Below are 144,179 nucleotides of genomic sequence, written 5' to 3' on the forward strand. Positions count from 1 at the left end.
AATCATTCTTAATGTACACTTTCTCACTGGCAGAAAAGAATATATGGGTTTCATATTATCCAATGATATGAGGAGCCAAATTGCTTCTATGAGTTCCTTAAAATTGGCAAAGTTATCTAACATTCTAAGACAAGAAAACACTACAATTTATGTAGGAGATGTCAGTGAATGTGTTAGCAGCATGATTTGAATTTTCTTGAACTGAATTCTTCTTAAGATGTTTCTTTTCTTAAAGTTGTACATATCCTTCAAGATAAGGATTTATTTAGCAAGGTAAGTTTTATATTTATTAATGCAAAGTTTTGCAAGCAAACTTAAGTAGTTAATAGTTTTCAGAGATGATTTCTTTTTCTGGTCAAAATGGGGGGACATGCAATGTATTGAATTATAAACAAGTTAAGTGAAAGGTGACTCTCCATCCTGCTGAAGAATACTATCTGGCAACAGAAAAAGGGAGGAGGCAAGGAAAAGTTAATACTTTTACAAGGGAGTTGGGCAGAGTAAAATAATAACTATCTCAATCAAGAATGCTGCCTCATTGAGAGATTTTTTTTTATTATATACAGACTCTGTGAGAGCTTTCGAGGAGCAAGTTGAACATGAGACACCAAGTTTGCATCTAGCAAGAGATGCAAACAAGTCAGCAGGGAGGACCACTCTCTGGTTTCAAATAGGAAGATTTTTTCACAAAAAAGAAGCTTCTAAATAGTGAGATCTAGTACATGAGGATGATTTATTTAGTCAAGCACATGGTAGTGAACCATCATACATAGGCAGTGGCCTATTCATGCTTTTCTTCAAGAAACCAAAAAATAAAATTGTATAATATACCAGAAACATATGCCGTGCAAATATGTTAAATGGGCAAGCCATGAACCTTTCCATTGAAGAAGTGAAATCCACTGGAGCCGACAATACTAAATTATGAAATAATCACTAACTACAGAAAAAGGAAGTGCTGGAAGACTGAGTCGGGAAAAGGTGGATCTCACCTTTTCCACATCTCTTGTGTACCATGGGAGTGTTGTGGAAATGGAACATTGAAAGCCTATGTGACTGACACTCCTTAGCAGAGGTTTAAAATCTGGAATGCATATCCCCATTAGTTGTAAGAAGAGATAAATCTGTACAAGGAAATACAAGTAAGTGTAAGTATTTTACTGGGGGATGGAAGGATATGGCAAAGAAGCCACATGGAAAAATCATCAGGTAACCAAGATACAAGCTGAAGTTTGTCAGGAATGCAGGAAGGCTCTTTGATCTGAATGGGAATTCAGTAACTAGACTGGAAAATTACAAGACCATAAAAAAGTATAGTAAAGGGAACAGTTTTCACTTTCTCTAGGGAAACTAACACCTAATCACCAAAATATTGGGGGGAAAGTCGTTTCTGAGATCTTTTAAAACATCACATCCCTTCTAACTCTGTATAAGTTTATTATAATAAAAAACAAAACCTTCAGCTGCAACCATCACTAAAGCAAGCCAGCCCCAAAGAAACGTAGGGTGCATGATTTTCCCCATTTTTAATAAATAGACTATGTCTATGATATTCTTAGCAGGGGATCATAATAGCCCAATTGCTAAGAGCATAGGACCATATAAAGAAGAGAGGTAAATTAGGACTAAGACAAACACATCATTCACTGGTTAGCCTTAACAAGATTTTCTATACCATCGACAAATGAGGCCATACCCCAAGAGAATGATTAGACAGTTGAGTTAGTCAAGAGGTTGGAGGCTTGAGGGTCATCTATTGACCTTCTTTCAGTGGGATGCTCTTCCTGCTCCTGGGAGGGTAAGAAGGTCCATATTGCTCTATGATGTCTCAGGTGAAGTCTATCAGAAAGGGAGTAATGGTGGCTTGCCAGTCATTCTTTCCAGAGTGTGTGTGTGTGTGTGTGTGTGTGTGTGTGTGTGTGTGTGTGTGTGTTAGGAGCAAGAAATTAAAGCAAAGATGAGGAATGAAGAAATAAATAATTGGAGGTTTTACAATAGCATATAAGATAAATAAGTTGAAAGAAGATACTTTGGGAAAGGCTGCAGAAGTATAACAAGTGTGGAAAGTAGGGAAGTCATTGACTAAGTGAAGTGCACAGGACTATAACTTTTCATAAATTTTATACATATCAAAATCTTACATTGATTTAGGAATACATTTATAGGTAGGTTTGTTTTTTTAGCTGACTAGAAAGATCCCACTGGGCTCATTTAGTGAAAGGTACTCTCTATGAGGGGAGTAGAAACAAGAAAGGGACTAGCTAAATAAGACCACAAACTTTACCTGTTTTGAGTCCAAAGCAAAATGTGAAATGACCTAATTTTCACTGGTATGATTAACTTTGGGGTGAATATCTGGGTATTAATTATATTATTCTTTGCATTTTTTTCACGTGTGCCCACACCTGCTTTACTGGGGTTTGAACTCACAGCCTTACACTTACTTGGCAAGCCTCTGCCACTTGAGCTTTACTTAACTCCCTTTGCTTTATTTGTGAAATAAAGTCTTAAATTTTTCCATGGTCTTCTTTGTCTATGCTTCCCACAGAGGTGGATTATAGGCTCACACATCAATCATAACCAGCTTATTGATTAAGATGTAGTCTCAGCCACTTAGGCATGTATCATGATGGTAGGCCCTCTCTATGGTTTTATGATGTGTATTTTTGAGTTCACTAAAAAGAACACTTTTCAAGAATAAACATGGATAAAGGATTTTGAGAGACATCAAGGTAAGTTGTTCTTGTACCTAATTGTCAGCCAATGAAATCAAACAAGTATTTGAAGTCAAGCCAGCCAATGAAGTCAAACAAGTATTTCTAGTCACAAGAAGTGACTAGAAAGCCGTTTCCCATCTAGGTAAGGAAGAATCACCTTTAGAACTGTTTTTTGTTTTTGTTTTTGTTTTTTTACTAGCTGTGGAATGCTTTGCCTAACACTACCTTTAAAATGGTTCTGGCTGACTTCCTGCTCTCTGTGGCTCAGCTTTGTTTATTCTTAGAGACTGTTGATTAACTGATGTGTTTTCTGTCAACTGAAATTTATAGACACATTATTGCATATGACAGGGCACTGTGAGCTAAGGAACAGGAGGGACATAATGAAAAGTCTTATGTGCAGTACTGCAGGGTTTTAAAATACTTCTAGGCAAGGTGGTATTCCCCATATCTCCTCTTCGATTGGTCTGAATGTTAATACTATCTCACTAAAATTCTTATTCATTTGATGCTTGCATTGTCAAAAGATAGTTTTATTTTCTTTTAAATCAAGATTGGTGTTTAACAAATACTTGTAACACAGAGTATTACTACTAGGTTATATTTAGGAAACAAAAGACTTTCCATATTCTATGAAAGAAAGGAGTTAAAGGGAATATTCAGTTACCATGGTAGACTTATGTAAAGAGAAACTGAGGCACAAAGACAAATGAACAGAAGCTAATATGTTTTAAAAAGAGAATTTTGTATTGCATCATAACAGAAGATATAGTCGTCTAAAGAACTACATAGTTTAATGAATTTTCTAAGGTCACAGACAACGAGGCTCAAAGAATCTGCATAAGCAGAGAATAAATCCTGGCACAGGCTCCTACGTCCAGCATTAGAGAGGCTGTGGCAGGAAAATTTGGACTTTAAAGCCATTCTGGGATATTTACTAAGTCTTTTTCTCACAAAAAAAAACACCCCACAAGAATAACAAAAAAACAGAATCAAGGATAGTTGTACATTTAAATGGGGAAAATGCCACAGAGAGATTTTGATATTCTTTGAGTACAAAGGGAAACTTGAACAAAAAATATGAACTATAATAAAATTTAGAAGGAAGTGGGATTCTGTGATTAACGAATATACTCCATAATACTCTTCCTGTTTACCTATTATAAGTCATATCAATACCCACTGTCAGCATACTAGTCCCATCTCACTTGAAATGAGACAAAAAGTGGCAGAGGGTCACAAAGCAAGGCAGATTATAAATTATCACTTTGAGGCCTGTTGCTTAGCTACCAAAACAGCCTGTCTTCTCCTTACTGAGCCTGAAGCATCATTTGCATTTACTTACATGTACTTGAGTGAATTCTGAAGCTGAAATAGAAACTAAGAAACTGTTACATGGATACAGTTAAATGAAAGAGAAACTACTAAGGATTCATAGAAAATATCTAGGGCCTTGACTAGAGTCTAGAAGTCTTGACAGGATAAATTGTGGCTTAGGAATACAGTCTGGTCCATGACAGAAATGTCACAAATGAAACTTGAAGGAAAGGAAGCATTCATCATTCACGTGAAAGCCAATGCCAGATAGAGCTGTGTCTTTGGTGGGTTTGTGTTCAAGAACAGAAAGGTTTTCTTGATACCTGATGGGAATTGACAGGCTAGCTGCCTATCTTCTAACTTCATTATAAATATCTGTTATAATTGTGATTATAGTTACAGATACAAACCTATAGAAATATATTTCTGTAGCTATACATTTGTTTGGTGTAGTAAAAGTCAAATATTAGAATGCTGTGACATCGTTTCTCTCATTAGAAAATGAAACAAAAAAATATAGTGAACAAGAACTGGAGCTCTGACAGATAGTCCTCTCATATGCAATGCTTTTCCCTCAGTGGAATTGAATGTAGGTGAAAATGAAAAGTGAAAATTTTGGTGTGTTTTGTAGGAATGAGAAGTAAACATGCCAAGCAGCCAAATTAGCAGCATATGTGTTGAGAGAGGTGTGATATCATTTAAAAAGCTTAAATTGGCAATGAGCAATGGCCATGACCAAATAACAAATTGTGTAGGTGTTAAGTTTCAACTTAGAGGAGAAACTGAGATAGTCTAAAGAGCAGAAAGGGGGAATATCCTGAAGAAATTATATTTTGGTTTAAGGGATATGTGGGGAAGAAAAGGGGTGATCAGGAAAGAAATGGAGAAAACCTACCTTAACTACTTTCATAAGAACAAAGTAAATAGAATCTCAAGTCAACTTGAAATGGCAATATTAATATGACATGCAAAGATCCAATGCTAGCAACAGAGCAGAGAAGGAAGAAATAGATTTACCAAATCTATTTGGTAAATGAGAGTACCAAATGTTTGTATCATGACACCTTCATTATTCAAGATGGTAGTATACTAGAAAGTTGGAGGTTGGGTCTTAGAAGCAATGATGAATTTCTAAAATCATGACAGCTTATCCCCTAAAAATGCCATTAAAAGCCAATGTAGCCAGGCATCCTTGCCTCACACCTGTAATCCTAACTACTCAGGAGGCTGTGATCAAAAGATTGAAGTTCAAAGCCAGCTCAGGCAGAAAATCCATGAGACTCTTATCTCCCATAACCACCAAAAAGTGGGAAATGGAGTGGTGGCTCCCGTTTTTTCCTAGCCTTCAGTAAAACAGCTCAGTGACAGTGCCCAAGCCCTGAGTTCAAGCCCAGGACTGACACCAAAAAAAAAGAAAAAAAGGTAATCATTTTGTTGACTACCTCCAAGAAGGATAGCACTCTTTCCTGCTCCAGCCATTGTGCAGAATATCATCTCACCTTGCCTTGATTGTGTGCAAGTCTTTATTGTGAATGTCCTGTTGATATTCTGGATGCCCTATTGAAAATGGCAGCTTTCCCACTGGACTTCCAGACTTGGTCCTGCCTACCATTGTCAGGTTTTGATATCTCTTTCCCATGTGGCAATTCCAATGGTAATGGAGGGTAGCCGCCACACTAAATAACCTCAAATTGTCTGCAGCTTCAGCTAGTAAATTGGTTTCTTCTTTTATCCTCAGGCTGGTTTCCCAGACACCCTTTTGCTCTATTTCTGGTTATAAGCTAACAGGAAGAAAAGGCTGACAGAGGGAATATTAGTTTTTGTCATTTTATATAGTATGGACTCAAAACAAAAAGGAATAAAAGCTGTCTACTTTTCAAAGTAGTAAAAGATATGGACTCCATGCATAGGCTAAACAATTTAGGACAATAAAATGATATGTTACTTGGTAACTACAGTGTTGGGAAATGTGGTATTATCAATTTGATTGCCCTATGTCTCATTTTTCCTTTGTACTGGAGCGTTTTCAGACTGTCCACACACAGCCTCCAACATTTTCACATTGCTCGCATTATTAATTCTGTGTTATAGCAAAAACTCCAAAGAAGCCTTGCTTCTGTTAATGACATTCAGGACAAAATACCTCAATTGGAAAATATTTAAATATCTGTTGTTAGTTTTCCATCACTATAATGAAATACCTATAATGAATACCTGCTGGTGGCTCCTATAATCCTATAACACCTATAATCCTGGCTACTCAGGAGGTTGAAATCTGAGGATTGCAGTTCGAAGTCTGACTGGGTAGGACAGTCCATACCTGAGACTCTTATCTCCAATTAATAACCAGAAAACCAGAAGTGGCTCTGTGGCTCCAAGTGGTAGAGCTAGGCTAGCCTTGAGTAGAAAAGAAAAAAAAAAAAAAAACACCTCAAGGACAGCACCCAGGCCCTGAGTTCAAGCCCTATGACCAACAAAAAAGAAAAAAAAAAAAAAAGAGAGAGATAATATTTATTTGGCTTAAGGTTTTCGAGGTTCCAGTCTAGGATGGGAGGAACTCTGATAAAGAAACTCATGGTATGAGCCTGCCATAGATCAAGACTGCTCATTTCATCATCCAACAAGCAAAAAGAAGGCGTGAGGGTCTCATAGTCCTCTTAAAGGGGAAGTCTCCAATAGCCTAATCACCTCCTACAGAGCTCCATATTACACCTCCCAAAAGAGCTACCTTGAAGACCAGGCCTTTAACACACGGTCTTTCAGGGAATATTCAACAACTAAAGTACAGCATGGAATTTTCCACAACTCCTAATTCTCAGCCACCTTTCTTTCTTTCAGATGGGAGGAAAAGTGTGAATAGAGTAATAAAAAGTTTTCTCTCCCTTGAAAATCTGCTTATCTAATGAATTAAGCTGTTGATACTATAGATAATATTTCCCTTGTTTCATTATTGTTACAAAACTCATGGTGGAATATGAATTGTATGCTTAAATTCAGTTATCATTATTTGGATGCCTCGAAGAGAGTATTTCCCTCTGAAATCAGAATGTAAATAAGTCACCTCACTTATTTTTTTGTTGTGTTATTTACTTTATTGCCTTTTACTTTCTTCCATAATATGTCCTCATTACAAGACAATGTAGGCTGCTTATGAAGAATGCAGCAATAGTTACTAATTTAAAAAGCTTAGTCTTTAAAAAAAAAATTCTATTGTCAAACTGACATACAGAGAGGTTCCAGTTTCATACGTTAGGCATTGGATACATTTCTTGTACTGTTTGTTACCTCCTCCCTCATTCCCCCCTCCCCCTTCCCCCTTTCCCTTTTCCCCCCATGAGTTGTTCAGTTGATTTACACCAAACAGTTTTGCAAGTATTGCTTTTGTAGTCATTTGTCTGTTTACCTTGTGTCTCTGGATTTTGGTATTCCCTTTCAGTTTCCTAGTTCTAATACCAGTATACACAGTTTCCCATGTACTCAGATAAGATACAGAGATAGTGCAGGTATAACCACCAGAAAGGGATACAAGAGGATCATCAATAATAGAAGCTATGGTTTCACATCGCATGTTGAAAGTAATTACAACAGTGATATAACAGTCATTTCCTTAACATAGAGTTAATTTCACTTAGCATCATCTTATGTGTTCATAAGGGTATAGCTACTGGGCTCTTGTGATCCTCTGCTGTGACTAACCTAAATCTGTGCTAATTATTCCCTATGAGGGAGACCATAGAGTCCATGTTTCTTTGGGTCTGGCTCACTTCACTTAGTATAATTTTTTCCGAGTCCTTCCATTTCCTTACCAATGGGGCAATGTCATGCTTTATGATAAAGGCATAAAATTCCATCGTGTATATGTACCACATTTTCCTGATCCATTCGTCTACTGAGGGGCATCTGCATTGGTTCCATATTTTAGCTAAAATGAAAAGTGCTAATAGCTTAATACTGGACATGAAAACCTAAAAGTTCCTCCAACTAAAAGAACAAATTAGAACTCAAGAAGTCAGCACAAATAGCAAAGTGAAGGCCAGATAACAAAAGAACAAGAATGAGACACTAACCTAGATTAGGATAAGAGCTACTGGTAATTCTTACATTGAAACTGGTAATTAAAGGAAGAAATATCTGCCACATGATGCGCTTCTTTCTTAGCAAATATCTCCCAGTCTGACTTCTCTGGCATTTCAGAGTCACTCTTAATTTAAGTAGCTGATGCCTCAAGCTCAATCTTGTGAGGATTCTTTCAAAAGTAACCTGAGAATTCCTATATTCTCATGGTCATTCTTACTCTGTTTCATGACAGCACCAACATAAAAATTCATCACTACCTATCTGTGTCTTTAAAATCTTTCAGTCAGTCTTCCACCACAGTACCTCAGTATCTCTTAGAAATTTTTCCTTGGAAAACATTTTCTTTCAGAGCTCAGCTTCCTAATGTATTTTGGAATGATTCGTGATATATATCCTTAAGTTTCTTTTTACAGTTTCCCTGACTTCAGAGTCCCTGAGCAAATTCTAAATTCTACACAGGCTGAACTATTCAGCACTGTTTTGTCCTACATTTCTCAATCATGACTACACTTTGAAATCACTTGAGGAATTAATAGCATACTAAAGCCTAGGTTCCACCCTATACCACATGAATTATAGTCTTAATGATGCCTAAGTACTGTAACATTTTTAAATTGTCTAGAAGACCTGCAAGCTTTACCTTCTTGATCTTGAATTTGCAGTAAAACTACCTGAGGACCTGGTTAGAGATTCTGATTCAGTAGACCTAGAAAAGAGCCCAAGAGTCTGCATTTTTAACAAGCACCCATGAACACTGGCTTAGTAAATTTCTAGATCAGTTGTTTACAGACTTATTTCATATTCTAATCACCAGGCAATCTTCAAAAACTACTGATGTTGGCTCCAAGCTCCACTTTGGGATTAAAAAAAAATTATCTAGATGTTCCCATATCCCTTTTGTAGTCCATCAACACGGCAAGGGTAAGGTTGTTATACCTGTCATCTCTTCCATTTCCAGACTAAAAATCCATCTCCAAAATTCAACTCTCACCTCTCCCTCTATGCACAAGTTTGTGAAATTGGCTTTAAACGTCGTTTTTCCATCCTAGCCATAGATTACTCTGTGTATACTTATGACCATTGTTTAGTGAATCCCTTAGTTATTAACAGTTAATGCTTTGATTTCAAAGACAATGATCATGAATGCTTTTAACTATTATCTTTAGCAAAAATTTCTAAGCCCAGGTGACCTTATTCTCCCTTCAGATCTTGATGATAAAACCAAGAGAAGATTATTTCTAACTGATACTAATATAGTCTCTTAAAAATTAACACTGAAGAACTCCAAAAATAAGGCAACTGAAAGAAAAAGAATTCCCATACCTTACCTTTGGGGTGATCATTACATATGAGACATATGTGAATATCATAATAGTCATTGATGAGTTGGAGTTTGATGCTGCTGGGGATTGAACACAGGGCCTTGCACATGTGAGACAAATAGCTCCACCATTTGAGCTTCACCTCCAATATTATTCTCAGTTTTAACTCTGAATGAAGTTTTACAACTACCTTTCATTTTTAGAACTGTTGTTGTTTTACAATACTCTTCTGTCTACTACACACACACACACCACATACACATATGGAAAAATTTTAAGGATTAATATATATTAATTTACTATCTAGTCATAGCCAGTATTTAACAAAACCTAGCATTATTCCTTTGCACATTATACCTCTGTTATTTCATAGTTGGCTAGCAAGAATTTTCAAAATACCAGTTATTCATAGCTTGACTTTCTATTTCTAACTCAAAGGGGCAATATAATATAGCAGAGCAGTGTACTAAATGCTGTAGAGGTGTTGCAAAAGGAAGAGACATGTTTTCTGTATTTGAAAAACATATTACCTGAAGTCATAAATATGTAAGTATGTAAAAATGTATACTAAAACACACAGCTAGTTCCACCTGTGCAAAGAATGAGACATCAGAGCTCATTGTCACTGAGAGCCCAGTCCCTGAGGCCATCTATCTGTGAAAGCTGCATAAAAAATGGGGCTTTGTGCAGAATTTTCAAAGCACAAAAGAGAGGCCTTAGTATGACAGGTGGGAGGAATGGGGGAAGGTAGAACACAGACTACTATTTAAGCTGCATCATCAGCACTATTCAGGAGCAACGAAGCCTATTAAGATAAACTTTATAGGTTAGGATGCAAGCACGTATATTTAAAAATAATTGAATATGAAATTATTTCAATCCTTAAAATTTCAGATCCCAAGGTACTACAGGATTCTGCATCCTCATCCCTGACAATTCTGTAGTGTTGTCAAAAAACAAAAAATGATGCAGTTCAATGGATTTAAAGTGTAGCCTTGAAGATCAGTCCAATCTGCAGTTGCCTTGCTGTTGTGCAATCTTAGTGCAGACACCAGAGACTGTTGAATAGTCTTCACTTCAGAATAAAGATTTTCCTGAAATGACTTGTGTGTTTCCTGTGTATATTTGGCAGGAAGGACAGGAAGGTAGATAAAGCCCTTATTGTGCCAGATACTCTAACAAGTTGGATTTTATTCACCTATAATAAGAAGGCTAAATTTGCTAATAGATAGGAGTTGTCCCACTATCTGATCATCATGGCTTCATTCTTGTAAAACCAGATGGTATAAATCCACTGACGCAAATAGCCTGCCATCTCACTACATATTAACAATGTTGAACTAATCAAATATCCTTTAAGATTGTAGATAATGGGTGGTATAATATGAGGTAGTTGGGATGGTCACAGATTTTTCTAGGCCTATTTAATATTATTCTGAGTTCAGTTGTTATTTTTCTTTTATTAAAAAAAATCACCTCTCAAAGACAATTAAAAGCAAACATTGTAAAACACAAATTACTTTCAGTACTTTATCACTTACTGTAAAGCAGTAAGAAATTGCTCTTTACAAAGTCTTGGCTAGGTATATCTTCTCTACCAGAAAAGGCACAAGATTTTACCATGAGAGAATCACTGATTGGTGGCTATCCTGCTGTGAACACTTGTGACTCCAATACTTGATTCTGCGCTCAAAGTTTGGTAGTTCAGCATTTAAATTCCATGTAGCTTCACATGGAGTGTCTAAAAATAAAATGTGGAAAAATCTACAGTACATAGGGCTATTATATAGCTAAGATTGTAGAACAGCAGAGTTGAAGTTTAAAGAAAGGTAGGCACCTTCAAAGATAAATGAAAACAAGAGTTTTGCCTGACCTAATGTATATGGTGTTAGAAAACAGTATGTGTAAAATGAATTCATGTAAAAAGAATTGAGTAAAAATATTTCAAGAATTGGACTAGCCAGGTAATAGAGCATATAGTTCTTATTTTATGACAACCTCATTCTGTCTCTCAGAGTGGGAATCATAATTTTGTTAAAATTTCATTTTCACATTTAGATACCTTCTATTTTTACCTAGATTTTTCTTTATTTCCTTCCATGTTAGTGGTCCCCAATGGTTCATTCATATTTGAAAGTGACATATAAACCTTATGAGAATTAATATGGCTGTCTATGAAGGAACAAATGGTCACTTGTAAGTGACCTTAATGTTGAAGAACCAACATATTTGGGAATTTAAGAAGCAGGGAGAGTGTCACTGAGACCTAAGGAAGTAATGATTATTCTGAGTTAAAATGGAATTAAAACATCAAATTCTAACATTTTTAGCACTGATGGTTTTAGTCTAATATTGATCTATTCCAAAAGTTTCTTTTCCTTCCCTTCAGCACACATAAATCCAAAAATGATTTAATTAATTTATGACATATTGCAGTTTAAACTTTTCCCTATAAGGGATTAGGACATCGCTCATCCATAAAGTACTTACTGGCTTTTACCCGCAGCTCTGAAGTAAAGATTCTGTAGAATAATTTTACAATTATTTTAGTGCTCACCGAGTATTCCTTTTTTAAAACATTTGTTAAATTTTGCTCATTCAAGATAAACTGTGGTAGATGTACACAATGGAATTCTATGCTTCTATCAGAAAGAGTGACATTACCCCATTCGTAAGGAAATGGAAAGAGATGGAAAAAAACATACAAAGTGAAGTGAGCCAGACCCACAGAAACATAGACTCTATGGTTTCCCTCATTGGTAATAATTAGTATGTGTCTAGGATAGTCCTAGGAGATGATCACAATAGCTCAATAGCTATGTACATATGATTATATAAAATGATCCTAAGTGAAATGAACTCCAAGTTATGGAAACAAGCGGTTTATCATTGGTGTTGTTATTTTTAATACTATGTGACATTATTTCTTTTTTATTTTATCTTCCCTATGGTTTAGTCCCTGTTTTCACTGTACTTGGTTCTGGTACCCTGCATGATGTACATATGTTTGTCTGAATTAGGGACGGGAAGGGGAACATCAAAATGGTGAAACGAAGAGTTAAAGGCAAACCAATGCAGCAGCAATACTTACAAGACAATATGCTGAAAACCAACTGTATAACTCAGCAGGGGGTGGGGAGAACTGGAGAGTAGTGAAAGTGGGAGCAAAAATGAGGGAGGAGGTAATAAGTTTGACAAGAAATGTACTCACTACCTTAGGTATGTAACTGTAACCCCTCTGTGCATCACATTGACAATAAAAATTGACAATTTTGCTCATTCAGCCTTACTTTTCTCTTTAAAATTCTAAGAAAATAATAATGAGTGAATTCCCCAAAGCCTTTTCTCCATCCTTCCAAAAGCCCAGTAGAAACCACATATACACAGCAAATTCTTATCTGTTGTATATGTATAGATATATTTTTCTAGAACAAGATACCTGTAGCAGTATTTGAAGAAGAGAAGACAAAAGTTACCATTATGGGATTTTAGTTTAAAAAATAAGAGCAAAGGGGCTGGGGATATGGCCTAGTGGCAAGAGTGCTTGCCTCGTATACATGAGGCCCTGGGTTCAATTCCCCAGCACCACATATACAGAAAAAAACGGCCAGAAGTGGCGCTGTGGTTCAATTAATAAAAAAAAAAAATAATAATAATAATAATAAAAAAGAAGTGGCGCTGTGGCTCAAGTGGCAGACCCAGGACTGGCCAAAAAAAATAATAATAATAATAAGAGCAAAGGGAGAAACTGGAGGAAAGAGAAGAAAGGGATGACATTGATCACAAAGTGAAATATACTCATTAAAAAACAAAAACCTAAATTTTTCTGTCATAGTTTTAAATTTTAAAATTTAGGGGCTGGCTTTCCACAAACTTTGATAATTTTAATCAAAGATTTTGAATAATTTACAGTGCTGCCAAGTTAAACAGCCACAATTCTAAGATTTATCTGCAAAACATGTGCCTAATGACCTTTAATGAAACTACCCCATATGTCAACAAGAAAGAAAGAATCAACTATAACCTAACCATTGAGGCTAGATGCTTTTCTTATTTTTGCCCATCTACATAATTCAGGATCTGGTATGATTGATGTAACATAAGGGCAGAGAGGTGTTTTTAAGAAAATTCTTCTGGAAAAGATGTCATTTTTGAAACCAATTATTAAGAAAATTCAATCTTTTGGCATTTTGATTTAAAATATGGTCTTATTTCTCAAAGTAGTTGGGTTTCATTTTTCTACAAATGTGTTTTATTGGCTTATGGTACTCTTGGCTGAACAAACTGTTATCATGAGAGTGCATTTTAAAACAACTGGTGGGATTCATTGCAAATACATTTCAATCGCTTGTAATAACTTGCCTTCCCATTACACATTTCTACAAGCAATTTAAGGATTTTATAAGATATTTATTTTTAATATAAATGTCCTGTAAGATGTTACACATATGAGAGATCACTTTTATTACAGAGAAATTTTATTCTCTCCTTTAAGAAATGATTATCAATGATATAAACTTTTTGAAACTCCATGAGGGATTCTGTGAATAAGTGCGGGCATGGCAAAAGCCGTTATAGATTATAGATAGATATTTGTAATACATATTATTGATTTGATGTATCTGTTTACTTAAACATTTATTTTATGTATTTCTTTTTAACTAACTTCTACTGTTTTTATAGTCAAAAAGAAAAATGAGCATAGAAATAAAAAGTAAAAACAAAAACAAAAAAAGAAATGATTATCAATAAAATGTTATGGATAAAGCACTGGTTTTGTTTGTTTGTTTGTTTGTTTGTTTTTTGCCAGTCCTGGGTCTTGGACTCAGGGCCTGAGCACTGTCCCTGGCTTCTTCCCGCTCAAGGCTAGCACTCTGCCACTTGAGCCACAGCGCCACTTCTGGCCATTTTCTGTATATGTGGTGCTGGGGAATTGAACCCAGGGCCTCATGTATATGAGGCAGGCACTCTTGCCACTAGGCCATATCCCCAGCCCATAAAGTACTGGTTTATTGATGGAATTATTCACCAGTATGAGAGTTTGTTCTGTAACAGGCAGCAACAGTACTTAACTTAGATCTTATGCGTTTTTGATCCATGCTTATCAACAAACTTTAGATATTATTGACAACTGTCTAGGCTCTCCAGGAGCTTGAGTAAGAAATTTGACTATAGTGATGCAGGGCCAATTTTAAATAGTGCTCTCAAGTCTGTGTCTTTTGAGCTCCTGGATGCATATAACAGTACTGGTTCATAGCAAACAACTAGACTGTTGTTAACTTTTGCAACAGAATAACAGTTATTATTGGGTCACAATTTTTGCCAATCCTTCCTCAAAAGGTGGGAACTTGTCTGTTTTTTTGTTTGTTTTGGCCAGTCCTGGGCCTTGGACTCAGGGCCTGAGCACTGTCCCTGGCTTCCTTTTTGCTCAAGGCTAGCACTCTGCCACTTGAGCCACAGCGCCACTTCTGCCCATTTTCTGTATATGTGGTGCTGGGGAATCAAACCCAGGGCCTCATGTATACGAGGCAAGCTCTCTTGCCACTAGGCCATATCCCCAGCCCCGGAACTTGTCTGTTTTGAAAGAAATAAATTTAAGTGAAAGGAAACATCTTTGGGAGAGATCTATTCTAGACTCTCTTGCTCTATATTTAAGATCTTACTTTGCAGGGTTTTGGTTTCTTTTTTGAAAGCCTAGATTTTCTTATGTTCTTCTATTCTGTATAGCAAAATGACTACTTTCCTTGTTTAGAAATAACTAAAAGTAAATTATAGTCGGAATTCTAGGAATGATTCTAGGAATGAATTCTAGGAAGTCAGTGTTGGATTTGGCATTGTCATGGCGTTAATTTTGAATATTAAAATTCAAAGTTGATTTATCATGAAAGCTATGAAGAGACATGGGACATTTTAAGAAGACAAACCTTCAGACTCACATTTTGTATACATGATTCTGACACAAATGTGAACCACAGCTAGCAGGAAACCAAAACTAATCATAAAAGAAAAGTTGGCTGTTTACTGCAGAATTGCTAGTAGGAGTATGGGATCTGATGACTCTGAAAGTATGGTAGTGGTTATGAGCATAAAAACAAAACAAGAGCTTCAGAAGGAAAGAAGGTCTCTATGGACCATTTGTTTATTTTGTGTGTGGTGATGTTAGTTTTTAAAATCAATGTTATATAATGAAAGAAAAAAATCTGCTCCAGAAGTTTGATACCCATTCAAACAAAACTTAGTGAGAAGAAGAAAAAAGGAGACAGTTTTTTAGTTGTAGATATTAGGAAAGAATTAGTTTAGGCTGAAGTGGAAGAAGACTAAATATAAATTAAAACTTCTTTCTGGAAAAAAAGAGATTCAGAAATTGTAAGTAGGCAAGTAAATTAAATAATATTTTTATTCCTGATTCTGGATATCCTTATAGGGAAAAGTACTATTTAAAAGAAAATACAATTTAAAAAAAGAATTGTAGGTGATATTATAGACAAGTAAAACAATCACAGCAATTGCCAATGACATGAAGGGAATAAATGCAAGGAAAGGAAGAAGAGGAGACAACTAACAAAGGACATTGAAACCTCAAAGTATTCATAACTATACTAAATCCAGTTGCACTGAGCTTACAAATTGAAAAGGATTGTGGGATATAAAGAACAAACTATATTATATTTAAAAGAGCTATTAAAATATGTAGATACAGAGAGATTAGAAGCAAAAGAGTGAAAAAAAACATGAAAACATAAGAGGCTGGATTTAGGTGAATTAGTAATGAAAATAGGCAGGCATAGAAGAATTATATAAAAAGACAAAAGGTAAGCCGTATTAGATAAATGAAAATACTTGCAATATAACTGAAGTATAGCATAAAGAAAAGGAGAAATTAAAAAAGAAAATAATTTAAAATGTCAAAATTAGTTCATAATAAAAGCAAAAGAGAGAACAGGGAAGGAGTGACATTGTCCAAAAAGAAATGTACTCTTTACCTGTCTTATGTAACTGTAATTCATCTGTACAATCCCCTTATAATAATAATAATAATAATAGCAATTTATAAATATTTATGGGATGTAGCTAAGCAAAGCTTAAAGGAAAGATTACAAGCTTGAATATTTATACTAGAAAAGGATTCTTAAATCGAATATTATTTGATTAATAGATCAAAGTAATAAAATAGAGAATTCATAAATAGATACATAGGTTCTTTGTAAAACTGTGAAAACAATTCAACAGGGGAAGAAAATTCTTTTCAACAGATGAGGTCATAAAAGCACTTGGAAAAATTGATTTTATCCCCTATTTCACACAAGACACAGTGATTAACTGGCAATATATCTAACTATGAAAGCTAGATTAGTAATGAAAATATATGAGAAATTCTTTTTTTTCCTTTGTTCTTTTTCTCTTTTTTTTTCAAATTTTTATTATCAAACTGATGTACAGAGAGGTTACAGTTTCATACCTTAGGCAATGGATACATTTCTTGTACTGTTTGTTACCTTGTCCGTCATACCCCCCTCCCTCCTCCCACTTTCCCTTTCCCCCCCATGAGGTGTTCAGTTCACTTACACCAAACAGTTTTGCAAGCGTTGCTTTTGTAGTTGTTTGTCTTTTTTTACCCTGTGTTTCTCAATTTTGGTATTCCCTTTCAATTTCCTACTTCTAATACCAGTATACTCGGTTTCCGAGAAATTCTTTATGGTTACCATTTTGGCAAAGATTTCCTAGGACACAGAAAGCATACAAAACCTATAGTAAAATGTATAATTAGACTATATTTTCAAAAATTTCGGCCCATTGACAGATGCCATTTAAGAAAATGAACAACCAAGACATAGGTTGAAAGAAAATATTAGCAACAAATGTATTTGGTGAAAGATGTATGTAAACAAGAAAAGTAGATTGCATATTGACCGAGAATTGTGGGAATAGGAGCATTACTAAAATGAAGGAAGAGAGAAGAGTGGCAAGTATCATGTGCATTTGAAGTATTTGGTTATCAGGTATAGACCAGATAGAACAAGAGTAAGAAAATGAAATTGAAGCTGGGTATTGGTGGCTCACATCTGTAATTGTACCTATTCAGGAGGCTGAGATCTGAGGATCACAGTTTAAAGCCAGCTCAGGCAGAAAAAAAACCATGAAACTACTATCACCAATTAACCACCAGAAAACTGGAAGTGACACTGTGGCTCAAGCAGTAGAGCACTAGCCTTGAGCAAAAAAGCTCAGGGACAGCACCCAGGGGCTGTGTTCAAGCCACATGACCAACAATAACAAAGAACTTCATATACTTGAAGACAAACAGTTATGCAAGTAGAGGAAAAAGAGGCACAATTGCAAGAGCACTTCTTAGACTTTAAAATTATAGAGAAGACCTAGGACACAGCAAGATGACCAGACCTTAGTAATCCCAAGTCACAATTCAGGCCCTGATGACAAATCACATAAACCAGTGAGGGCATGATCTTATGAATTGTGGATGTCAATCAGAGGAAGAAAAGAAGCTTAAAAGCCAAGTATTGATGGTTTTTATAACTATGGAATAACAGGAGGAATGAAGGAAAGTTGACAATAGCCATAGTATAGTGAAAGGAAGTAGGATCTAATGGCACAGTAGACATTTCTTGTATGCTATACACGGCTAGATATTTTTATGTTCAACTTTCTCAGCATTTTTACATTAGTACCTAACCTTCATTCCTCAGATATGGAACTCAAGTTTATAGTTGGCAACTAATTATTCATAAATCTCTACCACATGAAAGAACTGAAGTTTGAAATGACCATTAGATTTCAACAGTGAACCAAAGACCCATTCTATAGATACTTCTGACTCTTTTTTTCTAAGTTTTTATTATCAAACTGATGTACAGAGAGGTTAAAGTTTCATACAGTAGGCATTGGATACATTTCTTAGACTGTTTGTTACCTCATCCCTCATTCCCCCTCTCCCCTCCCCCTTTCCCTTCCCCCCCATGAGTTGTTCAGTTCATTTACACCAGTTTTGCAAGTATTGCTTTTGTAGTCGTTTGTCTTTTTTTACCCTGTGTCTCTCGATTTTGGTATTCCCTTTAAATTTCCTAGTTCTAATACCAATATACACGGTTTCCAATATACTCAGATAAGATACAGAGATAGTGTAGGTACAACCACAGGAAGGTGATACAAGAAGATCATCAATAATAGAAGCTACAGTTACACATAGCTCATTGAAAGTAGTTACAACAGTGATATAACAATCGTTTCCATAACATGGAGTTCATTTCACTTAGCATCATCTCATCACAGAAAGAGTACAAGCTCACAGTTCTTTCTTCTGGCAATTGCAAATGTCTTTGAGTAAAGAATCATTTTTCTCTTCTAAATATATAACATATGTATTTGTATGTTATATATTGAATAAAAATTAAAGTATTTTCATAGACATGTTTTGCTTATCATTTGTATACAAACATTTAAAAAGACAATTCTTGCCCTAAGGGGAACATGAGCAAGGTAGGGCATATAGTACCATCGAGTTTTGCTTGATAGAAGCTTGTACTTGAAGATGGGAGAGGATGGACACCATGAGGTTTCTTTTCTTTCATACTATAGACAATGCCCTGAAATAGTGACAAGTCATCAGATTCTTCTACCAAAATTTTAATATAGGTAGTAATTTATTTTATTTTCAGGACCATCCCTATCTAGACACAAAGCAATGTTAATTTGCTTGTGTTAATTCTTTCCCAGTTCCTCCAGAATATAAAAATGTTTTGTGATTGAGCTGATTTTTCTATTTTCCTATGTCATATCTGTGTTATAATTCATAAACAAATATCCAGCTGTGTTTAACTCATTGTTTGTGGAGGGAGTAGAATTTTATGATTGTTACTTTAAGAAAAATTTTATCTGAATGTTGCCAGTGTACTCTCAAATTTCAAGTCTGGGTCAATAATCAACATATTTCCAGTTGAAATTCTAAAGAATGGTATGAGTAAATGTTTACTGTTTCTCTCTCCTGAGTATGTCTTACATTTAAACTTGAAGTTGAAATCATGAGCAACTCATATATGAAGTGATGGGAATTATATGTAATCAACATACTTGACTTTGAGTTTTCTGTGATATTATGTTTACATGAAATATAAAGTAGGAGACCTTCTAAGCCAAAGTCATTGTAAGTAAATTTCACCTTGAAAACTGAATCCTCACTTCAACCATTTTATAGCTGCCTGTGAATGTTTACAGAATTTATAGAATTGATAGAGAATCTGTTGAAGCATCTAGGAAAATATTGCTTTTATTTAAAAAAAAACCTTAACATTTAACATTGCCTATGTTATATTGATTTTCTTAGAAGTTTCATAAAGCCAATTGCCTGTACATGTTTTCCAGCATGTGATATTTGAAAACAAAAATCACCCCACTGGAAGTGATGATAAATGAATTTTGCTCTAATTCTCTCTGGCCACTGTCATTATTTGACTGCAATTGCCTGAATATTGATGTGAGAATCAGGAGGTAAACATGGTCTCAAACCAAAGCAGGACCACTAAACAGGCCCAGAACTACCAAAATTAGGTCCTTATCTTCTCCTAAGCAGAATAACTACTCACAAAGTTTAACTTAGAATCATGGTTTCCTACAATTTAAAACTAAAGGACCAAACAATTAAAAACGAAGGACCTAAGATGAGTGAATCTTAATTCTGAATTCTGAATTTTTTACTTATTTCTTTGGGAGTCTAACACTTGATGGTTTCCACTCAGTTGCCAAAAAATCCCAAGCACAAACATTCATCTTTTTCAGACCAAAGGCTTTGATCTGTGTGTGATTCAGATTCAGACAGAAATTATGTCAATTTCTCTGTAACCTATCATATCCTTTTTGAATTTCAGTGTTGCTATCATTGTCTCAGTGCATCAGTCGTTTCTTGGGGCCAGTAGTGGGTCTGTGATCAGTGTGAAGTCTGAAGGGCTCTTCTCTGTGTTTTTTTCTCCACAACTATGTCTCATTAATCTGCCCTCTCCATCAACAAGTAGACTTCTGATGCTTATTATTTAGTTCTGTATTTTTTCCTAGTTGTTGAGATAGTTCTTGGCTCTCCAAGTATTGGCTTACTATGAGACAGAATCTATGTGCCTCGTCATTAGGGACACAGCCTTCCCAACATCCCTGCCTATTTCTATAGCAACCAATTCTTCCTTTGTTTTTGTGGCTCATCTGGTTCCTTCCCCTAACCCCAGTCCTTTTGGTAAGCATCCAGTGTAAATTCATGGAGAAAACTTTGCAAATGACTGCAAACGTTCCTTATGAGTGGGGCTCTTCATTTTTCTAAATTGGTATTATCGCCTATGTTGGTCTTTAAGAACTTGTTAACATTTTAACTGATTTCTTCTGACCTGCTTCCATAGATGCTACCTCATCGTCTTAAAGAACTTGTTAACATTTTAACCAATTTCTTCTGACCTGCTTCCATAGATGCTACCTCATCCTTTCATACACTTCTAAAAGATACAACAGTTTGAGTACCCGTCCTTGATCAGAAAAACCTGTCACTCAATTCCCTGATAATAAGTTTAACAAAAAGTTTCATTTTTAGACCATCTGGATTATTTTGTTGTTAGTAGAGGGGCAAAATATGTATGGCTTTCTATGTCTTAAGCAGTAGGGAAAGCCCTTCAATTTCTCATTATTATCTAAAAGAAAATATCTTTAAACTTTCCTTATAGTAAATGAAGTGACCATCATCCCTGGCTTTCTTCACAAATGGTTGCAGGGAACAGAAACCCAGTAGATGAGCTTTAAAAGAAAGGCAAGCAACGCATTCCCTAAAGATAATCATTCCCAGGCTGCATCATGCAGAATCCTGATCCCCCAAAATTGAGCAATCACAAATTTAAAAAAAATTCCCCCAGAGTAGTGATGGCTATTCTGATTTGGCTCTGCCGTGTGGGATTTCTATTCCAGAATGGTATGAATTATGAAGCATCAGCATAGGCTTGCAAGTAAGAGACAGGTTATTTAAAGAAATAGATCAACCTGACCTGAATGTGGAAAGTCACTGCTGGAGTATCATCAACAAAGGGAGCAGCAACATGTTCAAATGACTCTGATTTAAACACCTAGGTTTCCTCAGATACACAGGGTACCTTCGTAGAGATTTTCCTTTCCTATGTCTCTTCACTGCATGTTCAGAAGACTTTCTATATTGTTTCATTCACTAGATATTTACTGATGATGTACTACATCCCAAGCATGACAATGGGATGTTGGACTACCTCAGAATGCAAAACAAATAAACCCCTTACCTACAGTGTAGAATTATCATAGCAGTAAAAGACAAAATTAATATATGTGATAAGGAAATAATGTAATAGTTTGAAAGGTGTAATACAGAACCAAGAACAAATAAAGGCAGTCAGAAGCCATAGGAGTGGTAAATTGCTACTTTAAGTAGGGTAGTAGACTTTAGTGCAAAGGTGAAAGACTTGGGGGAAGTGATCTGGGCTAGGCACACAGATAACTGGAAAAAGAATGTTTCTGGCAAAGAAAACAGCTAATAGAAGGCCATAGGTAGGAATGTTCTGTGCAGTACAGAAACAGTATGACAGGAAGACCAAATAAGGAAAGAGTAGTAGGAGTGGATATAAAGGTCAAGACACAGGGTGGGGGGGGGGGGAGGTGACAGGTTAAATAAATAAAAGTGGCATAGTTTATTTGGTTTTGTTTTGTGCCAATCCTGGGGCTTGAACTCTGTGTCTGGGTGCTGTCCCTGGACTTCATTTGTTCAAGGCTAGTACTCTATATCACGTGAGCCATAGAGCCACTTGTGGATTTTTCTGTAATTATTTGGAGACAAGACTCTCAGAATTTTCCTGCCTGGGCTGGCTTCGAACCACAATCCTCCTGAGTAGCTAGGATTATAGGTGTGAGCCACTGGCACCCAGTATATGGCTTATTTGTACATGTTGCTTGCAACTCTCAAGATGAATTCTACTTTTGATTGATCCCATTTTTTTGTCTCTGTCTTCTTAAATAAAGAAAAAATGTAAAGTTTATGCTAGCCATTGCCAGGAAGAGATTAATTTTAAAAGGCACAGTTCAAGCCCAGACACTTAACTAATATGGCTGTTAGATATTTGAAAGGAGACCCAAGTTTAGAAACTTTCAAGTATGGAAGATCAGGAAATTTTTTTTGCTAATTATAAAACCAACATTAAAAAGTTCATAAAAAATAAATACAAGTTATTGAGAAAGCAAATAAGCAAAGAAACATCTTAGTCATTTCAAGATACAATTTTCCATGACCAGCATAGATTTTTTTCTGTATAATAAAATTGAATGTGCTACAAATTTGACAAACTATTATTCATTGTCTCAAAGCTGAGGAAACATTAATTCTCCTACTATGTATTTGAGAATATAAATAGGGTAAAACTTCACTGGAAAGCAACTGGCCTCTTCTAAGCCAGCTCTCTAGACTGCCCCACACTTGTCATCCTCTCTACACACTCAGTGTCTGGTTCCCTCTGTACATTGAGTGTGGAAGGCTCAGAGGTTTCTCAAAGTCACCACCACATTTCTCATTTCTCAATGGATACTAATGGAAGGGACTTTTTCTAACAACAGTCTTTTAGGTTTTCACTAACCATATTCACTTTAGTTGCAGTGTTAAAATTGTCATTTAATTCTCAACTTTTAACATGATTACATGAAATGTGATTTGTTTTCTCAATGAAAACTAAGTGCTTAGAAAAGATTCAGTGAATATAAAAATATATAAAATACATAAAAATGCAATATATAAAAGTATATTTTTAAAAAGGAAGAGGAAAATACCTGGTTTGATTTATTTATTTTGATCATTCAGTGTGTTTACTTGTGTATAGGCATATAATAATTACCACAAATGCAGGAGACCATGTAGCCTATGTTTCTTTGGTTTTGGATTGCTTTGCTTAATATAATATTTTTGAAGTCTTTTCATTTTCTTACAATGGTGCAATATCATTCTTTCTGGTAGATAAGTAGAATTTGTGTGTGGGGGGGGTGTGGGTGTGCATCACATTTTCTTGATCCTTTCATCCACTGAGGGACATCTAGGTTAATTCCATATCTTGGCTATGGTAAACAATGCTGCAATAAACATGGTTGTGCTGGTGGCTTTAGTTTGGCCTGGTTTGTGGACCAGTGGATAAATGTCCCCTAATGGAATTTCTGGATCATAAGGAAGTCCGATGTTTAGTCTTTTAAGGAACCTCTATATTTTTCCAGAGTATTTGCATTCCCACCAACAGTGTAATAGAGTTCCCTTTTGGCCACATTCTAGTTTTCCTAATATTGGCCATTCTGACTGGATTGAGGTGAAATCTCAGTGTTTAGATTTGCATTTCTTTTATTGTGAGATGTACCAAACATTTCTTCATGTGTCTATTAGCCATTTTTTATTTTTCCTCTGAGAAGTCTCTTTTTAGGTCTTTAGCCCACTTACTGATTGGGTTGCTGTGTTTTTGAGGGCTTATTTTGGGAGGTTAATTTTTTGAGCTCGAAGAATATTTTGAATATGAGGCCTTTGTCTGACATACACCTAGTGAAGATTTTCCCCCATTCTGTGGGCTTTCATTTACTTTGCTAGGTATGTCCTTTGCCGGGCAGAAACTCTTCAATTTGATATTATCTCATGAACTCAGCCTTTCCTTGACTTGTTGTGATTCTGGATCTTTGTTTAAGAAGTTTCAACCTGTGCCCAGAAGGCACCTCTTCCTATATTTTCACAGGATATAGGCTGCTTTTCAAGTACTTAAGTTTTGTCTCTATTTTAAATAACTTGGAACTAGAATCATAAATGATTCATTTATAAATGAGTCTATGAAAAAGGCAACTCAGAACTCCAACTTATAAGAATTACTAATTAAAAATATAATTGAAACCTTGATCAAACATGAAAAATATTGGAATAAAGACACATTCAATAAATAAAATATATGAGGACAGTATGTATCATTTAAAATGATTTATTGTCTTTCTCATGTGGTAGCTAGGTATGTAAGACTGTAATCCTAACTTCTTAAGATGTGGAGATCTGGAGGTTACTGATTTGGGGCCAGTTCTCAAAAACTCATCTCATCCAGTAAAAAAACAAGTGCAGTGGTGTGCACTAGTCCTGGAAAACTTAATCAGGAGGATCACAGTCTAGGCCAGCCTAGGCATTAATGCAAAATCCTACCTCAAAAATAATCAAAAAAGATAGAGCTGAGATGTGGCTCTCAAGTGATAGAATAACTGGTAATTGCAAAGTTCAAAACGTAATTCTGAAAAAAAAAAGATTTATTGTTTTAAATAGCTTCTTTTACCTAGTATAGTACTTATTGTGGAAAAGATGGCTTGGAATATGTTTAAAGCTTAAAACTACATAGTCATATTTTAGTTTAATCATCAGAAAATAACAAACATGTTCAAATTGAGAGACAGTCTACAAAATAATCAACTGGTACTCTTCAAACGTATCAGGACCATAAAAACCAATTTGGGTATATGACAATTAAGGGATATATATTCTAACATTTGAGAAACACCTCCAGCTCTCTTTTTGCTAGCTATTTTTGTCATAGGATCTCATGAACATTTTTGCCTGGGCTGGCTGACCTCCAACCTCAGACCTCAGCCTCTTTAGTAGTTAGAATTATGGGTGTGAGCCACCAGTGTGCAATATTTAAGTGCAATATATATGTATATATTATTTGTATATGTATATATATATGGATACATATATATGAAAAGGGAATATATATAATGTATATATATGGAAATGTAAAAAATGGGACATACATTACACAATTAGGATATACTATTAAAAGCATTTATAAACTAAAGATTAGCTTATTCAGAAATAAAATGAAAATCTTTTGAAATTAATTCAGGAAAAAAATCATGAAAGGAATTTTATAGATCCCTGATGTCAATTTCAACAAATCTGGAATCCAGGAAAGTGTGTCTTAATCAACCTCCCTCACCATGAGAAAACCAAGAAATTTTATTCCAAGGTAAGAAGCATTTAACTTCTTATTTTACCAGCTTTCCAGAGAAAACTGGTAAATAAACTCGGGATTTCCTAGCTTGCAAGTATCTTCAGGGACATTTTTTTTCATAGTCACCCTTTAGTTCCCGAAGTCTAGATTTTTTTCACACCATGTAATCATTCAAGTTGATTGGCAAGAAATGATAGTAAAACTAGGGTTGTAACATAAGATAAAGGCTGAACACTTTGTTGAGTGCTGATGAAACTAGTCTACTTTGCAGCTATGGTTATGTTTTCAATACAAAATAAACTCTTAAAGGTTAACATATATTTAACAAAACTGGGAATGCAATGAAAGATATAGAAGGACCAAATGGGAGAAAACTCAGTCATCTATACTGAGAGACCAACCTGACAGAAAAAAACTCAGCTGGGCAAATATTTGGCTTACTCTGCCTGTCTCTATCTGTCCTTGTTCCAGAAGATTTCAAAGGGCTTAGCTGGGTAAATGTGGTGTTTGCTTGGTGGTCCAGCGAGAGAGACTCATATAATGATGGCAAGTCCTCTCTTTCTAGTTATGCCACATTTTCTTCAGCAAATGCTTAAACCTTCTGAATTGAATGATCCAGATTAAACAATTAATAAACCTTTACCTGGCATTCCATTTGCAAAAGTGTCCTTCATACATATTCCTCAGTATATATTTGCTAGAAAATATTCAAAAGATTTTATATCTGCTGCCAAATGATTGAAATTAATTCACACACGCATTTCTCTGGGCCTGCCCTATGCAAAGCTTGTCTTTCTGTTAAGAGAAAGAACATTTTTGATGAAACCAAACAGTCCCGCTGGGCAGGTAAGTGTCTAAGAATATCTTGAACATACTTGATAATGATAAAACTGGAAATAACCCAAAAGTGCATTAGTAATACAGTAGATTTCATAACATTCATACAATGAAATATCACTCATCAATGAAAGTAACTAATTCAAACTGGGTATGGGGAATGAAGCATGTCATCCTAGCCACTTGTGAGGCAGAGATTGTGTGGGATCATGGCCTTAACGTATAGAGAAAGTTTGGGAGGGGTACAGTCAAGGGGTACAGATTTAACAAAGGAAGGTTATTGAAAAAAATGAAAAAGCAATTGTTGGTTGACAGACTCTGAGGCTTGAACGTCTACTTAATGGTGACTGCGTCTTGTCATTAGAGGAAAAAATGTAGGAGATGATGTGTTCAAATTGAAATAGGATGGATAGAAGAATGAGTGGATGGGTGTATGGATGGATGGATGAATGGATATACAGATGTACATGTTGATGGATAGACATTCACATTAATGTAAGCTTTTGTAAATACATATGAAAATATGTAGGAAGGAATGAACAACAGTCAATAGGAATTTAGTTCTGAGGAATGTCATCAGTGAGAGAACTGGGATTACACACCTTCACTTTCTATGGAATACATATACAGTTGTTGATTTTTTTTCACACTGATCATGTATTACTTTTTCATTTAAATTATCTATAAGATTGATAATTTATGGCATTATGGCTCTAATGTAGAATTTGTTACCCTTGTTATACAGTTTTCCTTCCATTTGGAATCAAAGAACTTTTAACATAAACACCATGATAGTCACATATTGTTTAGTTGCAAGACGTAGGAAATCATTTGCACTAACTTACATTAAACTGTTAAGAAGACAGGGAATATAAGTTAAACAGGAGCTTGACACCAAGTTTGTTTCTTCTCTCTGCTCATCGGTATTTACTTTCATTACTCTTCTTTTACTCTGTATATAAGTACTTTTCTGTACACAAAAGATGGTGTCTGTATTAGCTCTTTTGGTTTTTTTCCCATAGCAAAGTATCCAAGACCCCATTGTTTACTTTGTAAACTCATAGGCATGATAGCTGGAGGTTGTAAACAGCAAAGTTCCAGTACTTTGGTGAGAGCTACCTGGCTAGGACACAATATGACAGAGAAGCAGAAGAGGAAATGCCGGAATTTAGGAAGGATCAGTTACACAGGGAGACATCATTGTGGAGCAATCTGCTCAACTAAAAGTTCTTATTTATTGTGGTGCCGATGTGACCTAATGACTTCTCACTAAGGCCTGCCTCTTAATGGTTCTACCACCTAAACACAGTCACATTGAAACCAAGAGCCCAGCACATGTGCTTTTTGGAGACATACTTAAAAGATATCCAAACCATAGCTGTGCACTGACCTTTAGTCTTGAGAACACAATCTGCAGGTTAGCCCTGCAGATTTGTATTTGTTAAGATACATTCAAAAGACCAGATATTAGTGATCTATTTTAAGCATTTTTCTTTTGAATGATCAATAATATATTTCCAATAAAAGATCAGAACCAAAACACAAACAAAATGGGTTGTTGTGGGGAAACCACTTGCCTTTGTTTAAACTAGAGACTCACTATTCTCAAAATAATTATCCCCATACCAGCAGTGCAACTGCTATTGACGGCAATATGTATTTTTAGGCTCCAACCTCGATCTTTTGAATTTGAAATTCTAGGAAAGAAACCTTGTAATTTTTAATTAGCTTTTGATTAACCAGGTGCCTATGATGCACATTAAAATTTGAGAATCAAAGCTTTAAACCATTCTAATCTGATGAACTTTATTGAAAATGAGGGGGGGGGGAATTTAGACCATCGATAAAAAAATTAATCTCATCCAATCACCTACAATGTATTTTTAAGCCTTGATGGATTATTCAGCCTAGGATATGAAGATTATATAAAATAATTGCAATTCAGCAGCCTTTAAGCATTACATTACTAAGATAAAAGAAGGCAAGTTTCCTTTTTTCAGGTGAAAAGTATTACAATAGTATGACAATGATTCTTTTTTTTATTTTTGCTTTTGAAGATTCTAATTATGGCATTCTCTGTAATCACAGCACTGCAGAATGACACTCTGGTAATGACTGAGAATGCTTGTTTAATGAGGTTGTCTAATTCACGGATTTAAATTGAAATTTTAGAGCAAGCTTTCCTCTGGCAAAAAGAATTGTATGCAATTGTCTCCTCTTATCTAACCTTTACCCTTTCCATAGTCTTAGTTACCTGTGCCCAACGAACATCTGAGAATATTAAATGGAAAAGTCTAGAAATAAACAATTCTGAGTAGAGTAGTATGATAAAATCTCACCCCAGTCTGCTCCAATTATGACTCATCTATTTGTCCAGGACACTCTTGCTGTCTTTACTACCTCCATGTCAGTCAACTAGGAGTCTTCTCACTGATGAGGTCATCTCTAGTAGAAGGGTTTGTGTTCAACTCTTAGGTAGAATAATATTCTCTCACATACCTACCTCATTCACCTCACTTCATCTCATCATGTACACATTTAATTACTCATAAAATCCTGGAAAACGTGAATGTAGTGTAAAACACCTCGAGAAAAATCACAGATACATGACTTTTATTTTACTTGTTCTTTACTATTCTTATTTATTATTAATCGCTTGCTCTTACCATAGGTAAGTATAAGAAAAAGATGTATAGAGATCAGTATGGTTTCAAGTCTCAGACATTCACTGATGGTCCCTTGTGGATAAGAGATGATGCTCTACTATGCCGTGTTCTAAGGGACATCATTTATAATTCATTTTTCTCACATCTAAAACTTCTAAAGATGCCAAAGGATGTTTTACATACTAGTTAACTTTAAAAACCCAATTCTATCTATCTTATGGCCTAATTTCTCTGTTTCTTTTTGTACCTCTTTCTCAATGCTTCTCAGGTCCCTCTTATTGGTCTATAAGAGTCCTTAGAGGCTGTCCCTGTAATACTTTCCAGGGATTAATTAAGCCAATTGTGGATTAGAAAATGAATTTGAACTACTACAGACATTAACAAAACTTTTACAAGATTTTCAAAATATGTGTACTTGGGTGGTTGTAGGCCTAATCAAGTTTCCTGCAGATAAATGACCCATTTTAAAATAAACTCATTTAAATTACATTATTCTGAAGGAGGGTTTTAAACACATTGCCATTTAGAAAGAAAATAATTACTACTTTGATTAGAAAAGAGAAAGACAGTACAGATAAAGCCAAAGAGACATATTCCTTTTGACATAAATCTATGTAAGCTATGTGAAGGGAAAAAAATTAGTCTTGTTTGTGATATTTTAGTCTGGTAACAAACACACATATATTTAATTTCTGTCCCATTTTCTGGCACAGAATTCCCCAAACCCTTGAGATTACTGAAGTAATTTGTCTGTGTGAATACTAATGAGCTGACTGATGGCTATGGACACTTGGTTACCCTCAGGATGGTTACCAGTTGCCAGGGAAACCAACCCTGTGAGTGGATATTAGAACTTAGCATCTCACCTCTCAGCTTCTGTGAAGAGGGTGTGGGAGTAAAGGTTGAATTGACCAGTTATGTCCCATAAAGAAATCCAAAAGGACAGTTTAGGAAACCTTTCAGGTTGGAGAACATGTAAGAGATCAGGAAAGATCTGTGCCAGAGAGTACATGAAAGCTTCTCTCCCTTTCACCGTATCTTAACCTATGTATCCCTTCTGTCTGGCTCTTCTTGAGGTATATCCCCCTTCTAATTAAAAAAAGTTAAAGTAAGGAAAGTGTTTCTCTGAATTCTTACAAATAGAATTTTTTTCTTTTAAAAAAAATCTCTTCTTCCTCTTTAGTATATAGCCTTAGCTTTTTTCTTTAATTTAAAGGTCAGATTCTAAGGATACTAAAGGATTCTAAAGTCAAAGGGTGAAAAGGAAATGTGGTATCATGGAGAGAAAAATACATTTTTGTGCAGGGTTGTTAGGTAAGGAGAGCAGGAAATATTGTGAGACAAACAGCTTAATGAAGAGAGGGTATGTTATGAGTGTTGGGAATTACAGAAGATAAAGTTGTACATAGGCAAAAATCAAATCATTAGGCCTATTCAAAATAAGTATAACCTTGGCATTTCATTCTGAGTGACAGAAAATACTACTGAAGTGTTTATGGCAAAAGTGTAAAATCTCTTTAAGTGATCAGTTTGCTGTACTAATGGCAACATTAGAGAAAATATCAGTTAAGGTGAGAAATATCTTCCACTATTTCCTTTTTCAGTACTGGAATATTTTTGCCCCAAAGTGGTACAAAATGGTATTTAAGTAATAATAAAATTAAGTCACATCAGAAAAATGCATAAAATTGGAAATCAGCATGTTAAACAAAAGAGGCAAAAAGGACAAAAATCACATTTTCTCTCTCCAGTTCTCTCAAATCCAGAATCTAGACCTGAAAAAAGAAGACACAAATGTAAAAGCAGTACTGTTTTGGCAGAGGGAGGGAGAAATCCAGCAGAAGGAGAAACGACACAAAAAAAAGTCATGAAGAGGTGAATATGACTGAAGGACTTTGTATTGAGGTATGAAAGTAGAATGATAAAACCTATTAAAATTTCATTGAAAAAGAGAATAAGAAAGAGTAACAGAGGGTATATTTCATCAAAGTACATTATGTATGTGCAATGGAAATATCACAATAAAACCTTTTATAGCTATTGTGCACTAATAAAAATGTTTAAAACCTTTCCATATGATTTTTAAATCAATAAGTGATATATAGATATCATATATATATATTTGAGCACTACTGAGTAATGAATTGACTTCTCTGATTTTACTTATTTGAATATTTCTTATACAAGTTTTACCTTCTAGAATAAGATTATATTCTACCAATAGCTTCATTTGAGATAGCTATGGTTTAGGATGTTACATCCATGAGTGTATAACTTACATAGCACATCCTACAAACTATTCTAAATCACTACAAATATGGTGAAGGAGAGAGAAGAGGCAGTAGATATCTCAGAATATAAATACCTTTTTTCTGAATATGTATATATATTTTTTCATCCCATCAACTGTGAATAAAAACTGATGTTTATTTACATAATAGAAATGTGCATTTTGGTTTTCACACAGCTATTTTTCTCAATTATTCATGCCATTTCAGCCATCATACCATGACCTACTTCAGAGATAAGAAACAATGGCCATTTTCTTCCAGCAACAAAGTGAGAATTACATTTTTTCGTGATGTGATTTTTATTTCAAAGTTCTAAAAGCCTCATTGGTGTGGATGAATTATTTCTTAAAATCTTCACAGTAAAGATAGAATGAAAATGGGGGGAAAGTCTATCAATATTGTGCTCTTTTCATATAGTATATGAGGGATGAAAGGAAATTACGTTCCAACTGTTCAGGAAAAACTTTATGTAATAGCTGGTGGAGCCACAAAGAAAAGACTGATTTTCCACATTAATTCATTCTCACAAAACAAAGTGAGTCCCATGTGTTAGGAGAGGGAGTATGGATGACTTATTATAAAACCTTGTTCTTTGGAACATCAGATGACAATTAGGAACCAAAAGATATTATAAACAACTGCTTATGTGTTCATCCTAGATGATATGCCAGTGAGCTTGTCATTGTGAAAAGGAATAGAACGAGCTATTTCACAAAATCTATAAGTAACCCCAGGGACTTTACACTGAATTTATAGCTTAGCAAGGATTCTAGATGGATTTACAAAGTAGATGAATGTAGCTATTGAATTTTCATGAATAACTCTCAAGACTGCAATTGACATGGAATAAGGATATCACTTTTCCTCCTTTCCACATTCTAGTAGTTTCTGAGATGTGGGCAGAATTTCAGTTAGATCCACGTAGCAGATTCCATGAGTATGTAGCTTATTGGTCTTGTTCATCGATGTATCACTAACTTCCTGCAGACAAATATATCCAATACATGATTTATTCTATTTGAGAAAAGCACGTTACTATAGCTCCATACCTTTCAATGCAAGATGGGTGAAATCATGAGCCCAAAATGCATGGGAGTGAGCCAAAGGAAAGATTACATGGAAATGTTGGAGTTACTCTCTCTAGGATCAATTAAGGAACTCCCTATGGCTTTATTTGGAAGATAAAATATGTAAGAATAGATGTAAATAACTTAAATCTTTGAGCCTGAGTATGCACAGTTGGTGTCCCATTTTTATATTACCTTAGATATTTTTGTGCTTAGTGAGGCTTGAACTCAGGATTTGGGCCCTGTCCTTTGCCATTTTTGCTCAAGGCTAGTGCTCTACCACTTGAGCCACACTCTACTTCTGGCTTCTGATTTTCCAGTTCCAGCAGGTTTCAAACTGCCATCCTCAGATCTCAGCCTTGAATACCTATGATTAAAGGACCAATCCACCAGCATACATCTTTCCTTGTATTTTTATCCCTATAGTCTTCTGCAGTCTCTAGCTACCAGGGTCTTTATCTCTTTTCGAGAAGGCTTATCTGGCTAGCAAGACCAAAATTGGCTTTATGGGTATATGACCAGTTTAGGGCCTAGTTTCAGATAATCTATGTTTGAGGTTTAATTCCCTTCAGTTGCAATATTGAATGCTTATCTTCAAATCCTTGTTCTGTGAGTAAAATCCAGTAAGACACCAAGGCAGTTACAGATACTTAGTTACTTCCCTTTACTTTACTTCCAATCTTTCCCTTACCCTAACCTAGTGCCTCTTATTCCCTCTGTCTGTCCTCCTGAGGGGATCTAGCACAATGTGGGATGAGTCAGGCATTCGTATCTAGCACATGTTATGCTCACATTTGTGGAGCAGGATAATTTAGGGACCCAGCAACTATATGCAAGCAAAAACTGAACTTGCCTGTGAATATCACCATGGTGGAAGGACCATGACTCTAAGTAACAAACATAAATATACACCATAAGATGGAAGTGGGGAGAAGGAGAAAGAACAAAACTGTAAGAAAGATTTTTACCATGAGGTATCTCACAGTCTCATTTTGATTTTTCTCATAGCAGACCAATAGTGCCAGCATATCATTTCTATCATTCTCACTAATACCTGATGATGGGAGTTTGTAAGTATTCAAAGCATAGTTACACTGCCTCTAGAGTTATCAAATAATATTAAACTGCTTTTATGTTTGGTGGCCACTTGTTTTCTAGGTAGACCTCTGAATTCTCTCGGAATTCCTTGCATGTCTACTGGCATTTACTAACATCAACCTCCAAATAAACTACTTGGGTTCAAATCCTGACCACAGGATCTGTTTCTTAAAAAACCTAAAGTAAGATAAATTTATAAGCCAACCTTCATAGGCATCTTTAATACCCTTGACCATTGAAAAATAAACACTTTCAGCAGAGTGGGGTCCTTTCTCCAGGCTTCTCTGTAATTCAGAGGCTTGGGGTTAGTTTTTTGTTGTTGTTATTGTTTATCTTTCACTATCTATGTGTACAATCAACAAGCTTAATTTTTTTCTGTGTTTACTTTTTCCTTCTCTAATCTGAATAAATAGGATTTGAGCGTCCAAAGCCCTCATCTACTCTAGAATTCTACAAATTTTCTAAATCCTTCCTAACAGAAGAGAAAAGTTGTGTTATGTCAAATACTACAAAATAGTACACTAATATAGTATAATATAGTGCAGAATGATGAAAGGTGTGACATTGATCAAGATGCATTGTACTCTTAAGCTGACGTGTTGAATTGAAACACTTTTATACAATTAATTAAAGATAAGTAAACATAAATAATCATGGTGTGATAAAAATTGTCTCTGAATTTCTAAATTCCAGTATGAAAGTATTTTTGGTGAAATATTCTCAAATAATAAAGAACTTCGCAAATGTATGTTTCATATTTTCTGTAAAATAGGTTTCAATGCATTTAAAATGTGACCACGACATGATTCTTCCAAATAGAATTAGAAATGGTGAAAAGATGATGAAAGGAGAAGGTGGATTGGGGAATCTTTAAAGATAAAATTATGTTTTATACCTATAAGTTTTTTTATGATTTAAATCTTTAACTAGAGTTTTAATATTTTTACCATGAAATTTGATTTTTCTTTACATTTCTATGTCCATGTTTATTGTTTCTTACTGCTGATGTGTGTGTATGTGTATGAGAGAGGAAGAGAGAGAGAGAAGGAGGAGGAGGAGGAGGAGGAGGAAGAGGGTGGGAGGGGGAGGGGAGGGAGAGGGGAGGAGGAGGTAGGGGGAGGGGGAGGAGAGGAGGAGAAGGGGGAGGGCGAGGGGGAGGAGGAGGAGAGGGAGGAGGTTCTTAGGGTTTTGGTCAATCTTTCCATTTGGGGAATTGACTTAGAGGAAAAAAAGGTATAATGCTAAAAATTTGCAATTTATTTTCACTTGGAGTTTCCATTCTTTTAATACTTATAGTCACCTGTCTTACTACATTCCTAATAAAACCAATTTTAGGATGCTAAAGAAAATCATAGGCAATCTTCTAACAGTACTTGATAAAACATCAATCCCTCTAGGTATAACATCGACCACTAGGCCTCTTAACTTTCACTTATATGCTCTATCTATCTCCTTGATTCTTCAGAGATTTTTGGTGTGGTTTGGTTTTGTTTTATGACACAAGGTCTTGCTGTGCCCCCCAGGCTAGCCTTGAACTTACTATTTCCCAAGAATATACAAATGTACCATCAACTTCTCATTAGGAAAAAAAAAATAACACTTCGACACTAAATCTTTTATCTAAGTACATGAACACCTTTAAAGGCATAATCTAATAAAAAAAATTAAAACCACCATCAGAACATAGATTAAACCACATAGGCTAGTTTCAAGAATAAGATCTAATTGTGTATCTACCTAAGTAAATTGTACAGGTTATGGTACATTCAGCCTGGTCATCTATATCATCTCAATAAATGACCTGCAACTCCAACTTTGAAATGTGGGTCTCAAAAAATTCATATTTCTAAAAGCAATGCATGTACATGCTTACTTAAACCAAATTATAGTAAAAGGTTATAATGACTATTATTCTTTTTTTCTCTCTGTGTCCTCAACAATACATCCTGCTCTCTAGAGAGGACTGTATGCTATCTACAAGCTTTCTTTATTTATAAATAATACATTTATGTTGCTATTCTTGATTTACCAATGTTAGACTTGAACTTTTGATAGGTTAGAATTTAACTCCTATAAAACGTCTTTCTCTAATTCCTACCAATATAGTAATAGAATTTTTAATTAAATAAGCTAACAAACCAGGCATCTTTGACTCACACCTGAAATCCTAACTTGGGAAGCTGAGACCTAAGGATCATGGTTCTGTGGTTCAAATCCAGTCTGGGCAGGAAAGTCTATGAGACATGTAATTGACTACAAAAAAAAAAAAAAAAAAAGCTGGAGGAGCTGTAGCTCAAAATGGTAGCGCACTAGCCTTGCATACAAAAGCTTAGGGACAGTGCCCAAGGTTTAAGATCAAGCTCCACCTAGGACATGCAAAAAAGATTTTAAAAAATTGCTGTCAAATGGTTTGTACTATCAATCAACTACTTGTACTATACTTACATTTCTTTTTGTGCATGTGGCTTTCTGGTTTTGTTCATGGAATTCCTAATTATTTTACTTAATTTGTAAAGTATAATACTTTATTGGATTTCTTATGGTACAGGAACTTAATATGTAAAAAACAAAACATAAACATGTTTATAAACATTCTCAATTTATTTTACTGAAGTCCACCATAGTAAACATTTTTAAAGTATTTTCTCTTCCACCCAAACTACAGGATGTTTCTCCCTCTACTGTTTCTTTTCCCTTGGGCTATGCACTCCACCCAGCCATAGAGCTGTTCTGGAACTGCTCTTCTTGAAAGCAGCAACTGTTTCCTGGACTTCATGTCTTTCTCTTCCTGATTTTTATTCTCTGTATTAAATTGATAATGTGCTTCTCTCGATCCTCTTTTAATGGTTGAACTTCAGAGCTTCAAATGTATATTTTAGCATTACTAGAACACTACTGTTTAATATCGAAGTTACAACTCACTAGTGATCATCATAACCCGATACTGTAAGATAATAGACTTATTATTGGAGTTTTACAAAATGTCACCTTACAAACAGCATAATAGGGAACACTTCAAATGTAAAACACTTCAATGTAAAAGATGAATGATAACTGAGTATGATATACTGTAATTGGGATTTTTTTTCTTGTTTGTTTGGTTTTTTTAATGATCTTTACCAGTCTCAAGCTCTATTTATCCTAAGTGTATGCTCTATTTTAGTGGTTGAATCCGGGATTAGTTGCTAACTACCTCACTTAATATTAGTAATTTTAGTTCAAATATGGTCTATGGAATGTTAAAGTCAATATCACCTTGGATATTCCTGGTCCTAACTATGTGATGACTGGCTGAGAATCTCTGAGGATGGGGTCCACAGATCTTTGCTGTCATTAGCTGCCCAGAAGCTTATTCTGTGCCTAAAATAAGAGACACATGGGTATGGACATGGATCTGGATGGGGGCCCATGAATTTGTGTTTCTAAAAAATGATTTGAAACTCAATACGAATAAAAAAAATAAATAGTAAAAGGATTATTTGCAAATGATATACAGCTTTTTAGTGATTTCTCTTGAACTTGACCTGTCAAGCATTGTTATTATGACCAACAGATCTGGGCCTTTGTATCTGACAGAGGTTTGGCAATGTAATGTGGACTACAACAAGCACTTCCTTATTCTGTGGTTAAAAATCTAGGCAACAAGTTGGATAAGAAATGTACTCATTGCCTTACGTAACCCCTCTTATGTCACTTTAACAATAAAGAAATGAAAACAAAATCTGGACAACATATGTACAAGCCTGCTGTAACTAGCCATGTCACCACTAACTCAAATGTTCCAGTCCCCGAGGAAATAACCTAAAGCTACACTTCTGGTGGTCATTTGTGTCATTGTGGTCAGAGTATTTAAGTTAACCTAGGTTGAATGATATTTCATAACAATGTAACCTCATTTTCATGACATTAGCAAGAAGTTTGACTTGTCACTCAGGTGTGCTCTCTTCTGACATTGTAAACTTTCTTCTTTTTTGGTTGCTGTCTTTCTTGCTTATCTCTTTGCAATCATGTTAGAGAAACAAGGAAGTGAATGAGAGCATATTTAGACACTTATGCTATACATTTTGAATGTTGGAGTATTCAAACTTCAAAGGATTAATTTAGTTCTTCTAGTCCAGTAGATCTTGACTGAGAAATTTGTACCCATCGAACCAGTTTTAAGAGTCACTGCTGCCATCCAAACTTTTCATTTTTAAAATGAAGACACTAACAGTCAAAGAGATTAAGTGGGCCTTTAAACTCAGTTCTAGACTAGACCTCAGTTATACTCTTTTTTTTTTTTTTTTTTTTTTGGCCAGTCCTGGGCCTTGGACTCAGGGCCTAAGCACTGTCCCTGGCTTCTTCCCGCTCAAGGCTAGCACTCTGCCACTTGAGCCACAGCGCCACTTCCGGCCGTTTTCTGTATATGTGGTGCTGGGGAATCGAACCTAGGGCCTCCGGTATACCGAGGCAGGCACTCTTGCCACTAGGCTATATCCCCAGCCCTCAGTTATACTCTTTTTGTTGTTGTTTGGTTATGGGATTTGAACTCAGGAGCCGGGCGCTGTCCCTGAGTTTCTTTGTGCTCAAGGCCAGAGTGCTACCAGTGGTGCCACAGCACCACTTCCAGTTCTTGGGCCAGCTCGAGCTGGCTTCAAACCATGATCCTCAGATCTCATCATCCTGAGTAACTAGGAACCACCAGCTCTGGTTCCTCAGTTATGTCTTATGTGGCAACCTCCCTTTCACATCATTGCCTTCCACTATTCAATTGATTTAGTTCTGTTTATATTTGGACTATATCAATAAAAAATGATGCCAAAGTAGTATGGTCTTTACGGTTTTATGCATATCCTCTGATTATATAATTTATCAGTGAATGTGTATGGGTATGTCTGGGGTTGGTGTGGGATGGATGCAGTAATAGTTGTCTCAGTATTCCTTCATTTCTCCTTCCCCGTAGCTCTAAAGCAAATAAAGGAACAGAATATATTCGTTCTTACATACTGGTAGCTGTTTCAGTGACTTCTAGAGTTATCCTGTGCTTCAATCACTATGATAGCATGAGGCTGTCATGAGGTCTTAGGTTTTATAGGTAGATCAGTCTCAACTTCTCACCGTCCATCCACCTCCTCCCCCTGGATTTTCAGTTAACAACATGAATTTCAGTTATTAAACATGCAGTCTTAAAGTTCTGTTTCCAGTGTACTCAGGTTGTAAGCAGCTGATTAAGCCATCTAGCTTCCTTCACATGACTATAATTTTAAATAATTCTCATTGTACAAATGAAGTAGCCATTTTATGGCTGTATCATCTCTTTCCATATGAACAATACAATTTAATCTTCCTTTCTGCCTGATCAGGTTTAGAGATGTGTTGAAATCATCTAAATTAGCCTGGGTTTGTTGGTACCTGTTCTGCTACATGGCTTATATTCCCAGTCATATAGAGGAGACTCCTTTTCAGTGTACTTCTAATTTTGAGAAAACTGCCAATGGCTGCATTGATGCTCTGACAGTAACAGAGAGTTAGGCCCTGACTTTGGGCCTAACTTCTCTCTGTCACTCTTGGAATGATGAAGGTAGTGGCACACCAGATCACTGTGGGTTGTCTTGCCATGTGAAAAGGACTTTGAGTACATGTATTTTGCTAGTAAACCCTTGAGTCAGAGAGCATGACAGGAATTCTTACAAAATGAAGCAAGGATCCAAATGTCAAGTATTATGTTTGTGTACTACAACAGGAAATCCAGCACTCTACAGAAAAAAAACAAAAGGGGAGGTGCAGCTCTTAACTATTTAGAAATTATTCTTGAAAGAAGATCTCCTTAATGATCAACACATATCAGAAGTTGTTTATTTTAGTGACATAGCAGAGTGACTCAGCTATGATTTATATCATTAGAAATCAATTTTTGAAGAACTATTACTAATTCCATTTATGCCACAATGTTTAACACATATGTACAAGAACATTAATTTGAAAAGAAAAAACAAAAGAAAACATTTCAGACACACACACAGACACATCAATATAATAACTATCAAGACAGTCTAGTTGGAAGTTTCAAAAGAATCAATTTTGCAGTTAACAGCATCACCTTTCTTTGGGGAACTCTTTATTTGAGGTACAATGTGCTCCTGTTCTCACCAGGGCAGACAAAGGAAGCTGAACAGAGAGAAAGAAAGCAATGCCTGTCTGATGGCCTGATCTCCCTGGAAGGGAAGGGGAGAGGCGCATTAGGGAGCCTTACTCCCCTACCTGCTCCTGGATACCATTTACAGGTTTGCCTTTTTGCCTTTTCCCTTCTAAACATTCACATAGTTAGGTACAAAGGTGTGTCTAATCTTTCCAAAAACACTGGACAACTAAATGTGACTTTTCAGAACTGCTTAACACTACTTCCTCTGGACTGGATGTTCAGGTTCAGGATCTACAACTTAAATTAAAGAAAATCTCAGGCAAGAATACCTTTTAAATTGCTCCTTATTTTCTCTTTTTTTTCTTTCTGCTTCTCATTTTATGAAAGGGAAAAATATAGTAGTGAATATAGACTGTATCAATCAAACAATATCATTTTCTATGTTTTGCTTTGACCATTTACTAACAGTTGGGTCATTATATGTGGCTATATATATATATATATGTATTAGATAAGTGCTCTTTCTATACATAGTAGTCTTAATCTTCTGCAGAAGACATTAAATCAAATTATTTATTTAAAGAAGTACTCATTTAAACTAGGGGGACAAGGAAGTCTTCCCAAAGGGAATAACATACCAGTATCTGAGAAATAATCGAGGATGCTTCTATATATTCTGGATAAATTGTTCTTTTAAATTTTCTAGTACAGAAATATCTCTGAGTATATCCACATATCCTGAAAATAAATGTAATTGTCAATTGTGAACATTTATTTCAAAGTACAGATATTCATTTTTCCAAGAGTGAAGTTTATTTCATCCAGGGAACTTGCATTTTCTAGCACTCACTGAAGCAGTTCCTCACAAAATGTTTTACTACTTGATGCTAATAAAATTTAGTAAATTAACACCATAAAGACAAAAGCAGTAGCCAGATATACCTCCCTGTATATACAGGAAAGAAATTTATATAAAAAATTCAAATTGCAGTATGAATGAAACAAGGAATCTTATTAATAATAAAATAAACATACTCTTACTACATTAAAATGAATGTCAAGGAGGCAACGAGATGGAGTAATTTTTCCAGTCACTGTCATGTTTAGACTTTAGAACTTTGTTATAAATCTTTAAAGTACTATATCTCAAAGGAGGGCCATGTTGGCCCTACTTCTGACAACATTTCTGAATTAACTAGGTAATGTTTATCATTTTTTACATTTTTTCAGTAGTTATATACACTAATATTCCACATGATTATCAAGCCAAATATTTGATTGAAGTATCAATGCCCTCATTTATTTTTTAAAATATGCATTTAAGTGATTTGCTCATAGACAATTAATAAGTATGAAAATTTCATCTTCTAAAATATACAGTCCTCTTTTTGTACCACACTGTCAGCCCTTACTGTAAGTCAGAGACCATGAAATGGTCCCAAGACAAGTGACTGACTAAGGCTGCACACAATGAAATGTCATGACTTCCTGCTATGTTGCTTCAAGGAGCACAGTGAATCAACCGTATCTCACCATAGTTTTTATCAGAGAAGTCATATGGAATCTCATCTTTTGAAATAAAAGGCCAGATAATCCTTGATTTGCAACATTGTTTTGAAATACTTTGTCACTAGAACCGAGAGAGGCATATTTGATTCAAGTGACGCCAACAGCCCTTATAGGTACATTTCTATGGGGAGTATCCATCATAAAGAAATGTGTAAAGAGGTCCTTGAAGAATATGAGAAATAGCTGTTATTTGTTTGCATCTTAATGCTTTATATCCCCATAATTTCTTACTAGGGTGAGTCTGAGTCAATGCAATGGGACTTTTGTAATGTACCATGTAGGAAGCCAAAGAGTTTTTGTTATTAAAAGAATGTATAATTTAGATTCCCCCATTTGAACAGCGTAGGTGGAACTAGTGGCCCATCACTGAAGAGTATCTATTTTAAGAGAACTAAAACTTAATTACAAAGAGCCTATCAATCAAGTCCTTACTCTGAGCCCAGCACAAGGAAAATGCCTTTTCCAGTGACAACTCTGAAGAAAAAAGCCTTTTTACTGTTGCTATTTAAAGATCACTATGGGAAGTAATGCTTGGCACTGACAAAGAACTACTTCCAAAGGCATGAGTATGGATAGAAAGGCTTTTTAAAGCACTTCTTAAGTAGATTTGTAACAACAGACTTTCAGGAAATGAATATTACCTTCATTTTCAATAGGAGGCCATGCTATCATAATAAAAATGACTATTGTGTGTTCTCACGTATAATTTTAAGAATTCTAAGTAATGGAAGGGCCTTAGCTATATCTAAAGATTAATTTCTTGAGAAATTACATTTCTTTTTAATTTTAAAAACAGATTTTAAAAAATAACAGCTCTAGTGAGCAGAATCAAAATGGCATACTTTGAGGTTAAAAGCTTAAAAATAACGTGTTAGTCTATGTACTTCAATTTCTTAGCAGTTACTATACCAAGAAGAGTAATAAATGAAGTCTTCTACACTTAACATTAAAATAATTGTAAATCAGCATGATCCAAGACCTAGCTCTACTTTTACAAATAGTTGATGGTTAATACTTTGAAATTTAGTTTAGTATACAAGTATATGGCTCTTTTTAAAGTTCCTCTTTCCTTTTCTTTCTTTCTTTTTGTTTTTCTTTTCTTTTTTTTTCTGTGTTGGTGCTGGGCTGGACCTCAGGTGCCCAGTCACTTTGCTTTTTGCCTCAGGGCTAGCATTCCACCACTTGAATCATAGCTCTACTTCCAGATTTTTTGGTGGTTAATTGGAGATAAAGAGTCTCATGGTCTTTCCTTTCCGGTCTGGCTTTGAACAGTGATCCTTAGATCTCAGCCACTGAGTAGTTAGGATTACAGACGTGGGCCACCAGTGCCCAGATTAAAGTTCCTTTCTGCAGCCTCTTAAAACAGAAATCATAATGTCAAATTTAATGTGAATAACAAGTAAAAAAAAAGAGAGTTTGTACTGAGTTAACAGAATGTTTATCATTTTTATATATGGAGTTAAAACTTTTTGTGAGGATCCAAAAGTAGCTTCTGAGAAGTTAAGAAAATCAACTATATTCTTTGTCACTTCTGTGTAAGCAAATCCCTATTTGTTCTTGTTCCTGACAGATGGTGGCAAACACTAAAATGGTCTTTTTCTCAACCAGTGTAGCATTGCTTGACAGTTTAATCACTCATGTGGGGGTATCTTTCTACTCACAAAGACCATTCTATCCTCAGTCTTCCTTTTAGCAAAAAACAAGTGAAAAGCTAAACATCTTCCTTTCACTAATCCAACCAGCTAATGGTTGGTGGGCCAATATCAGAAAATAGATCAGATAGGAATGGTTAACTTCTACTACAGAGTACCTTGCAATTTTACATTTCCATGGTCAATTCTCTCTTCTACAGTTACATCATATTTTTACGTCTACTCTTCCCAGAATCCATCCTTGCTATACTCACTCGCTCCATGTTGCAGCTTCCTTTAGGGAAAACAACAAGAACTTTTTAAATGCTACATGTTCTCTCCATTCTTCCTGGCCTATAAAAATGGAGGAAAAATTATGTTTTCTTCTACCACTTGTCAAATTTCTGTTTGATGTTTTCTTCATAGAGTATTTTCATACTGATTAGATTACTTGTATATATTTTATTATTTCACTGTATTGTAGTGCATATTATTTTAGTGCATACTTAATGGTTTAACATATTAGACTTAGTACTTTTGTAATATTAATTTTTTTAGTCAGTCACTGAATTCTCTGAGTTTTAATTAATTACCTTGGGATTTTCACATGCAAAATTATATTAGTTGGATGTAATATGAACTTAACCCTTTTGTTTCTTATAGTTAAACCTCAAAAATTATTTTTCCATTGTTTTTATTTAGTAGTCCCAGCTAATATAAGATATTAGTGTGTTAGTAGGCATTTTTGTCTTGTTTTTCAGTTAATATTGTACTTTCTAATGTTATCTGCTTCTTCCTACTTGTTAAATTATTCTTTTTCCAAAGAATTTTGGGGGAATACCACATTGCCTTGTCACTTCTACTGTGTTCACGTTTCCTTCATAGCCAAGTGCTTTGACAAAGTTTTCTGTGCTTGTTCTTCCCATAACTTCACCTTCCATTTATTTCACCAGCACTTCTAGTCTAGATTCTATATCCAGCCACAGGCAAGTTATATGCTGTGGTCAATGCATCATATGGCAGCAGCTCAGGAAACTCTTTGATGATGGTGATGGGCAAAAAGACTGAATTCCCTAGGTGAGAGTGGCAGCTGTGTAGATCAAGGTGAAGATCAATGTACACTTTAAGTTTTCTCTTTGGTGCCAACTACAGCACAGTGTCTGGTGCTTGCATCTACAGTAGCTTCTTTTGCTTACCACTATTGTGATTTAGGGTATTATTTTTGGCTAGGGCACCCCAATCTGGTTTGCCAGAAATTATTCATTATCTTGAGTTTACTGTCTGATTTTATTGCTTGGTCTTGCTGTTGGGTTTTGGTTCTTGGTCTTGCTTAGATTATCAGTAATCCTAGCAAGCAATTGGATTTCTTATTCTCACTTTCTAGCAACATACTTATCCTTCAGTTTCAAACATTACAATTTTTGTTTCCTTTTTCCTTCTTTGGCAACTTCTCGTTCTCTTTTGTTGGCATTGCTTTTCCTTTGAGTGATATTTAATAATTCAGAATAAAGCTTTATATTTTCATGATATAGTCAAGTGCTAAGTGATCTCATATTCTTACAGTTTAGAATACAATGTGTCAATTGGTTCTAAATTTATTTTCCCACCATAGACTAATCTTAAGAGTTCTACAACTGAATTTTTAACTGTAATAATCATCTGGTATGTCTTACGTGCAACTCAAAATTAAAGTTATGATATGTGTCTCTAAAGTGGTTTTATCAGTAAATGTCATCATGATCTAACTAATGCTAATGTTAGAAGCCTTAGGATTATTCTTGATTTTTTTCCTTTCTTACATCCTAAATCTAAACAAGTTGCACTAATTATTTTTTAACCTATGCCAACTTCTCTGTTCTTTTAATAACATTAGATATAGCTGCCATTACTTCTTACTTGGATTATTCTATTTATTTATACTATTCTTCCTTCCTTCCTTCCTTCCTTCCTTCCTTCCTTTCTTTCTTCCTTCCTTCCTTCCTTTCTTTCTTTCTTTCTTTCTTTCTTTCTTCCTTCCTTCCTTCCTTCCTTTTTTTTCCTTCCGTCCTTCCTTTTTTTCTTTCTTTCTTTCCTTCCTTCCTTCCTTCCTTCCTTCCTCTTTCTTTCTTTCTTTCTTTCTTTTCTTTCTTTCTTTCTTTCTTTCTTTCTTTCTTTCTTTCTTTCTTTCTTTCTTTCTTTCTTTCTTTCTTTCTTTCTTTCTTTCTTTCTTTCTTTCTTCCTTTCTCCAATCCTGGGGCTATTACTTTTGGCCTTGGTGCTGTCCCTAAGTTCCTTTTGATCAATGTAAGTACTACCATTTGAGCCAGACTATCACCTCCAGCTTTTTCTGTGATTAACTGGAGATAAGAGTCTCAGGGATTTTCCTGTTTGGGCTGGCTTCATATCATGATCCTTATATCTCTGCCTCCTGAGTAGTGTTACAGTTGTGAGATACTGGAGCCTGGCTAGTAAGGCAATTTTTGACCCAATACATAATCTAAATATCTTGTTATATAGTCTCTGTTATACTGAGTGAATCTTCTCTTATACCATTAATAACATTGATTAAATAATTAATTTTATATTATTCATTTAATATTTGCCTCCTATGCTAAACTAAAAAGTCACTGAAGAAAAAGGCTTTTTTCCTTTTTTTTCCCTACATCTCCACTGAATAGATGTCCAGGAATAAACTGAGTAAGTGAAGTATATCTTTAATCATACCATTCGAAAGGATTGTTTTTTCACAAATTGTCAATGAGGTCTCTAGAAATAAAACATTTACTAGCTCCAAATGTTTATTTTTATCATTAGGTAGTTTCTCAGGGATTTCTTTCCTATAAAAACAGAAAGGATAGAAATGACATATTAGTTTCTCTGGTAAGTTGGGTTGGAAGTATAAATGCCTAGACAGTTTCCAATAATCAAATATGCATATACTTCACAGTAATTTAAGTTACCAGGGCAAGGGTTATGGAAACAGATAGGAGAAGACATGCAAGGAGTTTAATACATGGTGTGTGGGGGGGTATGTGTGTGGGTGTGCACACGTGTGCATGCTTGTGCACACGTCCACACTGTGGCTTGAACTCAGGATAAGCTTCCTTTTTAAAAGGTCACTAACCTCACATTCTCTTATATACTTAATTTGCCTTTTCCCTATATCCTAATGTGTTCATAGGTGTGAAGAAATTATGATGTGGCCATCTGCCCACTTCCAGAGGTAAGCTGCAGATGTTCGGAAACATGAAAAAAGAATCCTTAGTATAATCTGGTTAGTGGAATGCAGGTTCTTAGAACTGGCTTCAAGATTTCAATTGGATTGTTGGGAAATAGGGCCTTAGCAAAAATCTACTCCCTGGCTAGTCTAATTAATATGCAATTTCTTGAATGTATATTTAAAATATGAAGGATTCTAACAACAAGTACCATAATTAATCTCTCTCTCTTTCTCTCTCTCTCTCTCCTCCCCCCCTGCCCCCCGCGTTTGATGTTTGCAGTCTGTTCTTACATCATAAGCTAGTTTATACTTAAACGAGACTGGGAGGAAGGAATTATCATTTCCCCCTTTTTACATAAGACAACTAATGAGTAACTTGCAAGGAAACAAAGTAGAGGATTTGAACTGAAACACAGGCAGTGTGCTTTTAATATTACATTATCTATCTTTCATATGTCCTTTTCTGTGAGTTGAGGGACATGAAGTGGCGGATGAGTATCATATGAGTCAGATGTCAAAGGCCAAATTGGAAATAATGCCTTAGACATGCAGATCAGGAACTGCTAAAATTTGCCCGCGGTACAAAAGTGAAACCTACACGGAAACAGACATCAGGCTTCTTTAGCTCAGTATGATCTAAACACCAAAGCTATTCTATCTTACTTTTCTCCTTTCCATTTAAAAATACTCATTGCTGGTAATTGAACAAAAACCATATTGCACATTATGTACATTATGTCAACCTGGTTAATTGAGACATGAGACACCAAAGTGAAGTGCCATTCTAAAATTTTTCCTCCATGATTTATGGAATCCACTGTATTCCTACATTTTGATATAAGTTCTCCCCTAGTTTTTTCCTTGGTCTTTCTTTCTTTTACTTCTGTACCTCTATTTGAATTTTGTTACTTTCTTTAAATGTTTCTCTTTTCATTCCTTTCTTATCACTTTTCTTTTGGGCTTTATGTCTTCTGTTTCTCCCAGTTGCCTCTATTAATATCTCCTATCTATCTACACTAATATTCAACTGACTCTTGTTGAATTTATTTAAAAATATTGTCTCCTGAATTTGTCTTTTATATGCACTCTATCACTTCATTCCATTTAAGAATGAAACCTCATACGCTCATTTGCTCTGTTCATTACAATTTTCTTGCTAAATCCCTATTTATAATTCTCTCAAATCTCCGGAAAATTCACTTTCACACTTTTCTGACTTTTTCTAGAAAATCTAACTTTGTCATTATACAACTCAGGTTCTTATTTTCATGATCTTCCCAATAAAATCTACATTTCTTTCTAAAGGTCAAAATAGCCATATCTACCCATCTAACTTCATTTTTTACTTTTTCCTTTACTTCCCTTTTGCATGTTATCCTTTACCATGTGAAAATACTTGAGATTTCCAGACTATATATGTACTGTGCCATGCCTCTAGAACCTTCCACAGGTCATTCCCCTATTTCTCTTACATTCTGCTGCTTTTCTTCATCCATATGGACACCTGAAGTTGTTCTCTAAGACTGTTCAAATGCCTCTGATGTGAATTCTTCCCAGTCCTATTGTGTATCTTTGAAAATATTGTCATTAGAATTTGTGATCATGAGGTGATAGTTTTCATTCTGTACCTCCACAGAATCTAGCACACAGTACCTGAATATTTATTTAACCCTCCTTGTTATTTATCTGATCAGAATACAGTTATCATAGCTTCTGTTTTGTCCTAAACACCAGTTTTTTCCCCATGTATATTCTTAGGAACTCTGACATTCCTACAAGAAAGTTGTGTATCATAAACATCAGTTTTGTTTAGATGGGTAAATGACAGGTATGTTTGTTCACAGGGGGTTTGAGAGAGAAGTCCAATTCTGTTTTTCCAAATAAAATCGTCTTACCTTTTAGCTCCATAATAATTTTTAAGCGTTGTCAAGGTGTTTAAAATAAACATCATCTAAACCACTTAAATTGAGAAGTAACATACCCATCTCCAGCCTGACTCATTTCAAACCTACCTTTGCTTAACCTACATTATTGACCTACTGCTTTTATGTATATTAACTGATTTGTGTTGGTTCTGTGCTAAATTTTAAATAGCTTAAAGTAGCATCTTCCATAGAGGAGGGTTGTGGGAAATAAGCATGAAAAATAGAGCATCACATGAACTCTAATGAAGAATACAGAAACTATGTCATCCAAGATTGGACCTCAAAGAAATGGGAATATATTGGCTAGGGTGGTACCTTTCAAGTGTTGTGATGAGTCTGGCATTTAGAATGTAAAAGAAGTGGGAGGCTGGAAACAACTGCTAAAGACAGGGTGACAGGCTACTAATGCTGAGGTGATGCTGACAATAGCAAGAAATAAATGGAAGGGAACAAGTCCCTTCTCCCCTACTTCAAGAGAACTTGTGGAGACGTAGTTTGCAGAGCCCCAGACCTAGTATTACAAAACAAGAGTATAGAATTATGAACACCAAGCAGACTGACAAGACTTTAAAAAAAACAACCCAGCACTAGTAGCAATTAAATCACTCTAATGCAATGGAAAAAGTAACTATCTTCTGGCTTAAAAACTCAACATGATCAATCACATGCTCACAATCTTAAAATACCCTTCCATTGAATTTATTTGTCATTAGACAGGCACATATGTCACCAAAGTTATCACTTAATCATAATTTGGAATCCATATGGCATTACTTTAGGCTCTTGTGTTTTGTCAGTGTAAAAACTGATACCTGCTTGTCTTTATAAGACCTTCGAGTCTAGTAAGTGAAAAATACAATAAATAAATAGAAGACTTGCCAGATGGCAAGTGCAATGGACAAAAGAGAATAGAGACTGGAGCAGCATTAGTTCTTTCCCAAGAGGCATTTCTAGAAGACCTCAAAGACAGAAATTTGAGCAAAGACCCAAAGAAAATACGAGGGAAAATTAGTACCGTTATATGGGGGAGAGTCTTCTTAGAAAGAAACAAGTACATCAAGAACAAACATTTTGCTAAGTGGAAGACTAGATGTGGAGGTTTGGAAAGGTTTGTAGTTTGCTTTTCACTATTTGAGTAATTCTCTTCTAGAATTCTCTCAACTATGGTACCAAATTGAACATTCTACAAGTATGGTTCCTTTTTTCCACCAGAAAGCTCATTTTTTTATTCCATAGGATAGAAAAACTTTCTGATGGTAATAGGAGTTAACTGAAGTATATACTGTCTAACCTGAACCTCATTTGTTTCAATCAACTATGAAACTCTAACAATACTTCTGAACTTTTAGCTTAAGTGGAAAATGTCGAGTACTGTGCATGATTACTTCTTTGTTAAGTTGACAACTTCTATTTTTTAGATAAGGGTTAATGAAACTTGACAAATGGTAGTTTTTATAGCTGAAAGTGGGACAGACATTTATCCTAGAACAAAGAAAGTATTGTTGGCATAAAGAGCCCATAGCCTTGCATTCAGATTCTATTTCTGAAAATAAATGTATACTTTAGGATTTGAAGGGTCAGACCATAATTTCAAATTTTAATATTAACAAATATTAATAAATTAGCCATAATCATTCCTTCAATCAGATTCTCAAACAGATAAAAGTGAATTTACCGTAAAGTTGAAAACTCAAAGTGGTAGAAAATCAGCATTGCTCTTAGGTTTAAAAGAAAATAAGGAGCCAGTGGCTCAGGCCTATAATATTAGCTATTCAGAAGACTGAAATCTGAGGATCAGTTTGTAGCCAGCCTGGGCAGTAAAGTCCATGAGATGCTTTATCCCTAACTAACCAACAAAACCCGCCCCCCCAGAATTAGTGCTGTGATTCAAGTTGCAGAGTGCTAGCTTTGAGCAAATAAAGCTCAGGGACAGTACCCAGGCCTTGAGTACAAGCCCAAGGACTGGCGCGCACACGCACACGCGCGCGCACACACACACACACACACAGTTTAAAAGATCAACAGTAATTCAAAGCTCAAAAAAGAGTTATACTATGTAAGGTCAGATTTTATTCTATGGTACCTATAAATAATTCCCAACAGAAACATTTATATTGGTCATGTTTAAGCTTCATTCATTTGAAGTAAATGTAATTCAAAGATGCTTTTGGTAAGTAGAAACTTGAGATACTTCAGTAAAATTTTTTTTACATTTTGTTGTACGTATCTCAGGCTGGCTTGGAGATTCTCCTTCCTTTGGCTCCTGAATGCTGATGACAAGTTTGTGACCCAAACCCCACTCTATGTAACTTAACTAGACAAATGTGGAGTGATCTCTGGTTCTGTTAGGAAAACCCTGCACATGGCTAGTAGTATTTGCAAAGTACTTAGCCTCTATGCCTAGGTTTCTCTAGCTGTCAAATAGATAATAGTAATTGCTACTTTCCATGGGAAATAAGCTTCTGATTTGACGTATCTGGTTGAAGACGTTATTTCAACAAAAATCATTATTAGAATTCATGTATGCATATAAATCTCTAGCATAGTGCTTTTTTAATTACATCACATCTACAAACATTGGTATTCTATGCCTTGGCTTCCCCGCCCCTCCCACTTTAGATGTGAGAATATAATCATAGCATGCCATTATTCAATTTCTTCAGATATGGAAGAAAAAGCTTTAAAGCTCCATATCATCCTCTTGAGAAGTACTAAACCTGCTAATTCATTATGGTCTCTGTAGCAAATTGCACAATAGCCTCCATATTAAGCCTTTGGCACCTTTAAAAATAATATTACTTTTCCTGGGGACTGGAATCACCAGGGAAAAACTAGGGAAATAAAATTGGCTAGCAATATTAGAATTTTGGTTGCTTAACATTTCTCTGAGTCTCAACAAAGTGTTAAAGTGCTATCTAAACAGATAATTAGCTAGTAGTTGCACGCACAGTGGGCTGTGTCTAAATTTAGCAGTGAAATTAGGTTTAGGGAATGTGAAAATAGGAGAAACATTTTTTTTCCTCAAGGGAAATGGCGGTGTCAGCACAGCCCTGGCATGTCAGAATAGAGGAATGTCACAATAGCTACATTTCGTCAATTATTATCATCATCAGGGGATTTCCCTGAGTGGCAGAGGACAAGGTTTATTCACAAGTGCATACTGAGGATAGGGGATAGAAAGCAGTGCCTGTAAGGAGACAGGCTTCCCAGGAAGCCAGACAGGCTGGCAGGCAAAGGGAGGAGAGAATAGGAAGAGGGTGAAGAAAAAGAGGTACTAGACCCAGAGCTTGGAGACAGGATGGGAAGACAGAAAAAAAAGAAACCCAAATATATATATATATATATATATACATATATATATATGTATATATATATATATATGCATTTGAAAGGAGAACGGGGTGGAATGCTGTGCGATTTAGGAGGTGAGTCAAAGCTTGGAAATCAATGGGTGGGAGGACTAGAGATTAAAAGCAGAGGACAGCGTGGTCTTGGCGTCAGGCAAGCTTTAGTTTCAGCTGCAACAGGATCATCGTTGGGTGGCTGATCCTCGTTCATCTCGTAGAACACACACGGTGGCTATCGGGGGAGATGGCCCAGGACATTCATAAAACTAATGGTGTCTGGCCTCCGGACTGGATGTCCACCTCTTCTGCCACAGGTGCCCCTGCGGGCAGTTCAAACTGTCCTTTCCCCTCACCTCCTTCCCCATGACCCCGCGGAATCGCGAGTGGGGGGCTTCAAGGTCAAGCCACGTGGGCTGTGTCACCGCACTGGTGGAGAGGACAGCGCCGGGACAGCTTAATTGGGGGTAAGGAGGGTCTTGGTAAAAGACAAGAAAACCCCACAGACATTCCTCCTTTACACGTTTAAATCCTTCCCCGAGATCGCTTTTCTGCGAGGGGTTCCGGAGGAAGACCAAAAAGAAAATAAAATGGCACGTGTGCGAACATACAAATAACCAAAAAAATAAATAAAAACCCAAACAAACGACAACAACAACAATAAAAAAAAACCCACCACCGTAGTGCTGGAAGCCCTCGGAAAGGCTTAGGCACCGGGATCGGGTGTGGAGTGGATATCCACGGCCCCCAGTGGCCAGTCCGGCGCGGGACGTGGACCAGCCCGTCCGCCACGGGGGAAGTGAATGCCAGGGCCGGGGAACTCCTCACTCAGCTCCGCCGACCCTTCCACCCGGCCGTCCTCCCGGAGAAAGGAGCTGGGGAAAGGCCCGTGCAGACCTCGGCAAACGGGGGAGAAGTAGGGATGGGGAAGAAAAGGAGGATTTCGTTGGGAGGGGGCACAGCGGTCCTGGGGAGCAGCAAGGAGAAAGTCGCTCCCCTCAGTCCCCCAGCGCCCCGGCGGGCTGGGGAGGGAGACGACGGGTCCCGCTGCAGGCTGCGTGCGTCCCAGCTTCCCGAGCCTGGAACCTTTAGCGTGGCCCACGGAGGAGCAGCCTCCTCCTGCCTTCCCCAAGCTCCCCTACACCTCCTCCAGGGTCCCCGCCACCGGGACAAGCCGCTCCGCTCCGCTCCGGAGACCAGCGCCTAGCAGGCTGGTCCCACCGCCCTCCCGGCTCCGTCTGCGCCCCGGCCACGCCGGGGACCCGCGAGGGGCGGAGTGGGCGAGACCATTGGAAACGCTGGGTGGGGGGGAGACGAAGCGGAGTGAGGGGCGGGGCCAGCTAACCTATTCCAGATTGTCCTGTCCTTTCTGAACCTCTTGTTGGGGGAGAGGCCCCCGTTATCAAAGTGGATGAAGGGATTCTTTTTGGGGGGGGGAGGGGAGGAGCGTATGTAGGAGGGGAAAGTGGGTGGAGTCTCGGCTCGCATCGCCGGATCAGACGGGTTGCAGAGTTGCGGGAGAGGGCGGGCGAGTCCCAGCGCCAGTTCGGAGGGTCGGCTCTCTCTCTCCCTCCCCCCCCTCCTGCGAGGGCGGGGTGGTGCGTTCCGAGTTCCCAGGAGTTGGAGGCGGGCGGGTACCGGGGGGGAGGGGAGTGGCGGCGGCGGCAGCTTCGGCGGCGGGCGGCTCCCGCCTCAGCTTCGGCAGTGGCGTCGGCGGCGACGGCGGAGTCGAGGCATCCGCGAGCGCTCGGTAGAGTGTCAGCCGGCGGCGACGGCGCAAGAGCTGGGAGTTAGGGGACACGCGCGCCGGACCTTCCACCGCCGCCGCGCCGCGGCCGCTGCTGCTGCCGCCAGCCAGAGCCGGTGGCGCCGGGTCCGGGGCAGCCGGGGGGCGGGTGGGCGAGCCGGGGGGAGGGTGGGGGATGGCGCGGACCCCGGGGCCGGCCCCGCTGTGTCCCGGAGGCGGCAAAGCACAACTTTCCTCCGTCTCTCCCCCCGGGGCCGGGCTCCTGCTGCCATCCCCGACGCCACCGCCGCTGCTGCTGCTCCTGCTCTTCCCGCTGCTGCTCTTCTCCCGGCTCTGCGGTAGGTGAACCGCGGAGGCCGGCGCGGGCGAGGGGAGGCGCGACCGAGGGTCCGGGTGCGGCGGCCCCGGCCGGGCCGGATAGGGCTAGACCGGACCGGGCCGGGCCAGGGCAGGCGGGCGGGATGGTCGCCGTCCGGGCGCGGAAGGCAGTTAGGTTCGGCAGTTGGCTGAACCAGCGGGCGCCGCGGACTTTGGCTGGAAACTTTTCGCCGCGCCCCGGGGCGAGGCCGGGGAAAGGGGGGCCGAGCCGGCGAGCGCCGCGCCGGACGCCCGGCGTCCCGCTCCCTCCACCCTCGCCCCCGGGGCCGCGCGGGTCGAGGGTCCGGGCTGGGTGCGCCGAGCTCCGCGGCGGGCTCCGGGGACCGTTACTTCCTTGGTGAGAGCGAGCGGAGGGAGGGTGCGGACTCCGGGTTGGAGTTGAGATGTCGGGGTGCACGCTTGCCGCCTCCTTTTTTTTTTTTTTTTCTTTCTTCCTTTTGATTTTATTATTTAACATTTTCTTTTCACTCCCGCGAATCTGGAGCTGTGAGCCCGGCCACCCTGAGGATCAGAGCCCCAGGGAGCGAAGCCTTCGGGTCCACTCCTCATGGCCTTCAACCCGAGGAGTAGGCTCCATCTTAACCCACCCTCCTGCAGCATCCTCTGCTGCCAGTCCCCCCCCCCCTCCCCTTTCCCCATCCCCCTTTTCTTCGTCCTCCGGCCACATTCTTTGGATCTCTTCGGGTCAAGCCCTGGAGGTGCTAGGTTCCCATTGTGGGACATCTCAAGCTACTCCCGCTTATTTTTTTAAAAAGCTGCATTTTTGCCCCCAAGACCGAGATTTTACCTTTTAAATACTTGATTTAAACGGGCCTATGTCCTGGCTGTTGTAATCAAAATAGCCACGGGCTGCTTTCCCCCAAGTCTTTCTGTCCCCTCTCCCCCTCCTCCCCCCTTTTTTAAAAAAAATTAATGGGTGGGAGGGGGAAATAGTTTCTGGTCTTGTCTGGGAGCTAATCTCTTGTTAAGTTCTGTTCCATGGTAGCTGAGATTTGAGGCCTACTTTTTAATAAAAGATCGTGTAAAAGAAAAAAAATCTCCTTTTCATGAGAGAGAGAAAATAGGTGATAATCAGTGGACAGAGGTGATTTGGGAAAGTCTTTGGAGATTAAATGTCTGGGTAATAGCAGAATGCTGCAGTACATTATTCATTCACGAGATCTTACTTGGTGAGAAACGTGGACTTCCTCAAAGGCTGTTTTTCAGTATATCATGAAATCCTACACTAAAAGGAGAGACTTGCAAATTTATTAGGTAGAGAGATTCAGAGGACAGGCTCCTGCTATTGGTAAGTGAGTTGGGGTAGTTGGTTATGAAGGAGGCAGAAGTTAAAACATTCAGTGTGTGAGTGCCTCTAATGGGCTGATTTCCTTTACCAATTCACCACCACATTTTCTGAACTATAGTGAAAGTTTCTGATTTACATGGAGTGTGGTATTATAAAGGGTGTGCTATTTAATGTACACTGTGTAGCACCACTTCCCAGATGTTTGGTTCTTAATCTGTTACCCCTTGGATAAAAGATTCTAGATTGAATTTGCATGCTGTTCTTATGTTCCATTAAGATTGTATATCTGCTTACAGTTGAATTGGGGGGTAGCTGGAGGAAGTGTTAACACTTTACTATCCTGACAGTTTCTGTAAAGAAACTCCACAGAGTTGCACTTGTCTAGTTAGACAAAATCCATGGGAGACTGGAGGTAGGTGACAACTGTTGTGGAAGATAGAATTTACAATTGATTTCATAGTGGTTGTGTAAATGAGCATTGGTTCCTATTAGAAGAAATACATAGGTTTTCACATGGGAGAAAGATGTTTGGAACTCTAATAATGTGATATTAGAGGAGGTGGATATATTCTTTTACAGCCTAACCTCTTAATCAGTTGTAGGTAGGTGGACTTTGACTTAGAGAGAAGGTGTTAAGTTAGAGTTGAGTGTCAGTTCTGGGGTAGTTGTAGACATAGACACTCACTTGTGGTATTGTGCACTGCTCATTTAAAGAGCTTCTTTATTTGGCTCATAGTGTTATAACACCCTAATTTGTGAACTCTTTTGACAGTTTTTTTTCTTTTCCCATCAACTTCTATTTTAGAATTCAGGCTTTGAGTAGGACACAGTTGTGATTTAGGGATGCTTAGTGAAAATGGAAACAGAATTTGCTTCATCTAAGTTGTTGTCCTAACAACTTGTTGAGCTAACCTTTAATGTTAGTAACATTAACATGCATAGTACTATTTACTGCATGTGGTATGTGCTTATGTTTGTCTAGGCACAATTTTAGAGTTGGAAACATTTTTAGGCAGCTCTGGTGGCTTATTAGTCAGAATATTTGTTTTTTATACATGATTTTCTTTTTGCTACTATTTTTGATTAAGTGGCTTAACACCTAGTATCTCTAACTGGTTTATTTTTATCATGTTATTTTGTTGTATTATACTAGAGGCCTCATATTGTGAAATCTATGTACAATTCATGTCAGATTTGGTGTTGAGCATATGAATATACACTGTCTTATTTGAGGAACTTGTCCTTTTTGGTAATAAGGGTTCGGACTCAAGGTGTTGCACTTGCCAAGCATGTATGCAAATGCTTTACAAGTGAAGCCCCACACCCTTGAGTCTTTTTTTTTTTGCTGGTTATTTTTTGAGCCCAGCTTGGTCTGAACCACAATCTTTCCTCTTTACCTATTTACACTTCCCAACATAGCTGTGAGGACACCCCTTCTCCAGGTTTTTGGGGGGAACTTTTTTTTTTTGCCAGGATTGGCTTAGAACCTTGTTCTGGATCTTACTCTTGTGCGTATCTGGGATGATAGACACATCTGCCATTGGCTGAGCCGCAGTCTCCTAAAGTTTTGCCCCATCTAGTTTAGAAAATAGATCATTCTGATCTTTGCTTTCCAAGCAGCTGGGGTTATAGGTGTTAGCTACAGCACCTACATGAAAAACTAAACTTTTCAGAGACAGGGTCTTGCTACATAGCCCAGGCTGGCCTTGGTCTTTCTACATCAGCATCCTTAGTATTAGTAGTATAGCCAAGTATCATCATGTCTAGCTTAATTTTGAACTGTTGCTTGTTTGATTATTTATTCTTTTGTGTCTGTACTGGGCTTGAAACTCAGGACCTGGACCTTGGCCCTGAGTAGTTGTTGTTAATGTTTTTGCTCAAGTCTCTACCACTTAGGCCACAATTCTGTTTTGGCCTTTTTGATGGTTAATTTGAGGTAAGAGTCTCATGGACTTTCCTGCTTAGACTAGCTTCAAACCATGATCCTCAGATCCCACCCTCTTGAGTAGCTAGAATTACAGGTGAGAATCACCAGCGCCTCGTAAACTGAACTTTTAAAATGAGAATTTTACAGATCAACAAACTGCCAGTCTTTTTAAGTCTTAGAAATTTGGCTAAAGAAGCTAGGTAATTTCATACAGTCATTAATAATGTTTCCATGAAGTAATTCATGTAGTTTTTTATTTTCTACTTGTGGTATTGCTACAAAGCTTTTTGATTTTTGGAGCATTTAGTATTTAGAGTTTTGAATTAGACTCTTAACCTATTTTTATATGTATTTATATATTTGTAATTTTAGTGACTCAACAACTGACATGCATCTTGCTTCTGAATAGTTAAAAAAATAGAATTTGTCAGCTGTTGCCAATTATTTGAAAGTCATTGAAAAGGAGACAGTGATGTCCTTGCTAAAAAGACTAATTTTGATATTCCTTAATTTTTCTGTTAGTAAATATATTTCTGTAGTATATTTTTTAATCTGTTAAGCCTTCTTAAAAGTTAACATTAAGTATTATATGACTTGGGAAAGATGAGCATTTAAGTATAAATTACTATTAATGTATAAATGTAGGCACAAATCAAATAACTTATGTCAGATGGAATTGTAAAGATAATGTTGTGTGTTAATCATTCAGATCCAAAAATTGAGCATTGTTGTGCTTTCAATGATTTAATATATTTTAGTTTAAACTTTCCTTTGAAATTTTGAAGATATAGTCTTTCCTGAAATTCATTAAACTTACACTTTTTATGGTTGTAATAAGCTTTGACATAGTTTAATCCATATTGTGTTTTCCATTGTTTTTATTTATTTTTGGTGGTACTTCCAACTTGCTAGGTAAGTGCTCTGTAAGTTGAGCTATACTTGTAGTCCTTCCACTTTTAAGACTTGGTTCTTATTCAGGTGCTATGTAGGTCTTTTGCCTGGGACTTTAATCCTTCTACCTCTACTTTGTAGGGTAGCAGGCATATCCTGCCCTACATGGCTCATTTTTTAATAGAGTCTCACTTTTTGCCTGGACTAACTTCGAACTGAAATCCTATCAACCCAGCTTTCCAAGTACCTGGAATTGCAGGGGTTTACAATAAAGTTTGTATCAAGTTTCTACCCTTTTTCAAGGGTAGAATTTGAATTTTTTCCCCAAGTGGCTCACTTATAATGTAAGTCTTCAGTTTAAAATTTTAGTGAGTCTGTATATTATCCATATTGTAGTTACTATGGTTATTTTAGTAACATAAGTCAATTTATACTTAGATTTTAATTTTTACCTGTTTAATATAGGGTGTATTTTGTGCAAACCTGATAATTGATAACTATTCATTATCCTAAGTAAAACAGGTAAGAGAGAACTCTTGCATTAAGCATAGATGTTCATAAACTAGAATTTGATCCATGTACAAAAGCATACAAACTCATAATTGGATTTAATAGCTAAGAAATGACAGCATGCTTTTCAGCATTTCATATTATTTTGTAGGCTTATACATCCTATGTATGCATGCAACTGTAGATATGAGAGGTTATAATAATTGTGTTTTTTGCTTAGTTTGTTCTTAGTAATTGAAAACGAATCTTACTTTAAATAGGCTGTTACACTCAGTAGATATTTTATCAGATACACAGCCTAGGTGTCCTCAGAAGAAGTAAAACAACAAAGGGTGGGCAATCACTATTCGCTAGGCCTGTGGTAATGGTAAACTTGCTTGCTGGATAGGTGCTATACTAGTTGATCCACTCCTCCAGTTCTGTGTTTTGCAAGTTATATTGCAAATAGAGTTTCATGGATTTGTTGTTGTTGTTTTTGTTTGGGCTGGCTTGGAGCTGCCATTCTCCTGTCTCAGCTTTCAGGATAGTAAGGATTATAGGTATGAGCCATTGGTTCCTGGTTCAGATGTTTTGTGTGTGTGTGTGTGTGTGTGTGTGTGTGTTGTTGTTGTTGTTGTTGTTTTTGCCAGTCCGGAGGCTTGGACTCAGGGCTTGAGCACTGTCCCTGGCTTGTTTTTGCTCAAGACTAGCACTCTGCCACTTGAGCCACAGTGCCACTTCTGGCCATTTTCTATATATGTGGTGCTGTGGAATCGAACCCAGGGCTTCATGTATATGAGGCAAGCACTCTTGCCACTAGGCCATATTCCCAGCCCCTGAGATTTTTTTATTTCAAGAGTTTACTAGCAAAATCAGGTTTAGATTAGCCCAACATTGTATGGTAGAAACATGGATTTGTTTTTCAAATGTTACATTAAAATGCAAGAGTGAAATTAATCTTAATATGTGGATAACAACTTTTTTGAGTTATTCAATTAAATTACAAATTTATATATTTTACATTTTATTTTATACTATGCTTAAAAATATTTTTTCATATCTTACACTTGTTCAGATCATGTACTTGATAGTCAAGTTCATGGTGGCTGGTGGCTAACATTTTGGACAGTGCAAGTCTGTTCACTATTTCTGAAAGTAGGTTACATTGCTCTTCTTACCTAGTAAGTGCTTGAAGAATTACTTTATCCTTGAAGTTTTATCTTACTACTTGTAAAAAGTAAACACATTTTTTAGTTTTAGAACAGTGTTTTTCAAAGTGTTTCTGTAGCATACTAAGAAGGTATATTGTTGGAAGTACCATGATTAAATGCATTTGGGGATGGGAGAAATAATACTCCTAATGAAAAGTCACAGTGTGCCTATTTTACTAGTGGTCTAAGAAATTCTTCAGCAAATTGTTTCACTGATTATGTTGCAGAAACTATGTTGTGCAGAACATATTATGGTAAATACAACCCACTATAGAGAGGTATGCTCTGATGTTGCTATGTTGAAAGACATATATATTTCAAAGTTGAGGTAGAAGCTCAAAAAGGTTAATAGACCTAAAGGTGTTACCTGAGCTATTTCTTAACCTGGTTTTGATTCTTTACAGAAATATGTTAGTCTTCTCTTTATTTTCTGTTTTCATACCCAATGTTAATCTGAAGATTTTATCAATAGACCTTCCAGGAAGAATGCAAGTCTTTTTTGTCATTGCAAAATTGTCTGTGTCAAAAAAAAAATTTGCCTATGTCTAAACCACCATATATGGAGCATGTATGTGTTTTTTGTTTTTGTTGGTCATGGGGCTTGAACTCTGGGTCTGGGTTCTGTCCCTGAACTCTTCAGCTCTTCAGTTCAAGGCTAGCACTCTACCACTTGGAGCCACAGTGCCACTTCTGGTTTTCTGTTGGTTAATTGGAGATAAGAGTCTCACAGAATACTTTTTATTTTTTTATTTTTATTTTTTGGCCAGTCCTGGGGCTTGGACTCAGGGCCTGAGCATTGTTCCTGGCTTCTTTTTGCTCAAGGCTAGCACTCTGCCACTTGAGCCACAGGGCCACTTCTGGCCATTTTCTGTATATGTGATGCTGGGGAATTGAACCCAGGGCCTCATGTATACGAGGCAAGCACTCTTGCCACTAGGCCATATCCCCAGCCCTCACAGAATACTTTTAAATCACAATAAAACATTATGACTGGAATTAGTAATACTAATAAAAACATCTATTTTTTCTCAGCAGGACATTTAACCATCTAGTTAGGCTATTGACATTCTTTTCTGTATTTAAGAAAATAAAGTTAAAAAAAGGATTTTTTTCTATGAGAAAACATCTTCAACTTTAATATTATACAAGAGTGAACAATTATGATGGCTATTTTGAAACCATTCATCACTTATCCAACTTAGCTTTTACCTAATTTGTCTGTCTGTCTGTCTGTATCTATATGGATTTAGGTGTTGATGTATTTTTGTTAAATTTACAGTTGAGAGTGAAAAATGTATATCTATGGTGTGAAGTTTGCTTGTTACATTCCAAGAAAAAAAAATCTCTTGTCCTTGAAAAGCTTTAAATCCTGAGTTAAAATTCAAAAATAAATCTGAAGTGAACTAAGAAAAATACTTGTTTTTTTTTTTAAGATACTACTGTTGCTTTGCTGCCCTCTACAGTCATCTTACATAGTCATTGTGTATGTAGATTTTTCTCCCATGAAAAGTAAGAATAGTTCCTTGACCTGTGAACTTTAAATTTTAAGAATGGGCCTACTAATGTTTATTATTAAAATATGGTAAAGTTTATCTAATCACAACAATTGACCTCTCATCCAAAAATAAAATACTTAGAACCGGAACTGAGAATTGGAGATAACTGAACATTGATCAAAACATAGATGATAGAGTACTAACCATACATGTGCTTGGTAAAATAGCAGATACCATGGTAAATTAAGGCCTATGGGCTACATTGAAGCTCATAAATAGCATAGACTACTAGCATATAAAGAAAAAATACATGTGCAAATTCATATATAAGCATACATGGTATATATGTGTGTACACACACGTGTGTGTGTGACATTTGTAACATATTGTTATGACATAGCTTTAAAAAAAGTTCACTAAGTTCTGGAAGAGTCAGGGAAAGCTAATGAAAAGAGAAGAGTCTATTTGGTATACTTGGTTATTTCAAATAGGGAAGATTTTTTTCTTTTTTAAAATACAGAGTGTCTCTTCTTACACACAAATGTCTGTGATAGGTTTCTTGGAAATTTTTTGCCCTTAAGAAATTCAAACTTTTAATTTTATACCCTCAGCCCAAGAAATGTGAAATTTAACTGTCAGGAGATCTGAATTAGCATGTATTTTCCTTCCTCCCTTTCTGTATGGTAGATCCATTTTCTTCTGTTTCATCTTATGTACCATTGGCTAAACAATATTTCTGTTACAGAATTGCTGTGAAAGTTAAATCACAGTATAGGGGTCTTTATAAAAATCCTATTAAAAAGTCCCATGATCCCTAGGGATAGAGGCTGACTTAAAGAGGAGAAAATTTTCTATCTTAATCGTGAAGGAAAATTTAGGTTTCCATTTGTGAGAGAAATTTAATGCAAGAAGGATAATTATAAGTTTAATGACTACTGAGATGACTCTAGGAAGAATTAGTGTTCAAGCATGAGTTTTATACAGGGAAGTTTTGATTTGGTTTTATTGGTTTACACTATTTTCTTTTTTATTTATTTTTCAAACATGTCGTATCCCCAGGCTTGATGTGACTGGGGATCCTTTATCATAGGCCTCTTGGATTATAGGTGTGTACTACCACATACCAACTCTTCAGTGAGAAGCTTTGAAGCTTTTGAAGAAAGTTTTTTGTTTGTGCTGGTACTAGAGCTTGAACGCAGGGCTTTACACTTACACTTTTTTTTGCTCATGGCTGGTGCTCTACAACATTTCTAGTCTGGCATTTTGCTATTTGATTGGAGATGGAATCTCAGACTTTTCTGCCTGAGTTAACTTGAAACTTTGATCCTTTAGAGTCTCATCCTCCTGAGTAGTTAAACGTATAGATGTAAGCCAGTGAACCCCAGCTTGAAGAAAGCTTTTGAGTTAACTTTGTAATCTGAAAATATTGTATCACTCTGTAGTTAAGTGTGTACGTGAGTACTATGCCAGAGGCAAAACTGGGTCTATAAGAAGAGAGGATTCAAGGGCAAATGACAGCTTGGTTGAGAGATTGGAAGGGAGGAATAGATCGGAGAAGTAGATCACATGTTTAGATACTGTGAATGAGTAAGAATAAGTTACATGTGAACTAATTCAAATTTCTTTTTTGAATGACTAGGAAAGGATAGTGAAGTGATTGACTAATAAACTAAATTATTTTTGGAGGCATTTTAATTGTGATGCCTCTGGGGCATTTTGATGGATAGTTGGAAATGAGAGGTAGTAGGTGCCATGTGGAATTGGTAATTATCAAGACTGAGGTATTTAGATTGGATGAGATGAATTGTTTGAGAGGGAAAAGAGAACACAATGGGAGGAGATACATCAGGAGAAAGTATGTCTGGGAAGGGAAAGAAATTTCATAAAATTGGGGTATTTTGAATAAACTATTAGAAGAAGAGAGACAAATAATCTGCCAAATAGTTGAAAAAGTGGACAAATGCAACTGTTGGAAGAAAAGTCAAACCCCAAGGAATTAACAATTGAGGAAATAGTGAAGAATTTAATTGAAGAATTTTTATGATGTGAGACTGTTATATCTTTGTGAAAGAAACACATTAACATGAAAAAGTCCAGGAACAGAAAGCAAATAGAAACAGTCAGAATACAGGGTGGCTAGTCTTAGTAGACATTTACTAAGAAAACTAAAAAGATAGGTGTAAGAAAGAGGAGTTACAGAGAGGCCTTGGTCTTTTTTTTAATGACTTAAGTGTTATATTTTGAGAATAAGTGAATGTGGATGTTGTTGGGGCTTAGGCTAGAACTTGGAGGGAAAAGTAAATATAACATCAACTAATAGTGAATGAAATGGTGGCCTCACATCCAGTATGGCATTTTGCTGGGTATGGAAATGGATTCTTTCAGACTTTTCTGCCTAAGGCTAGCTTTGAACCGTGGTCCTCTGCATCCCAGTTTCGTATGTAACAGTAGATTACCCTATTGACATATAAGGCGTTGGAATTGGGAAGTATTAGTTTGTTGATCTTGTTTTTCAAAGTTGGCTGCTTTGATCCCTTTCCATATACTTTTAAGGTTCATTGAATTTTTTTAGCTTAATAGAAAACTCAGTCATATATAGCTTTTAGCTGGAACAGAGCTTTCTAAGAAATGCTAAACTTTGTGTATACTAATTAGAAGACTTCATTTCTAGTTTAGTGTGTCAGTTCTGATTGCTATCCTTTCCTTATTTTTCATTCAATTTTCTTTCCCAGTTTTATTTATATTTTTATATTCTCATACAAGATCTTTGGTTAGCTTGGAGTAGTTGTAGCCTTGTGAAAATCTTAGCTTTCAAGGCATACCTAAAATGCTATCAATTGCAAAGCTTTTCTTTATTCTGTGGATTATTATGTCTGTTGTTATTTACATGACCTAGGATAAATCTTGATTCTTAACCTCACATGGAAAAAAATTAACCCATGTACCACACAGGGTGATGACCACACAGGGTGGGGGGGTGAGATAAGATGTGTGAAGATCAAATGGAATAATGTGTGTAAATGCCTTTTGACATGTATACTTTTAAAATAAGACATTTTATACATGTGAAGATTGAGTTCCAGAGAAATAGACTCTCTTGTCACCCAGCCACCATCTCTCATTATATATCTGCTTAACCTAGAACCTCAGCTCCAATAATTATTTTAAAATACTAATTTCTGTAATCTTTATATTCTACTTCCTTTTCTTTTCTTCTTTACCAATTTACATGCTGTAGTCTTATCATTAAAACTACTACTGTGCCTACACCAATTCCCTTGTCTTATCTCTTTTGTAATTGTGTTTGCCTTATGAAACTCACAACACAGCTTACACCTTGTTCTTTGTCGCCTTCATGCCTACACTCAGGCAGCTGATTGGATTGATATTGCTGTAAATCAAAATTAGTAAGTGCAGTGAGCCAGACCCAAAGAAACATGGACTCTATGGTCTCCCTTATTGGGAATAATTAGCACAGGTTTGGGCTAGTCACAGCAGAGGATCACAAGAGCCTAATAGCTATGCCCCTATGAATGTATAAGATGATGCTAAGTGAAATGAATTCCATGTTATGGAAACGATTGTTATATACTGTTGTAATTACTTTCAACATGCAATGTGAAACCGTAGCTTCTATTGTTGATGATCCTCTTGTATCCCCTTCCTGTGATTGTACCCGCACTATTACTGTATCTCATCTGAGTACACTGGATACTGTATATACTGGTATTAGAACTAGGGAAGTGAAAGAGAGCATCAAAATCGAGAGACAAAGGTAAAAAGACCAACAACTCCAAAAGCAATACTTGGAAAACCATTTGGTATAAACCAACTGAACAACTCATAGGGGGAGGGAGGAGGGGGGAATGAGGGGAGGAGGTAACAAACAGTACAAGAAATGAACCCAAGGCCTAACATATGAAACTGTAACCTCTCTGTACATCACCTTGACAATAAATAAGAAAAAAAATGCTTACTTACCCTGAAAGTACATATAAAATGAAGTATATTAAGTTATCAAATAAGAACTCTCCAAATATACCTTCTTATGTATTTTTAACTTGGAAATGTCTGTCATTTTTCATATTCAAAGAAGTAACACTAAAAGAAAAATTACAGGTATTTCTAAAAGAAATCCTTACTGAATGTAAATAAAGTAATTGTAAAGATGGGGACATCGACACACAGCCAATACTTTCTTTAGTTGTCTTTTGTACCTAGTATTTTGTATTCTTGCCTGGATAGATTCTTAACAAAACAGATCTGTGAAACACCTTAATTTTATTAATGAAATTATCTGAAATATTACGGATACTGCTGTTTATATGTGTTAGAACACTACAAATAAAAAATTAGAAAGGAAAAAAATTAGTAACTTCATATGGTTCTAAATACTATCTTGAAATCCTACATTTTCATAGCTAGCAAGACTCAAACTCTGGTCCCAGGATCTTTTTTACACTGAAAGATCATTGAAGACTGCACTGAGTGAGCTTTCATTAAAGTAGATCTTATCTCTCAGTATTTACTTGGTTAAAAATTAAAGCTAAGAAATCAAAGGATGTCACACTTCTAATCCTAGCTACTTAGGAGGCTAAGATTTAAGGATTGAAGTTCAAAACAGCCTGGACAGGAAAGTACCTAAGACTTTCATAATCAGATAACCACAAAAAAGCCAAAAATGCAGCTATGGCTCAAGTGATTGAACACTGTCCTTGAGCAGAAAAGCTCAGGGACAGAACCTAGGCCCCGAGTTCAAGCCTCAGTCCCAGCATACTCACACCACACACACAAGTTGCCATCATTATCGAAAAACAAAAGAGGTTTACCTAATTAATTTAGGAGCACTAATAAATACATGACATGCTAACAGATCTTTCTATAGGAAGCAATATTTCCTAGAAAAATAGCATTGTTTTATATCTTGCAAATCTCTATATTGTCTGTTTTACTAGAAAACAGCTGGCTTTTCATGCTCTTCTATATTCAAGTCTATTGCATTATTATGTCCCTTCTAGAAAATTCACTATATATTGAATATAATATTATGTTGAGTATAATATATTGAATATAATATATAGAATGAAATCTAACAGAGTAACAACTAAATATGACTGTGAATATGTAGTCTAGTTTATTGCATACTGATTTTAGAGATCCTCAGGCGATCCACACATACTTTGATTACTATAGGTTGTTCATCTCTAATGTGAAACTGTAAATCTGAACTCTTAAACATGTAATTAAATTTTGTCAGATTAGCAGTCCTCAAATGACAAGTTTCTTAGAAATACTCCAAATTCTGGAGACTCTGAATTGTGATATATTATTGGTCCTATGCATTTTGAATCATGAATATTCAACCTGCATGATGTCATAAGTCCATTTATTCTTCCCGACAACTACTGCTCACTTTTTAAGACTCTAGAACCTTCTCATTTTCAGATGATATTTTTGTGTATTGTTTCTGAGAGCAGATAGTAATATGAACATTTACTGCCATTTGTGTGCCTGTCTGTCCTACTTCAGTTGTCCTTCTGTAACAAATACACAGCCAGTGACTAAACCATCCTCTCTAATTCTGTATGGTATTGCATACTGTTGCCAAGGACATTATTTCAGTATTTAGCCTATCCATCTATTGTAGTATAAGGTTTCCATTTCAGTCATCTGGGTCAGCATACAAATGTAGTATGTAGCTTCCATTAAAAAGAAAAAAAGCTCCTTTTCTGCCCTAGTTGTCTTTGACCTCTGTTCAGTCTTTTTGCCTTCTTTCATAGTAAAAGTCTTCACAACTTATTATTATGTATGAAATGATCTTTAGTTTATTATCCTTAAAAAGGAAAAAAAATCTCTCAGCCTTATTAAGGTGGAAGATGGCCTATTTCTAAGTTTTGATACAAGTATGTACCTGTAAATCTTTCAGCACAGTCACCATGGTGAATGTTATCTGTCATCCCAGAAGTTTTCTTATGCCTTCTGAATCATTTCATACCCCTCTTCAAGCAAGCACTGATGTTTTGTGTCACTGTAGTTTTCATTTCCTAGAGATTGATGTAAATGAAATTACACCATAGGTTTTTTTTGTCTGCTTTCAACATATTTTTGAAATTAATATTCATTATGTCATTTTATCAATTTATTTTATTTTATTATGTGGTATAGATATTTTATTCCGGGTTTTTTTTTTTGCCAGTGTTAGGGCTTGAACTCAGGACCTGAGCACTGGCTTCTTTTTGCTCAAGGGTAGCACTCTACCTCTTGAGCCACAGCGCCACTTCCGGCTTTTACTGTTTATGTGGTGCTGAGGAATTGAACCCAGGGCTTCATTCATGCTAGGCAAACACTCTACTGCTAAGCCACATTCCCAGCCCCATGTTGTTTTTATTAACAACAGTTTTACTTTGTATGGAAAATGCAGTATTCTCATGTTGCCTTCCCTCCCCCAGCACGACAACATTCCTTACGATCAGTAGCATATTTCGGAGTGGTACATTTATTACAATTGAGTGCTACTTCATTATTGCCATGCATAGTTTAGTTAACTTCCAGTGACGTACACTGGTGAGTTTTGGCAAATGTATGACATGTACTCACCATTAGAATATCATAATTTCTAAAATGTTTTAGTAAGTCCTAAAATGTTTTAGTGTTGTACCCATTCATCCTTACTGCCTAACCACTGGCAACCATTGATCTTTTAGTTCTTTAAAAAGTTTTGCTTTTTTCCCCCCCAAATGTCATAGAATATATAACATGTATTCAGATCGGCATAATGATGGTCTTATGTATGTAAATTTTCTCCATGTTTTCTTGTCCTTTGATAGCCATATAATTTTAATTCTGAATAATATCTATTGTCTGGCCTTACCACATCTTATGCATTCATCTACTGAAAGATGTTATTGATCAACTGGTTTGAATTCAGGGCTTGCACTTGTTAGTCAAGTACCTACCCACTACTCGTATATTGGAAAATAAACAAGTTTATTGAGTTACAAGAGGTCGTTCTGTGTGTTAACAGTTATCAGATATATTTTTGTAAACTTTTTTCCCTCAGTTTTTGAATGATCTCACTTGTTTTTAGTGCATTTTATGAAGCAGAAATTTTTAGTTTCCATGCTGTTTAATTTAGTGACATTTGATTTTAACATCAGTTGTGGCTTTTATATATTTTGCCATTGTCATACCATCACATTTTGTTTCAGCCGAATTTTTAGTGTTAACTGTTATATTTAGGCTTAATGATCTATTTTAAGTTAATGTTGGTGAAGAGTTATATCTAACTTTATATCTTTGCATGCATTCCAGCACCATTTGTGAATATTTTTCTTTGTTGTGTTATTACCATTGCTCCTCTTGAAAAGATTGATTGTGTGTATCTATTTTTAGTTTCTCTACTAATCTGTCCATTGTTATGCCAATGCCACAATGTCATGATTATGGTGCTTTCATAGTGCAGCTTAAGGTTAGATAGTGCCAGTCTTTGGCCCTGCCCCTTTCCTTCAATATTGTATTGAATGTTCTGGGTCTTTTGCCCTCCTCCTCCATATAAACTTTAAAATCAGTTTGTTAATATCTGTAAGAAAACTTGCAGAGGTCTTGATTTGGTCTATATACTAATTTAAGAAGGACTGACATCTTGACAATATTATGTAGGACTGACATCTTGACAATATTATGTCTTCCTATCTGTGAACATGAGTTATTTATCTTTTCATTGGTTTAGTTCTTTGATTCTCATCAGGGTTTTACAGTTTTCTGTACACAGATCTTGTATGTATGTATTTTACTAGCTTTTAGGGTGTCAGTGTTAATGATACTATATTTTCAGTTCCAAATTCTATATATTTGTCAATAGTATTTTGAGAAGTGATGAAGGTACTATTAAGTATGTATCCTGCAACATTGGTATAAATGGATATTAGCTCAGTTGTTCTTAATTGTTCCCTCCTATTCAATATACACCAAATGGTGATTTTCTTCTTATATTGTCAAGGACTTTGAGTAAGATATTGAAAAGGGAAGATGAGAACAAACCTCTTTGCCTCTGATTGATCTTAGGGATAGCACTTCTTATTAGTAAATATAACCTGAACTGTTAAGTTTTTGAACGTGTTTTAAGCTGTTGACAGATATTTTCCTATTTGAGTGTATTACTTTTTATTTCCAGTTTGGGGTTATTAGGAAAAAAGCTACTGTGAACATTTGTGTTAGTGTTGGTAGAAGGACCCATTGCTTTTCTTTCAAATGGGTTAAAGACACAGGGGCATTATGGCAAATCATACTACTTACTTATTTAGCTTTAAGAAACTACCTAGTGACTTTTAATGCTGTTACATATTCCAGCCAGTATTTCAGAAAGGATCAGACTAACCTATGATTTTTTTTAACTTGAGTATGTTGAGCCTATTTTTATGTCCTTATTTTCTTTGTGTTCAACTTTTGCTTTTTCAAAATGATTCCTTTGTTTTTTTTTTAATAATTAAGTTTTTATGGTCCTTTATACATTTTGGCTCTTATCAGATATCCTTTTTAGATATATGTTTTGCAACATACTCTCTTAGTAGTTTATCTTTAATGGCGGATTTAAAAAAAATTATAAAGTCTACTATGTCTTTAGTAACATAGCTTTAAAAAAGTAATTACATGACCAGTATCATACAGTTTGGTGTTTCTATATATGTTTTAGTAACATGCTGTCTATAATTTCTATTAAAAGTCAGGAATTTCTATGCATTGCACTTATGAGGTACACTTTAGATAGTATATAGGATATCTTCATGGTTCTTTTCCTTCTCCCCTTATCACTTTTTTCTATCATTTTGGTTGAATTTTACTTCCAACCCTTAAGTTTTAATGCACCACAGATGCTTGGTCTTCTATATATCTTGGCTATCAATACTCTTGATTTCATCTAGTCTCATGACTTTGGGTGTTGGTTACTCTAAATTTATATCACAAGCCCATCACTTTCTCCAGAACCAGCATGCATTTATATAGTCCAACTGCTTATTCAGCACATATCCATTTGGCTGTGAAGTAGGCATGTCAAACATAAGATTTGAAATCTTCTACCACTAACTCTTAAAGGTCCTACACATATTAGTTCTCACTTTGGTAAATGGAACTCCATTCTACATTTTCAGACCAAAATCCATGGCTGCTCTATTTATTACATTCCATCAGCAAATCTTATTTTCTGTACCCTCAAACTATATAGCTTAACATATTCATAATTAATTTCTGGTTTAAGATTTTTATTGTGATAAATCTGGTTCAAACTTCCCCTTCTTCCACATTAGCAATATAAATCCTAGCTGATATTGGTAGTTTAGTCTTTACTTTCTTGTTGTTGTTTCCCAACATGAGGATGATCATTTTTTATTGTTGCTAAAATTTTTTAAAGTTTTTTTTATTATCTTATGTGGTTGTACAAAAGTGTTTCAATTCAACATATCAATTTGTGAGTATAATACATCTTGTTCAATGTCACCTCTTTCAGCATTCTCCCTCATCTCTTTCAAAGTGATCATTTAGAATAAGTCATGTTCTTGCTAAAAATTCTCCTGTGGTTTTCTACCTTCTTCAGAATTAAAGCCAGTTTTTAAAATGTTCTCAGTTTCTGGTGCCTGCTGCCCTTGTAGCATCATCTCCTGTAGTTCCTTCTTTCTTCTCACTCCAGGGACACTCAAAAGTCCTTTATTCTCCCTTACTTTTGTAGTTTTCTAGTGTCATCTTAAAAAGACCTTTTGGAAATCATCCTTATTTCAAAACACATGCTGCATCTACCCTAAAGCAATCCCTTTTAACCTTGTTTTATTTTCCTCCAGAATTCTTACTATTTGATAAATAATCTGCTTTCTTTGTTAAAACCATATTTCAAAATTAGAATGCAGACTCAATAAGGACAGAGACATTTGTTTAATACTCTTCCTGGCACCTACAAGTGTCTCGTATGAAGTATGCACTTCATAGATACTGGTGAATGAGTGAAGGAAGGACTGCTTCTTTCAACTGATTTTTGGCATTAGGCTGATTTGGTTAGAATATAGAACAGGACCTTTTGTAATCCAAGAGTTATTTACATTTTCTAACAACATGATAGAAAGTTAAGATTCTTCAATACGCTAATACTACTTGAGTTTTCAGTTTATAAATAATTTCACTTGTTATTTAACTTACTTGATTGTTCTTTATGCTTATTTCTGTTTGAAGATTTTGTTGAAAAGCACTTTTAAATTTTGAACTTAACATGATAAATACTTATCAATTTATAACATGGATAATGAATAATGAATTTGACTTACCCAAAATGTGTATGTTAATATATGCAAAAGTAATTTGAGAATCGCTGGATGCTGTTATTTTATTGGTTTTTAAAACAAATGTTTAATAAATTGTCTCAAAAAACTATCCAAAATTCTGAGGATCCATGCCATTAAATATCTTTGGGTCTTTTTCAGAAAAATCCATAGTAGCTGAGTGCTTGTGACTCATGCCTATAATCTACTAATAGCTACTCAGTAGGCTGAGATATTAGGTGAGGATCAAGGTTTGATGCCAGCCTGGGCAGGAGGAAAGTCCATGAGCCTTTTATTTCCCGTTAACTACCAAAAAGCCAGGTAGACTGCTAGCCTTGAGCACAAAAGCTCAGGGACAGCATCCAGGTCTTGAGGACAACCCCCACTCCCCCCAAAAATCCATAGTAGTTTATCACAATATATTAGATATTGTATTTTCTTTTCTGTCACAAGTATTTTCTTAAAACATTTTGAAATGCTTTGTGTCACATGGACTTCTTGTAATATTTACTGACTATTCAAATACAGTTGAAGACTCCAAAAAGTTGTGTTTTTGTGGTTATAGTGTTTTCATGGAATGATAGTATTTCTATGTCTATCTCAAAGAAATAGGTTCAGCTCAACTGATTAGCTAAAGTGATACAAAATGTAATTGTAATTTAGGTAGAATCAGAAAAGAAACAATAGTATGGTTTTCCTTGACCCCTAGAGTGAGCAGGAATGTCTCATGACAAGGTTAGAGTTATCAGTGGGGATATGGAAGATCCAGATCTTTTTTTTGCCAGTCCTGGGCCTTGGACTCAGAGCCTGAGCACTGTCCCTGGCTTCTTGGATTTTTTTTTTTTTGCTCAAGGCTAGCACTCTGCCACTTAAGCAACAGCGCCACTTCTGGCCATTTTTCTGTATACGTGGTGCTGAGGAATTGAACCTAGGGCTTCATGTATGGGAGGCAAGCTCTCTTGCCACTAGGCCATATCCCCAGCCCCGGAAGATCCAATTCTTTACTGTTCGTTAGCCTCTTTATATTGCAGACTTACAAATGATAAGTTAACTTTAAATAATTTAGTTATTTTGCAATAAACATGTGTCAGGGACCCTTAGGCTCTGCAATTAAGCAGTTTGCTTGTGTGTTCATTTGTGTACGTGTGTGTTTCTGTCCACCAGTCCATGCCTGTTTGTGCCTGTCTTTGCCTGTCCTGGGCCTTGAATACAGGGCTTGAGTGCTGTTCCTGAGTTGTTTTGTTTAAGGATAGTGCTCTACTACTTGTGCCAAAACTCCACTTTGTCTTTTTTGTTAGTTAATTGGAGATCAGAATCTCCAGGACCTTCATGCCCTGGCTGGCTTCAAACTGTGGTCCTCAGATCTCAGCCACCTGAGTAGCTAAGGATTACAGGCATGAGTTAACAGAGCCTGCCAGGAAATTTGGTATGGCAGTCCTGTTTCTCCACAGAAAAGGTCTACAAGGAAAAAAATCTTAATCACAAATCATTTTAAACTTTTGGGTTTAGGTCAACAAGAGTTTAAGATTTTATTTTCAAGCACGTGTACCCTGTTTAACTAAAAAACAAAAGTAATAAAACTAGAAACCCAAAGAATGTAAAGGTTAATAACCAAATTATCAGTACATATAGGGTAATATCGGCTTGCCCAAAGTTTTAAGTGTTGAAAAAAGGAAACACGCACGCAAATTAAGGCTTCAACCCAAGAATTGGAAAGTGTAAATATGTATCCTATCTCCTCCTACTCTGTGACAAATCATTTTGTTAATTTTTGTCCTTCATTTGTTTTTAAATCCTTTTTTATAGAGATTTAATACAGGGATAGTCCAAAAGAAAATTCTAAAGCATTAGATTTTGTTTGAGGGATATTATATGAATAAGTTATTTTTTACTGTTTAAAATTTAGCCTAAAACTTGGTAACTTTTAACATCTACTTACTGTTACAATTTCTGTGGATTAAGTATCTAGGCATGGCTTACATGGATCTGCTTTTGTTGGTCCTCACTAAAGGGCTTTTCAGGAAGGATCTGGTCCCAATCTAGTGTTTTTTCATTGCAATATCAATTGGCATAAACATTTTGTATCTCACATCCAACCTAGATAACATTTATCTTGTTCTTTTTGTTGTTCCATTAGGAAAAAGGAGGGAAGAAGTGTGTGTGTGTGTGTGTGTGTGTGTGTGTGTGTGTGTATACACACACCTGTGGGAAGGAAAGGAAGGACCATATGTAAGCATAATGTTTCCGTTTTAACAATTATACTCTGCATTTTCCCTATAGGTGCCTTAGCTGGACCAATTATTGTGGAGCCACATGTCACCGCAGTATGGGGAAAGAATGTTTCATTGAAGTGTTTAATTGAAGTAAATGAAACCATAACACAAATTTCATGGGAGAAGATACGTGGCAAAAATACACAAACTGTTGCAGTCCATCATCCTCAATATGGATTCTCTGTTCAAGGAGAGTATCAGGGAAGAGTCTTGTTTAAAAATTATTCACTAAATGATGCAACAATTACTCTACATAACATAGGATTCTCTGATTCTGGAAAATATATATGTAAAGCTGTTACATTCCCACTTGGAAATGCCCAGTCTTCTACAACTGTGACTGTGTTAGGTAGGTGTTGCTTGAATTGTGTATTTTGGTGATAGTAATGAGGATCATAAGAAAAGTATTTTCAAGCACTTAAAATGTTTGACAGTCTTTTAGGTTTAAATTAAAAATAATTTAAACATGATTTCTCAAATTCTAACTTGAAGTTTTATGAGTCCAATCTTAATCATGTCTGCCTGTTTATGTTACATAATTTTGCTCTTAATTTTTTTCACAAAACGAAGTGTTTTAATTACAATAGTAAATGCTGTGACTCTGCAAGATAGTTTTGCTACTTTCAAATTTTTACCCTTAAATTATTCATCTTAGACTTAAGTTTTTTCTTTTCATTTCTGTATTTGTTTTTTTTTTGTAACTAAATTTTACTTAAGCCTTTGGCAACTCATGTTTGGATTTTGCACATCAAATTTATAATTGCTATGTGGATTTAGGTAAACATTTGAATCTTACACTGTTATTCATATTTATTTTCTGCTTTTTCGTAAGTGCTGTATTTTAAGGTGAAACATTGAGTAAGCTTATTAATTTTAAGATAACTATTTAGAATAGAAATCAATTTGAAAATGCTGATGAATGCTTTCCAGAATGATAGATAGCTGTGGCTAACTTGGGCATACACTGCCTAGATGCTCCTTCCAAAAGACCACTGCTCAGCTACTGGGAATTTTAGTTAGCTAATAGCTTTCCAGAAAGACTGTGAGAGTTCTGAGTAGAATATAGGAATAAACTCTAGTAAACATGGTAGGAATCCTTCTGTTCATGAATTATTTTTTGGTTTGGAGTAGGCACAGATGGAACATGATTTCAGGAAACATTCTAGAATTAAGGATTAGAGAATCCATATCAGAAGGCAGAATGAAATATACATTAAAGCAATCCTCACTTGTTGAATTCGTAGGTCCAAAATTATGTGTCGTGACAAGCTATCTTTTCCATTTTAGACTTTGGCAACATCCATGGCTTTTAACCCATCATCAGTAATTGCCAGGTGTTCTTTTGAAAGGGTTTTAGGATGATGGGAATCATCTGATCAGAACTTTGCACAGTGGGACATTGTTGATTGTTCAAAGAATTTATATAAAGTATGAGAATTTTTAAGTTTAGTAAATGGAATGTTAGAATAGGAAATTTGAGATTTACATTACTAGCTAATGATTGTGCTATTTCTTCCTTCCCTGTTTTGCTCTCAGACCCTCAGTGTTTAAAATGGTCCAGAAGAATTAGTATCATTCTGAGATTTTATTAGAAATTCAGAATTTCCCAAACTATTTGAACAGCAATCTAAATTTAATAAGCAAGATGATCTGTTGATTTGCTTCCACGGTATAGTTTGGGAAATACTGCTGTGATAGCTTTTAAATCACTTAGATGTATGCCTTACATTTGGCTGTCTTGGCATAGAGTAGGTGTAGTGAGTTACGATTTAAGAAGATCAGCTGGGTGTTTTTGATAGATTGCTTATTATAGGGTATTTAGTTACTCCTATATTCACTCTGGGCCCAAAGATTTCTATTTTCAGAATAGTAATAATAGTAGTCAATAGCAGTAAACTAGAAGTAAGAAAGTAAACTGGGAGTGAGAAAGCAGTATAGACTTCTAGACATGGTTTATATGGCTCATATAGTCTGAGTGAAAAATCTTGGCCTATTTTGTAATCTCAAGAGCGTAGTACAAGAAAACAGAGACTCAAATATAGTATGTAGTTTGCGTGAATAGCCAGTTATACAAGTAAGAAAGTCTTACAAGCAGGAACCTGTATGAATAAGATAACACAGATAGGCCTGAAACACAAGTGGTTGGAATTACCAGACAAAAAATTTAAAATTTGCTTATACCATTCAGAATAATCTACAAATTTTCTGTGGAAAATGACAGACAAATCACAGAGTGGTTGGCCTCAAAGAGAGAAGTATAGAATTGTTTTAGGACGTAAAGAAACTACAAAAAAATAAAAACTGATAACTTAATACATTTGAATTAACTTGTTTATCAAAACATACCAGAGACTGGGTATATAGCTTAGTGGTAGAGCACTTGCCTAGCATACATGAGGCTCTGGGTTTGATCTCTAATCATCCCAACTCCCTACTCCACTTGTATCAGAAAACTAAAAATGTAAGACCTAAACTTATACTACATATACTAAATCAAATAGAACTTCTACATATCAATAAGAAAAAAAAAACAGGCACCTCATTTTAATTTGTATTTCCCAACTAATAAAATTCCAAATGACCCTAAGACATACAGATTCTCACTCTCCTTCACAACCTGAGATTTTAGCAATAAAATGTTAATTATGTGTTCTTATATTACCTATGGGACTGACATACTAAGAAGTTTCACAATATTGACTTTAGGGAGTATATGATCCAACAAATGTTTTAATGATTGTGAGGTAATTGGTACTTTAGAAAAGGTTTTAGTATTGTTTGAAAAAATTGAAAGTAAATGTGATGGTTACAATTCTTTTTTGTTTTTTGTTTTGTGGGTTCTGGGGCTTGAACTGAGGAGCTGGGTGCTGTCCTTAAGCTTCTTTTGCTCAAAGCTAGTGCTCTACCACTTTGAGCCACAGCACCACTTCTGGTTCTCTAGTGATTATTTGGAGATAAGAATTTCATGGACTTTCTTGCCTGGGCTGACTTTGAACTGGGATTCTCAGATCTCAACCTGAGTAGGATTATAGATGTGAGCCACTGGTGCTTCTCAGTGGTAACAGTTGTAATACCAAGGACAAACTTGAGAATACACTTGTACAAAAAAGCAAAACAACTTGACATACATGAGTGAAAATGTGTCTTATAAAATATATTAAATTGTAGAAGAAACAATCCTGATAGTCTTTGCAATTCCATGTTCACTTCAAAATTTAAAAACATGAAGTTAAAATGAATTCCCAAGAAGATAATTGCTCCAGAATATATAATAAATGCCCAGAACAGAAAGTTGAATCAGAGAAAAACTTTACAAAAAGGTATCTAGTTCTAAAGTTCAGGAATAGATGCAATGAGAAAATTTTGTTTAGATCCATACTTACTGTCTGTAAAACTGTAACTAGTAACAGATTTTTTTTTTTTTTTTGGCCAGTCCTGGGCCTTGGACTCAGGGCCTGAACACTGTCCCTGGCTTCTTCCCGCTCAAGGCTAGCACTCTGCCACTTGAGCCACAGCGCCACTTCTGGCCGTTTTCTGTATATGTGGTGCTGGGGAATCGAACCTAGGGCCTCTTGTATCCGAGGCAGGCACTCTTGCCACTAGGCTATATCCCCAGCCCCACTAATAACAGTTTTTAATCAATAGGATGTTTAGCCTGGTGCTGAAGGATCACACCTTTAATCTTAGCTACTCAGTAGACTGAGCTCTGAGGATCATGGTTCAAAGCCAGATTCTTATCTCTAAGTAACCACAAAAAGCTGGAAGTGGAGCTGTGGTTCAAGTAGTAGAGCCACTGGCCTTGAGCAAAAGAGTTCAAGGACAGTGCCTAGGCCAAGAGTTTAGGCCTGATTACCAACACCAAAAACAAAACAAAATCTTCCCCCTCACCAAACCCATCAAATTCAGCAGTTCACAAGTAACTCTTTCCTGTAATCCTACTATTCACTAGGCTGAGATCTGAGGATCATGGTTTGAAGCCTCTCTGGGCTGGAAAGTACTTGAGACTCTTATCTCCAGTTCACTACCACTTGAGCACTAGCTTTGAGCAAAAAAGGGACAGTTCCCAGGGCTTGATTCCAAGCCTCAGTTCCTGCGCGCACATGTACCATATACACAATTTCAAACTTACTGTCTTGGTCTGATATTAAAAGAAGAAATGACCAAGAAGCGGCTTAGGATTTGGAGGTGTTGATGTTCTTGGTTAAATATGTGGTAGTTACAAAAGTGTTATAAAATTTATTCATTACATCAGAAATACTAGACAGGATATGGGGGAAAAGACTTAATGCAACTGCTATGGAATGCAGTTTGGAAATTTGTTAAGAACTAAACATAGAACTACTTTATGATCCAGTAATTCATGACCATTTATTCAAAGGTAAGCCAGGATAAATTGCATACCCATGATCATTGTTGTACTAGTCAGTGTAGCCATATGATGGAAACAGCTTAGATGGCCTACAGTGGATGACTAAATAAAGAAAATGTAGTGTATCTATATATACAATTTAATTTTATCCAAAGGGAAAAATAATGTGTCATTGCAGAGAAATGAATGGACTAGGAAAATTATATTAAATGAAATGATTTCTAGCTTAGATAGACAGGGCATGTTTCTCTCATATATAGATGGTAGATCTAAATTGTAAACATACATGAATGTATATATACATACATATTTAATCATATGCACATATATACAAATAGGCTATGGTATATGTAGAGGAGAGGGGATTTCAATAGTGTAACTGCTTTGAACAACTAATTTACAGTCTAACAAAATGAATACCAGTAAACTGAAATGTTTTTTGTCAGAAGGGACAGGGGTCAAGGGGACAGAGATTAGACAAAAGGAGACAGAAATGGTGGGCAAATACAGCCATATATTCAGTATACATATGTGAAAATGCAACCTGGTAACTTGGGATAAGTGGATTTGGGATAGTGTGGAAGAGAATGATGGAAGGGGTGTGTGTCGTTGATCAAGATGCTTTGTACTAATAAATTTACATGGAAGTGAAACCCTTTTGTACAGTTCCTTAAAGATCATTTAAAAAACTAACATTAAAAAGATTAAAAAGTAAAATTATTTATTACATGTGTTTCATGTTTCCTTTGTTATTTCACAATAATGTCTTTCTTACAAAGAAATGGGGAAGATATTTATCTTAAAATAGAAAAAAATTGTCAGCTAGAAATCAAGAAGACTGCATAACTACTGGTATATTTAAAAGTGTTTGCTTTACATTTTTTTTTTGCTACACATGAAACACTTTATATTAGAACTAATTGTTTTTTTCTTCAAGAATAATATTCTTAGCCTTTGGGCATTTGGTCAAGATGACATTTTTACATACACTAATTTGAAGAGGGCTCATCTTAACCCTATAAACTAATGTATATCTATATCAGAGAAAACCATCTTTATAGTGATAATATAAATGTTGACCTCATTTTTGTCCCAACTAAATGTTTCTGATGTTCTAAGGATGAAGTTGATGTTGGCATTACCTAAAAAATGTGTGTGTAGATTATATGCAAGTGTTCCCTAACCTTATGAAAAATGTCTGGATTTGACTGCATGACTTTAAATATTTTCTTAATTGAAATATAACTATTTTTAAACAGTTGAACCTGCTGTGAGCCTAATAAAAGGGCCAGATTCTTTAATTGATGGAGGAAATGAAACAGTAGCAGCCATTTGTATAGCGGCCACAGGAAAACCAGTTGCACAAATTGAATGGGAAGGTGATCTTGGTGAAATGGAATCTACTACAACTACTTTTCCAAATGAAACAGCAACAGTTGTCAGTCATTACAAGTTGTTCCCAACCAGATTTGCTAGAGGAAGACGAATTACTTGTGTTGTAAAACATCCAGCCTTGGAAAAGGACATCCGATATTCTTTCATACTAGATATACAGTGTAAGTAATTTGTTTTTCAATTGTGATGTATTTAATTTCATTTTTCTTCCTTTGAAATATATCATTATCAAAATATTTTTGGTTTTCTAGCCCTACAGCTTCTTGTACTTACATTTTTTGTCTTTATTTTTGTTCATACTTTGATGGAAATTTGATCTCATTAGAGCATTTTTTAATCAGTAAAGTTGCCCTTTAATTTATAATATTTTAATTGCCCTTTAAATGCTGCCATGGTAAACTAAAGGGAGTTGTGAAAATTTGTGCTTCAAAATCTGGAACACTTAGAGCCAGCCAGATATATGTCAGGCTCAAGCGTGTCATTTTAGCTTTTGAGAGAAAGATTGGGAGGATCTTGGTTTGAGGACATGCTAGGTAAAAAAGTTTAGCAAGATTCAGTAAACAGGTTGGGTATAGTGCTTCATTCCTGTAATCCTAGCAACAAGGGATGGTTGAGTAGGAGGATTACAGTCCTGAGCTGATGTAGACAAAAGCCACAAGACCTTACCCGAAAAAATAACCTAATTTTAAAAAGGCTCAGTGGAAAGAGGGGAGTGGATAGAGGCACAGCTTACATGGCAAAACATTTGCCTCGCAAAGGTAAGGCTCTGATTTTTATGACTGAAGGTGAAGGGGTGGGCACAAGTGTATAATGTTTAGAAACAAGTAGGTCCGTTCTATTTAATTTTGCTGTTACTCATTTTTATGTTCTTTATCCATATTGTTTTATTTCTCTGGATACATTTTACCTAATTTGAAAATCTATCTTCAGTCTTATTTCTAATCTTGTGTTGTAAATAATACTGTATAATTCTTACATAAGTAAAATAGTACGTTTACGACATTGTTGAGATAAAATTAATTGTAGATAAAGTTCAAAGCTGGCTTACTTTGACAGTGGGTCCTGCCCTAAGCATGTGGTTTATGTTTTCATGTGTATTTACTTTGCCCTTTTCAATAAAGTTACTCAGTCTTTTGTACATCCTGATACGTTTACTTTAAGTTTTGAGTAAGAGCTAAGTTGATGGTTGTTTATTTTTTATAGCAAAGTAGTTAAGTTTACGCAGATTTAGATGGCTGGGTACTGGTGAAGTACTCCAGAAGGATGAGATCACAAGGATCATGGTTTGAAGCCAGCAGAGGCAGAAATATCTGCAAAACTCCATCTCTAAAATAAACAAAAATGCAAGCAGGGTCAGCATCAGACAAGGTAGCAAGCCATGAGTTCAAACCTCACTACAAGAAAGAAAGGAAGGGAGAGAGGAAGGATAAAAGCAAGGGAAGAATGAAGGGAAGGAAGTGGAGAGGGGAAGAAGAGAGGAGGGGATGGGGAAGGGAGGGAAAGAAGAAAGATTGGGTGGACTAACCTGTGTGTGGTGAAGCATTTGCTTTTACTATTTTTTTCTATCCCATATATGAAAATTTTAATTATATATACTGTTTTATACAGGATCATTTTCAACACCTACAGGGTTATGTTTGGAAAGTTATGAATATATAATTTCTGGAGAGTGGTGACGGTTTGAACTCATATGGTCTCATACTTGCTAAGAAAGTATTACTCTACTATTTGAGCTACAACCCCAAAGTTTTTGGTGCTGAGGTCAATTATCTTTTGGATAACATTTTTTATAAGGCTGACTTTAGACCCTAATTTTCTTAATTGTCCCACATGGCATTCACTACTATATACTAAGCCACTATACTGTCACACTTTAATCACCACTACAAACTGTTTGTTGAGACATGGTTTCTTTTCCCCATCTCCATCTCAAATTAGAGTCTTCCAGATCTGTGTCTGCCTCACAAGTAGTTGGGATTACAGGTGTTTGCCACATATTTGGGTCTTATTACCATTACATTCTTGAGTGATCTCATCTTCTCATTTGATTGAAGCATCCAGTTTTGTCGTTTTCCTCCTCATCTTCCCAGACTTTCTTTTAACATTCATATTCCAATGGTAAATGTACTATTGTTTCTTATATGTGTATATTTCCTTAAGAATGGGGGAGTTTTATCAGCTTGTCTTTTTAGCATTGACTTTTAAAATTACCCGGATGCACTTTCAGAAAATCAAAAGTATTTCTTTTAAGGTGTAAATAGGATATTTTCTTATTAGTTTCTAAAATGTTTAGTAAGGGGGCTGGAGGCATGGTTCTGTTGGTAGAATGCTAGCCACTGAGTGAAAGCATCAAGCATTGACAGAGTCCCAGTCTCCGGCCAAAAAAATAAATAAATAAAATGTTAATAATAGTCATGTTTTTGTTCTTTTTTTAAATAGGAAAAGTATAAAATATTTGAACAAAATTTAAGAAAGTAAAGTCTTACATCCCATATTCAAGCTAGGAAGTTTAGATATATTCTTTGGGGATATGTTAATATCTATCTAACTTTTATCCCTAACATTACAAAGGCATTTGTTAATTCTTTGTATTTATGAGGCAGGTGTTTCATATTAAGTTTGATCTTTTCTAACTTTTTAGTAAAATGTTGCTCAGTAGTTTAGACAGTTCTGACACAAGTTGACCTTGTTTTTTTCTAACATCCTCCCCGTCCCTTTGCTGTCACTTGGTTTTCTGTGTAGCTCAAAGAAAATTGGGAGGTCTCTGCACTATGCATAAAGAAAACTTCCTTTAGGAAGCTTTCATGATCTCTCCATCTTCATCTGGACCTACACTAGGTCTTAACTCAGGCTTAGCATTCTGTTTTCCCTTTGCCGCCCTCCTAGCTAATACTTTTAAATGTCATTCTCTTTATCATTATTAGGATATAAGGTTTATGAATCCAAAGTGTTTTTTTTTCCAAAGTTTATATTTAACCTAAACAACTGAAATAGTTCCTGGCATTTATTAGGAGATAATAAAATGATGGCTACCTGTATTTTGCAGGTAGATAAGAATAATTGCTTATTTAATTAAGTTGCACATATGTGAAAAAGACCTGTGGTGTGTTGAGTGGGTAATGTCTACTTCAGTACTGTTGAAGCCCTAGTTAATTTACTACACTTACATGTAGTCTCAGTGTCATATCCCTAAATGCCCATAGAATATTGGAATATAGGGAGTCTCATCTGCTTGACTTGATGTTTCTTACAGAATGTTTCCTTTTAGAATAAACATCTTTTGTTAATTAGTTAATTTATTTGTTGTTCCTGGGATTTGAACTCAGGGCCTTGGGCTTTCTAGCTTACTTGATCCTTGATACTCTACCACTTGACCCATGCTTCCACCCCTGTTTTTGCTAGCTGTTTTGGAGGTAGAATCTAACTGCATGAATCCTCCAGATTTGTCTTCTTAATGGCTAGGACTTCTTGTGTTAGCCATTGGTACTGTGCACAACATCTTTTTATTAGGATAGTTTTATATAGTTATTTGGCACTGTGTATACTAAAATATATGTCTTGTTATTTAATTGTGAGCTATATGTTTTGTTCTTGTGTCTCAAATTTTAAAAATAAGACTTATATTCTGCTTTTAGTAATTACATGTTTATGATTATTCTTACATTCTGTATTCTTAGTAGCTTGAATAGTATGAGCTTATTAATTCATTTGTTCCGTTAGTGAGGTAATTGTACTTTTGTTCAGTGCTATCTTCCATGTTGATTACATATATTGTGAGTACAAAATTTAACATGTTCTTTTAAAAAGCTTAGTGTGAAGATGTGGCCAAATCTTTACTCTGTCAAGCTTTGAATATTACTTTTATCCTTAATAAAAGATTACTTTTTTCTTGCTGTTTGTTGATTTTGTAGATGCCCCTGAAGTTTCAGTAACAGGATATGATGGAAATTGGTTTGTAGGAAGAAGAGGTGTAAACCTCAAATGTAATGCTGATGCAAATCCACCACCTTTCAAATCTGTGTGGAGCAGGTAATGTAATATTATACTTAAAAGAAACATTAGTTACTGGTGAAAGTATTTTTAAAAGCCTATTTAAAACTGCTGTTATTGCTATACTGCATGGTTATAGTAATAGCTAAAGAATTTAAGTGAATAGTCTCATAAATATGTTCTACTTCACCCTTCCTTACCTTCCTACCTCCTTAGCTGTGTTTTTTAGAGGTGTCTGTGTTAGTGATTTTGACGATTCTTCCTGATCATTAACATCATGGATATTATTACAATGCTACTTGTTACTTATCAGTTTTTAACACTACTTTTTCTTAAGAGTTAATTTTGTCTACTTCTTCTCCCACAGTCATTATATACTTCTATCCGTCATTGTCTGAATAAGATTAAGTTACTTTCAGTTAAGCTCTGTAATTAGTGTTCAATCCCTGTGGCAGGTAAATATATTACTTACCAAGTGCTAAGTAGCTCTGCAGCTATTTGCTTTCCCTGTGGCTAGTGATTGCCTCCTTTGAGTACATAGCTTCTCATCTGAGTCTCCTTAGTTTCTTTTACTTTTAAATTTCAAACGGTTACCCTAAGGTTTTCATTAATAACTCAGTATTTGAGGCCTATGTTGGTCTTGAAACTTTGTATCTGCCAACTTTTTATAATTTTATTTATTTCATTTTGGCATTTCACCTTTTTTTCTGTTTATTGCACAAGTACATTGTATAAATTTCTTAGTTTTCACACAGCTGTCTTTTTTTCTAGAATATTTTCTTTGAATTTCTATTAACTTAGTGATTTAAAAGAAAGCATATTTACAGTTTCTAATAGCACTTTTAATTTCTTGGCCACTTTTGTGGCATCATTTTTATGTTTTGTAAGTGTAGTATTTGTTTCTTCCAAGAGATACTAATTTCCACCTCTGATGGTTAGTCTTGATTGTCTTGGTTGATTAGATTGAAAAGTCCTGGGGAGGATACTTCTGGGTTTATCTGAGAGGGCCTTTCTGAGCGGATTGGTAGACTAGATGAAGGTGGCACCATCCCATAGGCTGGGACCTTAGTGGAATAAAAGAAGAAGTAAAGAGAAAGCCAGGTAACACAGTTATTCTGTATCTGCTTTCTGGCCTGAAGTGTCCTGCTTCACCATGTCCTGCTTGCCATAGCAGACCACAACTTCTGAGACTCTGAGCCCAGTTAGATTCTTTTTTCTATAAAATTATTTCTCTTGAGTATTTGATGACAGCAATGAAAAGCTAACTTTCTTGTTTCCCATGTATTTCTTTTTATTCCAGTTTTGTTTTGTGGTGTAGTCTTTGATTTGGTAGATAGTCCTTAAGTCTTGGTTTTACAGTCATTTTACAGTAAGGCATTAACAAATACTTTTGGAAACTTCATAATGTTGATTTTTCATTATTATTTTCTACTTGGAATAATCATGTAGACAAGTGATTAGTTTCATAGAGAAGCTCCATATTTTACCCCTCAACAAGAAATCTTTTTTTCCACAACTAATTAGTTTATTTCACTATTTTTTTTTTCTTTTGGCCTGGGAAAGAAATACCTAGTATCTAAACAGGGTTGGAAGAAGTATGTTGGTTTTTGTTTGATTTTTGTAACTTCAACTAATTCATTTGTCATCTTATGTCTTATGTCAAACTCTAAACTCAGTTCTTTGAACCAAAGTTTTCACAGTAAAACTCATGAATTACATCAGTGTATGCACTAGATTGAGAGACTTTTAGCCAAATTACTCCAGTGTTTAGAAAGTTACACCAAATTGTGCTTTGAGTTTTGGTAGATATAAACCATTTGTATGTTCATAATTCACTGAGAATTTTTTACTTTAATGCTGTATATAATCAAGTAATTTTTCTAAGTTCCAGTAACCCAGGTATAATTTTATTTTTTAAATTTATTTTTTCGTGCTATTACTGAGGCTTCAACTCAAGACTCTGGCTCTATTCTTTTTTCGCTAAAAGCTCATACTCTATCCCTTGAGCCACAGTTCTACTTTCAGCATTTTGGTTGGTAATTGAAGATAGAGTCTCATAGACTGTCTTGCTCTGAGCTGGCTTCAAACTATGATCCTGAGATCTCAGCCTCTAGAGTTCTAGGATTACAGGTGTGGGCCACTGACACCTACCATGAGGACAGTTTTTTAACTAAAATATTTTCTTTCCTTCCTCTCATTTTATGGTGGCTGATGTATACTTAACACTGATTAAGATTTGGAAAGAATGGATATACCTAGTAGATTTTAATAGCTTAATAAAATGAAAGTGTTTTCATTTCATAGTTAATTATATCTCAAAGCTACTACTATTTCACTAAAATCTCCAGAGTGCATTTTCTTATTTTAAGTAGTCGTTAATAAATGCTGTGTGAAGATTGTTTAATTTTCATGCTTTCTAAAATCTAGGTTGGATGGACAATGGCCTGATGGTTTACTGGCTTCAGACAATACTCTTCATTTTGTCTACCCACTGACTCACAATTATACTGGTGTTTATGTATGCCAAGTGACCAACTCCCTTGGTCAAAGAAGTGATCAAAAGGTCATCTACATTTCTGGTAAGTCACTATGTGTTTCCAAAATGAGTTATTTAAAGCATTCCTCTCAGAATAATATGCACCTAGGCAGTAGTCTACACTTATAATAAAGATTTATCAGTTTGAACTTTTTCTACATAATTTGAAAAGAATATGAGAAAGTAAACTTGTCTGCAAAACATATATAATACAGGAGATCTTAAGGGTAAAATGTTTGTGCAATAAGTTTTGGGCATTTCTTTTACTGGTGATATGCCTTTCTAACTTATCTTTAACCAAAGAAACATTTTTCTTCCTGTTTGGCAGTAACTCTGCATACAGTTGTCTGATAAGTAATGTGGGTTATTGTTAACTTGGCTTGTTACATTGCATTATTTGCCATTCAGAATGAGACTATTCCACTTTGAGTTACTGGTAGGTGTAATAGGAATACTACTGAAAATGTAATGAAATAAACTTGGATACGTTTCTTATTGTTAGTTTTTCAGCTAGATGGTTTTTTTATATATTTTTTATTGTGAATAACATGTTGGTATTTATAGGCATTTATAAAACATAAAATCTGAGAACATTTTTCCTTATGAAGAGCTATAACCTATCCATGGGATACTTAGAAAAATAAAACATTTTAATATCTATTGATATAACAATTTCCATGCTTAACATATTGAAAATGAAGGTGAAGGAGAAGCTTGCTGGCTGAGGTGGCTCATTTCTGTAATCCTAACTACTCAGGAGGCTAAGATCTAAGGATCCTGGTTTGAAGCCAGCCCAGGCACTCAAAATACAAAAGACTTATCTAATTAACCACCGAAAAGCCAGAAATAGAGCTTTGACTCAAATTGTAGAGCATCAGCTTTGAGCAAAATAGCTAGTGGATAGTATCCAGGCCCCATGTTCAAGTCTCACTGGTACAAAGAGTGAGAAGAAAGGGGACGTTTATATGGTAATTATATAATGGCTAAGAAAAAGTTAAAGAGATTTTAGCTTGCAAAATGTTATATTCTTAGTCCATGTTTGATCATTTGGAGAATAAACCTCCCCATTATTTATTTTCTCCTGATGTTGACCACAATTTATACTTGTATTCTTATTTGTTTACTTACCTATCCTCAAAATGAAACAGCTTATCTGTGATTTACTTACTCCTGTATATTCAGCAGTTTGCATAGTGCCTGGCATATAGTATAGATGCAAATACTATTTTTATGCCACAAGCCAAAAAGTTTAGAAAGCTTCCTAGTAGCAGCAGTGCTTTGGTGAAAATCTAATTAAGATTATATTTTGGCTTATGTCTCTTTCTTCCCTTAAAGAAGGGGTAGGTAACATCTGGACCTCTGTATAAGGGCTGAGAAATCATTTGGTACTTGGAAAGATAAATGTATGCTTCCTGTCCACTGCCTACAGCTGTTTGCCTATATTGATAATATTGTATGGTCTATGATTGATGTTAGAAATATCCAAAAGACTCTTGGCAGAAAAAGATTTCCTACTTTTACTTAGAGGATAAGCAGTAGGTAATGCATATTTAAAATTTAGTAATCTTCTGAAGACTATTTTCCTTTGTATTCCTATTGTGCAGTTAGTATGAGATATTTTTAAGCTCAATATGTTACATAATCTTTAAATATCAACATTTCAAGTGGGATATTCATATATACTGATTTCATTGATGATAGCCTAAATTTATATCTTGTGGCATTCCAGGTCCACTTTTGTCCCAGTCAGTACTCCTGAACTACCTATTAATGTTAATTAACTATATGGAAGTTGACTAGACATTTACAGGGAAACATTCAAAGTTGAGATCATGATCTTTTTTCTGCCCCTTGACACCAAATCCATTGTTCTACCAGCCTTCCTCTCTTCAGTTATTTATATAATTCCATTCTTTCATTTGCTCCTTATAGTATCATTGATTTCATTTTTTCTCTCATAGGCAACTCAGTCCATCAACAAAACAATGTTATTAATTTTCCATATCTGCTTCTGTGTTGGTCTAAGCCATCAACCACGCTTACTTACTACAGGAGTCACTTCATCTCCCACTTTCAATCTATTTCATTTCAGTTGATCATCTTATAAATAAGAAGCTAAATCAGACTTTTAAAGGATATACCATATGTTTCTCTTTCCTTATAGCCTCCATGAATTTTTCCCACTTTCCCCACAGAAAACTAAATCTTCACGGTGACCTATAGACTCTAGGCATGCCCTCTTTCATATCATGTAACATTATATATTGTTTACTTTTTCATCCATGCTGACCTTCTTTTTTCTTGGAACACAACTGGTACAGTATTTCCAATGTCTGGGGTGTTTTCTTTGTTTTTGATTTTTTAAACAAGGTATCCTTTCTTTCATTTAAGGTTTTTGCTTAAAGTACCAAGTTTCCCTGTGAATCTTTTCTTATTTCATGACTATAGTAAATTCCTTTCTCCTTCCTTTTACTACATTCTATTCTCTTCTGCATTGTTTTTTTTTTTTTTTTGTCTTTAGTACTTGTTATCATGTAATGTAGTACATGGTTTATTTAAATGCTTATCTAGTGGTGTAAAATGGAAAATCACACTGTGACTAAATATGAAAAATCATAGTTTCATTTTCTCTAAGTACTTCAACAGAAGATAGTATTTATCAGAGATATTTTTCTTCAATTAATTAAGAATCAAACTATCTACCCAGAGCCTATAGTATAGTATACTATGTTGGGACAGTTAACTCTTAAGAGCATTTTGACGGTATTCCAAATATACTAGTGGTGATGCTCTCCAAAGTAACTGTTTAAATTTTTATCAAAATAAGAGCGTTAATGTAAAAGTAATGTATCAGAGGGGTTACGGTTATCTGAGTCACAAAAAGAGTACATTTCTTTTGGAACACTGTTACCTCTTCCTTTGCTCTCTCACAATTTTGCCTTTCTATCCCTACTCAGGAGTTCAATAATCTGTTCTTTTTTTCCCCCTCTAGAAATTTTTTTAAATCTGTTAAATTGACATTTTAAATTTTTAGAAAAATTAAAAAATATATATACTAGAAATAAATTTTTTGACAGAAGTCATATTGCCAAACAATTAAAAGGCTACTGGTTCATGAATGACATACTTAGCATCAGTATTTAGATTATATGTTAGCATAGTATCACTTTTAGGAACTACATTGGTTCATCATCAAATATTGACTGCTAGAAGTTGTGGTTTTTTTTCTGGTTTGCTTTTGTTTTTTTCCCTGACCCCTTTCACTTCTCTGAAAATAGAAAACACCATTTTCTACATATAAAATAAATGTTCCCTTGGTGAAAATGCTTGTTCTTAGGCAAACATATGGGTCAAATAATTGATTTTTATGATCCAGACAGCATCAGACTTAAGAATACACCCTCAAAATTAAATTTTAAAACACACGATTTTCTCTATTTAATCCAAATAAATTAAAAGAAATGGAAATGAGTACATTTAATTTTTTAAAGTAATTATGACACCCAAATACGCCTTATAGCTAATAGGATCTTCTGGTGGAAATCTTTTCTCCTTTTAATTTTTCTTTATCTTTTGCTATTTACTTTCCTTTTATTCCCCCCACCCGCTTCCCCTTCCCTTTCCTCTTTCTCTTCTTTCTTTTGCCAGTAACATGGCTTGAACTCAGAGCCTCTGTGATCTCACTTTTCTTGATAACCCACCATGTTGTCCAGCATTCCCTTTGATGTTCTTGCTCCCCTCCCCTGGTGTTGGGGAGTTGGAAGTCTCCATCCTGGGGCTTTCTAGGCAGTTGCACTATGCATACCTCCAGTCCTTTTTCTTGTTCAACAGAAGTTACTGGTTAGAAAAAGAAACTTTAAAATTCTTTTATTTGGCAAAATCTTAGGCTGAATTCATTATATCAAATTTTCATTTATCATATTTCAGCTAAAATATTTTTTAAAGACTGACTAAAAATAATCTTGGGAAGAATTTTAAATCACTGTAGATAAGTAACTACTGATTGTTATAAAACAGTCTTACATCCCTAGAGATATTGTGATTCTCATATTAATTTAAAAAATCAGGTGTCTTATATGCATTGTTATATACAAAAATATGCTTAAAAATACCAAATAATAGGTGCTGGTGGCTCATGCCTGCAGTCCTAGTTACTCAGCATGCTGAAATCTGAGGACAGGATAGAGAGTCTGTGAGACTCTTAGCTTCAATAAACTACTCAGAAAAAGCCAGAACTGGTCTCAAGTGGTAGAACCTTGAGCACAGAGAGGCCTAGGGACAGAGTCCAGGCCCTGAGTTCAAGCCCCAGACCCTGAAAAAAAAAGTGCCCCAGACCCTGAAAAAAAAAGTATTAATAATTCCTATGGAATGTTAATAGAAAAGTGATGCTATTTTTAAAGACGAGGATAGTGAATAAGTGGTTAGTTGAAAACAATCATATTATGTGTCAAAAATAACATCTTATAAACAACTTATTTAGATGATTTATAATATTTTAAATGTCCTGGTTCCAGTTTATTTTAATATTTTTTTTCTTGGAATATAATTGCAAAGGTGACATTCAGTACTTTAAACATGGCTGTCTTGTTATTCCTTTTCCCTTGAGAAACATGTGAATTGTCTCACTAATGATTTTAGTTTTAGTCTGTTTCTTCAATATGTCAATTTTGTGAAATTGAATTATATACAGCTTTATCACTTTCAAACTAGAAATAATACTTCAATTTCACAATTATTTCCTTCAGGTTAGATTTGTCCAGCTAGTGCATATCTTCCTATAAATTAAAACTGCCTAGATCCCTTACACACACTGTAATTAAAATTTCTCTTCAACATAACTTTATATGATTACCTGTTAGATTAGTTTAAACTCATAGGAAATTAGTTTTACTGTATTTGCCACATTTTATACTGTACTTGCTAAATTTTTACCAAATTCTATACATATGGCATTCCGTGATGAAACCTGTTTCAGTAAGTATTTTTCTTTAGCTTGTAATATTAGAATAACTTATCCCATGTAGATTTAGTATTTTTCTAACAATCATTGTTTAAAAGCTCTATCAATACCACTCATTTAAAAATTAATTATAGGATATTACCATTTGAGTCATTTATTTTTGTCTATGAAAAAAATTTCACGAGATTTTAAACTCATCTTTTCCTCAGATTCTAGAATATTGCATAACAGACCTACAAATACTACTGAATTGATAATTAACCAAGCTTTAATTTTTACTATTTATGTTTAGTTGCTTTTTAATATTAATAGCCACTCTCTTATCTAATGTCAATATATAGGTTCATTTGCATCTAATATTTAAGTATTACTGGAACATTCTCTCTAAAATATTAGCTATTCTTTTCGAGTTTTCATCTTAAAGCAATGACATTAAATTTTCATATATAGTTGAAATTCCTTAATTTCCTAAATGTTCCAATATCTTACCCATGAGATATTAGACCTGATGATTTTTATTACTTTATAACATTTTTTACTTTATCTTTGTCTATTAGTCTTATTTGATGAAGCCCATTTGTCTAGCACAATTTGAACTCCCTTTTTTAAAAAACAAAAAAGTAATGGGCTTTACTTCATATTTCCTTAATAAAATTTTAGAGTACTTTTTATTAAAGGTAAATATTTTTGAGAGAATTATTAAACCAACTGCTTATATACTATGTCCACTTAACAAGATTCTATAGTTTTTCATTCTTTTAAATATAAGTTTAAATCTTACATATTAGGGAATGGTGCATATTAAGAAAACTTACTTTAATTTTTTAATCTTTCATTTTATTTCTTTTGCTACTGGCTAAGAAAATGTACCTTTGATTTATTTGATTTAATTTTAATTTTTGTATGATAATTCTTAAGCCAACTGTATATAGAACACCATAGTAATAATCTACCTTTAAAAAGTAAATAACCCATTCTCTCAAGTACAATATTACTCAAACTTGGGATAAAATGATGGTTTACATCATAGGTTTTATTTTTTTACTTCATTGGTAACTGACTGTGTCAGTTTGTTATTTTTTGATATATGCCTTCTAATTTTAAATTAAGAATGAAAAACTATTGTTACTATGAATATATATTCATTAACTGTGCTGTCTTTTCAGCTTGCTGCTGAATTAGCCTGCATTGACCTTCTTTGCCTTTCTGTGTCTTGTCTATCTTTACTGTTCCCATTAGATCCTCCTACTACTACCACCCTTCAGCCTACAATTCAGTGGCATCCTTCAACTTCTGACATCGAGGATCTGGCAACAGAACCTAAAAAATTGCCCTTCCCATTGTCAACTTTGGCAACAATTAAGGATGACACAATTGGCACAATCATTGCTAGTGTAGTGGGTGGGGCTCTCTTCATAGTACTTGTGAGTGTTTTGGCTGGAATATTCTGCTATAGGAGAAGACGGACGTTTCGTGGAGACTACTTTGCCAAAAACTACATTCCACCATCAGATATGCAGAAAGAATCACAAATAGATGTTCTTCAACAAGATGAGCTTGATTCTTACCCAGACAGTGTAAAAAAAGAAAACAAAAATCCGGTGAACAATCTAATACGTAAAGACTATTTAGAAGAGCCTGAAAAAACTCAGTGGAACAATGTAGAAAATCTCAATAGGTTTGAAAGACCAATGGATTATTATGAAGATCTAAAAATGGGAATGAAGTTCGTCAGTGATGAACATTATGAGGAAAATGAAGATGACTTAGTTTCACATGTAGATGGTTCTGTAATTTCCAGGAGGGAGTGGTATGTTTAGCAACCACTAAATATGACTTAACTATGTACAATGTTTGGTTCATACTAGTTGATCATTTTCAGATTGTTCACACTTTTTCTTGAGGAAGAATAACCTTTTTCAAGTTGATTTCTGAGCTTACTTTTTATATTCTGATCTGACAAATGAAAATGTAAAATCTGGGTTCAATGTATTTGAGCTGCTTTTCAATTTTTTTTTCAATGCTGTACTACTGTCTCAAGATTTAAATTTTAATGCAGAGTACTTTATTGGTCTGAGGCACACAGGTAAGAAGACATGTCAATGTTAAATGTATGACTTTTGGTACAAAAATTAAAAAAAAGAAACTACCTTGGCATTGTGTATTAAATGTTTACCTTAGACTATGATCTCAAGTATAATGTTTGTGATACATATACCTCTCTCACCACTAAATGATACCATATCAAAATTGACTATAAAACTAATTCAGAAAATGTTTATGTATTTTTTAAGATGCTAAAAATATTCAACCTGATGGAACATTTTTTCTTTTAAACATTTTTTTTTAATTTCTATACAAACAGAATCTTTACCTCTGCATTTTAATGAGCCTTGCCATAATTACTGTAGAGTGGCTTTTCAAAGATATTTGGTGCACTAAAACTGTGGTAGTAAATTCAGTGAATATGAAGTGTAAAAGAACATAATTAGCTGGTCAGGAATTTTGCCCAAAATACATACAAGAGTAATAAAATACATGCCTTCCAAACATGATAATTATAATTTTTTCATCATGAACACAGTTTGTATAGTGTCTTATGAACATAGATTTTTGTGCATTAAGCATTGACTTTGTTTTAATGCTCGATTTCTTAAATATATGAACAGTAATAAAATATGGTACAGAGCAGAGAGGGCATTTCAATATGTTGGCTTACCAGTTTTAGAAATAGGTTTTATAAACCATCTCATTTTCATTATTTAATGATGTTGTTCAAGCGGGTAAATGTACAAGAAAAGATAACCTTGGAAAGTTGGGATTGAGCTAGAAAAATCTGAATTATAGAACCACTCGGGTAGCGCTTGCTGATGAATATTGGCCACTCCTTTTTCTCCATTTTCTCCTAAATGTATGTATGTGTTTCAGATTTTTTTGTTTTTCCAATTAAAACTGGAAACATACCATGAGGGTTTTTTTTTGTTTTCTTTTACATAATTCATTAAGCATATCTTTCCAAAATCATGTAACTTTAGAACAAGAAATGTCTAAATATTCAAATGTGAATCTTCTTTGTAACATAAATTGCTTCTGCAGTGCAGTTCTACAGAATTGTAATAATGATGTTTGTTTTCACACTCAAAGAATGTTTATTTGGTGATTCATTAGCATAAAGGACTCTGTAGAATAAGTTATTTTGTTAGGACGATGGAGTAGAAGTTACTAATTGTAATAAAATATTTTTAATTAAAAAGACAAATTAGATACATTTTTAACTCAGCCACTCCTCCCAATGTATAGAATTGGGGACAAAAAAAACTACAGAAGGCAAAAAATTTGTAACATGTTGTTAGAACATTGCAGGTAGTAAAATCTTTATTAATGATAGTTATCTCTAGAAGCACTATATGAAAATTAGAAGTTTTTCCCTAATGTGTAGTGTAAGACCAGTATAAGGAATAGAGTTCACTGATTCCTTGTTTAAAAATAATGTTTGGTTTTAATATAGTTAACCACAGGTATTAATATTTTGGTCCAAGTCATTAGTAGAAAGCTTTTGATAATATACTGTGATTGAAATAACTTTTAATTTAAATGTCAGCACTGATGTCAGCCACAAGAAAGATAGGTCTAAAATTTCTTTCCATGAAAGATGTAAGTTAGTGGGGTTTTTTGATCAAAATTTTATCTTTAGGAATAACATTTTGAAGTGTTCTATGAATCTAAGCAGAAAAGTTACATTTGTGATTAATGACAAATATCAACTTGAGCATAATTCAGAAAGAAGTTAGCATTTATTTCAAAAAATACACTTACTGATTTTGAACTTCCTTTAACATTGTGGCCATTGTGTGCTTAGTTTTGGGTGGTTGGTTTTGCTTGGGAAAGGGCAACCTGGAAACCTACAAGTGATTATTTAATATATTCTGTATTATTTCAAATCATTTGGCACACTGAATGGTTTCCAAGGGTAGGAATCTTAACTAATACATGAGATTTTTGGAAATATTGCACTGTTGTTTATTAGAGCTTTATATATGTATACTGTACATCAAAATTGTTTGTAAACATTAATAGTCAAATAAACATTTTTGTTAAATTAATTTTGAATACTAATGATGTGCATAGCTAATTGTTAGGTATATATGAAGATACTAGTGTCTTTAAAAAGATGAGAATAGTTTTACTATGTAGGTTCCATATTTACATTAATTTCATATACTTTAAATTTCTTTTGCATTTCTCTATTTACTTTATCATTTATTTCCTACTGTTTCCTACTAGTTCAATAGAATGAAGATAAATGCAACTTATTTTTTTTTCTGCCATTAAAAAATAAGTTGGAACTTCAGTAGGCTGGCAAACTTTAAAAATGATATTTGACTCTGTAGTTGATTGGTAATATGTTGTGTGCTTAATAAATCAAATATTAAACCTTAAGGTTTTCCAGTAGTAAATAGCCATGCACAAGATAGTTGTATAAGACAATTATGGTTGCATGTTTTATGTTGATGGATTTTAGGAAGTACAGTATTTTAAGTACAAAATTTGAGAATTGTAACTGCTGCGTATGTGGTTACCTTTAAAACACCTGATTTTAGTTTAATTTTAGTAATACTGCTAAAATAAAGTATATGAACAAACGAAATGTTATTAATACAGGGAAGTAATCAATGTAGAATACAGCAAAAGAATAACATACCCATATTGAATTTCAAATTCTGGGAGGGGAATACTATATATTTCGAATATTTCCTAAGTGCTTGTTAGAAATATTCTGTCTACATAAAGTTTTCTCTTCTTTTTTTTTTAATATATAGGCTTTGGGGCTTTTACTAATGCCTTTTTAAACAAACCACTAGCGCCTAAAATATTCTTCCAAGTTGTATTTCTCTAGCAAGTGATTCTATATTAACCTTCTCTGTTCTCATTGCATTGGTTAGTATAAGCTTGTATGTGCATGTTTTCAACTTGCTTTTAATTAGCAATCCAATCCAGTATTAAATCTACAATTACTAAATTGTAGATATGAGAACTGCTGCATTTCTATTCCTAAATAGGACTAATTTTCAGGTTAAAGAAAGATTCAAATAAAGTTTGATAAGACGATTTAGGTTGACATGTTATCAAATTTGATTTTATTTAGTTCCTATTTCATGTATGCACCATGAATAATATTCAGTTACTTCCATACTAAATATGTACAGTTTTTTCTTGATGTCATTTCCTAAACATACAATACAACTAGTAATGGCATTTAAACTTTATTAGGTATTTGTAGGTAATCTAACAATGGCTTAAAATGTACAGGATGGTGTACTAAGCACAGGTTATGTGGAGATAGGAAATAGCAAGAGATTTAAATTTTCCCAGGGTTCAGAGACCCTGGAAATAATCCTAAATGAACATCACAGTCAATTATTTTCTAAGAAGTCTGAATTATTTTCAAAGAAGCAAACTTTTTTTAATTCATACAATTTGTCTGGATTGATTTCCTTAGTTGGTATACTAGAATACTTTGTGAACTTTAGAATAGTGTTAACAACATACCGACTTTCATCTTTTTAAACATACTTTTATTTGTGTTCTATTGTATGTAGTCCAGCACTGTACATATCCACCTTGACCTGAGTACCGATATGTGTCCATTGAAACCATTTTTTTCCTTGACTTTAGTACTAGTTTTTAATATTGACTACATTTTGGAAGAATAAAACTTTTCAATTTGAGCATACATTTTATTTAGTTTCCTTTTAGTAAAAGCAGTTTTCATTCTGGCTACGTTGTATGGATGAAGCTCAGACTGTGAGTTTTAAAATAGGTCAAAATAGATCTTCAAAACTTGAGAATAAGTTAAAGCCTCATTGCCTTATGCACATAATATTTCTGTGTAGAAATATATAATTATCATCTCAGTTATGAGAAATATCTCAGGGAAAAGATGTGAAGGGACAAGTTACTATAGAAGCTGTGGCCTCCTTTTTTATTAATGGGAAATTACCAAAATTAATGCATCTTCATGTATTAGCTTCAATTATTGTCAATTCATCAATCTTATTTAAGCACTTCACTCAAATAATCCCTCTTGCCATTATTGAATTTGTAAATAAGTAGTTCTAAAAGAGAAGAACCAGTCTAAAACTATATCATAGTATCTTAACACTGAAAGCATTTCCATAATATCAATCAGTGTCTATAAATTTTTCTTTTTTTAAATTTTTTTTAATTTTTATTTATTTTTTCCTCAAATTTTTATTATCCAACTGATGTACAGAGAGGTTACAGTTCATATTTTCTATTGTAGATTAATCAGAATTCCAGTATGATCTATGTATTGTGATTGCTAGGAATATCTTTTCATTTATTCCTTGCACTGCCCCTCAGTTTTTCTTTGCAATTTATTTCTTGAAGAAACCATTTTAAGTTTTTCTACAATTTTCCTGTTAGGGTTGTTTTGTTTGCATCCCAAATACATCTCCGTATATTTTCTGAAATAGATTCAATCTCTGTGAGATTGAAAGCATTGGTGACTTGTGTTTAATATTTTAGTTGAAGATTACTTAAGAAATGGTGTATGTTCTTTCACCAGCAGGTATGAAATACTTGCTTTTCTGCTTTGAATCTGACATTTATTTTATACTCAGTGCCTAGATATGTTAACAGAACCTATTCAGTGCCTAGATCATTAACTGTTCTCTTTCCACATAATATTCTTGACATTTTATTAATTTTGTACATACTAAATTCTCTTTAATTTTTTTTCTCTTTTCCACATCAGGAGGCCAAAGTCTAGTTCAAGTGATAGATGTATGAAACTAAGTAGAAATTAGTCATTGCTTCCCATAGTCTTTTGTATCAACTTATATCTACACAACTTCGTTTTATTCTAATTTTTTCCTATTTTTTCTGAATGAAATATAGTCTAGTTGCATTCGTACTACTAAAGTAGCCACTTTAGTACTTCTAAAATACTCAAAATGGAAATTTTAACTTATAAAACAATTTTAAATGTTAATGTTTTATCAGTAATTTGGGAAACAATGTGATTGCACTTCATTTTAGAAGCTAGCTAGACTTCTCACAATTTTTGTTTGAAAATATGACTGAATATGTTTCATTTGCTTTTTAATCTTAGTTCTATGCTGTCTGACTTAGTGATTCAAGAAATTATTCTCCATAGTCAGCATATGTTGATTTTTGGTAAGTGTGAAAGCTAAAATGCTACCAACTAGATTCAAATGGAAGTAGGGGTACATTGTAAGGAGTTTAAACATTTTCACTTGAACACTAACTTTAGACCTTACTTTTTTTGTATGAAGTATTTGGTTTCCATTGTCTCACCGATCATGCTTATTACCTCACCACACTAGCTGCTTTGAGACCATTATAAGGTAAATGTGATATAGTTGAATGAATGCAAGTCTGTATACTAGTTTTCTGATATATTTGAATTTGGGGGGTTGCTTTGTGCTGTCACATTAAATTGTCATGATTTTACTTTATGATGTAACTAACTGATGTGCATTAGTAGTAAGATGTTTGCATTGATTTTTGTTATTTGTACCTACATTATATTTGTATCTATACCAGTTCCTTTGCATTAATGACATTTAGTAGGAATACATACTTACGTAGTATTAACAGAGAGAGTAGCATCAATACTCCCAAATGGTTCAGGTGTCAAGTACTCACTTCTCACATGGAGCATCCATGCAGTTCCTCCTCTATGTTTTGGTTGTCAAATTTAGATACTAATTTACTCCACTGAGCAGCCCCTGCTCACATGTTGTTGATTATGCTGAGAAGGAGCACCCAAATGAAGGTAGAATTCAGTTTTGTTTTAGAACTCCTCCATTTCTCCTATGCCATTCTGTAGATATCCTGTGTTGTGAAACAACATGTCAACCCAAGTATAGCTATCAATGCCAATTTATGGGTTATACACTATTTAACATTTTTTTACTAAATGCTTTTTTAAAGATAAGTTGTGATATTTCTATGCCATATATTTCATGAATTCTGTAAATTGGCCTGGGGATTTTTTTATGTATTTTTGTGAGGACCAAAATTATGTAAACTCCACCCATATATTCCTACACTTGGCACAATGTCTGGTATGTCTTAGATGCTTGGTAAGTTGCTAAGTGTGAAGCTAAGGAGACTGAGCCATTACACATTTCTCTTAAACATTAGGGATAAGTATTTTCTGTAGAATCATCTTACATACTAAGGAGATAAAGGTATAGATATTATTAAAAAAAAATAGTCTGGGTTATAACTCCTTTGGTGAGAAAGCACTTACTTGGAATATATAAAGATCTGGCTTGGATCCTCAGCCCTGAAAAAGAATAGTGAGTGAGATCTTGTCAATACAATGATGCAGTATGGGATTAAATAAAAGATAACTGAACACTTGCCAAAGAGACTGAAAAGTTTCAGAAATGGATTAGACAGGTATGCTTGATTGGTTTTCACATTTTTTATTGGATTGTATCAGACTGATACAATAAGCAGAATAAAACTTTAATTCAGTTTAATACTTAACACTTACCAAATATATCTCCAAAAATTAAAGTTTCTATTTGTACTGTTAGAGGGGGAGGGAAATTTGTAACTGATATTTGAGCATATGCACTTTTGTTGTACTGGAGAATGTGGTTTTTCTCACTTTGATGTGAGGTTCCATGAATGTGAGTTATGATAGCTAACCAAGTAATTTTTAGACATGCATATATCAAACTTTTGAATAAGAACTGTAACACTGTCTTTGTGTTCTGCCACTTATAAGCATTAGATGTTTGTTTGATAGTGGTAGTATTGCTTTGTCACTTACCAAACTAGCTTGACATTGAAAAATGCCAAGTTTTTATACATTTGCATGTGTTGTTTTCCTCTGATAGTTTTTTTTTTTTTTACCTGAAATAAAGTATGGAGTTAAGTGTTAAATAAAAGGCATGGCAATGTATGTTATTTATGGACTTATGTCCGAGAAAATCCTATATTTTTATACAAATGCTCAAGTTTGAATGCAAAAGAATTCGTTTTTAATTTGTATGGATATTCATCACTTGTTAATATCCTCTACTCTATTTTTCCCCATTAGAAGAATCAGAAAAGGATTTATAAAATATCACCAGTTTGACTCACAGAGTGTATTACCTAATTGACATGGGATCATATCCTGTTTCTTTTTCCCCATTTCAGAACTCATTTTAGGACTTACTAGCTTAGCTTGTTCTGTTAGTAAGAAAAGGTGGAACAAGATGTGAATAAAGCTGCCAAATTAAAGAAAGGGAAATGGTACACATAGTCAATTTTCACCTGTAGATTCCTGAGCTAGCAGTTAAAAGACGAATATGTCAGAATTGGATAACTAAATTGAAAAGCATTTTAAAACCCTTACTTAGATTTGAAAATTTCTGTAGGCTGTTAAAAATGTGACCTGGTTTATTATTTAATTCCCAGCACCACGTACATAGAGAACAGCCAGAAGTGGTGCTGTGGCTCAAGTGGCAGAGTGCTAACCTTGAGCAAAAAGAAGCCTGTGCTCAGGCCCTGAGTCCAAGGCCCAGGACTGGGGGGAAAAAAATGAAAAATCACCATCTGATGTCAGATTATTGCTAAGACTAAATGAAAGGCTTTGAGGAAATGTGAGATTTAAGGAATTTATAATGATGTGTAGCTTAAAAATGTTAACAGGCTCACACTCAAGTGTTTTTAAAATATTACTATGTAATATTAACTTCATGGTTATAAATTTATTATAACTTCATTGTTTACAAATTATAAACTTTACTGTTACAAATATAAATTCTGTACACAGAGAAAATGATAAAGGTACTTTTACTTTATGAATAAATGTAAAAAGATACATTAGTAGGAAACATTTAAGGAACTAATGTAAAATAAGTAGCAAATTTGACTTTTGGAATTTTATTTAAGTCACTGCACAAGATGAGGGAATCCTCCATTCACCTTAAATAGGTTTCAACTGGCATAGTATTGAAGCCTGAGTGTAGTCCTCTCTACCTTATAGCTCTGTGGTCCAAGTTGTAAATTACTTGCTGGGGAAAATGATAACAAATTGTCCATAAGTCATCTCAAATCTCACACAAGTACTCAAGTAACAGTACTGGCTTTAGAGTCTTCTCTCATTTAGCGTATATTCAACATAAGAGAACAATGAGCAATTATAGTTCCTGGAGGTGCATTGATGTAAAAGTTACATAGTTTGAGGATGATTATATTTTTATATTTGTTCATTGAAAGATTTTGAACACTTGTGTAGAAGTTTCGGTCTTAGAATTAGGCTAAGAAGATAAATCAGTAAACTGGCATTGTTAGTTTACTAAAGAAATTTTTATTTTTGGAAGGAAAATAATCATTTTAGCCATCTAGAATGGCATTTGACATCTTAAGTAGCTGGCAAAAGAAAAAAAAACACAAAAGAACAAAAACAAGGTGAGTATAAGAAACACTTCAGAGGTGAAAGTGCTTTAATTCCATTTCAGCCTTCCTTATCTGGTGTACTAAGCACTGGTTATGTGGAGATATGAAATAGCAAGAGATTTAAATTTTCCAAGTAATAGCAATTATTTAAGAGGTATGTGAATAAACAAGTTTTAGTGAAGTTAAGAACTTTGTATGATGAACAGGGCCCTCCGAATGCAAGTCTACTTTGCAAAACTTAAAAATCCTAACTTTAGTTTTTGTTTTGTACTGCTTATTGACTGACCTTTGCCAGACTATTCAACTTTGGAATCACAGTGTCTCCATTTACAAAATGTTATCTTTGATATCTTTCTTATTGGTTAGAGGCATAAAACAAAATCTCATCTGTGAAGAAACTTTGTAACATATGGAATCACCCCCAAAATTTTTCACTGGGTTTAATCTGACTAGAATTATTAAAATATACACGAGGATGGATAGGTTTTTTTTCTTTTGTTGTTTTTTTTTTTGCCAGTCCTGTGCCTTGGACTCAGGGCCTGAGCACTGTCCCTGGCTTCTCTTTGCTCAAGGCTAGCACTCTGCCACTTGAGTCACAGCGCCACTTCTGGCCATTTTCTATATATGGCATGCTGGGGAATCAAACCCAGGGCTTCAAGTATACGAGGCAAGCACTCTTGCCACTAGGCCATATCCCCAGCCCTGAGGATGGATAGTTTTGTCCTATCAGTACTTAACTACATTTTTGAAAATGCGTGTCACACTCCAGTAATTTTAATAGACTCCTTTGCACCATGTGTTAAAAACTCAGGTTTGCAATTGTAAGAACCTTTAAATTATTTGAATGACCTAATGTTTATTACTTTACAGAGGTACCATTTAAGCAGACCTCTTCCATAGCAGTAGCTGGAGCTGTCATTGGAGCTGTCCTTGCCATTTTCATCATTGCTGTCTTTGTGACTGTGCTGCTTACTCCTAGGAAAAAGAGACCATCCTATCTTGACAAAGTGTAGGTATCTTTGTTGTCTGTGTCCACTAGTGAGTCTTAGTAGGCCTCAGTTATATTTGAAGTGTCCAAAGGGAGAAAGTAAAAAGGCTCACCTTTGTTAGAATGTTTTATTACTATTATCTTCAAATAGTTGTATAAATGGGGTTTCAATTTAACATGTCTGTGTATGCCGTGTATCTTTTTTTTTTCAAATTTTTATTATCAGTGTTACCCCCCTTCCATCATTCTTCCTTGTGTCTTTCATCTCCACCTGTTTCCTAGTACTTTTACATATGTACATTGAGTACTATAACTGTATTTGTATTATTACTGTATCCATTTTCTGCCCACCTCCCTTTACCCTTCCCTCACAGTATAAGACATGTATCAGCTTCCTGTCATTCATTTTTTAATTGCTAATTTTTTTATCAGAATACCTTAGAGGTACTTTTTACTAACTGGGCAACATCAAAGGGCTCCTGGGGGAAAACAAATTAGATGAGTTTTCACCTACAGTATGTTAATCATCTTACCACCTGGCCAGGAAGTGGTCATTTATATTAAAAATATTCGTGTATTTGAATTGCTTCTTTAAATATAAATCAAGTATATAGGTCCTCACCATCAGAATCAATGTTTACTCTTATGTTCTGTTTTTAAAGGGAAATTAAGATTAAAGGGAAATTAAGACAAATGTGTAGGACAGAATAATAATATATCTTGTTGTATAAGGAAAATATCCCAAACTTGAGAATCTTGTGTTTTTAAAGTTTTAATTATTATCCTTATTTAAATAATTGTACAGAGTGGTTTAAATTTCTCCTTCGTTTTTAAAAATAAATGTGATAGTCAGCTTCTTTAAACTTTTCAATGCAGGATTGACCTTCCACCCACTCACAAACCACCTCCTGCTTATGAAGAGCAGTCTTCTCCTTTGCCTCAAAAAGACCTTCTGTATCAGGTATGTGTTCATGAATGCATTAAAAAAAATTTTAAATACAATAATCTTCCTAAGCCATATATAGTCAAAATCCCTGTCGTTTTTTGGAAATTATGTTTTATCTAAAAATACTTTCTTCCATTTCCTTTTCTCTCACTGATCCATACTGCCTTTTATTTGCTTGTTTGTTTGTTATTTTATTTAATTATTTATTTTTCCCAGTCCTGGAGCTTGAACTCAGAGCCTGAGCACTGTCCCTGGTTTCTTTTTTTTGCTCAAGGCCAGCACTCTACTGCTTGAGCCACAGCACCACTCTGGCTTTTTCTATCTATGTGGTGCTGAGGAATTGAACCCAGGGCTTCATGTATACAAGGCGAGCACTCTACTACTAGGCCATATTTCCAGCCCCTGTTTTTATTTTTTTATGCTAGTACTGGGGCTTGAACTCAGGGCCAGGGCATTTTTCTTGGGATTTTGTACTCAAAGCTAGCGCTCTAGCCACAGTTTTACGTCCTGCTTTTAGGTAATTTTCTTTCTTCCTTTTTTTAAAATTGGAGCTAAGAGTTTCAAAAGACTTTCCTGCCTGGGCTGACTTTGAATCACAATCCTCATTTAATAGCCTCCTGAGTACCTAGGATTACAGGTGTGAACACTTGACCACTTTAAAAGTTATAAAAGTATTTTTCCCAGTCTAGTTTTGAGCCTGGTTGTCCTGAACTCTGGGTCCCATGAATCTAGGTTTATAGGTCTACACTTGTCTTTTTATTTATTGAGCAGAATTATGGTGAACCTTTAAGCACTTTATAGGCATACATGAGAGTGTTTTTGTTTTGATTCCAGCAAATAGTATGTACTTTTTGTATCTGTATTTATAATAAAGTTTAATACGATGAATCAATTCATTGGACACTGTTGAAAATGAACTATACAACTTGTGCATGGGGATGGGATGAAAAAACCGGACAAGAAAAGGGAAGAGATGACATTGTCCAAGAAGAAATGTATTCTTTATGTGACTTATGCAGCTGTAACACCTGTACATCCCCTTTATTATAACAATTAAAAAATAAACGGCTTAAAGAAAATAAATAAGAATCATATTCCTATTGATATATATTCTAAATAGATAAAATTGCAAGACTTAGAACTAGAGCTCAGATGTTAGCAAGTTACATGGCTTAAAAATTCAAGTTGTCCATTTAGAGGTATATCTTCCAAATGTCTTTAAGTTACTCATTAGCTTCTATTTCATTTAATCCTTTCTTGAACTCCTTACCTTTCTACTCTTCACAGTTGCATAGATTTCCACTGTTAACGTTTTCAGCACTTATATTCCAATGCATCACCATGGTCCTACAATAATATTTTTTAGGTACCCTGCTTTTGTTAGTAATCTTTGATACCTAGTTTTTCCCAAGAACTAACTATTGTAACAAATGGATACTACAGTTACAGTCCTTGGGTTGGACAGGGAGGAAGATGTTAGAAGAGTTAACTTTATACCCTTCTACTTAGAGGAAAATATATCACTGAGTGTAGGATGAAAGAAAACATGTATGAAACCACATCACCAGTGTGCTTTTGCCATCCCATAGCAATGAGCATTTCCAAAGGTGTCTCAGAACAAAAATGAGACTGGAATGTGGGAAAATATTTGTCAGACTTCAAAATAAAATTCATAAGAGTTAGATGCAACAATTGATGTGTATAGGATTGTTACCGTCACCTTGGCAATGCTCCTATTAAACTTAAAAATGAGAAAAAAGGAAAAAAAGACCATATTGGTGAAAAAAAATAACAAAAATGGGAAAAAAGATAAACCTACTTTAGAAGGTTATATAGGGACTGATGGACTAATATATGTGACACCTTTAAAGCAGTGTGTAACACAGTACCATATGTTGTCTATTAAAATTAAGTTAATTTTTATTGGAAAACTCAACAATTAATTATTTCACTAAAAGATGAGACTGATGCTACACTGCTTTGATGTTTTGGAAATAATTGGTATTGTTCATATAAACTTAATAATACTTGAAATATTTTTTTAATTAATAGTGCCATTTGTCATTCATTTATCAAACAGTTGCCTCCTTTTTTTCCCTTGATTTTTTTTTTTTGTTTATTTTGAAGCAGTCTCAATTTATGGCCCATGACTGGAACTTGTGGTCTTCTTCCCTCTGCTGAGATTCTAGGTATATGACATTATATCTGACTCCAGATGTTTATTTCTTTTTGTTGTTGTTGATGGTGGTAGTTGTGGGGCTTGAACTCAGGGCCTGGGCACTGTCCCTGAGATTTTGTGTTCAAGATCTAGTACTCTACCACTTAGAGCCACAGCTCCACTTCTGGTTTTCTGGTGGATATGAGTCTCATGGATTTTCCTGCCTGGGTTGGCTTCGAACCATGAGCCTCAGATCTCTGTCTCCTGAGTAGCTAGGATTGCAGGTGTGAGCCACCAGTGCCCAACAAGATATTTTTTTCTTTTTTTTTTGAATAATTAGTTTTTATTGTCATAGTGATGTATAGAGGGGTTACAGTTTCATATGTAAGGCAGTAGGTACATTTCTTGTACAATTTGTTATCTCCTCCCTCTAGATATTTATTTCTTAAGCAATTATTGTGCACTCGTACCAAGCACATGGTTAATAAAACAGATGGAAAAAATTATGCAGTTTGCATTTTAGTGACAGACAAATGCATAGAATGACAACTTTCTTCTTTTTCCAAAATCAACTTTATTAAATTATAATTGGCATAAAATAACCTACCCATTTTAAAGTATGACTTAGATGTTTTACCTAGGATCCACATATAATATTCATAACCAGGACACATCCATGAAACTAATGCAGTTTCTCAGTGTCTGTTTGTAATCTTCTTACTTCTTCACTGTCTTCCCTTTCACATTCCCAGAGAATCAATTACTGTCTACATTCAGCCAAACACAATCATTATCTCATGTCCAAGAATGTGTAGCAATACTTCCACTGAGTCCCTGAACCTGAAATTAGCACCACATTATCTATATGGTATATATTTTCTACCCATATCTATGCAACTGTCATAGAGAGTAATTTATAAATTAGCATAGTAAGAGATTAACAACAGTGGAACAGTTTTAGCAAGATATTGTAAAGTTGCATGAATGCGGTATATCTTAGAAGAATTCAGATAAATATTAATACTTTTAACCCCTTATATAAATATATAAGTGAATTTATAGGAAGTGAAACTGGTAAGAGAGCAAGACTATATGTTTATATATTCTCACATTTTATGCAAAGAGATTAGTACAGTTTTCTTCCTTGGTCTTGGTACTTGCACTTTCATAATTTTGAGAGATTTGTCGTACAGCTATTGTGCATTCAATACTTGTTTTTAGATAGATATACCTTTTTAATGGGCTGTGTTCTGTTTACACATTTGCTTGTTGATATTTTCCTTGTTTCCAGTTTGAGACCATTATAGACATTTACGTTTTAGCTATGAGCATTTATGTGTGAGCCTTTGTGTAAACATATCCTCTCTTTTTCTTGGATAAATGTGTACGGCTGGAGTGGCTGAGTTGGCTAGAATGGCTAATTCATGTGGTAAAATGTATTTAACTTTTTAAATATAAAACTGAGTCATATGATAATTATATGTTCAACTTTTTAAGACATCACAAAACTTAACTGTAAATGTTTTTACCACCATGTTCCTAGTAATGATGTGTGAATTACTCCAGGCCCTTACCAGTTTTAGATTTGCCAATAGGTATGTGGTTGTATTTCATTTTGGTTTGCATCTATAATTCTTTCAATGAAAAATAGTTTTTCATTTTACTAAATTACCTTTATTTTTGGTGAAGATCATATTCAAATAGTTGCTTAGTTGGTGTTGACTTGTTTTCTTATTGATTTTAGAGCATTCTTTATATCTTGAATATATTGAATTAATGTTTTCTCCTACCTACTTTCTCGCCATTTCTTATGCAGTCCTTTCACTCTTGGTGGAAGGTGTGGGGAACCCATTTTGTTAGTTGTTCTTTTATTTAATCAAAACAATATGGTTAGTATAATTTGGACTGTATCACTTCATTATAAACTTTATTAGCATTTAGGAAATTAATGAATTAAATAAAACAATTTAAATATGTGAGTTTTTATGTATTACCATAATTCATAATTAATTCCTACCGCCATTGAGATATATGGAACTTAGATTTGGCTTCTTTAATGTCATATTGTTCATTGTCAAACAAAAAAGTTAGCATAAGTGCAAGCTTTATAAAACCTTTCAAATTAGACATAAATAAGAAACTTGAAGTAAAAATATTTGAATCATGCTCTTTCTTTTAGTAGTATTACATAGGATGCAGCAATATAGTTAATAATTAAGAATGAGAGCCAAGCATAATGGCTCATGTCTATAACCACAGCTACTCAGGAAGCAAAGACCTGGAGGATCATTGTGTGACGCTCACTCCCAGAAAACATGTAAGCTTCTAGTGAAAAGTAAGGCCAAAAAGGGCTAAGATGTGACTCAGAGTAGTAAAGCCCAGGTCCCAAATTCAACTCTTGCCAAAGGGGAAAAAGATTGAAGCTTAGTTATTCTGATCTACTGTACATTGTAAAAATACTGTAAAAATTTTATTACAGACTTACTATATATGTATAAACCAGATCTAATCTGGGGCATTTAGAGTGCTGGTTTCTAGGCCAAGAATCTTGAGTTTGTTTTATTATTTTTATTAGAATCAAAAGTTTAAAAGTATTAACAACATCAGTACATTTTGACCTACAGCTCCTAAATTATGCCGTTTTCTAAGTATGGACCTATTTTACCTGGTCTGCCTTGGCAGCCTGTCAGCAGGATTTTCAAGGTTATTAAGTTAGCAAACTACAATATAGCATAAAGGCAGGCCCAGTTACCAGTTTTTCTTCAAGTATTTTACCACTGGTTTGGTTTGGCTGTAGCATTTATTTTCTTGTTTCCTTTGTACTTATTCTCCAACCAAGTCCACTGAGTTTCACATACACAAATCTCTCTATTTGATTTATTGATTTTGCTTAAATAGGAATATATTCAAGGAAAGCAGTTAGCAACTCAGTATTTTTTAATTTATCCTAAACAAAAAAGAATAATCCCCATGTGAATTAAAGTCAATTTTATAAGTCAGGCTGAACAGTATTTTATTAATGAGGAGTTAATAGACCCATTATACACGGGGCAAAAAAAAAATCTTCCCCGGAATGACTCTTTAGTTTAAATCATTGATGCTTCCTAATAAATATTTTGCAAAAACTGTTTGGCCCTCACAAGGAAAACAAGAAGCTACCAGTCTTCGAAAGCTACCCAATTCTCAGTATTGAACCCAAGGCTAAGGTCTGGAAGGAAGATGACAGTTGATAGCAGAGGATGACCCGAGGTAGTGGAGACAGCCTCAACTATCTTCCCTATGATAAGTCTGTGTCTCTGTCAAACTATCATCCAAATCTATTTGCTGTGTTAAAGTAATTTTGACTTATCATTGTGTCATAATTCACTTTCCTTACTCTGTGTACTGTTTATTAGAAAACACATGTAACACATCCATATTCAAGATCATTGTTTATGGTGATTTCTATGACAACCAAACAAAAACTGCAGTTATATGAAATATTTTTAGGCCTACTTATGTAATTTTTCAAGACATCCAGCTTGAGTTCATTTAGCATTTCTAGTAACTACATAGTTGATTATATCTTCTTTTCCACAGAGCAAAATCCTGATAATTCATTATTCCATTGGATTGAGGGGGGATGTATATTTCCTTATAGCTAAGTTCTTCTCAGATGTCATTATTATATGATTCTGATTTCACCCACTAACTGTATAATTCATCTGTGTGCTAATTAGCTTTCAGTCACTTAAGCAAAAGTACTTGAGATAATTAAGTAACAAAGTCAAAAGATTTTGGCTCACAGTGTCAGAAGTTCTGGTCCATGAGTTGGGCCCATGAGTTGGGCTGCTGGTGAGTATGACAGTGCAAAACCATTCACTGATTCATGACCAGGAAGCTAAGAATTGGGGGACACAGGGGAGGTATAATGTACAACAAGCTCCCATAATGCCTTTGAGGGCAAACTTTGAGTCATATCACTTTCTTCCACTAGATACCACCTCTTTAAGATTTCAGCAACCTCCAGTAGCACCATATTGGGGACCAAACCTTTTAACACATCGATCCAAATTATAATAGATAGCTAGTGAGTTGCTTAGTTCACTATTCTACATATGCTTTAATTAAGTTCAAAATATTGTCAGATTTTCCTAGAAAGTAGTTCTAAAGTAAATAAAAGCTTGAAATGTTTGTTGGGTTTTTTCCACTTACATTTTCAATAACAAAAAGATTTTCTCCTCTAGGGTGCTAGTGGCCCAAACCTATAATCCTAGGTACTCAGGAGGCTGAGATCTGGGAATTATGATTCAAAGAGAGCATAGGCAGGAAAGCCTGTGATACTCTCATCTCCAATTAACCATGAAAAAAAGCCTGAAGTGAAGCTGTGGTAGAGTGCCTTCCTTGAGCAAAATAGCTGAGACAGTTCGGAGACCCTGAGTTTTAAGCCCTAACACACACACACACACACACACACACACACACACACACACACACAAGTTTTCTCCTTTAAAAAAATGTACTATTTATAGTTGGTTTACAATCTGTGACTGTTTGATTCTTCACATAAATACCAAGACTTAAAATGCACTTTGGATGATAAATTTATGGTTTCTTTAACCACAATCAGTATTAGAAGAGAGATGATACCTGCTCGTTGTATACGTTTGAGAAAATGACTGTAGTTAAAGGTCATTAAGTGTTTAGCATTTAGTGATTTCTATTCTAAATTTACTAGCACTTTACTGGAGCTAATCTGGATTTCAGAGGTGTAGTGGACAGTAATTATTTAGGCCATCAATCTTGTTTATTACAACAAATAACATGTAAATGGAGTTGTTTGAAACCATTTAAATGCTTTATGATTGATGTATGTGTTCCCATAGAAACCACAAATAGTCCTTTAGAAAAATATAAATTAGTAGCTTTCCTTTTCTGAAGAAGCTAAGAAATTGTATAGTCAAGAAAAAACAGCTACAAAGTTGAACAGTTTTACTGTGGTTGTTTCCCATTGAGTTATGACTTCATGTAAAACTAATACCGTGGGTCATGCACATACATACTAAACAAATGGATTGTACTAGAACATAGAAACACAAAAAGTGGTCATTTATCAATTCACTAAAATTAAAAATAACTGCTGTTTTTCTTTATCTTTAGTTATACAAAGGGGTTATCATTCAACATAATCAGTTTGTAAGTACAATGCATCTTGATTAATATCACCAATTTCATCTTTCTCCAACATCCCTCCCAACCCTACTCCTTTCCTCGATTTTCCCAGTTTCACACAATATGCAATGCACCTCCTCCTTTTGTCTATTTATTCATCATTATGTGTGGCCAGATATTGAAGTCTGAGAATTTTACTAAACTTTCTTAGTTAAGCAGGGAATTTCACAAGAGCAGCACATAGATGGACCTAGGAAAAGGCTCAGAAATCTGACCAGTTTGGTCAAGCTGGAATCTTAGTCAAGGGTTAATTTTTCTCAAGGTAGTATCAGACAGTTTCTAAGTTTGGGTTCTTCTATTCTTTACTGACTTTCAACTGAAGGAACATATGTTAATCCTAATTATAGCTTACATTTATTCAGCATTTTTAAATGTAAGGCATTGTTATAAGTGCTTTCTATGCATTAACTCACATAATCTTCATAACCACCTCATGAGGTACAGGCTATTATTATCCTTATTTTTGGATGAGCAAACTGAAACTCAGAGAATTGTCACTTCACCAGTATCACCAACCATGCCAGGTGGGATTAGAAATCAAGTAATCTCTTCAAGATCTTACTCTATTTTAAGTAGAGGACATATTACTGGCCTGTGAGTCAAAGAACGTGGGTTTCAATTTGTGCCTCAGCCCTTCCACGGCTCTGGAACTTTGGAACTTTGTTCCAAAGGGCATTAGTTTCTGGGCAATTCCTAAGGGCCTACCTGCACTAGAATTTTAGAATTCCTCTGATGAAAAAGGATGAACAGTCATGTTCATTAATTGTTGAGAGCCATCTTGGGATTTAGCAGCGTTGATTCCCATACCCTCCATGATCATACATTGAATGCTCAGTTTAACATCATATTTTCCCAACACATAGGGTGCCATTGCATCTCCATAGGACAACATTCTATCTGTGTATGTATGTTGGTATCTGAAAGTTACCTACCTGGGGAATCATGGTCCTATTGCTCATATAGTAGAACCTCAAAAGAAAAACAATTTATTCCAATTAAAAGCAGTTCACATGCATACACATAGACACACACACAATATATATATATATGTGTGCGTGCACACATACACATATATATGTCATCTAGTAAGTTTCAGAAAGTGCTAAAATGTAAGCACATGTTTTCTGAGAACAATTACTCTGTCATCCACTTTTCCTTTGTTACACATGTGTAGCCCAGTGCTTGGGATTTTTCTTTTGTAATGTTTCACGAAATCAGGAAACCTTTAGGCATTTTGCTGACATCATAACATTCTTTGCCTTCTCTTCTTGATTTGAACTGAATATACCTTTCAACTAAAACATTTTAAAAGATATTAACACTTTTGTTACACCTTTTTCTTCTTCAAGACTTCTCGCCATCCACACACTCTGTCTTGTGCTCACAGGTGGTCACACAAGGTACTGCCCAGGGTCCTTGTAACTTTGACACAGTAGCCTAAATATGACTAAGTCCTGAATGAATAAAATATCAAATATGTAAGTTTTCCATGAGTAATGATGAATATAAACATAATTTTTCCATTCATTTTTACACATTTAAGAAGTCAAGTTAGCCTGGATTTTACTTTATAGAAAAGAGATTTTGATTACCTAATCCTCACTCTTATTGAGACCATATTTGTTATAGAGTCTCCACCCACCAATTGTTATCAAGCATGTATTCTTTCCCGAGAGCTTGTTCCCTTCATCTGCCATTTGTCCTGCACATTGGTTGTCAGTCTCACTTTTCTGTGAGCAGTTGGGGTACTTACACTTATTTGTCAACTCTTACAGGAGTCTGAGAGCCTTTGTTTCATTCTGTACAGTATTATTAAGGTTCGCAAATTTCTCCAAATGAGGTTTCAGCAAAGCAAACATAGCAAGCTGCTTTGGAGGAAAAGAGGTAAAAGATTTTGGTAGATTTTGAAGCCACTAACATTGTCAGTGAGTGGCTGCTTCTGCTCCAAGCAGCTTACATTAAAATATCACATTCTCTGAGAAAACAGGCAAAAGGCAAACATTTGTGCCCTTTTAATACACAGATGGTACTCATTTTCTTTGATGTTCCACTCATCTGAGGCTGCTAGGAATTCAGCACATCTTTTCCACATGTATGATCCTCTTCTTTAACATGAGCTGTTTCTCCATAAGCAAGGGAAGTGTGTTTTTGCACCTGCAGCTGCTCCTCCTCAGCACACAGGCAGAGCTCTTCTCCATGTCATATCGTTTAGATCTTCTCATTTTCTTACATGTTTTCATTTTCAGCCTATGAGCAGCTTTCACCTCTTCTGGATCCTTCACCTGTAATCATACATGATCTTTGTCAATCAGGAGCTTCTGTAGGGACCTGTAGAGTCTTTTTGTTTTTGTAAAGTTGGTGTACAGAGGTGTTACAGCTACCCAAGTAAGCTAATGAGTACATTTCTTTTCTAAGACTGTTACCCACTCCCTCATTTTTGCCCACTTTCCCTTCTCTCCAGACCCTCTCACCCCGAAGTTTTAAAGTTGATTTCCAACATAGTGTCTAGTGAATATCGCTGTTGCATTGGTTCACCCTTTATCCCACCACCTTTATTGCCCCCATTTCTGTGATTCTCCTTCCCTTCCCCAAATCAGATAAACTTATATACAAGACAGAGGGTTCTAAAGTAAAAAACAGTGAACATAGGGAATAAATCAGAGGAAAAAATAATTGCAAACAGTACACAGAAGCAAACAAAACCCTCTTGTTTCTATATCTTGGAGTTCATTTCTATTACCGTCATTTATATGGTCATATGTACGTAGCTACTGAGCTATTATGATCCACTGCTAGGACCACCCTAGGCATATATTAATGAACAGGACTGAGGACAAATGGAATATGATTGACTCAGAAATGAACCCACCAACCTATTGCCACCTAATCTTTGATAAGGGAACAAAAACCACTAGATGAAAGAAAGACAGCCTCTTCAACGAATGGTGCTGTCAGAATTGGCTATATATATGTGTATTGAAGCTAGATCCTTATATATCACTCTGCACCAGAATAATTTCCAAATGGATCAATGGCCTCACTATAAGATCATATATGAAAATATTACATAGGAAAGGACAGGATACTAGGACTCCTTGGCGCAAGTTGAAACTTCCATGAAGTCTTAATTCATCTCTTTAGGTGCATAACAATCTTAAGCCTTCTACTTCTATCAGAGAGCAAAAGATATTTGTAACATAACCAACCTGGTAATTTAACATTTTTGTCCTCTTCTGTAAGACCTTGTCAGAAAGAACTGGCACATTTATTTCCCCTTCCATTGTGTGTGTGTCTGTGTGTCTGTGTGTGTCTGTGTCTGTGTGTCTGTGTGTCTGTGAATGGAATTTAATCCTTCTGGCTCCTAGACTCAAACTCCTATACATTCCTCTTCTATTATCCATACTGATATTCTTTTCATAGACAAAAATACCCTTTTGTTTTGCAAACTTTTGTTTAATAAAGTATACAGCCTGTATTTTGCACATGCCTGTAGTTTCTGCACACTCAAAATTAAGTCCATTGGTGTGTTTTCTTCTTCTTTCCCTTTCTCTGCTCCCTACTCCTGGTAGTAAAATCCCAGGCTCCATCCCCTACTGCATCATCACCATTGGTAGGCTAATGTTTCCCAGGTTCTGCTCACACTGTCTTGCCTTGTCTTGCAGTCTGAGTGGCTCTGGAGTTTTGAGACTTTCAGTCTGGCCCTTCATGATCTAACTTCTCATACTCCCAGATTAACCAAGTGAATCCTCCCTTTGTATCAAGAAGACCTGGATTTTCACTTCAACCCTCATTAACATGTTGATTACTTGGCCTCTGGATGCCTATCATTACTATGTTTTATCTAACTGACCTAGTCAGTTATCTTATTTTTTCAATAGCTTCTAAGTATTTTGAATTTTGTAACCAATTTTATACCAAAATCTGGTGTGAATTATTGGATCTTACAGTATATGGTCATTATTTTCTCACTTAATACGAATACTTATGTACCAGGTTCAGCTAAAGTATTTTTTTAATATATGGAATACATACTTACCACTTTTCTAAAGTCCAAAAACAAAACAAAAAATCCATCAACCAAAGTATCCATAGACTCATGGCTGAATGAAGAATGGAGTGAGATGGTGGGGGGAGCATTCAGTGACATCCTAAACATAACAAGTCTTGACATTAACATTGTGTCTAAACTAACTATATTCAGTGTATTACCTATTGTTTCAGTTCCTTAAGTATGTGCAGCATTAAAGTTTTTAGAAGATTGTTTCTACTTTATTTTTATTTTTTAAAGGATGGTATAGAGGCCAGATGCAGTGGTTTACACCTATAATCCTAGCTACTCAGGAGGCAGAGATTAGGAGGATCACAGTTTGAAACCTGCTCGGGCAAAATGTTAACAAGACCGCATCTCACCAAATAATTGGACATGGTACTGTGCAGCTGCAATTCCAAATATTTGAGAGGCATACATAGGATGATCCCTCTCCAGGCTGACCCTATGCCAAAACACAAGACCCTATCTGCAAGGTCTAAGTAAACCAAATAGTGCTTGGGTTGTGGCTCAAGTGCTAAAGCACCTGCCTAACAAGTGCAAGGCCCTGAGTTCAAACCCCCGTACCAATAACATCCACAAAAATGGCATAAAGTATTAGCCACATAGACATTCTTAACAGATTTATCTTATTGCAGTGTTAGAAGTTAAGATTCGACAGTTTTCATTGAAATTGTTGAAGGTTATTTCCAAAGGACATGAAAATGGAATTTCTGAAAAAAGTAACTGCTCTGAAATAGTTTATACATATATACATGAAATAGTTTATTCATACAACAAACATCTAATTTTTCTCTAATTGATATTTGTAAATATAGATCTAGAACACTTAAGCATAAGAAGGAATTTAGATGCTGGATTAAATAGGAGTTTTAGGAAAACCAATATTAAGGATATCCAGAAAATAAACTGATTTTGATTCTTATGTTTAGCATGATTTTACCATTACATCTAAGTCATCAGTGAGATAATGCAAGGCATATTTTGTTCCTGAACATGTCCTTAAACAACATAGTATGGTACATAATATTAGGGTATGGAGAAACTTCCTGGTATAGAAACTGCCATCTTTTAAGGACTTTATTTTTTTTTTTAAGATATAACAAGTAAGCCTGTGACTTGAATGTTTTTTTCCCTAGGAACATTTGGAGATGAAATAGTCTGCATAGATCAGGTATAATATTGAGGTGGAAGAGGAAAGATACCCAGAGTGATAACAGCATAACATTTTAATGTTAAAATGTGAGTCATTTATTAATTACATAAAATAATATAAATATGCATAATCTATTTAATTTGTGGTCTGGAAATCGCTAGGACTTAGGATTGGGAGCATCTTATAATTGAACGTGGGTGTCTGTCTGGTTTGCCTGTAAATAATTTCCCATCACTTTTATCATCCATCTGCTTTAATTAGAAGCATCGCTTTGCATACATATTGCAATTTAAGAGAAGTAACACTATCTTGCATATTTTAATGTAAGGATTAAGCAAGACTAGAAACCAAGATAAGAAATTGGATTAAAACATCATACCAAATTTCACTTTGAAAAATTAAAGTCCTACAGTGTTTATTTACCTCAATAATAGGAATGAGTTTATTTGGCAGTAATGAGAAGGAGCCTTCCTTTTGGATAAGACAGGCTTTTCAACAGTTAAACTTTTAGTTTTGTAGTAACTTGAGAGCAATTTAGTGCTACCTTGTGGGATAAAGTGTCTTCTATTCTATTCTGTAAATCAGCCTCATGACTTAAACCTGTGTGTGAAAATTTTCCAAAAGGTTATTTAATCTTGGATTGTAAATTAGGTCATTGGGCATTGCATTTTAAGAAGCTAACTATACTTCTGCAAGATATGAGTAAACAGTCCAAAAAGGAAAGAGAAAATGCCCTCTAAACTGTCTTTGTTTGTTTATTATTTTCTTTTTTGTCAGTCCTGGGCCTTGAACTCAGGGCCTGAGCACTGTCCCTGGCTTCTTTTTGCTCAAGGCTAGCACTCTGCCACTTGAGCCACAGCACCACTTCTATATATGTGGTTCTGGGGAATCAAACCCAGGGCTTCATGTATTGAGGCAAGTACTCTTGCCACTAGGCCATATTCCCAGCCCCTGTTTAGTATTTTCTTAGAGCAAATAGCTACTATGAGTTCAGCTCCGGGCTGGAGAAGATGCAACACTTCAAGAGAGTCATCACTGCTTCAGAAAAGCCTTCTGGTCATTAGTGTTTTATGGAAGATATAGCCCAAGCAGGACTTGAAGTCACACAGACAGGGTTTCTATTGGAGCAGGTGAGGATAAACCAGAGCCCATGGGGAAGTCGGCCAATACTGAGCATTACTAGTATTTCCTCTCAGGATTTTGCTATGCCTCTATCAAAATGTTAATTTCTTACTGAATGATGCCTGCTTATGAAACTTGGCTGTAGTTATATTTCAGAAAAGCACAGTCCTGTTGACATGTCAAATCTCTAGGTCATTTTCAATTGAATCCTTAGTTTGAAAGTGTATAATAAAAAATTCTAGAAAGGACTATAAGCTAACGAAAAGGGGAAGGAGCAGAGACAGAATCTTGTGTGGATCTTTACAAATTACAAATGCTCTCCTTTCTAAGCTTCTTATAAGATGAGAAAACAGAGAAGGCACATTTTGAGAGATCAAATCTTGGAGTCTTTATCAAAGGCTGGTGACTACATGGTGGACTCCTGTCTCACACACCAGCAGTCAGCAAATACACTTAACATTGTTAGGAGACTATGCCATGAAGGCCAGAGAAGAAACAATGAAAAAAACAATACCAACAAACTAGTTTGGCTCCAATAGAGAAGAGCCAGGAACCAGGACAGCAACATGGAAACACGTGGCATGGCGTCCTGGCATCTGAGCTGGTCCCTGTCTAAAGAGGGTCAGGTCAGGGGGCAAGGTCATAGGAAACTCCCAGTCCCAGACACTGGACTGACAGGTTTAGTAACCTGTCAAGACAAGTCCTCACTTCTACCCCCAAGGGATTCAGGCATTTTCCTCACCTGAGAGGTGGGGGCACCTTCCCCACTATGAAGACAAGATACCAGACCCTACCATCCACCATATGGCCAAGATGGCCAGCCAGACTTGAACTCCGTATTTCAAGCTGAGCTCAGCATTGTCTTAATGATAATGGAATTATGAAACCAACCATTGCATTCCCTTTTCTTCCTTTTTTGTCACTAGATAGTCTACCCATTTTTATGACCTCTGAGTACAAATGACCTAGGACCTGTCCTTTTCATAAACCATTTCAAATCTATCTCATCTCTGTTCTTCGCAGAGGATAATCCACAGCTCAGGGTTTCTACTCTTAACTGGCATAAGTCTCCCAGCAGTCTAGTACCCAGGTCTTCTTTGGGAACTCCTGAACGAAAGTAGGAATTGTAATAGATTCTAGTTATAGTGTGTCTACTCTGCCGTGGCTCCATGCAAAGCATGAGAGAAACTTCTCTGTCTCTCTCTAGGGTGCCTGGAATGCACAGATAGCAAAAAGAAACAAATCTCCATCCGTAACACTTTAAGAAAGAAGCAAATAAAATTCAAATATCAAGGGAATGAAATGCAGACAAACTTTACACGTTTTATTTGTATAGTGGCAATCTTTGGTGATTGATTATAGAAACTAGAAAACTAAGAATTAACTGAAATAGAACTAGGAAACAGATTTAAAAGAAAAAAAAGGCTGTTTAATAATACAACCGCTCTCTTGTCATTCAGAAAGGATATTTGTAGACTTTTCAGAAAAAAATACATTTCTAAATACCTGTCTTTTATGAAAATCGTGTGAGTTGAAAATAAGACAAAATTGGAATGGTGGATAAGTGGTTCCTAAGCTCATTAACTATCTACGTAATTAGCCCCACACATTAAAAAAAAAAAAGAAAAAACACCTCCTAGATCTTGATTCCAATTTGTGTCTCAACAAAATTACAAATTACTACCTGTCGTAAAACTTTAAGATCACTCTTTGAATGCTTGAAACCAGCAATGTTAATCTGTGAAGGCTAACAGTCTACTGTAATAATGAGAGACATTCTTCTGAATAGCTTCCTCATATGTGTAATTATCACAAAGAACATAACAATTATACATCTCATTAAACAAGTTCCTGATTAATGATGTAAATTTACTTAATTAGGACACATTCTTTGTAGTTGTAGCTCCTGCTACATGGTCAACTTCTCTCCTATTAAAAAGTGAAAGGGAAATACTTTTGTTTAATAATTTTACTGCATTTTTGAGTTTTTCTTTTGTTTGAAATGGCCTAGCAATGTTCTCCAGGCTGGCCTTGAAATCTCTGGCTCAAGTGATCTTCTTGCTTAGTTTTATAGCGTAGCTGGGATTCCGTAATTCTGCATGTATCCCACTACACCCAGATGCCTTCAGTTTTAATGTTTAGCTTAATGAATATATAAGAATATAATATATATATACCTTGAATAAAGAATAATTTGTGACTTATACTTTATTTTATTTGTCCACTAATGTAGGGAAAGCATCTCTACAAATTAACAACTTAGTCATTAGAAGACAAATAGGCAAAAAAGTACTTTAGCAGAAAAATTTGTTTCAGATGATTTTATAACGTATATATTGAGAATTTGCATAATAGTTCATACTTCTCATTCTGCTTCATCTCCTCTACTTCATAAGTGAAATAAGTTATAAAATGGAAATACACAGTTTCTGAAGAGTTCACCTTTATTGAGGCACAATTTATATTAACATACTGCCATATCTTACTCCAGTTTTATCTTTCCCTTCCTCATTATATATTTTATTTTTCCATGTGATATAGACTTGGCAATATTTACATTATTTGTTTTAATTGTAGCAAATCTTTGTAAATGTAAAAATTGATAGATCAATTTAGACTAAATTTTCTTCAGCCATGAAGTGCTTTTCTATAACAGTTGTTAATGTGTTTTCTGGACATCTTCTCTATCACTTCAGTTGTTTTTTTTTTTTTAATTTAAGTAATTGTACAAAGGAATTGCCATTTAACAAAGCAGTTTATGAATACAACACATCTTGATCAATATCATGCCTTTTAACATTCTCACTCATCCCTTCATGACCCACCCTTCATACTTTTCTTGATTTTGTAGTGTATACATTGAATTCTTGACTGCATTCACCCATTTTTCTACTTCATCCATCTCCCCATTTCCCCTTGCCACCATCCATACACCTTGCAAGTAGCCATTTCCTAGTGTTTATTTTGTTGGGTTTTTACTTTTCCCTTTCTAAAGGAATTGCACTATTTGAGTTATTTCTTAAATCTACCATATTTCAGTTAATACATTTGTAACCACTTGCATGCCACCTAATGGTTTAGCTTTTGTGTACACCAAAAATGAGGAGATAGAGACTGAAATCAGGAAATCAACTCCACTTGGGATAGCCTCAAAAAACAACAACAAAGAAAAACACCCTAGGAATTAACCAAGATATGAATGACAGCTATAGTGAAAAATTTTTACAAGTTGAAGAAATTGAAAACTTTTTTTACATTTTTCGTAGCATATAAAAATTCTGCTTATTAATTAATTCACTTATTGATTGATTGATTGATTGTCCTGCAACTTAAACTGAAGGCCTGGACACTATCTCTGAGCCTCTGTATACTCAAGGCTAGCATTCTATTGAGCCACAGCGTCACTTCTGGGTTTTTCTGAATAGTTTATTGGAGATGAGTTTCCCAGACTTTCGTGTCTGGACTGCCTTCAAACCATGATCCTCAGATTTCAGCCTCTTGAATAGCCAGAATTACAGGTGTGAGCCACTTTTTGTTTTTCATTGACTACTTAAAACTGTAGTTATACTGTATTCTGTCTTCCATTCTTGTCCATTCTCACTAGTGAGACACCACAGATAATTCTTATCTATATTTCTCTGAACATGCTTTACCTTATTTTTATTTCTGACCATATTTTTATTATGTCCTTCCTAGTGGTTTTCAGCAGTTTGATTATGAAATTCCTTTCAGTAGTTTTAATTACATACATGGTAAACTTCTTGATATATTTACTTCACACATCACCAGCCATTTTCCATCTCTTTATACTGGTAGTTTCTGCCTTCATGTGTACTGATCTTTTCTTTGAGTAAGTCTAAGCACACTTTCCTCAAGGCTAAGATAAGAGCTCCCTAGTAATTTCTCCTCCAATATTTGTTTTCTGTCTGCTCTGTGTAAGTTCAGCCTGGTAATTTTGTCAAGGCATCTCATACTCAGGTTTCTGGAGCTTTTTCTTTGTGAGTCTCCCATCACAGATTACCTATAGGCTGAATTCTGGTTTCAGAACTTATCTTGAATTTTCCTCTCTTAATGCCAGGAGGGAAGTTAGGGCTGTCAGAGGTGTGTGTGTGTTTACTTTGGGATCCCAGTTCTGTGCAGCACAGTTGTTCAACATTTCCCCATGACTGGAAGCAGAAATAAAAATGGACCCCTTGTCAGCATTAGTACAAGATATATCAATAGTAATGCTGTACACAAAGCATTATCAAAGGAGATAAGAGAATGCCAGAAAACAAGACATTTTGGAGAGGATAAACAAGAATAATGTAGGTCATGGAGCAAAGACTTAATTCAAGAAAATAACTACACTTTCTTCTTTTTTTTAATTTGGGCAGAAGAGAGAACTTTATTTGGTTGAACTGTGCTGGTTGGCTGCTAAATCTAAGGCACATGTGGCCGGCAAGAGAGCTAACTAGACTTTCTATGCCCAAGTAATACCAGAAACCTCTGAGTCCATTGGAAAGTTATCTCAATATGAACCCTAAGTATTAATCTAAAACTCTGATGAGAAGCAAGAAAAAAATAAGAGACCCAATTCCTTTGATCATCAGTAGACAACTAGGGGATAACAAAGCACAAAAAGAAAATCAACTAAAAAGGACAATAATACAAAATGGTATGTAATTAAGAATTCAGAGTTAAGAGAGGGGAGTATATAGAAATCTATTCCATTTTTCTAATAGACTGGACAGGAGTTTAGGAACATCGAAGTGATTAGTCACACAATTTGTACTTTTTCCATTAAAAAAGTAGAGCAGTGCACATTAAAATATTTTGTTATGTTTGGTGTGCCATAAGTAACAATGGAATGATACTCAGTGATCTGATGAAATAATAGCAAATGCTTGAATTGAGAAGGCAACAGGAGTACAGACCAACTCCTACTCCAGGTGTAAGGCTATATATCTCCCTTTATATCTTTTTTTTTTTTTTTTGGCCAGTCCTGGGCCTTGGACTCAGGGCCTGAGCACTGTCCCTGGCTTCTTCCCGCTCAAGGCTAGCACTCCGCCACTTGAGCCACAGCACCGCTTCTGGCCGTTTTCTGTATATGTGGTGCTGGGGAATCGAACCTAGGGCCTCGTGTATCCGAGGCAGGCACTCTTGCCACTAGGCTATATCCCCAGCCCCCTCCCTTTATATCTTGACAAGTGAAGGCAGATCCATGATCATCCATAGAAGGGTCCCACAGTTTCTTGGTGTTTTGAGTTTTTTTAAACACTCTTCATTTCTTTATTTGAGAAAATGGATGCATATTTCTATATGCACTTTGCTCACATCATACCATTAATGTTAGAGCCAAGAGTACAAATGATTTTCTGGTTTCTAATGACATTGGTAGAATGGATAAAATCCAATCATTTGGGGTTTGGGGCGGTTGCTTTTGTTTTACAAATTTATTTTTATTGTAAAGATCAGGTTTGGAGGGGTGACAGTTACATAAGTCAGGTAATGAGTACATTTCTTTTTGAACAGTGTCACCTCTTCTCTCATTTTCTCCCAGGACTTTTCCCTCTTGATCTTCCTCCTCTACAAGTTGTGTAGTAGATTTTCAACATAGTGTCCAGTGAGTATCACTGCTGAATTACAGAGGCTTGAATTAAGGTCCTTTGAGGATTTGGGAAGTAGCAGCTCCAGAACATTGTCTTTCATTTCTCTATTAAAATAGGAGAGGCTTATACGGGTTTGTATGCCTGGGAGAAGGAATCTGTTACAAGAAGTATGGGAGAGCAGGAAAGCAGAGATTTAAGGACATGATATAGGAGTAACTTGCTAAAATGGAGATAGCAACCAAAAGGTGAGATAAATAAGATGAGCCATCTTTGTGAATGTTTAGGTGCCTAAACATGATGGGAGGAATAGGAGGGAGAACAGTCAGTCATCTTGCTGCCAGAGTTCTCAGTGGGAAAACTTTGCTCACTAAACAGATGGGATGATAGTAGAGGGAGTTCGGGTTTCTTTCAGCTGAAGGAAATCCTGGGAAAAGGTAGATGTCAGAGTAGGCAATTGGTGAAAACTTGTCAGGAAAATGATAGGAGAGTATTTTTTTTAAAGAGAGCAGTGCTTAAGAGTTCTAAGTTACAGTGAGTTAAATTTGACAGCTAGGGCAATAGTCCCAAATGGAATTCTAGTTTGTAGATTTTTCTGGTGTCTGAGCAAACAGGGTATCCAAGGTTATCATTGGCCTCATGACAATAGGAGATGAAATCTTACTTGTCATCGCTAAAAATAAGCCTTAGCCATTCTGAAAGCTCTGCTTCTGGGACTTTAAAGCATTATATGTACAAAAGTTGAATAAAGTACAATGCATGGTAAAGAAGGAGGATAATAGTTTATTTATTGAGTAAGAAAAGGTAAAATGTTTACTAAGATAATAAAATATGAAAAGCTACTGTCACTAGCACCTGAAAGGTAGAAATGAGTGACTGTGTGATTTTAATAAATCAGAAAAGTGAATATGGATTTCAGTTCTGTAGAAATTGCTGCAATATAGTACATGTAAGTGAGGAAATTGAAATATGCATTAGATTCAGAGGAGCCTGAGGCTTTCTAGGAATATGTACAAGAATAATAGAATAATATATACTGTGGATCAAACAGTTAAAGTATTGGTTTTATTCAGTACATAAATATTAAACAGCAAACACATGTAAGGTATTAGACAAGATATTTTATATGCTATACTTATTAATATTTTTAAAGCATTCAATACTTGTAGCGGTATGGGATAACAGAACCCCTATTCATTGCTGGTAAGAATACAAAATGATGGACTCCTTTGGAGGAAGACTTGGTGGTTCCTTGTAAAACTAAGAATACTCTTACTATAAAATCCAGCAATCATGCTTCTTGGAATTTACCCAAATAAATTGAAAATCCTTGCCCACCCAAAACCTTCATGTAGAAGTTTGTGGCATATACCTCCTTAATCATAACTGCCAAATCTTGGAAGGAACCAACATAAAAAGTCTTTCAGTAGATGAATGAACAAAAACACTGTGATACATCGGAACTATGAATTACTATTCAGTGTTAAAAAGGAATGGGCTATCTAGCCATGAAAAGACATGAAAGAAGTATATATATATATAAAACTTAAGTTGAAAGAATTTGCAGCTGGGTTTGAAAAGGCTTCATACTGAATAATTCTAACTATTTGACCATGTGGAATTGGCAAAATAATAGAGAGTAAAAAACAATGTTGTCTAGGAGTTGGATAAGTAGAAAGGGATAAAGAGGTATATTGCAGGATATTTTTAAGGCAGCAAAACTATTATTCTAAGCGATGTTACAATAGTGGGTTATGTCATTGTGTAGTTAAAACCATAAAAGAGCCAGCCAGTATTAACTGTGACTTTTATGTTGTGATAGTGTATATGAAGGTTCATCATTGTAACTAGTGATATGGGATGTTGATGGATTCAGGGTGCCTGCGAGTGTGTAGACAGGAAGGGTACATGATAACTGTATTTTCCACTCAACTTTTCTATGCACTTAAAACTTCATTAAAAATGTTTATTAATTAAAAATGTATTTCAACATTGCAAAATTTTGAGCTTCCTCTGAGATGTAGTGATTGAATGATGTAGAATAAGGGATAGAGAAAGGGGACGTACCTAATCAGTGTAAATGAAAATTACATGATCTAATCACTATTTTTCTTGTTCACATCTAGAAATACTGTGTCTTTTATTGCCATATGTATTATTTGGGATAATTAAATAAACAAATAAAGGTATCAATCCTATTATGGCTCATTGAAATCTATATTGAAAGAAAATAGCTTTTGTAGCATCTCTCGTTCCCTTTATTAATTCACTAGTGGTTATGCTGTACTCCTGATGCTTCCAGAACTTAGCAGTTGTTACTGTGCTTCAGGGGTGACAAGGTACAACTCCTCCTACAATCATCAGGAAGATATGAGTATTTATTTTGTAGCCATGTTATATTTACCATTTGGAATCTGGTAGGGGTAAATGTGGAACAGCATATTTTCAGTCATCTCTTCTAAATGCTTGAGGCCAATAAACACTGGGCTTCTAGAATGTGCTTCTCTTATAGTTGACTATGCCTCCACCTTCCACATGTGGCAACCAATAGGAGCAAGAGGCAAGGCCGTATTGGTGTACACCTTTTGTTGTTGCCACCAAAACTGTTAAGGTTTCATTTCCAGTTTCATTTTTCTACATGATTGGACTGTTAAGCAAGGAACAGAAGTAACTCCCAGAAATTGTTGTTTATCCTACATTTGGTAAATATTATATATGCCTGTTTGGAAATCGAAGTTGCATAGGACATTTGCTCCACCTTCTACAACAGTGTCAGAATTTGAATCAGACTATTAGACAAGGGGGACTACTGAAGATCACAAAATGAACAGATTGGCAGGACTTTTCAGCAGTTCTTGGCTGCCCATAAAAGTAGTCGCTATGCTGGCTTTTACTTGGTTGTTCTTTTAAAAATCAATACAAATAGGTTTAAGTTTTATTATTGTAATAAAGGGGATACTTGAAGTGAGAGAAATGAGTTTCTAAATAAGAGATCTTTTATAAAAGTGTCCAGATATGTCTTCAGAAAGAAAAAAGTATTTTCCTGGTTTCAAACATTCAAACCCACTCTATGGAAGTTTCTAACAGCCTCACCTCTGATCATTACTACAAGTAATGTAGAATCATTTCTTAACTACTTACATTAGAATGGAATAGAGACAACAGGAATCTTCTAAAATAAAAGGAGCAAATGAAAATGCCCATTTTAAGTATTTGTTTGCCAAGTCTATTTCCTTTGGATCAGAAGTGGCTACATAATTTGTGAGGCCTTATTCAGAGTGCATGTGCAAGAACTCTTGCTTATAATTAAGAGTGTCATGATTATATTAAGTCACTAAATTTGTATTTATAAGAGGCTTGCCATTGCTTTGATGTAACTCCCAGAAACCTATATAGTGTATGTGACACTGGTGGGACATGCACTCACGGCCTTGAACAAGTGCTCTGACCTTTCCAGGATGAAGGGCAGCAGCCATTACTGGAGCAGGGTTTCAGGATAGGAAAATGGTAGCCAAGAACTAATAGAAGCCAAGCATCCAGAACCAAGATACCCTTGAGCCTAGGCTACATATCCATGAAGCGTGCTAATTTGTCCCATTAGGCCACTTACAAAATACAAATTCATAATAAAATTATTAAGAAATTGAAGATGACAGTCTCAGAATATTCAGTGCCAAGGGCCTGTGTGATTGGCCACATGTCCACAATAAAAAAAAAAAAACTGGCTTGGGAAAACTGTAGCCTCCTGTACCCCTCGTAGGGCACTAATCCTATTCATGGGGACCTTACATTTTGGCCTAATATCTCACAAAGACTCCACCTCCTAGTGCCGTAACACTGAAGATTAGGTATCAGCAGGTGAGTGGGGGGATGGGATGAGCCAACATTCAGGCTATAGCCACTCAGTATTTACTGGAGTTGATAGATACTAGGCATTAATGACTATAAAGACAAACCATGCTTGTGCTATAATAGGAAATAAAGGTGCAAACAAGAACAGTAGGCAAGCAGATTTGAAAGATTAATTTTGACAAGAAATATGGCAAGGTTTTATGGGGGAAAAAAGAATGACTTTAGTCAGGCTATGATGAATGGCTGTTTTAACTCCCAGAGTTTAAGGGGAAATCCTTCCAGACCAAAGGGACGTTTGAGCAAAGACAACAAATGCAGAGCACGGGGATAGCTGTGCTCACGTGCTGTGACATACAGTCATGCTTTTAGTATATTCACTGAAATCTATTTTCTAGGCACTGAGCTAGAGGTAGGAGATACAAGACAATAGGATTTGGAACTGGACAAAGCTATGTTTGAATCATAATATGCTACTTACCCATTGTGTGATTAGAGACAGCTTTCTTAACCAATCCTGAGCTTTAGGTTATTCATCTATAAAGATACCAATTTTATAGAATTATTTATAAGGCCTAGGCAAGATAATGTTTATAAACTATTAAACCAGCACTATCAATATAGTTGTTCTAATAGTTGCTATAAAGGCTGTCTCTACCTGGCGGTGTCATTCAGGACTCCACAAAAGATGTGCTGTTTGAAACAGAGGCCTCAAGCATCTGAAGAATGTATTTGGATGGCAGTGGTTAGCGGAGAAAGACAGTTTCTTAGTAAAATTAATTCTAGAAGTAAGGAAACCCCCCTTGGGAGTAGGTGTAAAAAATGGAAGAGGACAGATAAAGACAAAAGTGGGATATCTCATTGCCTTGCCATACTACTCTAAGCTGATTCAAAACATCACACTGTTCTATTGGGAAATAGCAGATGGCTTTATGTATGGGGCTGTCAAGTAAGTATAGTCAAGCTTGCCTAACAACTTCTGTAGCAGGTATTCTGGATATTGTCTTTCTAAATAAAATCTGGAGTCAGGAGAAAGAAAGAAAGACGAGAGGAGGTAAAATTAGGAGTTTCCATGGTATTGGCAAAAGTACATTACATTTTATATTTTCCTCTAGACTGAACAATTGCCTTTGCAGACTCAGTTCCAAGAGAGAGAAGTTAGCAGTCTTCAATCCTCTGTAAGTAACATGGTCGTGTTGTATCAACCTAGATAGAGCTGATGGTTCATGTGCTCAGTAAATTGTCATTGGAAGTTTATAAAAGTTAATTTTATCCATCTTTCTCCCATATGAGTCTCTGACTAGGATTTGGTAAAGTCCTTGAGCTTGCCTATTCTTAGAAATACTCTTAAGATTGCATAGCAAATAATCAAGTTTTATGAAACTAATAACCAGGCAGAGGGGTCTATACCAGAGACATCATAAGGCATCATGGGAAATTTATTTTAGAATAAGTATCAGCTGTAGCCCACCCATGGTCAAGCCAGAGGAAAGGTCAAGACACAAGAATATTTCTGGCAGCATTTCTCATTCTCAGTTTTGTCAGGCATATGAGCAAATGCCAGTTAATTTTCCTATGCCCTTTCTCCAATTCCCCATTTCTGTCTTAAGGTTTATTTTTGTTTTGTTTGATTTAACTCTCTTCATCTCCCGTATTCATTCCAGGCTTAAGCCTTGCTTCAGATAGTCCTGAAGTACACAGTTGTATCCTTCTCCACTTTACTGGTAACAAATTCCAAATTTCAAAACCTGAACCAGATCATAGTACCCATTTCTTGAAATCCTGCATTTAGGATTTACTAACATACTTATTTAGTCATCATAAACAACATAATCGGAACATCCTAAGTAGTTGAACTTTTTACCTTGCCACCCAGTTCTTTGTGGTATAATAGATCAGGGATATGGGCTTTAATGAATCCTATTTTTACCAAAATGCTAAAAAGAATAAGGAAAAGAAAAGCAGACAGCTGCTCTGCTAATGTAAGCAATGTTTGAATTTTTCAGAATGGACTAAATAGCAGGAGATTTGCGTATGAGGATGAGCACCCAGGAGAGGAAGATGGGATTCAGCAGATGTGCCCCCTTTACAGTCACGTGTGCTACCAAGACCGGAGCCCAAGCAAACATCATCAAAACAACGATACAGAGAGAGTCTACATCAACCCACGAGAACATTATGTGTGATTTTTTTCTCATTTATCCCAGTGGCCATTCTAACAAGATGTTTAAAACTGAGATTATAGTTATTTTATTCTCTCTCGTCTAAACAATCCCAGCCTTGAGTGTACTGGAAGTTTTGATGAGTGAATTGGAGCTAATAGTGGAATTCTTTTTCTCACTAAGGGTTTCTTAACCACCAGCTGTGTTTGTGAACTTAACTGTAGCTCTGTGTTTCTGATACTGGAGTTTAGCTACTAACATTTGGCCTATGGAGGTATATTCATTTGAAAGTACATCTGCCGGTGATAGCTGTGGTGTCTCTCTAGGAAGAAAGGCCCAGCCAGTAGTAACAACCTCACCAGGTTTCAGGCAGGCCAGTATGCTCATGACTGATTCAAACAAGTGGAAAAACAAGTTCAGGATCCATTTGACAAATTATTTCACTGGGATTTCGATTTCCTGGCATGCTTAATACAATTATAATACCTGCGTACAAACAGAAGCCTGAAGAAAGAGACTTTTTTTTCCCCTCTATCCTAAAAGAACAGCAACAAAAGGTAATTTGATTCTTCACCTTCCAGTTGCTTTGAAACCTCTGTGTTACTATGATCTGTGTTCCTTCCTGATCACTAAAGTCCCTGAGGGGGCCCTAGTCCCTGCTGTGATCTACCACCTCATGACTAGCTTCTCTTACTTTGTCTTTCTGTCCTTCTTGCTACCATCCTGTTCTTCACTTTGTCAGATTAACCCATTTCCCCACCTATTTAAGCCTGCCTGGAAGCCCTTCCTACATGGTACACAGCTTTTCCACTTGTTCCTCTTTTCCCCTGCTCATGACAAGCTTAGCTTTCACTTTGGAAATTCCTCTCAAATGAATCTCAATCCACTTAGGCCCAAACTGCTCTCCTGCATTCTTCAAGCTACTTATCCTCCATGTTTTATCTACCTCAGAAAAGCCTGCTGTAAAATCACCATGGAATAACCTCTTAAATGCCAGGTGGAAAATTTGGAAACTTTGTTAAGCTACTGAGTATGTATGGCATGTGTACTAAACTCACATATCCTCTACCCCACCTCCCCTACTTTACCCTGTCAAAGAGACTAAAGTGATACTAAAAATGCAAATAACATATTCATGTGCCAGAGTAGCCTGTAACACTTTAATGCATACGAATACCTGCCTTGAATTTTCTCACATCCCCCTTTGCCTTCCGTCGCTGCGACTGATGGTCGTAGTTGTAACAGAGTAAGCAGAGACAGAGGGACCATGGCCCATCACTCTTTTTCAAGTCTTAAGGAAAATGCAGCATTTCTATGATTTAGGAACATTAGAAAGTATTCTGAAAGATTAGAAGTGTGTCACCGGTACAAGAAAATACCACACACTTGTCATCTATTGAGAAAAAGTCACATAAACACCAAAATAAGCCATATACATTGCCAACCTATGCTGTAAGCAGAGGGGAGGATATTAACAGGTTTCTAATGGGATACCAAAGACACTTTATGAATCATGCGGTGGCTTTGGTTCTTACTTGTATATGTTTCCGTTCTTAGTTGCCATGTTTTGTCAGACAAATTATCCAGGTGGTTCTACAGTAGTAATCATCCCCACACCCCTTTGCCTGGGTGACCAAAGATCCTGAGAGATAAGATGTTTTGATTCAACCTCAGCGATTAGCTATATGATTAGCACATTTTAAAGTTACAGCTGTTGAACATCAAAGGGTAGACTTCAATAATCCTTATTGCACTGCCTTAGGATTACAGGGTGATTCATCTTAAAGCAAAGAAGACACCAACAGTATGGCCTAGAATGCCATCACTAAGGAATGTAACTGAAGATATAGAAATCCTTGCAATTATCTTCTAACAGTGAGATGACTTCTCATAGGTGTGTGTGTGTGTGTGTGTGTGTGTGTGTGTGTGTGTGTGTGTAGGGGGTAATGGGTGTGGGTATGGGTGTGCTGGCTCTGGCTCTGGTGCTTCCACTCAGGGCCTCTTGCTCCCATATAGCTCTTTTTTTTTTGGGGGGGGGGGGGTATGGCTAGAACTCTTAGCACTTGAGCCACACCACCACTTTGGCTTTTTGTTGGTTAATCAGAGTCCTTTCTGCCCAGGCTGACTTCAAACCATCATCTTTATATCTCTTTCTCCTGAAGTAGATAGGATTATAGTTATGACCACTGATGCCTAGACTCAGAGCTCACCAAGACAATAAAGTGGTTAATAAATGTTAGATGTAATGGAGGTGATATGGTGGGCAATGCCTTCTTTAGAAAGGTGTAAATGTGTCTTAAAGCTAGAGACCGTTTCTAGGGTCCTGCTGGGAAGCAGGAAGTTGAATTGGTTTCACCAAAACAACTGTGGGCCTAGGGGCAGGAGAACTGTTTCTGTTTGCATCAGAAAAAGGAATTTGGAAGTTTTAGGAATTCTTTGTCTTATCTTTAGCACTCTCCCATTTGGAACCTACTGTCTACCTTTTAACATTCTGCATGACATCTCTTTTGTAGCCAGCCAGTTCAGCATTCTCCTTGCCTTTTTTTCCAGCTATGATATTTCCTGAACAGATTGGTAGATTTCATAGTTCTTGGCCCTTTGCATAGGTCACACAAGTTCTATAATAGTTGGTCCTGGTATATTCCTCATCGTTCTCCCTGAAAACTAAATGAAATAGAGAGGAGCTTGACTAGAGGAGCTTGACTAACCAGCTTCCTCTACCCGTCACCCCCCCCCCCAAAAAAAATACACCATCCAAATTTAGCCTGTTGATCTCTATGAATTTGGAGAATGGACTACTGCATGATGCCATTTAGATTTCAATGTTAGACTCTTAAAGGTCAATGAATGAGGTTGAGGGATATGATTCACAGCTTGTGTTTTGTACTATTCCTATAAGTGATTAGCTAAAACAACATATTAGAAATAAATCCTACAGTGTTTTCCACTTTTTTTTGCAGCTTTACATTTCAAGGGGCCATGGAGGCATGCTCACCTCAAACACAGCCTTTCCTGCCTATCTGCAGCCCATTCCCTATAGTGTTCATTATTGATGCAAAAGCAGATCACAGTAAATGTGATCAAGTACCAGGTCTTTATAGATCACACTTAAATGAAGCACCTGAACCTCCTATGGCTGGCCGAACATAATGGGATACGATTCTGAACTGGAGGTGGTTTATTATCTCTTCTATGGGAGTTCTCCCTATGTCTGCTCTTCTTATCTGTTCTAAATTTGAAGTGTGCGCTCATTGGGGATTGTTAATGAAATACTTAATCCATAGTAGGCCTCCCTGTAACAATGCAGCTGGCAGAGATTAGAGAAAAACACCATAAACTAAACAAACTGGGTCCATCCTTATTTTCTATGTCCATATTTTCCCACAGAATCAGCAGTTCCCTCATCCATCTATTGAGAATGATTTCCTAAGTCTTCCTTCATAGTAGTCTGAAATTCACAATTGTGTTTGTCATTGTTCAGTCTTCCCCACACTGTGCCATTCTTTCTATATATTCGAACCCAACATCAAGCCTCTTGTTCCCTGCAGGGTAGAAAATAGACCATTATTCCAAGAATCAAAAGCTCATGTTCTACTACCATTTTTACCCCTTTCTCAGCATGAAAACTTGGAAGAGTCACTTCAGTGGTCTGGGATATCAGTTGTTCCCCATCTATAAAGGAGAGTGAAACTTTCAGAATTGTAATGAGAATTAAGGTAATAATAGATGAGAAATTATAAGTTCTCTCCACACGTATTAGTGTTGCATATTAAACCTAAACTTTTATACCTTTAGAATACCAGATTGTCCCCAGTGAAATCAAGAAGCAATATGGAAATTTCTATTACACCTGATTCCATTGTAACCAGACATTCATTTCCCTGTACTAAACATTTGTCCCATGGCAAGCTTCAGATTGGTCTTAATCTTAGCCTTTCCAGCTTTAACTAGAATTGAAAATTCATATTGTTACAATTGGGTACTAGGGCAAGAACAGACCCTTGTCTTCCTCTTTCCAAGAGCCCCTGTGAGGACATACTGTACATCACCAAGCACAGGTTGTGCTGACTGTCAACCACTTGTTACTTCTTTCAGATCTGTTTTGGTGGTTACAGAGGATAGTTGTCTTGGCTTCATGTTCTTTTTTTTTTTTCCTTTTAAAAGCAGAGGTAGAAGAAACCAAGTGTATATCCTTCCCCCCTTTTTTTCCTCGAAATAAGAATGTTCTCCATATTTTAGATTAGCCATATATAAAGACAACCGAAGAATCAAAACTCCATTCTAGTTGGTTTTGTTTTACTTAGCACAGACTTCATCATCTCTTCCTTAGCTTGTTCTTTGATGGACTCATTGGTCTGCTTCTCTCGTGTTTAGGGAATTCCCTTGGGGTGGTAACTCTGATGTGTGGACAGCTAGAAGAGAGCTGACAATAGGAAAGGTGTGAAGTAGAGATGCCATGGAGAGTCATGGTCTGTGACTCAGCTCTGTGCTTCGCTTATTAAAATACTTCCTCCTTGGATAATTTTCAGACCTTTTGGAAGAACCAGGGATTTCCATCTCTGCTAAACTAGAAACTGGTATTTGTAAGCTTATTTAACTATAAACTATGACTGGAGTAATCTGGCTCCACTTATTAAAATATATGGGTTTTCTCCATGAAAAATTGTTAGCTAGCCTTTGCTAATTCAAATGTAGCCATTTGCTGCTTTAAAATCAACAGTCTACTAAATTGAATTTTACTAGTATCTATCCTCAGTGATAACATTTTCTTTTGGTGTGTTTGTGTGTGTGTGTGTGTGTGTGTGTGTGTGTGTGTGTGAGAGAGAGAGAGAGAGAGAGAGCACTAATTAAACTTTACCTTGCCAGTCTAAATTTGTACATTAGGCTTATTACTTCTGCATATCCATCATTGAATTCTTCTCTGTTTTTATTTCAGCTTGATTCTAGAAAAGTGAGGCTGAGTATATTGGAATAGAAGAGAAGGTAGAAATTTCAAGAGACACATTTTTTTGTTTTTTTGTTTTTTTAATCACACATTAACTGGGACCATACTGTAGAAATTCCCTCTGATGTCAGGAAGAATGAAAACTACCATGGATGACTAAGAATATTTTCTCTTCCATTTGTTAGTAATAAATTATTCCATTGACCTTAATTCCAATATCCTAATCAGAAACTAGATGGTTGGCTTGAATGGTAGAGCACCAGCCATGAGTGAAAAAGCTGAGCAAGAACTTGAGGCCGAGCTCAAGCCCTAGTGTTGGTATACACACGCATACACACCATAAAACGCTAGTTACATTCTTATCCCGTGGCTGTGAGGCTGAGGGTTAAATGCCTAAGTTTCAGAGGAACAGATGTTGTGAATATCATCAGTACCATGTACATTTATGGAAAAAGCAAAGTCTCCATGAATTGACAGTAGGCAGGTTTCTGCACTCTTCATTCCACAGCTAGGTTGCTAGGTTACTGTGGTCACCAGCACATGAGTTACACAGGAAGCACATCAATTGGACCAGAGGGGAAACAATTTTGGACTTAAAACTGATTATCAAATTACAATTGCTATCCCAAACTATCTTCATTAAACAATAAACATCTTTCTGAAATGTTCCGACCTTTTGCCTCATGGAAAGGTAGAAGAGCAAACAGACAGCTGCCTTCTTGTGATTGCTCCCAGCCCATAAAGTTTCTGCAACCAAGTTCCCCAAAGCCCAGCAGGCTGATTGGTATCATGACCTTTCCTGACTTTATTTCCATTGCATGGGATTTAACTGTGAAAGTCGATTACAAGGAGACCTTGAGGGGAAACCTCCCTGAGAAGCCAGAACATCAGATTAGCAACACTGGCTTACAACTTTGACCTGATATGCATGGATATAACTGACAATGAAGAGACATTTCTTCTCGAGGGGTTAATTTCACTTAGTAACTCATGCAGGGTCTATATAGCCAATAGTTGAATGTGATTTTCTGAGTGGGCACCAATTATTTCCAATAACCTTTCCAAAAATGCCCAATAGTTTTTTAATCACATATTAATTAAGATTAAACAATCCCTTTCTCAAATCTTATCTAGGTGTGCATTTTATTCATCTAAAGACAGCCTCCTACAGGCTTATGAGAACATATTACATACAGTTCCTTCAAATGAACATTTCAATACCCAGAAGAGTGTCGTCTTATGTTTCATTGAATATTTAAAATTCCAAGTCCTTTATAAAAAAAGAAAATGTTAAGTAACTAGTATTGCCGTTGGATCCCTGGATTATTCCACTTGTCCATCCATAAAAGTTCCTGTTTATCTTCTACCTTCTGTTGCTATTTCTAGGCCAGTACTTTTAAGACATAACATCTGCTCCTGCCTATTCACTCTCCACGTGACTTAACCTTTTCTTGTCTTTACCTCTCAGCAATATCTGTGTGTATGAGTTCTAGCTACCTCACAGGAGTTGTTTTATTTTTGCTGAGGGGAGTAAGATGTCTTAAATGTTATTTTCAAGAGAGATCTTTCAAAGTGATTTGACAAAAGCTCCTTGACTTAGAAATAAGAAACTCAATAGCTGCTCTTCCCCCCATTCTTGTTTTGCTATTTTTACTTCTGAAAAGTGATCTCAGTCTTTATTCTGATTTTAACTTTATCCCCATTAACCCTTTCTACACTGAAAAAATCCCTGCCTTATCCATGCTCTGAATGGTTTATGCATGGGGCCAAAACTAATTCATCCAGAACAAATCCCAGTATTTCTATTATTAGACAAATGAATGCCTTCTACAACAAAATTCCAGAAGCCATAGAGGACTCAATGTGGCCCTGAGCAAAATTTCACCTATGCCTCCTCCCTGTGTGAACCAAATCTAATTCAGCTGTTTCACAGAAAGTATTGTGAGCTCTGACTAATGAATGGTAAAAGCATTTTGTAAATGTCCTGTACTATGTAAACACATAGTAGATAATCTACAGAGTCTACAAGTAGAAATACCTGTTTACGTAGTTCAATTCAGAATACTAACCTATGTACTGTTTTCATAAGAAATACTTTCCTAACTTCTATTTCTAGTTATTTGAACCATCTTTATTTGGGTATATAGGGAGGATCAATCTGTTTTCTTGCTTGTTAGGAAATGTCCAAGTTGTATTTTTTAGTGTTAGAATGGAAACAGTTATATAACCATGTAGTTGGGTAAAGAGGAAAGCAACTAGCTCAGATGTTACAAATTACAGGAATACAAAGATTAGCTTTGAATTTTTATTCTAAAGAGTTGATGTTAAATTGTTTATAGATGCTCAATTACTTTTAAGTTTCCAGAAATTGTCTTTTATTTTTGTAGTTTTGAACTATATGGCTCTTTACATATTTTGAATAAAGTTTTTATCATCTAAGGTTTATCAGTTTATTATCAAAAAATCAGTTACATATACACACACTGTAACCTGATTACATGACTGTAAATGCATGGTTTAGATACCTTCTGAATTACTTGAGATTGTTTTTTAAAAAGATTTTCAAAAACTAACCATTTTCATTTTGTGCTCAATATAAAAATGTTTTCAATAATATGATAAATTCTGTAAATGATACAGAAATGTCACCTTTGTTGAAACTGTGAAATGCAGTGGATTTTTACAATATCTGCAGATCTGTACACATGCCTCACCATAATAAATTCTAAAATATTTTCATCATCCCCAAAAGAAACCATGCATTTTAGCAGTCACTGCCTAGCACACCCCTCTCTCAAGTCCTTGGCAGTTGCCATTCTAACTTCCCTCTGTGGGTTTGCCTATTCTGAGTCATGAAATTATACAAAATATGGTCCTTAGTGACTGACTCCTTAGTGACATGGCACAATGTTTTAGAAATTGGTTTCCATTGCGAAGAAATACCTCATTGTATGAATATACCACATCCATGAGCCAGAGCACACTTAGGTTGTTTGCCCTTATTAGAAAGCATCATGAATTTATTATGGATAATACTACTATGAATATTTCATATTCAAGTTTTCTCCCCAATAAAGTAGAAGGTTTTAGGTTCTCCACATCCTTACCAATACTTGCTAATTTTTGTCATTTTGATTATAGCTGTCCTAATAGTGGGATCTCATTATGTGTGTTACTTGAATTTTCTTGATGGCCAGTAATGCTTGTTCATTTTCTAAAATCTACAAAGTAGGTAAATCTTAGCTCATTGTAAAAGAAAAAGAAGAAAACAAAAGTTTGCAGAGTTCTTCCCGTGGCTTGCCAACCTCTGACCTTCTGACCTCAGAGATAGAATTAGTTGTCAGGTACACTAAAATAGGTATTATGAATATACATCATGGGAAAGAACACAGAGGAAACCTGTGCATGAGAAATGTGGACATAGTGCTCAGGCCCTGAGTCCAAGGCCCAGGACTGGCAAAAAAAAAAAAAAAATGTGGACATAGGAGAGTGTCTGTATAAGGTAGAACACTAGTAAATCATCTTTCTAGATCTACATGCACTAACTGCTGACTTGCATGGCATACAGTAGAAATCACCCTTAGGCCAGCCTTAAGCTATCAAGGTGATGATGCTGAACCTAAAGTTGGGAAATGATGTGCATAGCCAATTGGCATGGCTGTAGTGCACCCCTGCCGTCTACCACCTCTAACAGCACAGGACCTCCAGTAGTCAGTAACTGTCACTAAAATCTGCAAGACTGAGGCATCTGCTACATTGTATTGCTAGACTCCCAAAAAGCCTTTTGCTGTTTTTCAGTCTTCATTGCTCTAAAATCACAGTCATGTGTCCAATGGTTAAAAAAGAAGGTGTTGGAATAAATTCAAAACAAAAAAGGAAAAAATATTCTGATCCAGAAAATTTCCTGCAAACTGTATCTTAGATTAGTGTTGCATAGACTTAAAGAAATGGCCACATAAACAGGCACTAACATATTCCACACATATGGGTGATTTGTGAAACTTGAAAAATGAGCATCAAAATCGAAAAATATGTCTTAGTAGTTAGATATGCAGTGCGTGATCAGATGTTGTGCCTGTATGATCTCTCCAGAGGTTCCAAGAAAAGCCTCAGATTTGGGTTTCTGTTTTCACCAAAACACAAGGAAAAAAACTCTCAACTCTCACTCTACCTTCTGAAATTGCTGCATAAGTCTCTAGAGGAATTAGATGGTGAATCATCTAGAAAATAAGCCGTGCATATCTAAGCCTTTAAATAGCCCACTGCAATTCAGGTCTGTTTCCAAGTTTGTATTGCTTTACATAATGTATTTAGTAATAACAGAGCCTTTTTCACAGTCTTCTGGGTCCCCCTTACCTTTCCTAATCACTTTCCCTACTGCTGGTGCTAAGGCTCAAAGCTCCATGATAGATTGGTTCTTTCTTTTGACCTGTACTTGTCAGCTCAAAATGAAGCAACAACTTTTCTGTGGTCACTATGGTACCTTACTCAAGGTACCAAGAGGTTGTCCTATTAATTGCAAAGAGACTTAATATTTCCCTCACAGCTCCTAACTTGTCATTCTTCAAACTGGAGTTTCCTCCTATAAGATATGCCGAGCTGAGGGACTTGATTCTCTCTGAGCTCGCATTTCTTGGCTCAAGGAACAGCAAAGCCTTTCCTGACGTGCAAAGAACATTCTGGCACAGATGTCTTCTGCTGTGATTCAGCCAAACTTCCTGGATTTCCTGGAATAGTCATGCTTTGCAAAGTTAGCCTTGTTACCCTGTGGGAACCTGTCAGACCCCGTAACACCGTAGTAGCTTCACCACCTGTGCCCTTGTGCCCTCATCCAAGCATCACCACTTGTGATGTGGTGTAGTGTGAAGACAGAACCTGTGGGATAGTGGCTCTAGTGCATTTGCAGCCTGTCTTATTTTCCTCTGTATTTGGACACACAAATATCCCTGCTTACATCTCCTGAATGCCAAGAATACTGCTTGTTTCCAAGAAAGGGAGACGGGGAAGGCTGTTGAGAGAGAGCAAGGCAGGGCTTCTTTGCTGTGCAGAGAGAAGATTCCTGATCAAGCTTACAGGACTTCCCCCATCAAACACCAGGTGAGAAACAAGCTGGAAAGCTACTCACCAGGATGGATGATAGGCAGTGGAAACAGTGTGCCTGATGAGAAAAAGGCAGAATCTGTGTATGCCAAATTCAAAAGAATTTCTATTCTCTAGACATGCAGGTCTGGCAGCAAATAATGCAAAGGAGTATGGGTAAGCAAACTGATGCAGACCTAAGAATGCTTCAGCCAACCCTATGGAGGAGGCTACACCACAGATGGCTTATCAGAGTGGATGCTAATAGCTCTATCTTTATATATCTGCCTCAGCCAGTTGTTGGCTATGGGCCACACAGGAAGGAGGTCCAACTGGCAGCTAAGTGAAATCCTAAGAGAGCTGATAGCTAGAGTTTGTAAGACCTTTCTGAAAAGAATCTCTTTAATGCTTCACATCTACTACAGTTTACACCTGATCATTGTCATATTCACTCTCGATTCATTCCAGAGGCAATTCCTCTAGAATTTTGGTGGAATTCTCTTTTATAGAAAAAGGCTATTAGGATGAATTACAACTGATATGAATTGTCTCCTTTCACCACTATCCATTCTAGGCTGGCCTTCAGAACAGCTACTGGCTTTTCTAATCTCAGTAACATACCAATGATGCAAATCAGATACTCATCCCCTGTTCACCATATTTTTTCTGAAGCCTAGAGTGCTGACATTATCATCACACCTGAGCAAGGAAATAGCAAGAGATTCCAAAGTAGATGTTGTGGGAACACAGAGATTCCTCCTCAATCACCAGGGTAGCAGCCCTGAACCTGTCTGATCTTCACCAAGATGCCAATTTCTTATCACCTGATTCCTGGACACAAACAGCTCAGAGTTTCCAGGAGGTAGATCTATCTTATACTCCCATGGTATTCTGTCATGTCTCTTGGTGAAAAGGTATCCCTTTTGAACCTTTTGAAACCTTCGGAGTAGAGAGACCTTAGTACCTTTATTATGTCTCTGAATCAAAGGGAGTGTTGGTAGGTAGAGCCATTCCTACTCCCCCACCCTGACTTTTATACTCATGTTATTTTCTAGTTTGCAACATGGGACTGTGTAAAGCTCTTGAAGTCAATACATATATTCCATCTTGGATTAGACTATTCGTCTAAATTGCCACTTTAATTTCAGCATTGATTGGCAGTCCTGATGTTGAGGAGACTCAACAATGGTCTTCAATAATGACATGTTATTGGATGTCAAGGTTAGGTTAGATGCATTTATGAAAGTAGGAATGTGTGTGTTGAGCCTACTCCTGCCAATCCTCTCTTCCCCAGAGCCATTCCATATGTCAATCATGTCAATGCCAGGGTGGCTGATAAGCAAATTGCTTGATGTCTAAGACATTGAGTCTATTTGGTTGTATGGGGCCTCTTCTCTTGGGTAGATCTTTCTGGTGAGTGTAAACATGCAACACAAATATCCTATCTCTTTGAGCTTATTCTCGTATATCTATTTATGTACTTCTATCCAGATTTCCTTGTCTCATTGATCTCCCTTTTATTTTCCAGATCTTTTAAAGCCATTCACCAATTCTCCAATGAGTATGCACACATGCCTGTACATGTGCATGCACACACACATACACACACACCACCTATCCCCAGCCACTCTTTTTACTCACTACTCAAATACTACATTTAAAAATATGTACATATGATTTTCACCATTGAAATAATACTTGTTGAGGTGGATTTTACTTTTCTACTGTCTTTTCATGACAGTACTGAGTGGATCTACAGCATCTATTCATCTCCTCTCTTAATCCATTTTATGCTGCTATAACATATGGGACTGAGTAATTTATGTAGAATGGAAATTTACACTTTCTAGAGTCTGGAAAGTAAAAAAGAGGCCAGAACCTTTTTGCTCCCATGGAACTTAAAGGGGCTAAATTGTATTTTTATGATAACATAAATCCCACTCATGAAGGAAGGACCATCAGAGTATAAATGAACTATTAAGGATTCTACCTGTTAATACCAGTACAGTGGCAATTAAATTTCAATATAAGATCACATATAACCATGTGATCTCTCTAAATTTAGTTCCTGGAGAGCTCATTGTAAAGGAATTCCAGTACGAACACAGCTGGATCTGAGGGAAGGCCACAGGTACAACAGCTGACATGGATGAATGGGCCATGTTCTTTCTATTCCTGTTCATGCGTCACCCTGTGTACCACCTCTATCATATGCTGGATCTCTGCTGGGTCTGTCTGACTTGTAAGCTGGTGGGTTCTGAGACAAGTCAGCTCATCCAGGAAGGGCTTTGAAAAGAGTTTTAGGCAGAAGGATGGACAGAGAAAGATCAGTGCTTAACAGGCAGGGCAGGGCAGGGCATATGGTAACAGAGTAATATACACTCTTGCTTTCAAGAACTGCAATGAGGGACCTCATACTCTTCATGCATAAGGACTACCTCCTCTAACACGGCCAACTGCATTTTTCTGGGCAATTAGATAGCATTCTGCCTTCTCTCATTCCTTCCCTCTTTCCCCTTCCCTATACCCTTCTGTGCTATGGATTATCTAGGAAACATTTTTAAAGATGAATCACATCGAGAGCAGCTGAGCTGCATATTTCTACAGGCTCCAACTTCTTCTTACCAGCTGTGGACATTATTGCAAACTCTACATTACCACTTAATTGAAATGGCAGCTTGGACCCATTTCTCTTATTAAAGACAGATTAAGGAAATGAGTTCACTACCTTAGTCATCATTAATCTTATGCCCTTGATTTACTAGCAGCCTGAAACAAAATGTGGCCCTACAAATAGCTATCCTGCTTCTAGACTCCCTTGCTGGCATCAACCCATACTTTGTTCTAGCCATTCATTTTCATTTCCTCTTTGCCTCCTTCCATGGACGCAGATTTGTTCATTCTCTATCATTTATCTTGTAATACCAGTTCCTTTTCCTAACTTATAAATTGATTGCAACTTGAGCTTCAGAGTATCTGTTTCTTTCTTCCCTTTATGCAGGTCCATGAGATGTGGGTTCTGCAAAGCCTACTCTTACCAGTTTGAGGGGCTAATCTTAAACCTGTTACCAGAAATGGCCAGTTTAAAATATTGAGGGAAAATGATGTTAATCGAAATAAACTCCAAGAAATAGAAACGAGAGGGTTTTTATTGTTTGTTTGTTGTTTTTTTTTTTTTTTGCCAGTCCTGGGCCTTGGACTCAGGGCCTGAGCACTGTCCCTGGCTTCTTCCCGCTCAAGGCTAGCACTCCGCCACTTGAGCCACAGCGCCGCTTCTGGCCGTTTTCTGTATATGTGGTGCTGGGGAATCGAACCTAGGGCCTCGTGTATCCGAGGCAGGCACTCTTGCCACTAGGCTATACCCCCAGCCCACTATTGTTATTTTGACTTTGGGGTTGGGGGGGGTGTTGCTTTTTTCCTCCTTTGTCACTGTGTTTGATTTCTGTACCTTTTGTTTTATATGTAAGTTTACCTGCTTGGGGGAGGGTAAAGGGGAGCACAGAAATGATGGGAAAGAGGGTGAAGAAATGCAGCAGTGACACTATATAGTGTGTTGAAAATGAACTATATAATTTTTTGTGGGGGGAGGAGTGTCAAGGAATTGATGGGGAAACCTGGGAGAAAACAAGGGAAGAGGTAGCACTGTCAAAATGAAATGCACCCATTACCTGACTTATTTAACTGTAACCCCTCTGTACATCACCTTTACAATAAAAATAAATCAATAAAAGAAGAAAGAAAGAAAAAATAATAATTAGGAAGACTTTCTAGGTAGACTTGGAGATAGCATAAAGAAAATATGTGTATTCCATCATTATAGTCTTTAAAATATATTGTATATCCAATATTTCTTAAAAACCACAATGCTTTAAACAATAATTAAATGCCCATTTTTCAATACTGATAGTAATAATTAATTTTTAAATTATTCAGTATTGGAACAAAATTATAGAATAATACTCTCAGGTACTGCTTCTGAGAAGTCTCTCTAAAAAGGAAAGCCCACATAAGAAGTGGAGGTATGGCTCAAGTGGTAGAAGGTCAGCCTTGAATGAAAAAGCCAAAGTAGAGCTTGAGACCCTGAGTTCAAGCCCCAATAGTAACATATACACAAAAAGAAAGCCTACACAATCTACCTATGCATAATAAAATGATTAGACAAAGATTCATGTACACAGGTGGTTACTGAATTATGAGAGCTTCATTTTAGGATCTACATGGTACTGGACCCAGAAAAATATCCATGGGTGCTCAAGTTACTTTAAAAAAATAACACGCAATGGTATTGCACATGGTTACACCTTCCCCCCGCATGCTTTAATTCATCTCTAGATTTTTTGTAATATCTAACACAGGGTAAATGACATTCAAGTAGTTAATAGACTTTACTATTTAGTGAATAATAACACATATGTGCAGACACACATTTTCCAAACTATTTTTGATGTGCAATTGGATTGAGTCTGCAGATATGGACTTCAGAGCCAAGGATGGCTAACTGTATTTAAAATGGCAGCAATTGGGAAACAAAATGTACCAACTGGAGAAAAGGGAGAAAAGTCAATATAGAATAATCCATTCTTACTGTCAGATTATTCATCTATTGAAATGTTTTCAAATGATATTTAACTGCATTGAGGGTTAATAAACATTATTAAAAAATTATATAGTAAGATCCAAAGTTCTGTCTTCTGTTGATTTTGTCAGGTAGTATGCTGTGTGCATTTGCTGTGCGTGTGTCAGATTTTTTTTTAAAGCTAGGCTAAGATCTAAAACCTTAAAATGCTAATAATATTGCTTTACCCTCTAGAATAGGGTTTATGCTTGTGTGTTTTCTCAGATTTGTTTTTCATTAAAAAAAAACTATAGAAATAAAACACAAAGTTCTGGTGTAAATGTTTTAGCACCAGAGACCCTACCAATTTAGAGGCGGAGATTCAAATACAAAATGAAGTGTACTTGTCAATGACTTTCCCGTCCCATTGCTTTAGCATCTTGGCTACCAGATATAACCCTTATTTTCTCACATTCACAGGAACCAGCCTGACAATCACACAAGTTGTAACTTGTCTTTGCTGTGATGAATGACTCTCTACATGCCAAAATGCTAGGAGTAAATTGAGTAGCTAAGTTGGACCATAAAGTCCTCCTGACTCCTGTCTGGGTTGCAAAGAGGTACCCTCTGAGGAGCAGGACAGGCACCCTCTTCTTGGTACCCCCTGAGATCCAAGCTTGAAGGTCATACTCAGGAGCCTCTGACAAAGAATGAACAGTCAGGAAAATGGAAAGTCACTGTAAACTCTGAGAGCAAAGTATGCCTTCTTACTAGTTTTGAAATCATTTCACTTTCCTACAAACTTGCCTTGAATAACTTCTTGGAAGAACTGCCCTACAGGCTTTTGTGCAAGAAAGACGAGAGGACAGCTGGAGGGGGAACCAAGACAAGCAGCCAACAAGGAAGGAGGAAAAACCTCAATGCCTGGGGCTGGACCACATTTGGTGGAGTTGTGGTTTTATGAGTGCTGTTCATCTGCAGTACAAACCATTGCCTCAGATCACTGCTTCTCCCACCTCAGCTGCACTGCTCCAGGGGGACTGTCCACTTTCCACTCTTTGCTCTCTCCCCTGGCCTGTGGCTAGGTAAACAGTGATTCTGACTGGGTGTGCACCAACCCCTCCCCAATGGCTCAGTATCATCTCTCCCCTCTGCTCCAGTGCCGAGTGGCCCGTCTCTGACTTGTACATTCCTTAATGCAAAGGCTCTGTTTTCCTAACCTCAGACCACACTAATGTGAGAGTAGGATTCTTTCTTCCACATAAAATTCAGATCACACTTAGTTATATTTAGTAAAGTGATTCTTTGGGAGGAAAACCAATGCATAAAGTATAGCTGTGGCGACCCATTGGGTCCTCATGGTGACTCTATTACCGATAACTGGGGAGAACCAGTGAGGGATCTCAGAAGCGTGCCAACCCAGATGGCCTTATTCACCATCAGCATGGCTGCACCTCTTCTGCTGCTCCTTCTCC

General features: G+C 35.9%; 1 protein-coding gene and 2 long non-coding RNA genes across 3 annotated transcripts; 2 read left to right on the forward strand and 1 right to left on the reverse strand.

The window, feature by feature from the left end:
- The first annotated feature begins 52,850 nt into the window (after positions 1 to 52,850).
- Nectin3 (nectin cell adhesion molecule 3) lies at positions 52,851 to 92,598 on the forward strand. The gene is made up of 6 exons (XM_048346575.1): positions 52,851 to 53,279; positions 73,206 to 73,547; positions 78,827 to 79,123; positions 82,874 to 82,991; positions 85,380 to 85,531; positions 91,688 to 92,598. Exons 1-6 carry the CDS (start codon positions 53,117 to 53,119, stop codon positions 92,266 to 92,268), a joined length of 1,653 nt encoding a protein of 550 aa, XP_048202532.1. The 5' UTR covers positions 52,851 to 53,116; the 3' UTR covers positions 92,269 to 92,598.
- Positions 80,498 to 82,878, reverse strand: LOC125351667. The gene is made up of 2 exons (XR_007210990.1): positions 82,744 to 82,878; positions 80,498 to 80,884 (listed from the first exon to the last, which is right to left on the reverse strand). It is a non-coding gene; the product is annotated as an uncharacterized LOC125351667 (long non-coding RNA).
- Positions 92,599 to 126,939: 34,341 nt separating the features above from the next.
- Positions 126,940 to 128,047, forward strand: LOC125351668. The gene is made up of 3 exons (XR_007210991.1): positions 126,940 to 126,951; positions 127,079 to 127,141; positions 127,970 to 128,047. It is a non-coding gene; the product is annotated as an uncharacterized LOC125351668 (long non-coding RNA).
- Positions 128,048 to 144,179: the final 16,132 nt, after the last annotated feature.

The sequence above is a fragment of the Perognathus longimembris genome, chromosome 5, assembly GCF_023159225.1.
Source record: "Perognathus longimembris pacificus isolate PPM17 chromosome 5, ASM2315922v1, whole genome shotgun sequence".
Classification (NCBI taxonomy): Eukaryota; Metazoa; Chordata; class Mammalia; order Rodentia; family Heteromyidae; genus Perognathus; species Perognathus longimembris.

Bases quoted from the DNA above. Each gene is read 5' to 3' on its own strand.
- Nectin3 (XM_048346575.1), top strand. From the start codon at position 53,117: ATGGCGCGGACCCCGGGGCCGGCCCCGCTGTGTCCCGGAGGCGGCAAA. The intron at 79,124-82,873 runs GTAAGTAATTTG...TTGATTTTGTAG, and splicing joins TTTCATACTAGATATACAGT to ATGCCCCTGAAGTTTCAGTA. The intron at 82,992-85,379 runs GTAATGTAATAT...TCTAAAATCTAG, and splicing joins TTCAAATCTGTGTGGAGCAG to GTTGGATGGACAATGGCCTG.